Source organism: Neolamprologus brichardi, chromosome 6 (assembly GCF_056152115.1).
Source record: "Neolamprologus brichardi isolate AB-2024 chromosome 6, ASM5615211v1, whole genome shotgun sequence".
Taxonomy (NCBI): Eukaryota; Metazoa; Chordata; class Actinopteri; order Cichliformes; family Cichlidae; genus Neolamprologus; species Neolamprologus brichardi.
In genome coordinates this window covers 18536397-18661012 of record NC_142109.1, presented here as the reverse complement: position 1 = coordinate 18661012, position 124616 = coordinate 18536397, and the positions used below count along the sequence as shown (strand labels likewise).

Here is a 124616-nt window from a genome sequence, read left to right as displayed (position 1 = left end):
AACACACAACAAACCCCCCGATCTCCACATGTTCAGCTTTCCTGCCTGTCGTTTATATAAGAGTCATCTCATAATGCAGTCTTTGTTTGTCATCATGACAGACTTTTTGTCTTGTGATGCTTCTTCTCAATCACAGAGGAGTTTCTCATAATTTTCTACAGCAGGATTTTTAGATTATATCATATTATTGCCACCATTTCTCATAAAATGTGATATTTTCACTATCACGGATCACATATACACAGATGTGTTGTTGTTTTTTTATAGACTTGGAAATACTAAGACATTAGTAGCCTGTAACCATTCTTTGATACAAAACTGTCTCATAATTGTCCTTATCTCAATCATGAGACTATCAGTAGTTTGTATTATACACATGGTTTTTATGAGATATAAAACATGAAGTTAAAACACATCAGTCACCGTGTAAACAGACATCAAAGGGTTTGTAGTTTTTAAGAAAGGTCGTCATGACTACAATGTTTACAAATTATACAGTTACATTGTGTAATTGCTTGAGAACAAAATGTCATAAAAAAAGTCAGTGGAAACCAAAATAATCAACCACTTTTCTTCAAATTAATTTTAAAAAGTCAAATACGTTAGAAGCCTTCGGATTGCACTTTATAATAATGTTACACTGTTAAGCATGAATCAGGTATTAACAAGTGCTTAATTCATCATATATATATATTAGGGGTGCAACGATACAACAAAATTCACGGTTCCGTTCGGTTCGATACTTTGGTGTCACGGTTCGATATTTTTTCGATACAAAAAAAATGTTCATGCCTTTTTATTAATTTGTCATTTATTAAATTTTCACGGCACATTCTGCACCACATCTCTGTGCGTTCATCATTTGTTTGAAGCCAGCTCACCTCCTGCAACCACTTTTCCGAGAATACGTGCTTCTTTTGTGGTTCGGACTCCTTCTGACATTTCTTTGGAGGTGGAGGAACATCACAGTAATTGCTTAAAGGAGCTTCTTCGACATCTTTAAGAGTTCTAAACAAATGTCTGTCCTCCTCCTTAAAATCTTATGTACGCAAACACCCGTTGCAACTTCTTATCTTGTGCGGGTTTTTATTTTGACAGCGAATGCGCACCTGCGGACCACTTATGTGCAGCCCTGGTTATTTAGCTCGTCATATTGCAGCCTCAGAAATTCTTTTGTCCATGAAACCATAAAGCTGCACTTTCTTTTTGCCTTATAGTCTGATTTGTCATAACCTTTCCGTTTTGTCACTTCTTCAGCCTGACCTGTCTTATTTGGCTCAGCAGAACTAAAATATATATCCTGCTGCTTTTACACACGCACTAACGTAACGCTCAGCGATTCTCTGCGCGATCAACCTCTCACATGTTTAAGCTGCAGGAGATTTCACTTGTCATGTTTGCATAGTAAGCTAACGATTGATAAGACGGTGTCAGAGGAATTGGTGCGCAAATTATCGTCACTCACCAATCAGTACTGTCGCTTTCTATACACAGTTCACGCGATTGCAAAGTGAAAGCAAAAAACAAGCGCAAATTCAAACGCGATTTCAGTATGTCACATATTGACAGTGGCCGATGCCAATGACATAATTACCCAGCTACATTTCCGAAAGAATGCAAAAGCATTGACATATATTTTTCCTTCCTACGATAGGCCGACGGGCAGGGCAGAGATAGATTTTGGTAGCCCGACTGGAAAAAAGCCCCAGGACGTCGGGCTAGCGATTTTGCGAGCCCTGTATCTGATTGAGGAATCACTCATCTTTGGAAAAGAGAGTTTATTATGGAGAAATGTCTCTTTCCAAAATAAAAGCTATACTATACGCTTCTTCTGGGCTATATTCTCAGCAGCATATTAAACATATCAGGTCCCCATAAGGAGAATCATGTGCTAACGGCTGTCTAAATGACTCGGGTAAAGTTTGTAGCATGCGTGCTTGTTTTTGTCTGCTTCCACTTGTCTTTGCACTAGGATGATGTCGGAGTAAATGTGCAGTCACATTGGTTGTGTTCCCACTAGTGCTGTCAGCGTTAATCTGAAATGACGTTAAGGTCACAACACGGCAAATCTCCGTTAACGAGCTACCGCGGATCGCCTCATGAGTGGGGCTGGAAGACGTCAACACATTAACGAGCTAACTGCGCTAACACACTAGTTCCCACCAATTGAGCATTGCTGGCACATCCAACATACTGTTTTACTTTTGTCCATGACGTGCTTACCTTCAGGGTCATACGTCACATGAAAACCAAAATAGTTCCAAACGCCAGATCTGAATGAGGGTGGGGGAGGTTCAATTTGCCATGTTGCAACGAGCTTAACTTCTGTCTAGCTAGCTTGCCCTGCGCTCAGTGAATCTGTGTTCGACTACTCCGCCTAGGCTGCACTGTCGAGCGCAGATCCACTGAGCGCTCAACACAGACAGCATCGTCAGAAGGAAAGTTGATAAAATAAATTAAAAATGTTGTATCGTTCGATACATATGCGTACCGAACCGAAAGCACTGTATCGAACGGTTCGATATCGATACGAGTATCGTTGCACCCCTAATATATATATATATATATATATATATATATATATATATATATATATATATATATATATAAACACCCAGCACGCCCCTGCGGGCGGTTTATCCTTCAAGCTCGGGTCCTCTACCAGAGGCCTGGGAGCTTGAGGGTCCTGCGCAGTATCTTAGCTGTTCCCAGGACTGCGCTCTTCTGGACAGAGATCTACGATGTTGTTCCCGGGATGTGCTGGAGCCACTCGCCTAGCTTGGGAGTCACCGCACCTAGTGCTCCGATTACCACGGGGACCACCGTTACCTTCACCCTCCACATCCTCTCGAGCTCTTCTCTGAGCCCTTGGTATTTCTCCAGCTTCTCGTGTTCCTCCTTCCTGATATTGCTGTCATTCGGAACCGCTACATCGATCACTACGGCCGTCTTCTTCTGTTTGTCTACCGCCACTATGTCCGGTTGGTTAGCCACCACCATTTTATCCGTCTGTATCTGGAAGTCCCACAGGATCTTAGCTCGGTCATTCTCCATCACCCTTGGGGGCATCTCCCATTTTGACAGGTTATATTCGGCACAGATGTTCCTGTATACTATGCCGGCCACTTGGTTATGGCGTTCCATGTATGCCTTGCCTGCTAGCATCTTGCACCCTGCTGTTATGTGCTGGATTGTCTCTGGGGCATCTTTACACAGCCTGCACCTGGAGTCTTGCACCTATATATATATATATATATATATATATATATATATATATATATTAGGGGTGCAACGATACTCGTATCGATATCGAACCGTTCGATACAGTGCTTTCGGTTCGGTACGCATATGTATCGAACGATACAACATTTTTAATTTATTTTATCAACTTTCCTTCTGACGATGCTGTCTGTGTTGAGCGCTCAGTGGATCTGCGCTCGACAGTGCAGCCTAGGCGGAGTAGTCGAACACAGATTCACTGAGCGCAGGGCAAGCTAGCTAGACAGAAGTTAAGCTCGTTGCAACATGGCAAATTGAACCTCCCCCACCCTCATTCAGATCTGGCGTTTGGAACTATTTTGGTTTTCATGTGACGTATGACCCTGAAGGTAAGCACGTCATGGACAAAAGTAAAACAGTATGTTGGATGTGCCAGCAATGCTCAATTGGTGGGAACTAGTGTGTTAGCGCAGTTAGCTCGTTAATGTGTTGACGTCTTCCAGCCCCACTCATGAGGCGATCCGCGGTAGCTCGTTAACGGAGATTTGCCGTGTTGTGACCTTAACGTCATTTCAGATTAACGCTGACAGCACTAGTGGGAACACAACCAATGTGACTGCACATTTACTCCGACATCATCCTAGTGCAAAGACAAGTGGAAGCAGACAAAAACAAGCACGCATGCTACAAACTTTACCCGAGTCATTTAGACAGCCGTTAGCACATGATTCTCCTTATGGGGACCTGATATGTTTAATATGCTGCTGAGAATATAGCCCAGAAGAAGCGTATAGTATAGCTTTTATTTTGGAAAGAGACATTTCTCCATAATAAACTCTCTTTTCCAAAGATGAGTGATTCCTCAATCAGATACAGGGCTCGCAAAATCGCTAGCCCGACGTCCTGGGGCTTTTTTCCAGTCGGGCTACCAAAATCTATCTCTGCCCTGCCCGTCGGCCTATCGTAGGAAGGAAAAATATATGTCAATGCTTTTGCATTCTTTCGGAAATGTAGCTGGGTAATTATGTCATTGGCATCGGCCACTGTCAATATGTGACATACTGAAATCGCGTTTGAATTTGCGCTTGTTTTTTGCTTTCACTTTGCAATCGCGTGAACTGTGTATAGAAAGCGACAGTACTGATTGGTGAGTGACGATAATTTGCGCACCAATTCCTCTGACACCGTCTTATCAATCGTTAGCTTACTATGCAAACATGACAAGTGAAATCTCCTGCAGCTTAAACATGTGAGAGGTTGATCGCGCAGAGAATCGCTGAGCGTTACGTTAGTGCGTGTGTAAAAGCAGCAGGATATATATTTTAGTTCTGCTGAGCCAAATAAGACAGGTCAGGCTGAAGAAGTGACAAAACGGAAAGGTTATGACAAATCAGACTATAAGGCAAAAAGAAAGTGCAGCTTTATGGTTTCATGGACAAAAGAATTTCTGAGGCTGCAATATGACGAGCTAAATAACCAGGGCTGCACATAAGTGGTCCGCAGGTGCGCATTCGCTGTCAAAATAAAAACCCGCACAAGATAAGAAGTTGCAACGCGTGTTTGCGTACATAAGATTTTAAGGAGGAGGACAGACATTTGTTTAGAACTCTTAAAGATGTCGAAGAAGCTCCTTTAAGCAATTACTGTGATGTTCCTCCACCTCCAAAGAAATGTCAGAAGGAGTCCGAACCACAAAAGAAGCACGTATTCTCGGAAAAGTGGTTGCAGGAGGTGAGCTGGCTTCAAACAAATGATGAACGCACAGAGATGTGGTGCAGAATGTGCCGTGAAAATTTAATAAATGACAAATTAATAAAAAGGCATGAACATTTTTTTTGTATCGAAAAAATATCGAACCGTGACACCAAAGTATCGAACCGAACCGAACCGTGAATTTTGTTGTATCGTTGCACCCCTAATATATATATATATGTGTGTGTGTGTGTGTGTGTATCTTGCTCTTTGTACCACAGTCTCATGTGCTCTGAATTTTTAGAGCAGATTATTACAGTGTAGTCAAGGGAAGATTTCTTTTGATCATAGACTTTTGAGCATTATTGTATATTTTAATTAAACCACTAATTTGTTGTAATTATAAGATAAGTGTGAGAAAATATCCACAGGTCTCTGCTGTGGCTTCACTCTTCAGTGATGTGGCTACATGTCTGGGAGCTGGAAGGTATTTTGGCTGCTTTTGAGGAGGAAATGACCTTTCTGCCTATCTTTTTATAGTTTAATCCACTCTGAAAGGAATATGTATTTTTCATTTTATGCTGTCTCACTTCATCTCTGTTGGGTGTTCGGTGTAGCTGAGATTTTACACTCGGGTTCCTTAGAGCCACTTATCTTTTCAACCCTGGGACTGGAACATACACAGACACACAGACACACACAGAAAGAGGCTTAGACAAACACACACTCAAAACCACAAACACAGTGATGAGCTTGGCTGGCAGGTGTAGCCTTATCTCCACTCCACAGCGGCTTGCCTCTCTCAGGGCTCAGTCAGTAGCTTAGAGAGGGGGGCAGAAGCCAAAACTAAAAAAAAAAATCACTTTCTTTCTTTTATGTACAATAAAAACAAAAGAAATGCTTTACATTCTGAATATTTTGAGTGTTTAGCTAAAATGCATTTGCCATCTGTGATTGTGTTTGTGTGTGAGGAGCTGTTGCTGTCGGCAAGTGTCAGAACCCTGCTGAGGTGTCCTTGAAAAATACCCTCGTAAATTATCCCTGTGGAAACAATGGGATTTTCCTGATTTCCAGAATTAATTACAGAAAATTTGTCTTTGTGCAAGTAAAACCTAATTTTAAAAAGGGCTAAAATATTTCAGTAAGCAGAGATCATTTGGGAAAAAGAATATTATTTCTTTAGATAGAGAAATTAATCAGTGCATTCAGTGATTAGACTGCCCCATTCCATTCTCAGAATGGAATTCCAGCAGTGATGGGATTTAGGACAGGACCCCCCTGGAGTCTAGACGCTGGTGATAGTGAAGATGAAGACTAAGACTTGGATGGAGCTCTGAGTGAGTTAGGCGAGGTGGACATGGGGAGGAGATGGATTGCACAAATGAGAGTATAAAAGGGAGAATGACAGAGCACAGATTTAAACTATGCAGACGTAAGACTACATTAATCAGTATTGAGATTGACAGCATGGGAAGGTGGTAGCGATGTACAAAAGAGACCCCCTTTTATCTTCTGAACTGCTTTAATGTTTTATGGTAGAGATTCAACATTCTTCAGAAAACCATTTTAACATGACAGCATCACACGCTGCGGATTCGTCTGTGGCACATCCGTGATGCCAGTCTCCTCTTCCGCCATGTCCCAAAGGTGCTCAGTGAGACTGAGGTCTGGTGACTGTGGAGTACAGTGAACTCATTGCCATGTTGAAGAAAGCAGTTTGAGATGATGAGAATTTTGTGACGAGGTGTGTTATCGTGCTGTAAGCACCCAGGTGACACCTGGTGTGGTCCTCTGCTGCCGTAGCCCGTCTGCTTCAAGGTCCAACATGTTGTGTGTTCAGAGATGGTCTTCTGCATATCTTGGTTGTAATAAGTGGTCATTTTATTTACTCTTGTCTTTCTCCTCTGAGCTCTGCATCAACAAGGCACTTTCAGCCAGATAACTGCCGCTCACTGGACATTTTCTCTTTTTCACACCAGTCTCTCTAAAACCTAGAGATGGTTGTGTGTGAAAACCTTGTATTCCTTTGTTTGCTTGTTTGTTTGTTAATTTTAAAAAAAAGTATATATACTCTATTAACAGCATGACTTTAATGGAAATGTCACTTTGCTGACGAGATGTCTGTAACTCTAATAAATAATAACTGGACACACGCAGTTAAAATTAAACATTTCTGAGTTTATCACTTTAACACCTTCACACTAAAATGCTGTTCAGTGGTTGAGACCTTCGACAGTTTGTCACATATGTGCTAGTTTAAACCCTCAGATGTAAATAACACTCAGCCCACACATTTCAGTTCTGGTAAGGGGTCTATTTACTGACTGCAAGACAAAAATAAGGAGACATTAACATGTAGTTGGTTCACATTAAGAGCATTGCCTGCAATTGTAAACCAAACCATGCACATCTGGGGTATATTCAACTTAACTGAAGAATACCCACTAGCCTTTTGCAAATACATTTGCTTGAAAACTAGATCGATAGATCTCTAGATAGTGCCTTGTATAAACTTTAAACTTTTACAAAGTGAACAATATGTGTTGATAGTATTCAGTTTGGATGAACATGGATGAATCAGCTTTGGGTGAAGCATGGGTAGTTTAACACTACTAAATAAACATGCAGCTGTGAACCGTACTATGTTACTGAATAGTTTTGCATGTTAAAAAATGAACTCTAGCTTTGATTTTTACATTTTCTAGCCTTTTTTAAAATTTTAATCTTCCTCTGGAGAATGTGGAACTGTATTAACCTTGCAAACTGTCGAATAAAGGCCGCTGATTGGACCTTTTGCTCTGAGGTTGATTAGTTGGAAGCTGCAGCAGATGGACTTGCAGAAAGCTGGATGAAGGTAGTCCACGGAGAGCGAGGGCCTGACAGGAAAGCCAGGTGTACAAACACCTTTCAGTCTACATTTTATACTTCCTGTTTCACTGGTTTTGCACTAAAACTAGATATGGTTTAAGATATGGTTAAACTGTGATTACACTGTACGTATTTAATCTGGTCGTTTGGATGCTAGTGACCAGAATCACACACACACACACAGATATATATATACACACAGATATATATATATATATATATATATATATATATATATATATATATATTAGGGGTGCAACGATACTCGTATAGATATTGAACCGTTCGATACAGTGCTTTCGGTTCGGTATGCATATGTATCGATCAATACAAAATTTTTAATTTATTTTATCAACTTTTCTTCTGACGATGCTGTCTGTGTTGAGAGCTCAGTGGATCTGCGTTCGACTACTCCGCCTAGGCTGCACTGTCGAGCGCAGATCCACTGAGCGTAGCGCAAGCTAGCAAGACAGAAGCTAAGCTCGTTGCAACATGGCAAATTGAACCGCCCCCACCCTCATTCAGATGTGGCCTTTGGAACTATTTTGGTCTTCATGTGAAGTATGACCCTGAAGGTAAGCCTGTCATGGACAAAAGTAAAACAGTATGTCGAATGTGCCACGCAATGTTCAATTACATGGGTGGGAACTAGTGCGTTAGCGCAGTTTACTCGTTAACATGTTGACATCCTCCAGCCCCACGCACAGGTCATCTGCGGTAGCTCGTTAATGGAGATTTGCCGTGTTGTGGCATTAACGTCATTTCAGATTAACGCTGACAGCACTAGTGGGAACACAACAAATATTACTGCACATTTACACCGACATCATCCTAGTGCAAAGACAAGTGGAAGCAGACAAAAACAACAAGCACGCATGCTACAAACTTTACCCGAGTCATTTAGACAGCCGTTAGCACATGATTCTCCTTATGGGGACCTGATATGTTTAATATGCTACTGAGAATATAGCCCAGAAGAAGCGTATAGTATAGCTTTTATTTTGGAAAGAGCCATTTCTCTGTAATAAACTCTCTTTTCCAAAGATGAGTGATTTCTCGATCAGATAGATTTATTATTTTATCCCTTTGTTGATTCAGCAACATTAAATTTAAAAACTGTACGTTTGAGTTAAGATATATATGTATAATTTTAATAAATGACGAATTAAAAAAGCATGAACATTTTTGTATCAAAAAAATATCAAACCGTGACACCAAAGTATTGAACCGAACCGAACTGTGAATTTTGTGTATTGTTGCACCCCTAATATATATATATATATATATATATATATATACACACACACACACACAAGACTGCTGCAGACACAGGCATACGACAGGTGGAGACCCAGGGGCTGAGTTGTCATTTCTTTGAAGTCTGCTTGAAGTCTGCCTCCTGGGGCCGTTGTGTAGTTGGTGCATTGTGATGTAAATCCTCTGCAGACAAGTCAGTGTGGTCACAAAAAATAAACAGGCAGGCACACTGACCTCTGCATGGACACTTGCGCTCGCCATCTGATGACGAAAATTTACTTCACTTGGGACTCCAGCTGACTCACAAACCCAAAAAGTATAATTGAGGCTTTAGACATCATCGTGTTAACACTTTTCTGCTCTTTAGACCAGCTTATACAACTCACCTGATATAATGTAGTTTGAAAAAACCAAGGGCACTAAGAAAAGTTTATAGTTTGAGCTTTTAATGGGTTGTAATGAACTCTGCAGCCTCCAGAGATCGCAGGCAGAACTTTAGACGTTTAATCTTGTTTATAATAAACATGCACTCTGGAGTTTTTGGCTCATCTTCAGATCGTTTCTATTATGTATGTGTGCAATCAAACAGGTAATTTGTTGCACAGTGCTCTGTCTTGTTGCACAGTCTGTCACATATAGCTAACAGGACACATCTGTCACTTTTAGCGCTGCAGTTAGAGGCTGTAACGATGAACACACATGGCTGTGCAAATGCTGACGGGGTGAAAAGTGTGTCTGTGTGTGTGTGCGAGAGAGAGAGTGAAAAGACGGGTGCCCTTATAGCACTAAACACATCTTTGAGACTCAGTGATTTGCTGTATATATATATGAACATTAACCATACACCCTGTCACATGTTTTGACAGTGTCAAAGGCAGGTACAGTGTACAGGGTATTTCTTTGAGCTCTGCTTTAACAGAGAATCTGATGTGGAGAGTTCAGACTTGGAATATAACAGCGTGATGAGATTAGGGATTTAGGTATAAGCGATGTTATTTGAGAACAGGCTCTACTCGGCTGGCTTGGTGGTTATCTTACAGGCATTTGATGTAGGATACATGATCTTCTACATCATATCTGAACTTGACTCTGATTTTAATGGACACACTGATGTTTTTAGATAAGCGAAGGCATTATTACTGTTAGTGATTAGAGATTCTCTTTCACCCTGTATAACAGGAGGACAGCTTGAAGCTCATATGCTGTTTGATGTGCTCATGTGTATAAAAAATGTTTCTGATATTAAGACAATACGTTACAGAAGAATTTAGGTTTTTAGGTTTAGCAGAGAATCAAGGACACCTCAGCAGGGTCCTGACACTTGTTGAAATACATGAAAACGGCAGCTGCTAATTTTTATTCGTAGTTGGTAGGCAGGTCACAAAAAACTATGAAATAAATTTATCAGACCACCATCCAGTGTTAGGTTTATGCCACAGCTGCCCTAAATTAACAATATTTATAATTACCAAAATCCTTTTTTATGCTTCTATGAACCTGGTGTTAACCCACCAGCATGTTTAGGCTCTTTAATCAAAATCAAAGTCCGGTGTGTCGGCTCAAATTTGCGTATGAAAACATAAATATATTTCTGTCATTTCCAGTTTTAAACAAGTTTTGTTTTTAGTTTTGATTTTTGTTAAGTTATTTTATTTCATGCTTTAGTCCCTGGCTCAGCTTTTATAGATTTTAGTTTTGATTGTAGTTTTTGTCGATCCCATCATCCGGGTTCCATAACCTCATAAATTGAGCATCAGTTCAATTAGATACACATGACAATGCTTCTTTCAAAAGCAACATAATTAGTAGGATAGGTGATTGAAGTCTACTACTGTCACTACATTTGTTTTTAAAGGTGCTACGATTACATTTAGGGATGCTGAGCACCCCTAAAAAGGCTCTGAACTCACCTTTGTTTCAGGCTTTACAGGGTTAAGGATGCATGCTTGTCTTCTGAGATGTGCATTGTATAGGTTCATGGCGAGCTGCACTAAAGTCCTCTCAGAAGTTTGATGAATGCCGCTACAGCATCGTCACAGCTGTTCTTTGTTCTCTGATCTGACTGCATCATTTTTCTTTTGACATTTTTAAACGAGCATGGGTAAATAAGCCATTTTCCTCTCTGGAAAAGAAAAGTGAGAATTATCTCATCTAAACCTGCTCGGCTCACGCTGCATGTTAGACTTTGCATCAGTCATACAGCTAGGTAAAATTCAACATTTTAATGAGACAGGAAAAATGCCTCTCTCTGGATCCCCTTCTGTCAAACTTTACACATAGTTACTGTGTCAAGTTTCCATTTTTGCCTCTCATCTACCATCTGGCACGTCAGGAGAAAGAAGACTATCTCATCTCTATCACCTTTTTTAGCCCTCCAAATGACACGAGCCCAGGGATGAAAATGATCTCAACATCTGTTAGGTTGATGGACATGACCTTTTCTTCTAACTTTGGTGACTGTTCCTTCATCATCTATGGTTAATAGAGAAATAAACAGGCACGTATTTTGATAAAGACGTGAGGGGTCATTCTGACATGAGGACAGGATGTTCTGTCTCCTAAATAACAGCTGCTCTTTGCAAATGTTCTCATGGTAAAACAAAAAACTAAAACGGTGAACTGGATAAAACTGAACTAATATGCCTGTATCACACATATTTCCACTTTAAGGAGCTTTACAGTGAATTTCCATTCACTGTTTTTGCTTGGTGGCCTGAAACATGTTTACAGTTATTTGGTGTGCAGCCGATGGATTTCCACATAACCAAAAGTTTAGTTACTGCAGGTATTCTGTCTATTTCAAGCATGTTCTGTTAAAAGCATGAAGGCTTAAACGCAGCTAATGGATGAGGGTGTGCCGATTGTTTTGATGCTATTCAACCCAGTCGCCGGTGCGGTAAAATAAATATATATTTGAAGGGAGAGAAATAAGGGAGAAGTGGTGGGAAATGAGGTATGAGTCGCGAGCATGTTTTTCTATTAAAAACAGAGCAGAGGGAGGAGGAGGATGGAGAAGAGGGAGGAGAGCATGGTGATTTAGAGCTGTGTCAGCAGGCGTCGCCTGGCTCTCCAGAGACGAAGACACTGTGAGGCTTTATGAGTCTTTACTGAGAAATTACGATGTTTCACAAAGAGATTATCACCATGAGCGAATCTTTAAAGGTGATGAAAGGTTCCAGTCCCGTCCTCCTTGAGCTGTAATCTTTCCACAGCTGTCTGCCTGCCTGTCTTTCTGAATCACAGTTTTACAATGTTCATTTGTTCTCCGAATTCATGACCTTGAATCTTTTTTTCTCGCCTTACTCAGTCAGTACACCCCCCTCCTCTTTCGCTGTGTCCGCCAGGATTTCAAGGTTTTTAGAGGCACTTGTGTTTGCGTGTTTGTGCGTGGGCATGCATATGTGTTGGGAGAGGCCATAATTTGCACTTTCAAAAGGATAGCACACCCACTAAAGTGGGCTAAAGTGGGGTGAATTTACAAGAAGCTCTTGAGCCGTGCTGGTGCAGCGTGTCTTTATGTTTCACCTCCTCCCTCCCTCTCGTCTCTCCTCTGCTGTAACCTTTCTGGTGAGAAAATGCCATGTCAATAAAAGCTTTTTAACATGAAGAAAAATCAATGTGCTCCGATTGCACCTTTTTTTCAAGCGTGCCTCCCCAACAAATGGTCGGTTCAGCCGCAGCACATCAGCACGGCTGATGTATAAGAGCCAGGTAAAAAGGAAAACTCAAAGCGGATTTTTAATAACTGTGCGCTGTGAAGTGAGACTGAAAAAAACACAGGCTTTCTCCTCTTGTTTTACGTTGATATGTGTTAACATGAACACTTTACAATGCTTTATTGGTCACAATCCATACCATCAACTTTTACTGTTCTGAGCAGATAAGCAGGATCAGAGGCAGGGCTGTGCAGTAAAAATGCACAGTTAAATGTATCATAAAAACAATGCAAACGCTATAAAATACATTAACATAAAGACTCAATAAAATGCATCATATATTCACATCATTTAGTAAGAGCAGACAGTGATCGATGCCAATGTCTGTACTGCCTCTCCGGAGTGATATCTGCTATATTTCCACTTCACATCAGAGATAAAATAGATGCACTGCCTTTTATTCTAAAATATGAAGAATCTACTGCTGGATTTGATTCATCAGTCTTTATTCAGAGGCCTCTATTTTAAGTCCACTTGATCCAATTTTAAATGAACAAATAGGTATTTTCTGTACAGCCTTATTCACTCAAGAGACAGAGTGCATGAGTTAAAATTACAACAATACATCGCTGCAAAATAAAGAGTGCTTTGCTTGTAAGTTAAATAAGTGACATCACCATTTTTGTATTTTATTTCTCATGAGGGTTGCCAGACATTGCCAGAGTGCCCTGCTGGCACAGAGTTAGAGGTTAGCTGTGTCATTTTTCTGCTGCCACGTCTCTAATAAAGGGATAAAAGTACACCATCAGCCATTTTATTAGGTACACCTTCCTAGCATGAGGTGTCAGAACTGCTTTAATTCTTCATGGCATAGATTCTACAACGTGCTGGAAAGATTCATCCAAGATTTTCATCCATAAATCGCAAAGTTTCTACAGATCCATGATGTTGCTCTATTGGTTAGAAATCCTGTGACTTAGGTGACCATCTGAGTACAGTGAACTCAGTGTCATGCTGAAACACCAGCTTCAGGTTCTTTGAATTTTGTAAGATGACATCTTATCCTGCTGGAAGCAGCAATCAGAAAATAGGTAGACTGGGGCCATAAAGGGATGGACATGGTCACCAACAATACTTGGGTACGTTGTGGTGTTTGATTAAGGCTCAGTTGGTACTAAGGGGCTCAAAGTGTGCCAAGAAAATATCTTTCACACCATTACATCACCAGCAGCCATATCTATTGATACAACGCAGAATGTATCCAAACATTCATGGTGTTTACATCAAATTCTGACCCTACCGTCTGAACGTCGCATTACATATCCAGACTCCTCTGCTGCGGAAGGTCATCCGCTTCAAGGCTTGACATGTGGTGTGTTCAAAGATGCTTTCCTGCTTATCTTAGTTGTAACAAGTTGTTAATTAAGGACGCCCCCTAGCAGTTACAAGCAGTCTTTTTCCCTCTGCCATTCACCGGATATTTTTCGGACCATAAATCCAGTTTTAGAAATGCTCAACTGGCCTCTCTGTCACCAGCAAACATGCCACATTCAAAGTCATTTAAATAATCTTTGTTTTTCATTGTGATGCTCAGTTTGAAGTTCAGCAGGTCAGCTTGACCATCTCTAGGTGGCCAACTGCATTGAATTTCTATCATGTGACTGGATTGATTAGATAGTTGTTGCATTAAAGAGTAGTTAACTAGGTGTACCTGATAAAATGTAAGTCTTCTTGATAAGTTAAAGACATAATTTCCAAATCTTGCCAACTTGTCAAAGACTGTTTTCTGACTGTGGAAACAGATCTCAAACGAGCACCAGACCATGTCTGATAAATCACCTGAATCAAGGTGGGAAGTAACATGGTGGTATTAGTGCGTAAGAACTATTGGATGAATCTCAGGTGGGATTTCTTGTCAGAGGTTTACTCTAGGTAATTTAAATTTGTTTAATGTTCCTTTTTTACCAAATATAACCCATTCTTTCATTGGCTTCACTGTCAAAACCAGACATTCAAAACTGTGTGTTGAGTGTATAAAAGTCTAGACTACAGTGTGCGTTGGTGATCTTTTTCGTAGAGGATTTTATAGATCTAAGTGTGTGTGTGTGTGTGTGTGTGTGTTATTTTTGCAGTGATGACCCTGCTATTTTCAGAGATCTTCAAATGTACCCTGATAGAAGAGCTCTCTAAAAGATGAGCACACAGCTCTCTCCCTCCTCTGACTTTTTTTTTTTTTCAATTGTCTGCATTTTCTGCAGTGTATTATTCCTACAATACAGCTTGTACAGTGAAAATAAAACAAAACTTCATTCACTTAAACTTCAGACAAACATGAGCAGTGTAAATCTCATTTTCTTCTATTCGTGACTGAGAAGCAGCAGGCGGATGTTTATGGATACTGGCTGGTAGAGCTCACATTTCTGCCACATGATTTTTGTCCTTCACAAAAACCACGGTTCCCAGCAATCAGTGAATGCAGGTTAATTGTGTGTTGTTAATCGTAATCACTCGCCGCACAGAAAATTATAATCATACGTCAGTGAGAACATTCCCGCCATTTTGATTTGATTAACATTTGTTATCACCCATCTCCAGACTCTCTTCTGACACACGCACGCCCTAAATGCTCTTCCACCATCACATCAGTTCATTCAGTCTGATTCATTCACCCATCAATATACCAGATGCATACAAAAAGCTCCCTGGTGCTGAAATATAAAGTACTGAGGACCAGTTATCCTGTGATAAACTGCGGTGTCAACGTGCTCTAAACGCATCCCCATCCCTCCTGTAATTATCCCACCTACCACTGATTAATGCTTAGTCACACTATCCAACAAGAGCCCCTGCCTGATGCTCCTCTCACCTTCTTCACTACCCACTCATTCTTATTCTAAGTCTGCTTTCATGCTGCAGTTTGGCTGCTGAAATGCAGATTATACCACCCACAGTTATAAGGGCTTATAATAGAATAATTAACCCGTGTACAGACATGTAAAAACAATCCAGTTCTCATCATTTTGTACTATTCTCACTCTTTGCCTGCACCACCTCTGCTGTAGAGTAACAACTCAAGCCTGCTTAAATTTCACAAATATAATTTCATTTTATATTTCTTCACTCTTACTCTACCCACATCTTCACACAAGTGGCCACAACAGTGTTTGCAAGATGAGCCGCTATATGGAGCTGGCTGAAGAAGATGCACCAGTGCAGTTAACTAGCTTGTTCAGCACATATCAGTGCTTAGTTTTAGTCCAGCAGCGTACCTGAGACAAACATTGTTCTGCAGGAGTTTGTTTTCTCTTGCACAACACTGGTCAAAAAAAAAAAAAAAGACAAGGTGCCGTATGGATGGCTGGATGCATGCCATGACCCATTTTGCTTAAAAAACTGCATTTATGTGCTTGAATAAAAATCTGCACCACACTGTTGATACAGGTGTAATAATTCTGACAGCAGTATAAGTGCATCGTGCTTGCTTCTTCTTCTTCTTCTTCTTCTCTCACTCTCTCTTTCTTTTTCTTTATTTCTTTTCTTTAAGAACAGAAAAAGCAAAACACACATGCATCACTTTCAAACACCGCTCACTAAGTGAGAATTGGATCCAAAATTGATCAGGTGTCGACTGGCTGATTGAGCACTATTAGACTGATTGGCTTTAGATTAGGCTAACATTCAATTACCGAAGCCACCAAGACTCCATCAGCAACCGATGTGAGATACAGTACTCACTGATTACCTTTTATTTCTTCCATTTCACCTTTTGTCTGTTTCTCTCTTTCTCTCCTGTTGGTATCTCTGCTGTCTCACAGGTTTATGGATCAATAATTGGTGAGGGGGGGGAAGGTGACCTTCCTCACACTGACCAAGTCGAGCACTTGCTGAATAGAGCACTGCCTAATCCAACAGCTAAAAATGCTTCTAAGGCACTATCTGTCCATTTCTTTCACATCATGAGCAGAAAGCGTACAGTAGCAGCCCTGTAAGTGTTCACGTGAGGAGGTGTGTGCGTGTTTGTTAACACTACGTGAGGATTGTTTGTCTCATTTGGGGGGAACAGATGTCCTTAATTATTTTCTTTGCAGCCACAAATTGATTTCTGTCTTCTCCTGAGTAAAATTGTAGTTAGGTTAAGGTTTACACTGAAGCTTGTATCCATTATAGTAAGAGCGGTAATCTGAGACCACCTCCCAGAGGAGACACTAGCACATTAGGGCCAACCTACTGTATGCAGCTCTTGCAGAGTTAAATCATTATAGTAAAATTATATGAAGTATATGCGCGAAATGCAGAGAGGCTAAAAGATCTGTGCAGGAGTAGGATTTAAATTCAAAATCAAAAAGCTTTGATGAACTTTATAACGGATTTGAAATCTTACAGTGGGTCAGTGGAAATATTTATTTGCTGTGAGTCACACAATATTTAGCTCTACTTTTTTACTTTTTTGAATGCATGTGTGGATCATTTTGTTCGAAGAGCTTGCATTTTATCCTTGAAGATGTCTTTTTTTAAAAAAAAAAGAAACTGGACTGCCACCTCAGTTTTTGTGACATTTTTCAATGGTGACCGTTTCAAAGCTTTCAGAGCATACATCACCTCAAATAATTCATCACAGCATGGAGGGATGTTTAATACGTAGTAGCCCCTGCTTGTCTGATTTCCTCATCGCACTCTCACTTGTTCTCACTCGTTCTCTCCCTTTCTCTCTCATTTCTATCCTTGCAATGGCCTGTGATTGGCTAGTGGCTGCGGAGGGCAGTAAATTATTAAGGCCTGCTCTTTATTTGGCCGTAAATGCACCCTGTCTTCCCTTTCCTCTCTCCTCGGTGCTTTCTGATTTCCTTTCTGTGCCCATTTAGGAAGCGAGTGAACAGGTAACAAAAGGGACCACAGCATGCAGGAGCAAAAGAAAGGCAAAATAACACCGACACAAATGTGATGAACAGAAATGGGGGGGAATGTCAAATTTTTTAAAAAGAGAGCTATGGAGCATTGGAGAGGAAGAGGAAAGAGTGACAAAGGGAAATTTTTGATGGATTGCACAGCAAGCGCTTTCCAATCCTCCACACCTGCCACCTGACCTGCACTGATGTCTGACTGCATGAGAGCAAATACGCCCCTTCCTCGTACCTCAGAATAGAGGCTATTTGCTGGTGAATCTGTGTGTTTGTGTGTGCGTGTGTTTTACTAAACTATCAAAGAGGGACCATTTAAGTGTTGTTGTCATTAAAGAGCTGTTAAACTGCCAAATGGGTGGAGAGGGTGGAAAGAAAGGAAGCAAGATAAGATGAGAGATGGTTAGAGACAGAGAAAGAGTGCATCAAGAAAAAATAGAGCTGTTTTCATTTCTATCAATTATTCAGGATGTGTATTATCTCCTGTTGTGTGCAGCTGCAAACTTCATGCCTAAGCACTTTTAAGAGCAGCAAACAGCCTGACACATGCCTGTATACACACACACGCACGCGCGCGCGCACACACACACACACAAGGATTAGGCATCACTTGTGTTATTTTGCCAGCAAACTAGTAATTTATGTCAATATGAGATTCATGCACTGAAAAGTTCTGACTCCAGAGAAGCAGTGGGGCGATTATTAGCGTACTTTCTTTATCTGCTGAGTCCTTCTGAATATATCAGGCAACACCTACTTAGCATAACTGTACAGTGCTGATCCATAAAATTTAATTGTGCCATCTTTTTCTGTGCTAATGGCTGCTGTCTTAAACTTTTCACCTTCTCTTCTCCCCATTCCTGAATAAAGGTGCTCTAACCAATTACTTCCTACCAACAGTATATTATATTATATCATATTTATTAGGTGTGATGTAAAAAGTTTGGAAAATGATTCCATGTGTCACGATCCTGGGTCTTTTGACCCAGCGTTTTGAGTTTTAGTTTATGTTTAAGCCCTTCAGGTTTTCTAAGTTCATTTTTTATCATGCCTAGGTTGTTATAGTTCTTTGTTATTAGATTCCCCTTGTGTCTTCCACCCATGTTAAGTCTCCCTCGCCCTTCATGTGTTTCATGTCTGTGTCTTACGTTGTCTAGTTCAGGTTGTCATGTCTGCGTCTTATGTTTCCTGTTTTATTTTGAAGAGGTCTGGTGTTCCTGTGTTCATCGTGTTTAGTTTTACTCTTCCACTGTGACATCGTTATGTTCATGTGTGTCAGCTGTCCCCCATGTGTTCCCACTTCTCTCATTAGCCTCCTGTGTGTATTTAGTCTGTGCGTTCTCATAGTCTTTGTCGGATGTCCTGCGTTCAGGTTTTCATATATATGCGCTCATCATCATTGCCATGTTTAGAGTTTTGTTTGTTTTTCTGTTTGCCAGGGTTTTTCATAGTTCGTGCTTCCTTTCTAGTTTACCCAGTTTAGGTTATTGGTTAGTTTGCATTGGTTTTGCCCTTTTATTTTGCACTGTTCTGTCTGCCTTAATAAACAGCTCATCATCAGTTAAGTTTGAGTTTTAGAATGTCTGCACCTGGGTCCACTCTTCACACTCCACGCAGTTTGCCGAGGCAAACTGTGACACCATGACTCTGCTCTACCCCCTGGGGAGCATTTTAACTTCTTTTAGCTCATTGTTTTGGTTTCATAGCAAACATTTGCTGCATTTTAGCTATCTCATTACATCATTTCCATCAATGACTCTAAATCAGTGTGAATGTGTTTCCATGTCTGTGGATATCAACAATAGGCAGCTGCATAGTAGCTTCCATCCATCCATTCATTTTTTAACCAGCTAATAAATTAAAAATCACTGGGTAAAGGTCAGCAGTGCCCCCCCCCCCCCCCCCCCCCAAGAAAAAGACTTCAGTTTGTATTTTTAATTTAAAAAAGAAAGGTCTTAATAAAGAATAACAGCTTTACAAAGATATTAAAATTTCATCTAAATAATAGTTGAAGTAATCGAATAAATACATGTATCACAAAAAGAAAATACATGCACAAAATACAGCCTGAGGGTCAGAACCAGCCCTCTGGCCATCTCAGTCCAGTCCCAACTTCCTAAAAGGAAAACAAAGCAGTATAAGGTAATATAAGGCAGTATTACTTTAACTGAGCTTGAGGTGAAAAATTGGAATAAGTCTGTTGATACTTTAACGGAAGCTGCATGTGTGTAAACAACTGTTTTCTCTGATGAACTACAATAACTTTACACTAATGAATATTGTTAGGTTTATGCAGAGTTTAAGTTGATTGTTTTATGCCACAGTACACTACAGTCTTTTCTTAAACAATAACAGATTCTTACTGGTTACTGTACTGTGCAAAAGACTTGAGCTGCCCTTCATTCTTTATATTTTGTTAGGAAAATGGGATTTATTTAAATAAACGTGCAGAGTTGCACATTTCACCTTTCAAATTTCACATTTTCATTGTTTTTCTTACCATTCTACCTCTCTTTGGCCTGTCTTCCCAATGTGATGTTTGTGCTATGTACGTATGGTCGGAAGGGGTCGAATTTTCACTGCAGGCAACTGTACGTGTAACATGTAACGTGTATGTGTAACTACACATAACACGCAATGTGTACCAATAAAGGATTGATGGATCGATTGATTGATTGAACTCTCTTAGGCAGCTTTCTTGTGATTTCTTTAAGTAGTCTTCGGGAATCGTTCCCCACACTTCTTGGAGGACATTCAAAGCGCTTCTTTTGATGTTTTTTGTTCTTGTCTCTGTCAAGATGATCCCACGTGGTTTCAGGTCCGGGCTCCGGGGAGACCAGGAATGTTTAAACTGAATTGGCAGGGTGTTTGGGATCACTCTCATGCTGAAAAAATGAAGTTGTTGTCAATCAGCTGCTTGTCAAAAATTTCAACAGTATTCCCAACACCACTGGCTGATATGTAGCTACAAACTATGACAGAGCCTCCACCGTTTGTTTTTTTTTACAAATGACTGTAGACACTCACTGGTGTGCCCCTCTCCTGACCTCCTCCACACATACTGACTATTTGAACCAAAAAAGACCTGCTGCCACTGATTTTCAGCCCAGTTTTTGTGTAATTCTGCTGTGAGGTACTCGATAACTTGTACATTACTGAAAGACTGTGAAAATATTGTTTGAAGGACACAGTTTACACTCACTGCATTTTTGACTGGTGGAGGGCACAGTGGGGTTTATTGGGGGATGGTATAATCTCATAGGGGCTCATAAACTTCTGTTTGTCCTGCAGCAGCAAAGTTTAACTTCAGGAACACACAGGGCCTTGACACATGAGTGACTGCTTCTGCTCACAAAATACATGGTTGTGTGTTTGGTTTGATATAACAAGGATTTTGATTAGATTGAATGAGAGCCAGGAGCCATTGTTTTTCAGCCACAGCTGGTTCCATCCTCCTCCTGCTGCTGCTGCTCCTCTGGAGTTGTTAAACAGATGCACCACTCAACAAATGTGGTTAAATTTTGCAGTTTGCATTTCCCTCCCTGATTTTCTGCTCTCCATCCTCTCAGGCAATTAGGGGAACCAGATCTGGCAAGCCAGACCAAAGCCATTATGTTCTGTTTGTGTATAAATGTGGGTAGGAGTATGTGTGTGCGGTGAGTGCATGTGTATACCTAGGTAATATGCTTTAAGGCAAAAGGGGAGAAACTATTTTCTCTTCCCACAGCAACAGGCATGGATCCAAAGTAATTGGACAGTTTGGTTCACACTTGGGCAGTCTAAAGCCCTTGTGTGTGTGTGCGTGTGTGTGTGTGCGTGTGTGTGTGTGTGTAGGTGTGTGTGTGTGTGTGTGTGTGTGTGCGTGTGCGTGTATTCTCTACCTCCCAGATCTGGTAGGAAAATACAGTGTGCATCCATTCAACTACACACACGCACGCACGCACGCACACGCACACACACACACACAATCTTTTTCCTCTCTACACTGTGTTAATAAAGGATGTCAGTAAAAGTGTGTCAAAGTCTCGCTCAGTGCAGAGGGAGCAGGATGTAAGGTTCTGCTCCGATACAAGATCAGAAAGAGTGTGTATGTGTGTGTACGTGTGTGTCTGTGTGTCTGTGAGTCCCTCTGTCAGCGCAAGGCATAGATGTAATTGTGGGCCTTTTGGGTGTTTTGATCCATGCCTGCTGAGTTTCCATGTCTCAGATCACACAGGCATTTGCTCATTTTCTTGCTGCCTGTCTTTCTTTCTTTTACTCCCACTCATTACAATCTACTGTATCTGCACTCAGAAACTTGTATTAGTCACACATGAGACACACATAATTAATACTGGCCTCCTCAAACCATTATTCTGTCTCTTGAAGGTGGAGGCTGGCAAAGAAATTAGAGAACAAGCCTAATGGATGGGAAAGAAGTGAAGGAGGGTATCAGTAAATGGACAAGGGAGGATATTACAGGGAGAGATTAAAATAAAAGAGGAATAGAAATGAAAAGGAGGCATTAAAAGAAATCAACCGTGAACTGAAGCAACACTGCTCATGAATTTTGTTGCATGTATTCTCTCCGATAACAGTAATGTGATAGGGGGGGGGGGGAAATCAAAAAAGAGAAAGTCGTGAAGGAAGGAGCAGCAAAGCGAGGCATATGAATCTGATGGTGAGTTTCCTTCATTCTTTCATCCTTCCTGTTAGTTATGTGTCGGGAAACTGGGACAACAAAGTCCATCTGGAGCTCCGACACACACATCCTGAATCCAGATAGAGAGCAACACACACACACATGCACAGAGAAAAGTATCCTTGATCTGTGCGGTTGTGTTATTGACTGATGTGATAGGGGATAAGAGGGAAATTACCAGCTGAAGGTGGTCTGCGTTTTATTCAAATTAGATACACACATATGCGTTGTGCTTCCATGCTTGTGAGGGCTCTCTATGGCAGAATGTATTCCCCATCCCATTAACTAAAACTTTAAAGGGCAACTCCATCAATTTTGCACGATGATGTCTGTTTACAGATGTAAGAGTTATTGCTTCTGCTAAAAAGTTGGACGTAGACTGTTGATGCTTAGGAGGGAGCTGCATGAAAGCCAAATAAATTACTTGCAGTGATTTCACTTGAGTCAGCACAGGCTGAGAAATAAATTATGGGGCTCTGAAAGTAAACTTGCAATACTTTCCATAAGGCCTCAGTCGCACAGGACTAGAGACCAGTTGCCAATCTCTGTTCAGTATGGAAAAAGCTGTACTCCCATTGACCCACTAGCAGGTTGTCATGGTCACCAGTTTTCTGAGCGGAACAGACCGGCTTGTCTGAAAACGCCCGCTGACCGGGAAAGCGCAACTCAAACCAGAAACAGAGAATGTTTGCATTCAAAGTAAAAACTGTGACTTACCCTGAAACCAACAAGTTTCAAAAGGCAAAGCTTTTACTTTGAGAATTGAATTGTCACTTTCAGATCTCAAAATAACGAGCTGAGCAACTAAATTAGAGGTTGTTTCAAAATGTTGGGGGTTATTCTCAGAAACATCCCATAAATTCAGCGGTCAATCTGTTTTTTGTCCATTAAAACCCCCATGATGAAAGAGGTCATGTGTCAAACTTCCTGTAAACTTCTGTCAAAAAATGCCACATTTACAACAAAAACAATATCACATGACTGTGCCACTCAGGAAGCAATCATTGGTGTTTGCATCAGTGTTTGCAAAGGTCGCTCTCTATAAAACTGGAGTTTTCAACTAACACCATGTGATCAGCATTTCTGACTTTCCCCATGTGAGGGAAACCCCAGAGTCATGAGGAAACTAGGGATAAAAGGTGCGAAATCATGCCAGAAAATTCCAGCGTTCTTATGGGGCCCATCTGTGTGGAGTTTGAATGTTCCCTGGGTGCTCTGGCTTAATCCCACAGTCCAAAGACATGCATGTTAGGTTAACAGGTTGATGCTAGTTGTGAGTGGCTGTCTGTCTCTCTGTGTTAGGCATGAGATAGATTGGCGACCTGCCCGTCGCCTCATTAGCCTATCCCATCCATCACTGTACACAGTGATGGATGGGATAGGCTGTCCTTGAACTGGATAAGCAGTTAGGAAGATGAAATGGATGGATAATGTACAGTAAGATGCTACTCAACCTTTGAATTACAGTTTTTGAGTTGAATTAACAGACTTAGAGTACACACACACACACACACTCACTCACATTTCAAAATCCTTCTGCCTTGTAAATCCTTTAGTCGGTGTGAAATTATTTTCTGTTCAATTATATTAAATGCTGTGCCTCCAGATGAATTTAATTGCAATCTTCCTCTCTCTCTGTTTCTCTCTCTCTCTCTCTCTCACACACACACACACACACACACACACACTCCCTGCCTCATTCATGTGATGGGCGGGTGCTGCTGGTGTGACAATGTGGAGAGGTAATTATTTGCTTGGCCGGTCTGAGCTTGCTTTGAGTCTCAAGGACGGACTCGCCTGCAGCTACAGTACCAAGCAACACAACAGACCAAAGCTGGCAGTGTTAATGCCTGTGTATGATGCAGTGGTCGTGACTTGAATGAAAGTGCACTGTTTGGTTGTCATGTGTATGCATGCTGAATCTATAGGCGGCGTATAGCTCATCTTCAGAGCTTTATGCTCCGCGTATTTTGAAAACAAGTCTTGATGGGTGTATGCCTATATGGAACAATAGCTTTTGTAGTGACATCCCTGGAGGTTCACACCTCAGGGAATCAGCACCAGAGTCCCGCCATTACACACAGAGAGAGAGAGACACGGGCGAAGTACAATAGCTGGGATGCAACAACCTCAATTTTCTCAAGCTGGAAATTGAGGTTGGGAAGGAGATTGTGGAGAAAAGCAGAGAGTGTGGGTGGGAAGGAAAACAAAGGGGGTAAGTAGAGATTTTTCGAAACGGAGCCAATCGTAGGGAAGAAAAGAAGAAGTGGAAAGAGGAAGAGGGAATAAATAAAGACAGAGATTGGAAGAGGCCCTTTGGAGGATGAACATCAGTCATGAGAGATGAGCTGATCATCACAGCAAGGCCAGACAGATAATGTTTCACTTTCTGGCCCTATAAAATCTTTTACGACAGCTTTCCCTCGATGCTGCTACCTATTTTTATTTGACTCTGTGTTTGTATTTATGTGACTTTGAGAGTGCGTAGCTGAATATTTATGAAGTACATGTGCACGAATCAGATGGTGTGCTACAATTTGTATTTACCAGCTGTATGTTAGTGCATGTGTCACGTCTGCAGTGGCGGACGACGTGGAGTGAAGAGAACGTGGACCCAAATGCAGATGGAGGTGGATATTAACAAAAATAGAGCCTTTATTTTGGGCTCCAGAAAACACTACAAACAAAAGGCGATGGGAGACTGTGATAAATTAACAAAAGCCTAAACTGGGGAACGCTAAACATAAAGCCGTGAGGTGCTTAGAAACACAATACAGAAACCTAGAACTGGGCACCTGAGACTTGAGACCGGAAGAAACCTGGGACTTAGGAAACATGAGGGAGGTAAACAGACAACCCAACAACAGACAGTGGAAGACTGAGGACTAAGTACACAGAAGGGAAATGAGGGAATGAGGACCAGGAGGGAAGCACATCTGGGACTAATCACACACACACAAGACCGAGAGGAAGCAAAACTGAACACTCTAACACCAGCCGAGGCACTATCAAAATAAAACGGGAAACATGAGACACAGACTGAGACGCGGACCACTAAATTACAGAATATTAATAATTAAAACATAAACACTGTTTTGAACGCCAGACCCAGTACCATGACAGTATGCATGCATGCGTGAATGCACATAAACAGGAAGCTTATCAAGGGAGGAGTGTGTGTGAAGGGACTTTCACGGTGTCATTTTCTTGGGTGTGGATGTGTGTGTTTGTGTTTGTTGTTGTAGAGCTATAAAGTTGCGCTAGAGAGTTGTGAGTGATAGCCTTGGACTACCACAGCCAGGAGACCAATAACAGTAGGCCGCTCAAGGAGGCTTCTGCCAAGTGACCAATGATTAGATCCAACTGAAGGAGACCAGAGCCGAATGACCCGCCATTCCTCTGTTTCATTCCCCCTCTGAGCCCCATTCCCAGCCTCCCCCAGTAACAGGAGTGCATTTCCACCGTGAGTAGCACAGAAATGCATTGGTTTGCTCTCTGACTCCTTAGTTGTTGGGTTTTTTATAGTTGTGAGGAGGGCTCAGTGGGAGAGAGAAGGCAGGATTATAAAGTTATCCAGATAACCCTTTAATACAGGGTCTCTTAAACTCAACAGCACATAAATGAAATGTGAAATCTATTCTCGGTTCCCAGAACACAAGCTGATGTAAATATATAACCACTCATGCCTGGGAGGAATCCACTCGCAAGAGGGAACACAGCCAAATTGATGCTGATGCAGAATTTATGTTCAGTTAGGAGTTACGAGAGTAAATCAATGTGCAAGATGGGTATGTAAATTATTAACTTAGCTGCCATTTTAAAAACAAAAAAACAGTAAGTCAAACACAGACTGTATGTGTACAGTTGAATGTAATCATTGAAACTCATTTACCTGAAAGTAATTCTAGGATGCTGTATCAAATATCAAATATATGTTGCAACTGTTCTTATTTTTGTTTGTTTGTTTCTAACATGTGTGGTCATTTCGAATTTAATGCCACCAAGACATTTCAAAGACATTTTATACCGACTCCTGTGTTGTTTCACCTCATCTTTTCTTAAGATAATCTGTAGCTTATTGGGAAGTGAGGAGACCAGTTAGTGTAGTTTTTAGCGTAAAAGGCTTTGCCATTCTTGTTTGAATGGCAAAGCCTTTTTCATTTCCTAATGCTCCGTACATCACCAGGAGGTGACAGGTCTGAAAAGTAGGACAACTGCTAGACTGCACCATATGCACATGTGTATCATTTAGTATTAAAGTTGACTTCAGATATGAAGGTTTCTTAAGACACGTGCATTAATGCAACCTAATTGTATCACAGATGCTGGCTTTTGAACTGTGTGGTAAAACAAGCCAGATGTTCCCCCTATGCTCATCATTTCCTCAGAGTATTGCAAGTTTAGTTCATTCAGACCAAAGGACAGTTTTCCATTTCTTCTTAGTCCATTTTAAGTGATTTTAGGGGGAGAAAAGGCATTTCTGGATCTTGTTCATATTTTTCTTTCCTCTTTGTATACTTTGATCTTGAATCTGTGGATGGTGGAATGAAAAATGTTTTTTGGAAGTGTTCATGAGCCAACGAGGTGGATTAAAAACAGAAGTGTAACTGTTTTTAATGCAGTGCTGCTTAAAGGCCCTTTTTTAACAGAATAAGTGGGCTTTAATTTAAAAAAATACCCCTGATACATTATTTTAACATTCACACAATTACAAGGAGGCGAAACCATTTACAACTCCACCAGTTAAATGACAGATTTGTACTAGAAATCTCAGGATTTGTGCTCATGCATACATAGATGTTATGTGATACATTTCTCTCACTGTGGGGAAATTGCACAGACTCAGTGGTAATTGGAAAGTCACATGAAATCAAAGGAACTATTATTGTATTATACATCTTTGCAGCCCTTCACTGCACCTGCCTTTATATGTGGTATGCCTTGTGGTCTCTCAGCCTGGAGAATGGTCTTCAGAAAGCGGATTACCACCGATAGATTTAAATTAAGGTTGTTTAGCTCTTTCACACATGTAATATATGTGTTTTATACTAAGTTGGACTCCCTTTTTTCTTCAAAACTGCTTTCATTCTTTGAGGTATACATTCAACAAGATGATGCAAACATTCCTCAGAGATTTTGGTTCATATTAACATGATGGCATCACACATGCTGCACATTTGTTGAGAGTTTTTCATTCTAACACATCGTAGAGGTGCTTTTTGGATTGTGGAGGCCATTTGAGCAGCGTGAATTAATTGCTATGTTCAAACAACCAGTTTCAGATGATTTAAGCTTTGTGACATGGGGGTATCAGACAATGGGCACATGAAGGGACGGTTCAACGGGTTCAACAAGTATCCTCAGATAGGCTGTGGTGTTTACACAATGCTCAGTTAGTATTGAAAAGTGTATCAAGAAAATACCCCCCACACCATTACACATCCAGTAGCAGTCTAAGCCACAAAGCACCTGAACCTATCCAAATGTCAAGGCCCTTCAGACCAAGCCACATTTTTCCAATTTTCTCTTGCCCAATTTTGTTGATCCCATCTGCATTTTAACCTAAGTTTCCTATTCTTAGCTGACAGGAGTGGCCTCCTGGTGTGGTCTTCTGCTGCTGTAATCCACCTGCTTCATGGTTCAACATGTTGTGCATTCACAAATGCTCTTCTGCATGCTTTGGCTGTAACCAGAGGTAATTTGAGTTATTGTTGCCTTCCTATCACCTCAAAGGAAGCTGGCAATTCTTTTCAGATCTCTGGCGTTAACAAGGCATTTTCTCCCAGAGAATTGCTGCTCACTGGATACTTTCTTTTTTCCATTGGGGAGACTTGGGGAGCACATCTGCCATGTTAAAAGTCACTTAAAACACCTTTCCTCTGAATTCTGATGCTCAGTTTGAACTTCAGCAGGTGTTCTTGACCCTGTCCACATGCCTAAATGCACTGAGTTGCTGCCATGTGATTGGCTAATTAGATATTTGCATTGTAATCCGTTAAACAGGTGTAACTAATAAAGTGGCTGGTGAGTGCATGTATAAATAAGTCTAGTGTCTCTAACAAGTTAAAGATAGTGTTTCCTTCTAAAGAAGTATGATGTGTCACTGTGAAATCGTTCTTGCTTCCATGACTTTTTGTTATTTCTTTGCTTTAATAATGATGCTGCTGCTGGTTTCATGCTTCCTCAAAGCCTTGGTTTATGTGTGTGTGTTCTATGTGCCTGTGTCTATGTGCGTTTGTATTGACTTTGTAGTATTGATCGGATAAAGCAGCAGGGTGGTCCTGCACTTAGTCATCAGCACATCCTGAAGCTGAAGAAAAGCCCTGTTTCTCAGAACCTGGCAAACAAAAGCGGTGAAAGTTAAATCGGCCGTATTAAACTGCTCCTCTCAGTCATTTATTTATGGAAAAAATGAATCTCTCCGACTGGCTGTTGCTCTGCAGGGCCAATCTATGAGTAACACATCTCCCATCTGTGTAATTCACAAACTGACCTCAGCTGTTTGACTTATTGATTTTTGCTAGAGTGGGACTCTAAAGCATCCCTCCCCTCCTGTTGGTGGGACTCCATCCAGAACATAAGGTGTTCCGGCTCTCTGGCTCTGGCACATCCTGTCGTCGTCCCGGGGTTACTGCGGGAAGGGAAGAAGGTTCTGCCTGGCTGGTCCGCCGGGTGCCCCGAGTGTGTCTGCATGGGATGGCTCCCACAGGGCCCACTCTCACAGATCATTATTGTCCATGAATAGCTGCTGCATTGCAGATGGAGAGAAAAGGGGGAGGTGAAGGAAGGAGCGTAGTAATGTATGGATGATAGTAATGGCTTATAGAGAAGAAGAGTAAGCTCATGTGCATGGGCCAATAACAAGAGACATGTCTGTCTAAGACTGTGCATGTGTGGTGAAATCTTATTCTCAAGGAAAACTCAGACCTCCCCGCTGTGGTGATTTGAGGCAGTGCCGGCTATTTTCAATATCTGCGTAAGAAACAAATCATCACATCAGTGTATTGCAGCCGGCTTCCAAAAAGTGTAAGATTGTTCAGAGGCAATAACATGGACGGCGACTCAGAGAAATAAGGGTGCAGAAAGGAGTGAGTGAACACCATTAGACAAGGTGGGGAAGAAGATGATGAAGAGGATGTGTCCACCGCCTCATTACATTTTAGAGTCTCTGATTACCATGTAATGATTGCTGCAGCCTCACAAACCTTCATGTTCACTGAAAGCTACAAAGACACCTGTTTGTCTCTTAGCAGCTCTGTAACGACTTATTACAAATTATCCTATGTAACCTGAACCGTGCCCTGTTGTTGCAACCAGAGTCTTAACACTAAAGCTCTTTTTTTTTAAAGGTGAATACCAAAATTGTTACTATGTGAAATTCAGCCTCACACTAGTGGCATGTTTGTTGCATTTACTTGAAAATCACAAAATTAACTGTGGCGTCACCCACTGAACTCCACATTTGGAAGGTTTGAGCTGTTTCCCTGTTGCTTTATTTTAGAGCCAGATGTGGATTAAAGGGTGGAGCGGTAGCTTGGTTGGCAAGCTGCACTCATAAGCTGCGTGGGTGCAACGCACACACACATATCAGCTAATTAGCGTGGACTTTTAAAAAAAAACTACAAGAATTTCACTCAGCAAAACTGAAGTACCACACAGTGAACCGTAATTCGTTAGATAGTCCTTTAAAAATACACACAAATGCAGTTATGGGGTCCCTTAAAGGTCACTGTTGTCTGTGAATTCTACTGACATACACCTGGGGGACAAGAGAGGTGACAAAGAGAGACCAGGTAGGGTGGAGCAGGTGGAGATTGTGATTGTGACAGAAGGAAAGTAGCAAGAGTGAAAGGGAAAGTTTATAAGATGGCAGAGAGGCCTACTGTGATATATGGTTTGGACACAAAAAAAGAAAAAGGTGGAGCAGGAGGTGCTAAGATTTTCATTGACATTGACCAGGATGGTGCAGTATTAGAAATGAGTGTATCAGAGGGACACTTTGGAGAAACGGCTGAGATGGTCAAAGACCAAAGATGGACAAAGGATGTTGAAGTTGGAAAAAGAGGAAGACCACGGATAAGATTTGTGGATGTAGTGAAGGCAGAGAGATGAGGATGCTAGGGATGGGGTGTTTCACTGTGGCAACGTCTAAAGGGAGCAGCCAAAATATGAAGAAGAAGAAAGCAGCTATGCATAGAATGAAGTCATACAGTTTGTTAATGAAGAAATTTGATACCCACATCAATATGTTACTGCAGCTCAAGCTCAAGGTAATTATTTGGTTAATAGTAGCTCAGTTCTTGGCTGCATGACTGAAGAGGAAGCTGAGTTGGAGTGTATGGGCCTGTGCAGGTAAGACTATGGGTTCCCCTCACATCTCTTTGGAGCTAAAAAGAGGTTATTCTTTAGCTTGTATAGGTAGTTGGAAAGCACAATTCTGCTACAATTATTATTCATTTGTTGAGGCTATTCTGCACTAACAGTCGATCGTTTTTTGTACTTTGGGGGAAAACATGGTAAAAAGTTCTTAAACAGCACTTTTCTACTCTATCTAAACACTCAAAGCGCTTTACACAACATGCCTATATCTAAGTTCATTAAGTGCTTTTATCTAACATTCACACTCCATTCAAGGCATCAGAGAACACCTCAGGGTTCAGTATCGTGCCCAAGGTTACTTTGGCACAAGGGCTACGGCAGCCAGGTACTGAAACACCAACCTTCCGACTAGTGGCTGACCTGGTCTACCTTCTGCACTACAGCCACCCCCAATCTCTCCTGCTTTACTTCCAGTCTAAGTTATTTTTGCACTTTTATTACTGTAATTATGGATTCTACCCTGTAGCCTGTAAATGTGGCCCACTGCACAGGTTTATTAATTATACAGGGTGTGACTGTGGAGTTTGGTTTATAACCTGTGATTTGGGGACTTGCGCACGTGTGAGTGTAAGCAAAACTGCAACAGTTTGACAGTATTGCCTCTCCTCTTGTGTTTTTTTTTTTTTAATAAAAGTGCAAAGTGAGTTAAGTCAAATACCCCCATTAATACTTTTTAAAGCTAAAAAAGTTTTAAGTTGTACGAATTTTTTTGAAGTAGTATCAAAGAGCAGCAACAAAATGTTCACTCTGCCAACGCTGTATTTTGCAGCAGGCTGTAAACATGCATTTTAAGGCTGTACCGTTAGACATTTTAACATGGCGGCCCGTGGGGGCTGACTTTAGGAGGCAGCCTCAGGCACCAAGTGAAACAGCAGTTTTTCTTTTTTTCAGCTTTGAAGGTTGCATCCTTTTAGTAAACAAGCAATTTCACATTTTTCACGGACTTCTTACATTTTCCAGAGCGCTCTGGGATTAATCGATAGAACCAAAAATTACTTTATCGATCCTGAAAACAGTTAGCAGCAGCCCTAGTTGGTCGTTATTTTCATTTTGATCGACTAATCGACCTCAGCGCGCACAACAAACTGCCTGTCTGCTGGCTTCCATCTCCTATTAATTAATATCGACTGATTGTCTGGCCTGTTGAGTAATGACGGGGGAAAAGACGGTGATGGTGATGGTCCACTCTCTTTCAGCTCTGTGTCATTTGGCAGAGCTGTGACATGAACGTGTCCTTGTGGCAGATGTTTGTGGTTACTTGAAATGCTCTGGCTCTTAAGAGTAGATCTCCTCCTCCTCTCTCCCTCTCTCTCTTTGTGTGTCTGTATACTCCGCTATATTCAGCTCACTCCTCCAGTCGCGGTTACCGGGCGTGCGGTTGCCAGGAGAGACGCGCGTGCAGTGCAGTGTAGTTTTAACGGCAGAGCGGCACGGGATCTCCCCCGCCATTTCCTCGTGCCGAGCCCTGGAATGTCGAGTAGCGGCTCGGGCTCTTCCTCGCGGAAGGAGTTCGATGTGAAGCAGATCCTGAGGATCCGATGGAGGTGGTTCGGTCACCCCGCGGTCCCTCCGCCTCACTCCCCGCCGTTAGGAGACTACTTCCCCGGCAGGAGAGCGGGCGGCAGCTCCGGAGACGGACCCTCAGTTAGCGGCTCTAGCAACTCGAATTCAAACAGCGTAAACCCCAGCGCGGGGAGTCACGGCGGTCTGGTGGCCAGTGGCAGCGCCGGGTCTAACCTGTGTAACGGCAGCGGCAGCAGCAGAAAGTTTGCTGATCCGGCTGGGAGTCGGGGCGGTCCGGGAGGAGCGGCAGCTGGAGCGACGGGGAGCTCATGTCCCCGCTCGTTCAGCCAGCCAGAGTGCCGAAGCTCCTCCGCAGCGCTGTCCTGGGTCTCCCCGCCGCCTCAACGTCGCTCTCGCCCCGTGACGAGCATGGAGCCCCCCGGGGAGGCCCCTGCACCCCAGCTGGTGCCCGAGCCCCCCGGGGTTGAGGAGGAGGAGGCGGCGGCGGCGGCGACAGCAGCGGTGGCGGCAGCAGCATGCAACGAGGAGAACAACAACCACCCGGAAACAGACTCCAGCTCTTGCAGGTAGTAGTAGGGGGATGCTGTTGGCAGTTTCTGACTTTTCAGGTGAAAGTTGTGAGCAGAATTTCTGCACTTAGTTGTGTGAAAGACGCACACTTCTCTGAAAAGTTTGAACAAGTAGAGAACTCCTCGGTGTTAGCTTCAACTTATCAGAAGAGCATTTGGCGAGCTGTAATTCTTCTAGTTGGGCTGTTTGCAGTCTAGTGCGTTGCTAAGATGGGATCTACTTTCATTTACGTTGGAATCATGTGTTGTAGTAGGCCAAACATTAAGGACAAATGAAATGGCTTAAACAAGTACAATAGCTCAAAAGGAAGAAACACAATTAAATAGAAAATGTGAATTTATTTTCTTTATTGTTGTTCCTTTTGATCTCTGGCGCACACAGGGTCTATGGAAGCTGAATTCCCCCCTGATGAGTTAATAGAATAAGAAGGCTGTTCAGACAGCATGCTCTCACCACTCTCAACATGCAGACAGATGGAAAGATGGATAGAGAAGGTGAGGGCTGAGTACATTTGGGTGTGGTGCACTGATTTCTCCCTCCAACCAACTAATGACGCTTCACCAGTCAGGCTCTGTTATTTGACGGTGCATGCAAACACAAACAGAAATTCACTCTTGTGCATATGGGATTTTCAGAGTCATTTACAATATGACTCCAGGGCTGAGCTCTGCATGTTGCTGCATACTGCACTTGACATTTGTATTGTTTTGTTTTCAGCATCAGAGCCGAAGGCTTTTATTCTTAATCCTTAGGGTTCTGCATGCTTGTGTTCACATGCGGAAAGAAGTGTGTTGCATCTGTGTGGCCATCCAGCTGTAGTGGTGTGAAAAATCCATTTAATTAATAGTTGCCTTGGAGATAGGAAAACAGGGTAATTAGGATGTCCTAACCACACTTATATTATTGTAATGCAGTTGTAAAATACGGGCAATGTTTAGGCAGCTTCTTTAGGTGTGTTTACTATACAGGCAAAATGCGTCTGGTAGCCTTCTATCGTACTCCATGTTCCCCATACACATCAGAAAATATAAAAGGTTCATTGGAAACAATGCACGCACATGTGTGCACACACAGCTTTCATCAGAGCCAAAGTTGATATACCTATTTTTTAAAAACCGATTCATCTTTGATGTCTCTTCATAAACTTGTTTTCACCGCAAATGTGTACGTTTCTGCTTGTGAAGGAGAAAACTGAGGTCTTAAAAATACCCATTGTTATGCAAGGCTTAATGTCGTATCTTCAGTGATGATGGGAGTCCGGCGGCGCTTACATGGCAAATTACTTCTGCCTAATAGTAACACAAGCACGCACACACGCACATGCCTCGTTAACACAGGCAGAGAAAATTTTCACTGCACGAGTCTGAATGGAAACGTATACGGACGAAGCCATGTCCTTGCACACATTATTGTTGCCATACCAACCCAGACATTAGTGTATGCTGCATACATGTGTAGCTTTTCAGCATGTTTGTTTTGTGGTGTGTGGGGGTTTGTTTGTGTGTTTCTCTGTGCGATTCATCCTCAGAGAGCTCCTGTGTACAGTGTGATACTCCAAAACACGGGTGGCAGAATCCCAAATGGGAACATGGGAAGGGACGCGCACAGAATCCCAGAGCGACTGAAGGCGCTGCTCGGCTCCACTCATCTCCTCCTCTCCCTTTCACTTTCACACCCCACCCAGCTTTCCCTCGTTTAATCCTGGTGTACCTCCCTTACTTACCCTTTTTCTCCTCCTGTCCCACATTCATCTCTGCCCACCCCTGGCCACTCATTGCCCTCCCCCTCCACCCCTTCTTTTTTCCCTTGCTAATGTGTTGGGAAGTGAGCGTATTAAAGAGGCTGGGAGAGAGACACCCAATGACAGTTGGGTGAGTGCCCTTGCCTGGTGCGGGGGTTTAAAAAATCTGGCTTCATGGTGTTGATTTGCCCTAGACACACACTCTCTCTTCCTCCTTTCTCTCTCTGTCCATATTGAGTGGTTGCCAGGCTCAGTTAAGGGGACTGGAAGGCAGCGTTCCCCTACTTCAAAGCCGTCTCCTCTGGCAGTATTTAGCCACACCATTCGTCTACAGACACACATCCACACACACACACATGCACATGCTAGAGAGCAGGAAAGCCAGCCAAAAAGCCTCCTTGGAGGGTTGGAACGGGATAGGGAAGAGGGAGAAAATTGAGGCAAAGATTAATGTTGGGATGAGGTGGAATGAAGAGAGTGAGTAATGAGATTAGTTGGAGATATGAAAGTTGGAACAGGACAGAGAGAGAATGCACATAGGCAGAGATGAGCCTGGCTGTATCACGTGTAGGGATGGGTACCGGTATCTGGTGCCATTATGGCACCGGTTCTGACGTAAACGGTAGTAACCAGACCAAAAAGCAGCACACATTTCGGTGCTTTGTTTTTTCCTGAGATGTCATACACTTTGGATTCCAGCCAATCATTTTACCTTTGCAAGGATAGTAGGCGGGCCCAGGTACGTACGTTCTTTTAGAGCAGAGCCACAGATTAAAAATGCCCAAAGCGAAGCGGTCAAAGTCTGGCTGTACTTCTCAGCAAAAGATGCCAACTCAGCAGCCTGCAACAAGTGCTTTAAAGTGATACTGTGCAAAGGAGGTAACTCCTCGAATCTGATGAAACACCCGGCGACGCATAGTGTTTTGTTAAAAGCCGAGAAATGCGCTGTATTTGATAGCTTGCTGCGAGACCTCACATCGTGCACATCTACTGCGGGTGTGGTGCCTGTTATCGGACCCGGAGTTAGCAACATCCCCCAAAAACCCGAAGATTAGAGTCCTGGCCTGTAGCCCTGCCAGTGTAGCAGAAATGATGACAGATGATGATGGCAGCAGAAGCCGTTCTTCTCTGCGTGAGTAGCTTAATGTTTTTCGTGTGTAATTTACGTTGAGTAGGCTAACCACGTTATTACATTAATGCATGTAAGGTGAACTAGCAAACACCGTCGTAGTAACATGCGGCTGTCTTCTTGTTTGATGGCAGATACTCCCTTCACCCTGGCCAAAAAGGCTAAAATGACCAAAGAAAAAGAGGGAAACAGTTAAACATGAGAGGTTTTTGGACAAAGTTTGTGTTTTTTCCATTGTTTAAGCACTGCTTCCAGCCAAGAGTGATACCATATATACCCTATAGCTGCAGAAAAGGCTAACATTGTTATCTTTTTACAAAAAAACAGCTGAACATGAGAGGTTTTTGGACCAATTTTGTGTTTTCCATTCTTTAAGCACCGGTTCGAGCACCGTTTCAAAAGTACCGGTTTGGTACTGGTATCGGATAAAACCTAAACGATACCCATCCCTAATCAGGTGATTACACTAAATATGTGCATAAACATACCGGGTTTGTTTGTTTTTTTTAAACAGAGTGAGAGTTTGTTCATTAAAGTCACAAATGAGTTCTTATCTCATTAGACCTAAGCTTGCATTAACTTTGTTTGAAACGGTGACCTTGTTATGCCTGCTCTAACATCAAGCAGGTGCGGACCTCCGCTTAAGAGGTTGCTTTTCTGTCCACATAAATGTAAATCTGCCGGTTATTGATAAATAAAGGGTCTTTAGCTAGAAAAAATGGTTCATTATGTTAGTTCTATGAAAACCCCAAACAGAGTTGAGCCATTAAATCTTGTGTTACATCTCCAGTCTCTCTAGATCCTTGTCGGGCTTGAGCATCTGAGAGTTTTTTTATAGACACAAGCACTAACTATTAACTGGCTTATATATGTTGTTAGCTCACCGTTATTACAAAGTGTTAGAAATAGAAACAGCCTGGCTCCATATGGAGTGGTTCACACATTCGCCTAACAAGCAAAAGATCCTGATTTCGAGAGGAGAATCAGATCCCATGGGGATTGCATCAGGAAGAGTATCCGGTGTGAAAATGGAAGCAGCTGGAGAATGGAGAAAAGTTGCTAAAACAAAACAACCTTTTTTTTTAAGGAAGAAAATGACAACTAGATGAATGTTAGAACTTAACAACATTGACCCTCAGTTGTTCAGCTCACATCTGTCCACTTATGTTCCCTAATTATGGTAGGATAACTCATTCACTGCTCTCACTCTCCTGGATGCGCCGTTAACCCCTCAGCAGCGTTGTATCTAAACGTGGAAAGCCAGCTTTGCTTTCTGTGTCACTCAGGAGACAAAAAGTGGTAATGCTGATTTTATTTTCCACAACAGATTTCATTTTCACACACAAATGTTCTAATTTATTTTTATATTCAACTATAATCACATTAAGAATATTTGCAACAGCCTCATTATATGTAGTAGCAGTTTATTAGGTTTGATGCTGAGCAGGCGATAGACAGTATATTGAAGGTGGCTTTAGCCACTCTGGGGTCACACTCCAGTTTGTAGACTATTGTTCTGAATCCTTAAGTTTTTTGTTTCTTTGTTTTTTAGCTAGGACTAGCTAGGGGTGGGTGATATATCCTCAAATTTCTATCACACTATTTCAAGGAAATTTGCAATAATTATATTTATGACAAGATGCCAGCAGCAACAGCATTAGAGTTGCTGCATTAGCTGTTGCTAGCACATCCTCCTCCAGCCGAGCATTTGTAGTCCGGTTGTACTCGATGATGCCTCAAGCGGTGAAGCAAATTTGTCGTTTCCCCCTTTAGCAAGAAGCAAGCAAGCAAAGTGTGCTGCTTTTGCTGGAGGTTGTTGAAGTAGCTTTCTTCTCTTTTTAGTTACTAAACCGTCATCGGGGAGCTAACCTGCTCTCACTCTCAAACATGCCTGGTATTGTGTCGTTGCCAGGCTTGCTAGGGAACGTGAGGGTGTGGTGTTGCTATATCACTGATATTCTGATATGATGTAAAAATCTGTGGTGGTATAATTACAGACAGGATGATATGACACAGCCCTAGTGTGAGCTTTTCAGCAAGGTGCATCACTCTGATATTAGTTTTCCTGAGCAAAGGATTTTTTTTTTTTCCTACCCCGAAAGAGCCAAAGAAAAGTCATAAACTTTGTAATAAATCTCTTTTTTTTAACCATGAGTATTGGTTTTGTTTTCATTTACTCAGTCTACATTTCTGTTTATTAAAAGGCTAAAAATAAGAGTAACAGTAAAACGGTCTCTTTTCCTGTATTGTGCATGCATCAATTATGTATACATGCTTAGTCACTGCCTAAAATGCCCTTTCTGAGTTGGGTGGGGGACCAAAAATACAATTTTTATTAAGATGCAGATTTTGTCTGTAGAAAAGCATCTCAAAGGAAAATGTGTATACCCATAAACAGAAAGAAAAGGATGCATCCATCTTTTTAATATACAGTCTATGTTGTATACAGGACCTTTGGAGGTTGCCGTGCTCAAAACAGTTGCCTGCTATGTCTGAGGAAAACAGATAAGACTATTGGGACTCAACACAAAACAGTAAAAGGTGTAGGATGGAAAATCTAAAACAGTGAACACAAATAACCATGTAAAAATTCCTGGTCAGGTGGTAATTCCCCAGTACTAAAAAAAAACAATTTTTTAAGTACACATTCTTTTGAGCTAATGAATCCTATATTTAATGTCAGTGCTGTAAAACATTTTCATCTCACAAAGAAATTCTGGGGAAATGTCTGTCTGTATTTATTGTATTTAATGAATGTCAGGATTAGTCAAATTTCATATAGTAGAAAGAGAATAACAGCAATTTACAACAAAAGTGCAAACATGTATAAAAAAATATGGATCGGAAAATATGTATAGCAACTTCAAGTGCTAAGTGATAGTTTTTTTTTACATGCTACACCAATACGTGACAATGATTTCTGAGTAAATAATCCAATCTCTAAATTGTTTTGTACAAAAGTCACATTTTGTAACACCTTTTCCACAATTTATGTCTGTGTATCTCTTTCTAGCTTTCTCTTTATTCATTCCTGGTAGAACATACAAGTGAAAAATTGCAATTTAAGACAGTTTGACTTGAAACAGCTTGAGCTTTGAGCACACACACACACACACTTCAGTAGAAGAGTGTGAGTTCTCTCCTGACTGTGGAGTTGAATTCATATTATCCTTGGAGTATCAGTTTATTTTTTATGTCTTTGTGCTGCAGGGCCGGTCCTGCCTCTTCTGCTGTTAAATTAAAAATGGAAGTACAGCACTGGCTCACATAAATTAAATGCTGGTTTGGGAGCCATGATGGCTGATAATTCACAGGGTAGCTCATCTCTGACAAACACGCATGCACAAATAAACTCAACAGTAATGTTGAAGCCTTCCTGGTCCTAAACCCTGCTCTGTCTCCTGTTGTTGGTATAAATGCAAGGAAACTGGTTGCCATTAGGGTGCAGAGTAAATTACTGCATATCCTATGGGCTTAGCTCCCATAGCTATTTAATTGGCAGATTTTCTTTAAAGAGGGCTAAATTTATCTGGCCATTTACTCCTAGTAATTGAACCATTAAAGATCTTTTGTCTGCTTCTGGCGACATACAGTAACCTTGTTGAAAAGTGAAGAAGAGAGCGAATACGTGTGAGGGAATGATACAAAGAGGGTACATTAGATGACTTAGAACAGCTGGTGTAGCTCTCTTCATACATCTGTCTCTTTGTTCACCAATAAATCCACTGAAAGTTTCTGTCTCTTTCTCTTTCTGTCTTTGTCCGTGTGTGTTTGCTGAATGTTTGTCCTTGTCTGTGTGCCATTGTGTGGGCGCAGGACGTCTAACAGTAGTGCCACGCTGTCCTCGTGTGTGTCAATGGAGCAGTGCGCGTGTCCGGAGGAGTGCATGTTTACCGCTCTGTCCCATGCTGATGTCACCTTCCGCAAGATGGAGGGCTACCTGCGGACTAGACAGCTTTGTGATGTCATACTGGTGGCTGGTGAGAGGCGAATACCTGCTCACAGGTAGGAACAAAGGAGCACTAAAATTCTAATACACGGACAGCAAAGGCTGTGATGCTGATGGTTATTGTCATTACTACTACATTCGGTAACACTTTGTAATGCGGTTTGCAATTAAGAGCGTATTACCCCTGCAATTGAATGGATTTTTAGTGTACTGTATTTGAAATTACAGTGTAATTCTATTTACTTACAAATACTTAAAGTAGATATGCTACAATAAATAATTATACTACGAGTTAATTTTTAATTTAAGTAATGTATAAGTAATTTTAGGTAGTACATGACTTCTAGGTATTTTACAGGAAACGACACTCATTTTGAAAGTTGTATCTAATAATGGTTGTGAAAAATTAAAAATAAAGTTAGACTTTGTTTCCATCATCAAGGTCACAAAAGCCTGCAAATTTTGATGGTATTTATTATTATTTGTTATTTATTTTTAATATAGAAGGGAAGAACAATCCTTATCACACTTATAATGGTAAAATGCAAGAATAATTGAATAATAGAATATCGATCATCCACATCAACATAATGAATATTACATAAAGATGCAAAAAGCCAAGATCCACTCTGTAAAATGACCCACGCCCTGAAAAGTCTAATTTGTTTAAATATTGTTTGTTTTTTTGCAAAATGACAGTTAAATTGTACACTAGTACTTAAATTTAGATACAGTATAATTATTTATTAGTTTTCTGTAAAGAAAAAAAACTGACTTACCTTATTCTAGTGTAGCTACCTTTAAGTATGTGCATTTAAATATAATTACATTGTAATTTCAAATAAAATATATGGAAATTCCAATAATGCCCTTAGTCACAGGCTGTATTATAAAGTGTAAGTGATCAAGGAACTGACCTCACAGCCCATTGTTCATTCAGTGGGCTAGTTTCAGTCACTGTGTAAATGTACTGTTTATAAGGTTGGGGAAAAGTCACTTGGATGAGTGACGAAACATTTCTCCCACTGAAAACGCTACGTCCAGATGAACACAAACTTTTGGGATATAAAGTGTAACCTTTGTAAAATTTGTTAGTTTTGTTTGTGATTAATAATGATAATAATTTCCCAGAGCCTGATGATGGTTTCTGTAATAAGTTCAAAATCCTTAGAAGAGTATATGGGCTCAAAATGTGGTCATAAATATTTTGTACTTGTAAATCAGTTTTGTACTTGTAAATCAGGATTTGTATGTGTAAAAAAAATTTGTGTGTGTGTAAAAAAGATTTGTATGTGTAAAAAAAATTTGTGTGTGCGTAAAAAAGATTTGTATGTGTAAAAAAAATTTGTGTGTGCGTAAAAAAGATTTGTATGTGTAAAAAAGATTTGTGCGTGTGTAAAAAAGATTTGTGTGTGGACTTAGCCAAAAAAACCCTGCAAGTTACAAGTACGAATTTTGACCCTATTTTTCTTCCTTTCATCTGATTGGTCAATGTCATGTCAATCACAAATGTAACAATCCAACCAGAGAACAGATGGGTTTGGCTGTCGGAGGGGCGCTTTTTTGAACTGCAGGTCCTTGAAGGGTAATACAGGTTGAAGCTGGAGGATTTCTATATAAATATCCGATAGCAGCTAGGTCCCCTAACTTTCAGTTGTTGTTGAAAGGATAAAGTTGTGGTATATCAGTGGTTAGAAATACCATTATTACTTTAGGATTAGTTTAACACAAAGTCAGGGCTGACCCGGGACCATTGCTGTGAGTCACAGTGCGCAGCATAAAAGTCCTTTCACATCCGACGCAGGATGTGCTGCTAATGCTAACTGCTAACTAAAAGCAAAGGATCCAGAATTTGTTGCTGGCTGCTGAGCTCTGTGGGTTTTTGCAGCAGCTCTACCTGTACTAGCTGCACCTGCTCCTTGTCTTTTCTATCTCTGACTTTATGTCCTCTACAAGAGTTTCTGGTTTTTTTTGCTAGTTCTTCAAATGTTCAATAAAAACATCTATGCTAATTCATAACGAAGAAAGCTTTGTAATGAAGACTGTCATTTCCAAAACACTGCCCGCCCTCACCCCGCGGTCCGCAGCGCTGTTGAAAAGGCTGTGGAAGTCCCTATATTAAACACGTAGACCTGTGACACAAAAATCACCAAACTCGGACGACCACAGACTGTTTTCCTTCGTGGTGATGAAGGAAAACGCTGGGTTGGCATGTAAAAGGGCATTTATTCCCTTCAAAGACCTGCAGTTCAAAAAAGCGCCCCTCCGACAGCCAAACCCATCTGTTCTCTGGTTGGATTGTTACATTTGTGATTGACATGACATTGACTAATCAGATGAAAGGAAGAAAAATAGGGTCAAAATTCGTACTTGTAACTTGCAGGGTTTTTTTGGCTAAGTCCACACACAAATCTTTTTTACACACGCACAAATCTTTTTTACACATACAAATCTTTTTTACGCACACACAAATTTTTTTTACACATACAAATCTTTTTTACGCACACACAAATTTTTTTTACACATACAAATCTTTTTTACGCACACACAAATCTTTTTTACACACACACAAAATTTTTTTACACATACAAATCCTGATTTACAAGTACAAATCCTGATTTACAAGTACAAAACCGATTTACAAGTACAAAATATTTATGACCACATTTTGAGCCCATAAGAGTAAAGCAAATTGAAATGCTGATGCTCTGATCAATGAGTAGCCGGCTGTCACTACTGCATTATTACAGTAAATGATTACATTATAAAAAAAGCACTTAGTAGTAATTGTCAGCCCACGCCTGTCTTTGTATGTGGATCTCTTTAAGGAGTGGTGACTGTTTCTGAAGTCTGTAATAAGTCTTGTGCTCAAAGAGTTCCCTTAGTTCCCAAAAATAAAAATAAAAAACTGAAGGAACACAAAGATTTTAAAAACTGTGCAAATTATTTCAACTTGAGGAAAGCGAGTATTTTATCTGCACTCCAGCTGAAATATTTGTGAGAACACATAAGTCTTCTATAACAGTGGGTGTAAAGCAGGGCTCTAGAGTGCGACCAATTTGGTCGCAAATGCGACCAAATTTTTCAGTGGTGCGACTAAAAAAAAATATTTGGTTGCACCTGTGCGACCAACTGTTCGGGTAGCAAAAAAAAAAAAAAAAATCTGCAACCTTCCCTGTGGTCAACAACAGACACACATTATGCCCCTATCGTGGACTAAACCAATCAGAGATAGTGAGGGGCGGGACCTCTCTGATTGGCCGTGGTCCAGTTGAAAGTGCAGGTGGACGTGGGAGGTGAGTAGCTTGAATAAAGCGATATCAATTCATTAAATCCTGAATCGACTTTTAAATATAACTGTGTTTTGCCAGAAACGCCAGATTCTCAGATTAAAGCTCACAAAACCATTTCAACAACAACCAAACAGCAAATGAGAGCAGGTACACGGATTCCACACAAAGACGTAAACACAGAACAGACCCGACGCATCAGAATCAACTTTGTCTTTCTCGGCTTTCTCACCCGACGGCCCGTAGACGGACACGCTGTCGGAGCTTAGCGATTCTGATGCGTCCGGTCCGCGCTGTGATTACGTCTTTTTGCATTGATTCTGAGCTGCAGGTTTTGTCTCTCTCCAACCAAAATTCACCGAGCCAGCAGCAAAAGAAGCAGCAAACTGCGCTTCACATTTGATCAATGTCGTCATGAGTTTTGCTGTTTTGCTTCCACGACTATTAAAATCACACTTCATGCACAGCTAGCTCTCTCTCTATCTCTCTCTGTACTTCAAGAACAGTTTCCCGTCTCAAATCTCTGTTTTCTGTATTATTCATTCGCTTATTACCCACCAATCTACCGTTGTTTACAGCGCTGTCGGCTGTCGTCTTTTTCTTTTCTTTTTCTTTTTTTCACTTAAATGACCTCGGACAAGAAAGCCTATTTTTTCTGTTGTTCAATACTGAAGAAATTTAAACTTTATATGCAGAACATTGTAGAATATTTTTAAGGTTATCTGCTATAAAAAGCCAGACCAGGAAAATCTCCTTTATGTTTTTCTGTGTTTTATTCTCAGTTACTTTCACACAAAGGCATCTGCTGTGATGTTCACAATTCTGATGAAGTCAGTACTGATAAATGATCAGAATTATAATATTTCTGACTGTCTGAGGCTAAGTTGAATCGAATCAGGACTTTCAAAACCGGAATCGAATGGATTATAGAAATCAGTGATGATACCCAGCCCTAGTGAGCAGCCTAGGCACGACAGAAGTGGATGTAGCTGTAATAGGAAAAGAACTATTGCTAACTTTTCTGTTAAGTTAAGGCCTGATCCTTCTGAAATTCATAGCCAGTGCTCTGACACGGTGTCATCAATCTTTGAATGCTGAAAAAGCACAGTGTATCCAGAAAAACACATTATATTATATAAATTATTATAAAATTTGTGTGCGCCTAACTTTTGTGCCGGTACGGCTAACTTTTTAAAGTTAGGCGTACCGGTACGCCCATGGCAAAAAGTTAGTCTAGAGCCCTGGTGTAAAGGAAGATGAAAACCCAAATAGCATTAAAGGTAAGCTGCACACACAGGGAGCCATTCAGTCGTTGCGTATGGCTGTGAAGCTGACAATTTGATTTCGTGGCCATTATAAAACTACGCCCTTTTGGCCTGACCTCCTTACCACCACACTGGGAACAACAAACCTTTCAAGTTAAGACTCTGCTTAACCTTTTAATTAACTAATTACTATACAGTGTAAAGGAATATTTCACTACTTGAATGTGTGTTTTGTGTTACACTTGATCTCTCCACTGTTACCTTTAAAGATAATGGCATTACAAAGATAGTGCTATAAATCGATATCCTAATTTATTTAATCCTTTCAGTAGCATGATAGTACGGAGCCCCTCTGATGACATGGTCCAAAAAATAAATAAATTGTGGCCACAAAATACTACTTTGTGCCCTCGAAATAGCATAACGTGCCCACGAAATACTTATTTGTGGCCACGAAATACTATTTTGAGGGCACGAAATAGGTATAACGTGCGCACGAAATGCTAATTTGTGGGCACGAATTGGGTATAACGTGGCTACGAATTACGCATTTGTGGCAACGAAATAGATAACGTGCGCACATCATATTGATACAATTCCTGGACAGCTACGTAGAGACATAAGCATAAGAGTAGGCTAAACCTATACACCATGGCCAGAGACAGAATGATTGACTTTTATTTTTGTCATGGTCTACGTGGCAGACCGTGGGTGTGTGGGGAAGGAGGACTCAAAATGTGGAACAATTAATGCAGTGCGTTTATTTACAGTGAAGTAAACAATACACAATAATAAATCCCCGTGCGTTTCCAACTCCCGTGCCGTGTCTCCTTCTCAGTGCTCTTGCTCCGTGTCTCCGCTCCCGTGAAAGTTGTGCTCGCTGCTCTCCCATTCCTGCACTCCTGCTGGAAAATCCACAGAGGAAGCCGTTAACACACAACTACAAAGCGACAGATTCGGACTCATTGATTTTGCTGGGAACACTGACGGGTAGTCACTCAACGATCCAGCGTCGAGGAGCTCTCAGCCACACTGCTTTGTAGCTCCTCCGACGAGGCTTGATCGGTGCCAGGTGTGTGTGAGGATCCTTGGGTGTGACCGGTCAGCTGGCAGGGCCACACCCACCAGGCCTGAAGGTGCCTGTCACGACCGCACCCACCCACCCACACCCACACACCCACACACACACACTTGCCAATACACAAACATGGAATGCAGGAACAGCAGCAGTGCAGAACACACACACATAATATAATAAGTCCACAACTGTTCAGGGACTCTAGGTCACTCAGACTCAGATCCCTGACAATTTTAGGCTGGGATCTACAAATGCATTTTGAAAAGCCTGGCACTGCAAGGAACCATTATTACGGAGAAAAATTTAAACAGGATATTGAGAGCCCAGTTGCTTTGCGATCCGGATGCTGGGATAGATTTTATTGTCAACCAACTGCAAGAGCCTGGGAAGGATCACGGTTATTGGTCAAGTGTTTTGTGCCCACAAATTAGCATTTCGTGGCCACAAATAAGTATTTTGTGGGCACGTTATAACCATTTCGTGCCCACGAAGTAGTAGTTTGTGGCCACAATTTATTTATTTTTTGGACCATATCATCAAAGGGGCTCCGTATGATAGTACTGGGATTTGGTTAGATTTTTTTGTTGGAAAAGAACAGATAAACTAGATAAACCAATGGAACGGCACTGGAGCCTATATTTAAACATGCACACCCTGCCAGATTTTCTGTGAGCCAACATAACCAACTTCAGAGTAGTTTTTTCACTTTCTATGGTTTCTGCTCGCCACATCACTGTGAATCTCTCCCTGTGTGGATGCAGCTTTAGGCTAGATGAAATGTAATGTTCTGCCACTTCATGGCTTGCTATCATTGTTATATCAGCTGTCTCAAACTTGCACTGTTGGCACTGTCATCTCATTGGAGGGCCGCTTTAGTGCTCAAGTAGTACAAAAAACAAACAAACAAGAAAACACCCACAAATATTTGCGAAAATGTAGTGTTTTGTTTGTTTTTTTTAAATTTCTAATATTGTATAAAAAGACTAAACTCCAAACATGAACACAATTTTACCCCCCCATTCTTAACTAACTGAAGCCTTCATTGAACTACAAAATAAACAAATTGGTACTCTCTTTTTAGCCAGACACGTGGCATCACTTCTGCTATAATTTTGTTCATATTTAACAACATAAAAATGCGGACATAACTGTACACATTAGTTTTTGACTGCTAGTGAAAATTGTTTTCTTTACACATGAATCACTGAACTAACAGAGCTAATCCCTCAACGTGTTTGTACTCTCTGCTCATGTTGCCTTCATATTAAATAATTTTTTGCTTCCTAAAGAACTTATTTTAACATTGAACTCAACAACAAACAAATCCTCCCTAGCAAAAAGAGTAACTTCAGGGGCCAGATTGCTTTATATTTCTTCATGTCAACATACACGTAGGGGTGACGTGGGCTGCAAGTGGCCCCTGGGTTGCGAGTTTGAGACCCCTGTATTATCGTACTTTCCACACTATAAGGCGCACTTAAAATCCTTTAATTTTCTCAAAAATTGTCAATTCGCCTTACAATCCGGTCCGCCTTATGTATGAATTCTGGTTGTGCTTACTGACCTCGAACCGATTTTATGTGGTACACGGCGCTCAAACATCTGTCAAAAAATTTAGTACGACTTTGGTAAGCTATGAAGCCGCACCGCTTGATGGATTGCCGGAGCATTACGGCTACTGTAGTCAGGAGCCTCGCGAACTCAGAGTAATCTGGGTCCAAAACTCTGTCCGCTTCAGGTCCCAAAGTCAAACGAGCACTCCAGCACATTGAGAGTTAAAAACTGTCTATATTCTTTCAACTGATCAGCAATCAACAAATGATCAGCGTTGCTGCTTTAGCAGGTTTAACAATTACGTTTAACATCCAGGCATCCATGAAAACAGAATTTATTAAATTTAACGGAGTTAGAAGTTAGCAGGAAGTTAGCTGCTAGTTTCACTAGTTACCTAAACATGATATACCATGTTCTTACTGAGAGATTTCTGAAAAAATTAAAACGTACAGCTCTGCTATCACTTCCAACATAAATGAAGACAGAAAACTAAACAGTAGTGACATTTATAGCGTTACTGAAGTTAGGCTACCTGGTATATAATGCTGTGCTATGTGATCGCTAGCGACACAGCTATGTTAGCATAACACAAAGCATAACACAGTGAAGCTGGAGGATGAACCACTAACTAATTAAATGTGAGGGTTCCCGATGGTTTTTGACAAATGCAATCGCATGGCAGGATGCTGTAAACAGACCAAACTTCAGTTTGGAGAACAACGGAGATAATCCAACCACAAGAGATTAGTCATTAATATACTGCAACAACATGGGAATAGAGCAGCTGCGAGAGAATTCAACATTAATAAATCAATGGTACGGAAGTGGAGGAAGCAAGAAGAATGAGTTGACTAAAGTTTGACTTATCTGACTGTTTTGTTTCACTAAATGCGCCTTATAATCCAGTGCGCTTTATGTATAAAAACAGACCCGTTCATCGACAGTGCGTTTTATAATCCGGTGCACCTTATGGTCCGAAAAATATAGTATATCAATATGTATGCTAATATAAATAAATCATCCCAGTCTATCTCTTTTAAAAGATTAAGGGCAGATGATAAGAATTCTCGTGATAAAAAAAAATACATTGAAAGTCGGTCAGTAAAGCACAACACCTAAAGGTACAAGTGCCATCATATATCTGAAGAAGACACTGAAAACAGACAAAACTTCAGCCAAGAGAGTGCATCAAATGACACCATCCTAAAAGTGTTTAGTTATTAATATAACTCTTTTTGGTTTGAATTATTTTACCATCAAAAAGTCATGATCCCGAGATTAATCTTCATGCCAAAATCTGAGCTGTAAAGACAGTCAATATTTTCAAAAGCACAGACAGTGTCCAGGACATCATGAGCCTAAGGGCTGGCACAGTCACTCTATAGTAGCTTAGCTTAAAGAATAGTGCTGATATAAAGCTGTAGAGCACGAGAGTGATAGCCTGAATAGTTTTTTTGGACTCGTGTCAATACAAAAAACAGTTGGAAAGAAACAGCGTTTAAAAAAAAAAAAAAAAAAAAAAGAGAGAGCAAGACAAGAGCCTCACTGCCAAGGTGCTCAGAACTAATTTTGATCCCACTTCAGTTTGTTTCTCCAGGTCACGCACACACAGACTCACAAGGCAAAAACAATACAGCAGCTGGAAATAGTGATTCTACTATCACATACATGCAGCAGCGTTATAATTAACTCCCGAATGAAGTGCTGACACATGCACCACAACATCTGAACACGTGCATCTACACTCACGCATGAACACACGGGCACGATGACACATATACTGCACACGCAGGATGTTTGGAAAGAATCTCTCACAAACAGCAGAACCACAGCCGTGCTCCTAGGATTTATTTTTATAGTACCTCTGTACCATATGTACCAGAGTCTGTTTGAACCATGCACCAGTCACATGCCTCCACTGCACCGTCGATGTTACTCCCTGGGCATATGGCCACTGGCGAAGCAGCAGGGTCCATCTGCAGGGATGAGACAGAAAAGTGGCCCTCCACCAGCAGAAAGGCTTCTTTTCTCTCTTTCTCGCCTTCCTCTTCTGCCTCATTTGATTTAGTCCTCCAGGCACAGATGGTGACAAACAAAAGACCCTGCTGTAGGAGAATCTTAATGCTGCATGTGAAAGAGTGTGTTGGCGTCTGAAGTATTTGAGTGTTCGTTTGTCTCAAGTGTGTGTGTGTGTGTGTGTGTGTGTGTGCCAAGGTAGGAGTACGACATCTTTGCTTGAAAGTGGTTGTTTTGTTAGGGATTGATTTTGTTATATGTGTAGGATAAAAGTGCTTTTCTGGGACTAAAATATACACTCCCTCTCTCTCTCTTTATCTTACATGTAAACAGACAAATGCAGCGTACACGCTGAGTAGGCTACTTGTACTGCGTGTAGCTGCTTATCTCTTGCGGAGTTTGTTGCAAACAGTGCACTTTGAGGAAAACCCAACCCAACCCAAAACTCTGTGAATGCATAAATATGTTGAGCACAGTTGTACCTTTTAGTCTCTGGGGCAGCACATTATGCTGCAAATCTATTTTTGTACTGCTGCCTTCACCGATTTTTAGTAAGTATACCATTACCTTTTGTTTTTTTGTTTTTTTTTGCCATCACTGTATATCGACTGATTGGTAGGTGCGCTGCGGTTCATTGTTTCCATTACTGCAAGACCAAGAGTCTTCAGTTTTGCTGATACACTGTGGGGGATAATAGACTGTAGGGCCCTTTAGAAGAGCCAATAGAATCAGCTATGAGCTGAACTTTAACAGAGGGTTTATAAGGTTGGTTTTACAAGAATAAAGACTTTGATGAGGAAAACTAACTGGTGGGTTTTGCCAGTGTACATCTGGTTAACCTCAGCCCCTCTGTTAAAGGGCAATGCACAGCCACTTCCAGGAGCTTTTTTCTTATATGAACCACCCAGGTCTGTTTGCTCTGCAGAGGATGTGACAGTTCACAATGGGTCCTGCTCCGAGTATTGTAGTGTGTTGTTGCTATAGCTGAAAATGTAATAGACTGATATGTTTTTACAGCTTAACCCAAGTGTGATGTGAATGTGTGTAGTAAATCTGATGGTTCAAACCCTATGTACCATTAGGATTTATTCTCTGTACTAAAGTCTGTACTAAAGCGTTTTGAGGGGTAACCATAGGTAGTGCACATACTTTAAAATCAATTACAGCTATATATAGAAGAAATCTGTGCTTTTCCTACCATCTGATAAAATATACGACCAATACACATGAGCTAATGAAGACCCAATTAACAAAACAGTTTCAGGTAAAAAGCCCCAAAATGGATTTATATAGGAAATCCCAGGACTGGCAGCAAAGCTATCAGTTAAAGGTCCTTCTCTTCTAACTCTGTATTTCAGAGATACTGCAAAAAGTTGCAGTATCCAAGCAAGTCTTTCTCACGACCTGCTTGTTATTTTTCCCCTCTCTGTTTTTCCACTACTGTGTCTCTCTACCGAGCATCACATCCACACTGAAACACAAACAGACACACTGTTCAGTTTCCAGCGCTTGCCCTCCTTTCCTGAGTCCAACTCGTCTGTTTCCTGCTCTCTCCACTCTGGCATTTTGTCTTCTCTCTGCTCTTTCCATTACACGTTGACACACTGCCTGCCTTGTCTCTGTCTTCAGCGCAGTGCATTTGTGTTTGTGTGCAAATAACCCAGTGCTGTATACAGCCTGTGTCACTCACAGCTAGTCAGACAGAGACCCATGAAAAATTAAGGGAACATGTTTGTGTGTGTGCACCAGGGACAGAGGGATTGGGGGGGGGGAAGATACCTGACTAGAATACTGGCAGAACGACTTCCTGCTGACTGTAGTGTATTTTTGACATCTTTGTCTGCACAATAAACACACACGCACTTGCACACACGCTCACACAGCTCTTCTCTGCTTCAGGCTATCTGTCAAGGTCCCAGTGTCACACTCAGTAATGAGATTATACACATTCAGTGCATGCACACACTCATGTTCAAGTAGCCACAAACAAAGCCAGTTTAACATGTTAATATGAGTCACAAGTTTATGTCATCATTCAGGTCATGTTTGGGACTTTGCTTGAACAAACATTTCGAATTATTTTTACGTTAATCAGTTAAACTGACTAGTTGCTGCACCTCAGAAGGTTTACTCGGGAGCCTTTTACTCAGATACATTTAGATCAGATATCAAAAATATATGTCAATGGCATTTTGCATCCTTCCTTGGAGGTTTCATGTGCAAAGGCATCTCTAGCAGGAAGTAAATATTCACCAACGAGTGCTGTTGTAATGCCTAGATGTTTGTGTGCCTGTGTGTAACTTTACAGTGGCACGAAAGGTTAATGGATTGTTGCAGAATGGAATTAATTAACTGTCTTCTTACAAGTGACCTTAAGATAATTTCTCTCTGTCCTTCATCTCACTTTCTTTCCATTACACTAGCTAACTTCTTCCTCAGACTTCCCTGCCACTAAATTTTACATTAACCTTGTCTTATTATAATCAAATTCCCCCTGCTTTTCTTTCTGTCTTCTTTCTTCTTCCTTTATGTCATCACTAGATTTGTTCATGTTTCTGTTCTCCTTTTTTTAACCAAGGGGTATGAGTGTGTGCAAAAAGATTAAGAAACTAGCAGTGGGTAAATTAAACACATATCTTATTCAAAGAGTAAAGTTACATCTTGAATTAATGTATACTACATAAATGAGGGGTGTCAAGCAAGGCCCAACTGAGCACACTGGATAGCATTGCAGAGGAGGGCTTCACTTTTGACTGGATCCGGCAGTACGATAGAAGGATTGTGTGGCAAGTCATTAAGAATGGATCATGAGAGAATCTTCCAAGCCAGAGGTCTGAATCATCATGAGTTAGGTTTTACAGTCATATTACTGTCAAAGACTGTGCTGTACCACACTGAAGGAAGTCCAGAAACTGTGCCTGTGTATTTCTTTGAAAAGTTGTAGCAGCTGCAGTCTCTTCTCTCTTAGACTGAAATCTGGCTGAATGTTGTTGAAATAGCATTTATGTTTCTGTAAAGATCTCAGGCTCTGCATCATTTGTTTTTTAAATGGATGGTTGATAAAGTATGTTTTTAGAATGGATTGAAGGTCAGGGGACACTAGGTGTCTTTTTTAATCTCTACTGGTGAAATAATTACTTCTTTTTTTTTTTTTTTTTACCATTTTCTGCCCACACTGGTTTCTAACTCATTTTTTTCCATCTCTATTATAAAGGTCTTTCAGCAACCTTCATATTAAAAAGGAGATTATATAATGAGACCTTTGCATTCCTAACTGCTCCAGAAATCTTACCCGGTGCTGAAGTCTGACCAGTTTCCTTATTCCTGTAGACTTTAACATTTAACGTAAAGAGGTTAAAAGAGACAAATCAGTCGATTGGGACATTTAGACTTTTACTGTGGCTGTATGTTAATATCAGATAGGAAGTTTCAGAAAGTTCAGGGGATTGTTTTTAACCAAAGGCATATGCTGTTTGACAATGCAACAAGCTTTTTTTTTTTTATTTTATTCCTTAAGGTTTCTCCTCCTGTTTCATTCTTCAGATGGTTTTGTTGTGCCTCTTCTTTCCCTTTTCTGATCTGTGTTCTGACCCAATCCTGTCAGCAAGGTCAAAGTGAACTTTTTCTGTTGTGCTCCATTACAGCCATCCGTCTTCTGTGACTGATCCCTGACACTCTCTCCTCACAGGCTTGTCCTCTCATCTGTGTCTGACTACTTTGCTGCAATGTTCACCAGTGATGTGCGGGAAGCCAAGCAGGACGAGGTGAAGATGGAGGGTGTAGACCCTGATGCATTGTGGGTCCTGGTGCAATATGCATACACAGGTATATAGTGGTCAACTTCCCTTTCTTTTTAGAAAAACAGGATAATCTTTAAGAAGGAATTATTGTTTTTTTTCTTCTCTGTAGTAAATAGTGCTTGGCTGTGTGGTTCTCTTCCATGTGCATGCACTGAATAGCAGCAAGACAAACCTACAGCATAGAACAGAACAGACATCAGTGACAACATGCATGCCATCAGTCAGTTACATACCATAAGAAAGAGGAGCTGGACTGGAAGCGGGTTGCAAAGTGGCTTGCAGAGGCAAAAGCATCTTAAAGAGATTTGCAAATATGCTGCTGTGCCATTAGCGGATGTGGGTGGGCATTGACATCAGCTTTTATCACTTAACTCTATGTTCACCTTACTCTTTACGGATACATGGCCACTTCTTTTTTCATGATTTTGGAATTAAAAAAAACATTAAATTGTTAACAAACGCACCAAATTCTCTATTTATATATTTTTACTGCAGTACTCTGCTTTTGTTTTTGATGATAGATCTCATAACACCCAGTATTCTTATAATATTTCACTTCCAGTAAATATTCATTATCTCTAGTTCAGTACACACAACCTGTTGTCTAGATGAAGATGATCTGAATGCTGTGTGTACATTCTTCATAGTTCATAGTTTGGTAGTAGTTTTGGCTCTGTTGGCAGATTCTGAGTCCTGCAGGAAAAGGAAAACAGCATCTCCATAAAGCCTGTCAGCAGATGGATGCTTGAAGTGCTCTAAAACCTCCTCGTAGAGGGCTGTGGTGCCTTCACATTAGAAATGCTGCAGACAGTTGCTGCAGTCTTCTCAAGACTTCAGTGTGCGGTGCGTCCTGATGCATTGACACTAGCTTCAGTCCACTCCTTGTGAAGCTGTTCAAAGTTCTTCAATCGACTTTTAAAAAGATGAACACACGTGATCTTGTTGCAGCAATGACCTTCTGTGGCTTATCCTCCTTTTGGGGGGTGGAAATGATCATCATCTCATCACCATCTAGAAATTGTGCTCCAGCATCAGTATATACAAATATAAATGCATCAATACAATATACAAAATATACATGCAAAATGCAAAAGTAAACTGTGTGGTTAGTCTGTTGTATACTCCATTACAGAGAGTATGAAGACATGCTAGGATTAACAGACTAGGTCCTGTACAGTACTCTGCTGTAGATCTAAATTATGCAAACAAGCACCAACATTACTGTGAGCTCAACATCTATTAATGGCTAAGATCTCCAGGAAGTCTTTTCTAGCTACCTTTACATTTTCTATATTAACTAAATATTTAATGATTATTCTCTTTTTAAAAAGATGAACACACGTGATCTTGTTGCAGTACTGCAGATCTCTTAAATAACATTAAGTCTCATTATTTCCATTTTTATGACGTTTTAAATTCTCTTTCTTCACCATCTTGCTCCTCTGCTCTTCCCTTCATGTCGTCCAGGCCGTCTTGAGTTGAGGGAAGACACCATTGAGTCTCTGTTGTCAGCCTCCTGCCTGCTGCAGTTGTCATCTGTAGTTCAGGCTTGCTGTTCCTTCCTCATGAAGCAGCTCCACCCCTCCAACTGTCTCGGCATCCGCTCCTATGCTGATGCTCAGGGCTGCCATGACCTGCATCGGGCTGCTCACGCCTACACCATGGTGGGTACAAAGCCAGTTCACATCTTTGTATACCTCCCTTGCTTGTAGAATCACCACACGAATATGAATGAAAAGACTGCTTTGGGAAACGCAGCGCTGGAAATGATGTTGCAGATCTAGGTAGACTGCAACTCTTTAACAGTGACATGTAAAAACAATTAAGAGCAATCTTTCACCTTTAACCTCAGTATAGCTTTAAGGCACACTTAAAATCCTTTAATTAATCCAGTCACCCCCAGCCTTCATCTTATTCTTGGTAACAAATTGGCTCCTCATTCACACAGCACCACAATCATTATTGCCACAATGGCTGTTTTTCAGCACAGAGTTGCTATGGTGACGGTGAAATAGCTCCTTCATCGACTTGATTATTCTTTTTCTTGTTCTCTTGTTTTTTTGTGTGGTGTTTTTTTTTTTTACATGCCTCATTTTTCATCCAGCGTCACTCTGCGTGTCTGTCTCTATCGGTAGCACTGTTCCTCTCTTTTTCTCTCCAGTTCTCTGTAAGTGGATTATTGTTAAGGTTTAATCTCGGGTAATTATGTCATAAAGGTGGCTTTCTTTGGGTGTGACTGTCAGTGTCTGTAATTCACTCTCAAACACACGTTCAGACTCACAAAGCTTACAGGATTATTGCAGTCTATGTGTAAGAGCTAAACAAGAATGACTCCGACACTGCTTAGATTCCTACCTTTTTATTCAGGTCACATTTTTTTCTCTGTTTTTTTTCTTTTAATTTTACAGATGGTAGAAATGTGTTGAGAGTTTTTTTTTTTTTTACATCTAATGAGAAATAAGCTTTCACAAGATTGTGATCAGCTGTAGCTTGTTGGACTGTTTGACAAAAACACGCAGGGAAATCTGCAATTTAAGGAGCTGCAAATAGACTAAGCAATTAATCAGTTCATTTAGCAAATAACTGTCAGATTAACCGATTACATTCATTAATTTTTGTCACATCATCTCTTCCCATCTTGTGACTCAATAGATCTCATATTTTCTCATCCAGATCCCCTTTGGCAGCTTTTCCTCTCCATTTTTATCTGACCTTTCTCAAGCTGTAATTTCCTCCTCTTTTTTCCTCCCTCCACTTGTATTCTTCAAACCCTTAATCCCTTTTCTCTCTCCTCTCAAATCCTCTCTGCTGTTCTTCTTCTTCTTCTTTTTTTTTTTTTTTGCAATGCATTATTCATCTATTCTAACCCCCTCCCCCCACTTCTGTCTTTCTCTTCCAGTCCATCTCATCCATCCTTCAGTTTTACTCTAACCTTCTTTGCACCCCCAGGAGCACTTTCTGGAGGTGGTTGGAGGCCAGGAGTTCCTCTTACTACCAGTGGAGGAGATGGAAAGGCTCCTCACATCTGATGAGATTAACGTGCCGGATGAGGAAACCGTGGTTACGTCTTTACTAACCTGGGTCCGTCATGACGCTTCCACTCGACAACGCCACCTACCCCGGCTGCTGGCTCATATCAGACTCCCGCTGCTGCAACCACAGGTGAGAGCGTCAAAGAGGTAAATGTCACTGGTTACCAAGAAAATTAAAATGGTAAGATTTAACAAACAGATGCACAATACAGAGATCCTGGTGAAAATTCAATTAATTATCAGAGTTGCATTAATAAGTAGACCCGGCAACTCTGGGAGGAAATAAACGTAACATTGCATAAGCGTATCAAAGGCGTAAACATCGGATAATGCTGCTCTGTGTACTTTGATTAGATGTGTTACTGTCTGATCACAAGGGTTTCCTAACAAAATTTAGACCTTTTAGATCTCCAAACAAAAGCAAATTGCTCAATGAGTAAACATGAATTTTATAGTTAAAAAAATAAGTGGCCTAATACATTTTGCTTACGAATCAAATTTAGACATACATAGACAATTAGATGTGTCTGTTTAAAGCCTAACAACTGGTCAACCAGATTTAGCCGTGAACACGACATGTCTTGATGTGCGGCGCTTCATGAGTTTCTTAGAATAAAAATATATTGATCGCTGTTAGCTAACAAAGAGCACATTGTTTTTATATTGTGTTTATATTGTGTTGTTGACCATTTCACTCAGTGTGCTGCATTAGTCTTTGCTTTTCAAAGCTAGACCTGCATGAATATTTTATTGATTTTATTTTGGGAGATGTCAAAGATGCTTATGTCCTCATATGTGTAACAGCAAAGTACACGGTAGGAGTGTGCATCTGTCTCCCCCCTGACGGTGTGCTGGCCAAATTTAACTCGTCCTTTTTTTCTCTCCTCTCGGGCCTCTTGGTTATAACCTGTCTCTCTGTCTCACTGTCCTCTTCAGACAGCTGGGGACCATAACCATTACTCTGTCAGGTGTGTCATAGCTCTATGTGCTGTCTAGTATGTGTGGCAGGCATTTGACTTATACTGTAATGCTCAGAAGTTTTTATGCTAAGCAGAACTTCACTTACTGCCCAGGGCCACACGCATAATCAGACACACACTTTTTAAAACCTTAATTAACTGTGATATCTCTCGTAACTGCAGCTAAATTATCTGTTCTCTTCATCTCCCTTATCAACAATTTCCCTCAGTTCTCCCCCAGGTCTTTCCATTATCTCTGTCGGCATCTATACATCGCCCTGTTTTTGTTCTTTGGCACTTTATAGCATGAACAGCTCAGATATATGGCTTCGCCCCGGTCAGCTGAAATCACAAGTAGCTGTAACATGTAATCAGGGAAGAAGATGGATGGCAGAGGGGTAAAGCAGCAGAGTGGCAACAGAGCAGAGAGACTGAAAGCAAAAGAGGCACAGAGCCAAGGGTTGATTTTTACCTTTAACAGTGTATCATGTGTGACAGCTCCTCCCCCACCGCCACCATGACAAACTGACAAATAAGCCAGCATTCAGGATCCTCACGAGCTGTGAAATGCCAATAGAGTGAAACATAAACCTCACACAGACAACCGATCAATATTCATTAGCCAATTAGTCAGCTCTCTATCTAGGCCACCATGTTATTATTCATCAAGAGGATGTCAATTCACCAGATGAAATGTTTTAATTCCCGATCCCTGTTCCCACTCATACACATTGACATATATATTCTTCATCTAATCTCCTCAGAAGTGCATCAGCCTGACGGTGCACACCAAACAGCTGTATGACAGCTTGTACAATATCTGTGACCAGTGGAAATTTAGCGCGTTTAGGCAGGATGACAACCGACAAGCAGGTCTGATGGAGCATGTTGGCAGCTGAAGCCTACGTGGGTGTCTTCATCTGTTGGGTTTATCTAGGCACAAACCCCGCTGGAACACAAGACACTCAACTGCACGACAAAACAAAGCGAGAAGGTGCTCTCTGTGTTTGTGGCTCGCGAGGGAAGTCAGCCAAAGTTGAGGAAAAGATTCCTTCACCTGAACTCAGCTCACTTTCACTGATTCCTTCGCTACAGCCCTTTTTATTGTCACATACAAGAATATGCAATTACAAATACATGTGACATTCTTAAGCAGGCATATCTGAACAACATCAGCGTCCGTATTCTGTGTGTGTGTGTGTGTGTGTGTGTGTGTGTGTGTGTGTGTGTGTAGGTGCATGTGTATGTGTGTGTTTCCAGCCATACTATACTATACTATATGACCTTTCAATTATCTTAAACTGTGTGTATGAGGTATGTAGAAAAGCAGAAGTAAGCGTCTCACTAAATGATAAGAACAGAAACTTGCAAGAGGTCATGTCTCAGAAGAACATTTAAAGGTGTGAAGTCTTGAACTTTAAGAAACAGAACAGTCTAGTTCCTAAAGCTATAATGGAAAATATAACATTGAGGCTCCTTCCTCTCATCTCATGGTACACACAGAATCTTATCAGACCTAATAAGGATATTATTTTTATCAGCATAAAAATGATTATATATTTCTAAGCATAAATGACAATATAAAAAATAGCACTCTTACATCATCAATAATAGTCACTGATTAAACTGACACTCATTCTCTTGTTTTGTCTTGAAAGTTGCAGAAAATAGCTGCCTCATCCAGACTCCATGTGTTTTAAGTTTAAAGTTTATATTAATAATTGTGGTTAATATATAAAGCTGCCTTTTTAAGTCATCTGATGTGCAGCCACCTGGACACAGTTCACAAGAATTGGTAATCCTTCTACACTATTTGTCAGAATTTAATAAAACTTGCACACGATGATCACTTAATAGGCCTTCACCCAAATTATCCTCATGGTGATAAATTAACATATTCCAGGCACTTTAACATTTTTATAAGAACTGTTAGTCCTATTTTTTGGGTCAGATTAGTGAACCAAGATTAGTTTGCTCTGGATATGACCGTTTGCTAGCCTATTTGACTTCTTTGTTGGGTTTTAATTCTTATTAGTTTGTACAGTGCTGCCAGCAAAGCATAACTTTCTGTAATTCTTCTCTCTAACATTCACACCCTGACGAATGTGTCAGGAGTGACTCAGGGTTCAGTATCTTGTCCAGTGTCCGACTGTGAGAAAAAAATATATATAAATGTAAGTTTCTCTATGTGATACCTCAGGAAGCAAAATTGGCAGTGTGAACAGGGAGAAGAATTAAAATGAGATTTTATTTTTCTGTCAAGGAAATTCAGTAAAACACTTTCCCTTGTTTAGTTTTTTAATTTTTAATTTTTAACAACACTACAAGGTCAGAGCACTAGTGAAAAGATGCTATTATATTTATCATGGTGTGCCTTGGCTCTTAATATGTTTATAAGAATATGGATTACTGCAAACCTGAATAATGATGTATTATATATTTAAAGGCCCGCCTTCCAACAACACAATGCTAAAAAAACAGATGTTGTAAAACCTAATACGACAGTGCTAATATGCTAGTTTATTTCACAGGTATAATGTTTACTTACCACTTAGATTTTCACTTTAATACGTGAGGATGCCAGCATTTTTTTTTAGCACTGAATGAGTTCATTTCTTGTATTTTTGTAGTGCTAAATACAAGATATGGTACAAGTATTGGAAAAAGTAAATATACAGCTAAAATGATGGCACTAAAATGAAAGAGACTGTGGCTACCATGACTGTATGTGGAAAAAATGTTGTGGCTGTACACCCAATAGTTCCTGAGATATTACAGTCAGGCCTAAAACCAGTGAACTGTCTCAAAGGACAACATTAAATCTGAAATGATTAAAATTGCATATTAAATTATTTGCATAGCAGTATTGTTTGTAAGTTGTGTTTTGTGGGAATTTGTACAGTGGTATGGTGTTCACAAAAAATCAAGATGGAGAGGACAGCTAGAGCAAGAGCACATCCAGCAACAGGGACACGCATAAGGAATAAAAAATGTGCGTAGCTGGAAGATGTGTGTATGAGAGTGTGCTTATTTTTTTAGAAGAAGACAGAGCCCATGCTGCCCCCCTCTCTCTCTCAAGCGTGAGCTGAAACAGAGAAGATAACACAAGTTTCTCTCTGCCCACTGTGAGGTAAAGAGAGGACGGAGAGGACAAGGTGGGACGCCTGCAGCAAGCTGTCTTATCTCATCCTCCACATTCAGTCCTTCACAGAGAGATGTATAAATACCACCGGAGAGGACAAACACTATTTTTTTTCGATCTGTCCGTTTCGTTTTTTTAACACACACATGCACATGAATGAATGCGCAAATAGGGTTCACTGTAATTTGTCCCTCAGTGATTGTACGCAGTAGAAGTGTGGGTTCACCCTGGTGTGTAAGCTGCTTATCCATTTACCATGCCTGCTTTACGCTCTCCACGTCTGGCGGGGGGGAAATTGATTTTATATTCAGTGACCAAGTTGAATTATTTGAGCTGAATGTTATTTGTGTTGGTGGGAATTATGGAGGAGAACACAGAAAATAAATGAGAGGGTAAAAATAATAATCTCTTTCATCTTCTTTTTTATTTATCTTCTAGTTCTTCCATTATACCTGCTCTCTGTGATTGAATCTAAGTGGCTGTGTCTGAACATGCGGGGAAAAAACAGAGATGCGGGCATTCTCAAAGTCTAACCTAAAATGACTTCGAAATTCACACACAAACACATACCTATCTAAATGTAAATCATGTATTCCCCCCATGCTTCAGGGAAAACTTGATTCTCACTACCATGCCTCTCACAGGCAGCAGTTTCCTCAGGATGTGTTTTCAGGAACAGGCTGTGGATTGCTGCAGCCCCTGGGTATTTGTGTGTGTCTGTGTCTGTGCTTTGCGCACGTGTGTGTGTGTGTGTGTGTGATTGTAGATGAGGTTATAGGGTGTGGAGAGCTGATGAGATGTTGAGGGCAGATTAGTTCTCTAGTGTGTCAGATGATCGGTGTGTGCGTGGTTTCGTGTGCGAGAGCGCATTAATGGTTGTTGGTCTGATCTCATCTAATCTCTCAATGAGAGACAGCAGCCTTCTTTCGGCTCTTGAACCTCCTCAATCAGCGATAACATCGCAGCCAACATGTCCCTACACCCATACTGATGTAGCACATGCGTGTGCCCTCCATATATTCCAGCTGCAGCTGTCACATGATTCTGCATGTTGATGCCTTTGCTTTTTTTTCTCATTTCTTTTTTTGCATGTGTCTGTAGTTCCTAGCGGACCTTGAGAGCAACCCTCTCCTCCGGGAAAGTGTAGAGTGCCAACGCCTCCTGATGGAGGGGATGAAGTATCACCTTTTACCCCAGCATCGGCCCCTGCTTCAGAGCCCCCGCACTCGGCCTCGCAAGGCCACCGTAGGGGCCATGTTCGCTGTGGGTGGCATGGATGCTACGAAAGGTACAACAGCATCTCACATCCAGACACAGGTGATGCTGTGGTAGAGGAGGACTGAGCTTACAGTTAAACTGTGACAAATGCTACAAACTGAGAGTCGGTAACTTCCCTTTTAGAAAAGCTTTGTTCTGATTGATGCCCATTACAAACAGAAGATTTCAATAGATGGGGCATCTCTGCTCACAGCCACAGCTATATGGCTGACATTACCATATTAAGGGTATTCCTTCACTAAACAGGCTGTTTAGGGTAATCTGAAGGTTTTTTGCCTAAAGGAATTACTACCGCATGTGTAGTGTGAGGAATCCACAACTAGAACCGAGTCGGTTCTACAGGAAGTAAGGACAAGCATAATAGGTTCACCTTAATAGCTTAAAAGATTCCACATTAATGAGCAGCTCCTTTAATTCTACCTTTAAATGAAATATTGAGCATCAGTGTCAACAGGTTTAACACTATCCTACAACTGTGAGAAGGCATTATCAAGAAGGTGCAAGTTTGAATTGTTTTTTTAATGCATAAAAGGACAAAGTGTGAAAAAGTACTGTTTAGAGAGTTTCAGAATTAATAGCACATACTTTTTTTCTTTCTTTTCTACTTTTTTTTTTTCCAGGTGCCACGACTATTGAGCAGTATTGTTTACGTCGAGACACCTGGAGGCAGGTTGCCACCATGAGTGGACGGAGACTACAGTTTGGTGTAGCAGTCCTCGACGGGCGTCTCTACGTAGTTGGAGGGCGAGATGGACTCAAGACGCTCAACACTGTGGAGTGTTACAACCCACACAGCAAAACCTGGAGCGTCATGCCCCCCATGTCCACACACAGGCATGGCCTAGGTGAGGGCAGTTTGCCAACTTATATTTTATTTTATTTTTGCTTTAGATTTTGAATTTTGAGTCAAGAAGCTAGGTGTCCTGTTTGGGCTGTATTTATACTTTATTTCAAATTTAGTTGCCGTCGATACACTCCTGCATGTCTTCACTTTGTGCTGTTCTATAAACTGGACTTTACCTTACAAATTTTGATCAAAACAGAAGCTTAGATGCACCTTACAGATACATCTTGCTCCAATATGGATAAACCATGTCCCAAAGATATTAAGCACTGTGATATAAAAGTAAAGTTTTGAAGAAAAAAAAAAATTGGTTATGAAATTTTATTCAATCCTTAAAACGTTGTCCTTACACTTGCTTCCTAACGCAATAAAGTGACAAAAAAGAGCAACTCAACTGCAGTGGATCAGCAGATTCGGTGCCACGGCTCAAGAACACTTCAGCAGGCTGGTTTGAGCCCATGTTTCTCATTTGAAGGGCATCTCCCCACTCGCAGCAGTATCCTGCTATTACTATAACAACATTTGATAAGGCGTGCTGCGCTGTTTTATTGTGTTTACGAAAGTGTGCTAGTGTGTGAACTGTGGTGGGTTTTCAAACACATCTGGCAGCACAGATGTTTAGGCAGATAAATCCCTGAAGTACAGAGGTGTCAACATGCTGCTAACTCTACATGCCTAATGCCCTGGGTGTAGTTGAATACACACACATAAAAACTAACACCTCTTGTCCTAAAAGTATGATGCTTTATATGTGTGATGCTTTGCTTATCCTGGCTGATTTGGTTTTGAGAAGTTTTCATGATTTAATAGTACGTGTGTTTATCTTCTGCAGGTGTGGCTGTTCTAGAGGGACCCATGTATGCCGTAGGAGGACATGATGGCTGGAGTTACCTCAGTACAGTGGAAAGGTGCAAAATAACTTCACACTGATGTTTTTTTTCTGTGATATTAACCCAGCTTAAAGGGTCAATTCATCCAAATTATTAAATAGTGTCACTTAGTGTCTGGTAGTTAGCCATGTGGGTAAACTTGGGTTTATATGACCAGGTTTTGCAATACTGACATCTCTGTTCATATCCCTTTTTTTGTTTGTTTTTTAAACTGCTTTTTTATACTGCTTTTCTGTGGAGAAACGGCTGTCTCTCTTTAAAATGACATTTTACTGTTGACACATATTTTGATTCCCTTCTTAAACATTACATATTTCATTATTGGTAAGGCCTAGGTCACATTGGGTTGCAACCATCTGGCAACCACTGGTCACGAGGAAAAAATGGATGTTTCCTGAGCAGTTAGTGAGGGTTGTTTGAGTTTGATGGCAGCTGCTGTGAAATGATTGCTAAAGCCCCACTCACACATTTTTCCCTAGTGACTGGAGGTTGCCAGGGAGTTGCTGACCGGTCTCTAGCCTGTGTGACTGAGACCTTAGAGATACAGGTTTTTATGCTGTGCTTTGAGCAGGATTGAGAAATTACACTGTGTCTGTCAGGTGGGACCCTCAAGGACGCCAGTGGAGCTTTGTTGCAAGCATGGTTACACCTAGAAGCACAGTGGGAGTAGCTGTTCTCAATGGCAAGTAAGTGATCTCACAGTTCCCCTCAGGTAAAAATTTACTCGGATTTGCATGTTCTAAGTTATATGTGCCTTCAATATTAGCGCATCTGTTTTAGCACAAAACACAGCTTTGGCCGTTTGTTATGGAGTGTAGACGTTTTGGTTTTGGAATTAGCATTTTGCATCTGTTACACATAGCAAGCCATATAATTTGTTAGTTAATTCAAGTTTAAAGGGCTCCAAAAGGCATCAACATCACAAACGCAGTGTAAAGGGCCATTTCAGGTGAAGCCAAGGAGGCAATCATCTACCGTGTAGGGACACCTGTCTGTCAAAGAGGGCCCTAATTGTTGCCCCTGATATGTTGCTGTGGACATTTGGAAATAGCAGAATGCAGCCTCAACTGAAATATAAATGTACCGGTAAATATAAAAATAAACTAAGATGCTCAAAGTGCAGCGTTAAATTACATATTTCAAAGTTAAATAGTACCAATACAGACAAGATACTACAAATGAATCATAGTGCAGGCACCAGGGGGGGTTAAAATGTGATATTCTATATTTATTTGAATGACTTGAAGCAAAAGTATCTGCCAGCTAAGTTTGAAGCCAGTGTTACCAGCTGCTCATATTTCTCTCAAAAATCAAATAAAAAATAATTTTATGCAAGATGTGACTTGACACGTGTGGCATAAAGAGAAGATTTTGTAAGTATTTTGTCATTTGAGAAACGAGACCTGAAACCTTCACAGTCTCGCTCTTTGTTTGGAAGATAAAAGTGTTAAGTTTATACTACTGTCGCTTCCCACCTTCTTCTGTAAGACTCACCGGCACGTGAGGCAGCAATGGAAAGCATAACAATATTTATTCACATACACACATGCACACACAGACGAACATTTATTTAAATAGCTGGATTTAATAAGGCTTTAGGGCTTTTAGGGCCTCGCTGGACAAAGAATTGGAAGTTAATAGAACCAAATATTGCATGTTGTTTTTATTATTCAGGGCCTCGGAGACAGTGAAATGCTTTATAGATGCTAATTAATACAGAAGCAATGGCTAACCTTGCCCAGCAGTTTTGTGTGTGTGTGTTAGTGTGTGTGAGCATGGCTGTGTGCTTTGGTGAGTGTGTCATGTACTATATGTGTTGTGTACTCTCAGAGCGCTTTGCCTGATGGAACTCATTACTTGCTTGACTGGCCCCGTTTCATTTTTTTCTTTACCGTCCCAACTTCACATCCATGGACACACACACACACACACACACAGACTGACTGACTGCTCAGGGTTGTGTTGCACCAAGAGTGATGGCTGATTGATTTTTCCCACCTCATTTTGCCCTCAAAAAAACCTTCACAAGCTACACACACAGACACACACATATGCCGGTCTTCCACCTTGTACCATCTGCTTCAGTGTCACTAAATTGAAAAGGGACTTCCAGAGTCCAGAAATGTTCAGAGGGATAACACCATCTTCCCTCTTCCTCAGATTGTATGCAGTAGGAGGTCGTGACGGCTCATCCTGCCTGCGTTCAGTGGAGTGTTTCGACCCCCACACCAACAGGTCAGAGACCGGGGACTTCATCTGTCAGCAACTAATTGCTGTCTCCTATTTTGTTTCCTGTCTACATGTTCCTCTAGTGAAGCGCCTCTTCCTGTTAGGTTATTTACCCACAGATCAAAGGAGACTAGTAACCCTCACAGGATGTTGGAACAGACAACACTGAAAAAAGCTTGTCATGTACTTTGATTAAGGTCTAATGGAAGGACTGGAAAGAGTAAAGTAATTTTCAAACAATATGTTTCCCTCTCCTTTTTTTCTAACTGTATTCTTCATTTTTAGGTGGAGTGGTTGTGCCCCTATGGCTAAAAGGCGTGGAGGTGTGGGCGTGGCCACGTGGCACGGGTTCCTGTACGCCATCGGAGGCCACGATGCTCCGGCGTCATCCCTGGCATCTCGGTTAAGTGATTGTGTGGAAAGGTGAGTCCACATTTATGAATCTGTTTGCTTGATTTGAAATATGCTAAAGTATTGTGGCGCTTATAATGTGTCTTTCATACAGTGGCAGCATTTGTAAAATTAATGGAAAAATTTTAGTGTCTTTTGAAACCTCATTGCAATGTGCAGAATTATTACTCATTAATCTTGCTAATGAAAATACTAAATGGGAGCAGGGTGTGACCTTGATTTAGTATCGTGTGTATTATAATTGAGTGTAAGGCTACTGTCAGCGCATCAGTAAGAAAGGACATTTGAATCTCTGCTCAAGGACAAAGATGCAGCTGCTGACATGAACAAATGAACCGGACAGTGCACCACACCGTGGCTTTGGTAGTGAGAAAGAAAGTGTGATAAAGACATCACAACAAAGATTTGTGTTCTTGAGTTTTCTACCACAGTGTTTGATTGTTTTTAACAGTTTTGGTTGTAAAATCGTAGAAACGTGCTGATTTCAATTATTGGATATTTTGGAGGATGTATTTTATTATTATTATTGTTATTATTGTTATTATTATTATCCCTTATCCTAAAAGGCTGATGGCCTACTACCCGACAGGATGATGCAGCATGGGCACATTTATGAGCGTGATGACTCAAGACCAAGGCGACGTAGAAGTTTGAAATTGATACCATAGGTGCAGCTACTAAAAAGCTTGTATGATTTCAAATTTCAGTGGCCTAAACCTCAAGGTCAAAGATCAAGCTTTCTGAAAATTTTGTGAAAGTGATAACTTTAGAACACAGGATTTGGACATATATACTCTACATGTTGCTACTACGAGGCTGAGGGGTAACACTGGCAGCTGCCAGTATTGTTTATATATATATATATATATATATATATATATACACAGACACATATATATACACACAGTGTTGGGAAGGTTACTTTTAAAATGTATTCCATTACAGAATACATGCCCCAAAATGTATTCTGTAACGTATTCCGTTACGTTACTCAATGAGAGTAACGTATTCTGAATATTTTGGATTACTTAATATATTATCATGCTGTTTACAACTACATGAATGTACTATTGCTGTGATTTATTACTGTTACTGAAGGTCCGCGGCTCCGAACCGTAGTAAAGGGACCTCTGGCTAATACGGTGGGTTCTGTGTTGGCTCGTAGCCGAAAACTAGCTTTACTTTGTTGTCTGGGTCAACTTTGCCAACGAGAGACAGAGAGAGGCGTTGAAAGGCTGCTCCAACAGAACTTATTGTTTTTGGAGGAAAACACGAACACGGTGTACAGTCGAGTCTTAATAGCTTACTTACAGCTGGGCTCGTCAGGCACTCTTCTTGGCTGCAGTGGTTATTATTATATTTACATGCTTCCAGCTCCCGTTTCTGCTCATGACAGCTCGTACTTTTCCCTTTTCTCCCTCCTCGCTCACAGACACATAACGGGTATGGCAGTCCATTCTCCCTGCAGCACGGACTACACTGCGTATGATGCTACATTCTTTAGAGTTATACCTGTAGCATTCTGCCTATTAGCTTAGCACAACAACAACAACAGGCGCTCTCTCACCCAGGAAACACGCAGAGAGAGAGCGTCACCCTGTAACCATGGCTGCCGCCTGGAACAACAGAACGTAGCTGTCAAACAAAACCCAAACAGTCCTGACCCGCCAGAATATGAAACAGGGAAGTACCGCTGTGTAATCCATTTATTTCAACAAAGTAACTGTATTCTAAATACCACCTTTTTAAACGGTAACTGTAACGGAATACAGTTACTCATATTTTGTATTTTAAATACGTAACGGCGGTACATGTATTCCGTTACTCCCCAACACTGTATACACAGACACATATATGTATATATATATATATGTATACTAGGGGTGCAACGATACTCGTATCGATATTGAACCGTTCGATACAGTGCTTTCGGTTCAGTATGCATATGTATCGAACAATACAACATTTTTAATTTATTTTATCAACTTTCCTTCTGATGGTGCTGTCTGGGTTGAGCGCTCAGTGGATCTGCGCTCGACAGTGCAGCCTAGGCGGAGTAGTCGAACACAGATTCACTGAGCGCAGGGCAAGCTAGCGAGACAGAAGTTAAGCTTGTTGCAACATGGCAAATTGAACCTCCCCCACCCTCATTCAGATCTGGCGTCTGGAACTATTTTGGTCTTCATGTGACGTATGACCCTGAAGGTAAGCGTGTCATGGACTAAAGTAAAACAGTATGTCAGATGTGCAACGCAATGCTCAATTACATGAGTGGGAACTAGTGTGTTAGCGCAGTTAGCTCGTTAATGTGTTGACGCTGTCCAGCCCCACACACGGGGCAATCCGCGGTAGCTCGTTAACGGAGATTTGCCGTGTTGTGGCGTTAACCTCATTTCAGATTAAGGCTGACAGCACTAGTGGGAACACAACGAATATGACTGCACATTTACCCGATAGCATCCTAGTGCAAAGACAAGTGGAAGCAGACAAAAACAACAAGCACGCATACAAACTTTACCCGAGTCATTTAGACAGCCGTTAGCACATGATTCTCCTTATGGGGACCTGATATGTTTAATATGCTGCTGAGAATATAGCCCAGAAGAAGCGTATAGTATAGCTTTATTTTGGAAAGAGACATTTCTCTGTAATAAACTCTCTTTTCCAAAGATGAGTGATTCCTCAATCAGATACAGGGCTCGCAAAATCGCTAGCCCGACGTCCCGGGGCTAGCGATTTTTCCAGTCGGGCTGCCCTGCTCTGCTCGTCGGCCTATCGTAGGAAGGAAAAATGTATGTCAATGCTTTTGCATTCTTTCGGAAATGTAGCTGGGTAATTATGTCATTGGCATCGGTGAGCCACTGTCAATATGTGACATATTGAAATCGCGTTTGAATTTGCGCTTGTTTTTTGCTTTCACTTTGCAATCCCACGAACTGTGTATAGAGAGCGACAGCACTGATTGGTGAGTGATGATAATTTGCGCACCAATTCCTCTGACATCATCAATCGTTAGCTTACTATGCAAACATGACAAGTGAAATCTCCCGCAGCAAGCTTAAACATGTGAGAGGTTGATCGCGCAGAGAATCGCTGAGCGTTATGTGAGTGCGTGTGTAAAAGCAGCAGGATATATATTTTAGTTCTGCTGAGCCAAATAAGACAGGTCAGGGTGAAGAAGTGACAGCCAAAGAAAAGCTTACCACAAAACGGAAAAGTTATGACAAATCAGACTATAAGGAAAAAAGAAAGTGCAGCTTTATGGTTTCATGGACAAAAGAATTTCTGTGGCTGCAATATGACGAGCTAAATAACCAGGTCTACACATAAGTGGTCCGCAGGTGCGCATTCGCTGTCAAAATAAAAAACGCGCACAAGATAAGAAGTTGCAACGCGTGTTTGCGTACATAAGATTTTCAGGAGGAGGACAGACATTTGTTTAGAACTCTTAAAGATGTCGAAGAAGCTCCTTTAAGCAATTACTTTGGTGTTCCTCCACCTCCAAAGAAATGTCAGGAGTCCGAACCACAAAAGAAGCGCTTATTCTCGGAAAAGTGGTTGCAGGAGGTGAGCTGGCTTCAAACAAATGATGAACGCACAGAGAGGTGGTGCAGAATGTGCCGTGAAAATTTAATAAATGACAAATTAATAAAAAGGCATGAACATTTTTTTGTGTATCGAAAAAATATCGAACCGTGACACCAAAGTATCGAACCGAACCAAACCGTGAATTTTGTGTATCGTTGCACCCCTAATGTATACATACATATATAATGTATAATCATTTTTACGTTATTTTTACATTTACATTAGTTCTGCATTATTTTTTTTTCTGAATGTGTATAATAAACTGGCCCCGTGTGGGAAGATGGGATGTCTGCTAATGATTGTGTCATTAGTGGCTTTACTGCCAGTGGGCCAAGAAAATTCTGTATATATTATATTTCGCAGGAATAGTTGAGCACCTTGAAAAATGGGCTTATTTGATAGGTTGAAAAATTCCCTGTGAAGTATTTAGTTGAAGTCATGTTTTTAATCTGCTTAGCTTTGCACACATGTTGCAAAACAAGGAAAATAGTTTTCCTGGTTACGTCCAAAGTGTGAAAAAATACAGGCCAGCAGATCTACAGCTGATGAAATCCTACACATACATTTAATTAGGTACATGTAGCTGCTGTAAGAACACAGTTTGTGATTTTGGTGAGAATAACATCATTATTTTATTGACTTGTTTATCGACCTACCCACACTTTATTCCAGATTTGGCTGGTGAGCAGAGATCTCTGTAAAGGTGCGTTAGTGTCATACAGTGATGAAACAACTCTGTGAAGTTACTGTGTCCAGCTGTTTTGCTAAGAAGTGGTCACAGCATGTAAATGACTGAAGTAAGATCCTGTCATTTCTGTTATGTGAAATTAAACAAATGAGATGGCACAAAGTGATGGGTGAAAATTAGGTATTTATTTTTGAATAGCCTGTTTTCCTTTACTTCCAGTATTCATGTTAAGCTGAGCTAATGAACATCATCTCACGCCAACTACAAACCACTGAACTACAGTGTGAACTCCTGTGTGCAGGTATGACCCTCAGACAGATGTGTGGACAGCTGTGGCTCCCATGAGCATCAGCAGAGATGCCGTAGGTGTTTGTCTCCTTGGTGATCGTCTGTACGCTGTGGGCGGGTATGATGGCCAGGTGTATCTCAATACTGTGGAAGCTTACGACCCTCAGACAAATGAGTGGAAACAGGTACTGTATGCAGACACGTGCACAGCGCAGCAAATCTGTGTCTCTTTAAGCTCATTCACTGCATGTTGTGTATTCACAACACTTCACTTGTTAAATTTTTGTCATGTTCCTGTCTCAGTGGTCCATGGACCATTAGCCTGGTCTGTGCTCTGACACTGTCAACTATTTGACCTTATATAGACGGGTGTGTGCATTTCCAAATCATGTCCAATCAACTGAATTTCCCAAAAGTGGACTCCAGTCATGCTGTAGAAGCATCTGACCGATGACCAGTGGAAACAGGATGCACCTGAGCTCAGTTTGGAGTGTCATTGCAAAGGCTGTGAATACTTCTGTACATGTGATTTTTTTTTTGGAATTTGAAAAATGAATTTAATTCAATTTGGAATAAGACTGAAAGCATGACAAAATGTGAACCAAGTGAAGCTTGAGAGTATCCAGAGAGGGCATCCAGGTATGAACACACACACACTGATTGCAGTTCAGTAAAAGACGTGTAGTAAACACAACACAAATTTACAATCAGTAGGTGAAATGTATAAACACTCAGTCACAGTTTGACCTTCCCTCAGCTCCTCTCCGATGTATCTTGGCATGTTTTCATTGTTATGTAAATGTGTGTTTTCCTCCTGCTAATATTGTCCTTGCCGCTGGATATTGCCGCTCAAAGTTGAGTGATCTCATTGAGCGGCTTTCAGGAGTCTCTGCCACTCTTCAGTTTATACCCCATCTCCCACGTAGCCTCAGAGGATTTCCAACTTTGGTTGGCAGATTTTTCTGTTAAAATCTGCCATTTTAGAGACAGGCACCATGCTGAGAACAAGAGAGGTGTGGGAGGAAGGAAGCAGAATGCATTGAACTGCTCAGACTGGCAGGGAGGGACGAGGACAAACTCAGATGAGAGGAGAAATGCTGAGACCATTAAATATGTCCTGTATCTACTGTCAGAGACTTAAACAAACAAATCAGTTGGTGTATTGTCAGTGCCATCCTAGTGGCATCACTTCCACTCTTGGCTTTGGCACAAATCTGTCAGTCTCAATGATGCCAAATTGGGTAATATAGGTGCTAAAAGGAGGCTCGGCATGGTTTGTCTGTGCAGTAACAGTGATGTCAAACATAAACACTGAAGCCTTCTCTTTGTTCCCCTTTTTTTATTATTATAAATTATGTGGAAATGAGTCAGTTTGTTCAAAATGATATTAGAAGAAATTACCTCGGCATTTCGGCATAAAAACCTGTCAGCTGGTTCAGGTTCGACTCGTGTCTGCTGCTGCAGTTACAGCTTCACTGTGTTCCCCTGAAACTGTGCTGTCACCACTTACTGATGCTCTTTAAAACACCACCTCCAACACTCGGTTATCATCGTCACTTTCTGCTCCCTGCTGGGCTCAGTGTTGATATCAACAGCATGCATTCCCTGCAGTCACATAATAACCCATTTCCTTCCGTTCACTTTCAGGACCCGTTTACTCCAAATAACTATGATGGGTTATTTCCCTCTGCAGTCAGTTTTTGTTTGGCAGCATCACTGTATTCTGGGACCTCCCTCCCATTCTGTGCATTTACATTTCTGGTCAAAAGTTTACGTACACACATCACTGGCCTGAGTGTTTTTTAAAGTCATTAAAGATGTATGCTATACAATCATTGCACCCTGGAACAAGAACAGAAAGAAATAACGAAATAGCCCAAAATTATCGTGGCCATGAGTCAAGTCAAAAATAGCACGATAGGGACACCGTAGGTTGCAAAGAGGCTTGCAGAGGCAGCAGAGACTGCAGCTGAAGCATCTTAAAATAGATAGTAAAGCTGAAATTGGCTGCCACTGAGATCATCCATCACCACCTAATAGATCCAGACTGTGGAGAATAGCACACCTAAAGCAGCCAACAAAGTCATTTCAATTCTGTTCAGTTTTTTTTTTTTCTCAAGCTTTAAATTATATCAAGTAGTCGTCATTAGTAAATTCGGCGTAGTGGTCAAGAGAGTGCACGCCTGTGTATCAGCACGTGTGTGTTATCCATCTGTATATGTTAACAAGGTGCTTATGAACTTTTAAGTCAAACAGGATATTATCATTCCCATAGAGTCATGTTTCTAGTTTGTTTTTTGTTTTTTTCTGGTATTGACTCATGTTTTGGGTGGTAAAGTTTGAAGGTTGGTGGTTGGATTCCTGGCTGCTCCAGCCTGCATGCCAAAATATCCTTGAGCAAAATACTGACCCCCTACAATCAGAACCCAAAGTCCCGATGCATTGATTGGAGTATGATTGTGTGTGTGAATGTTAGATAAAAATCACTTGTTAAAAAAAGTGCTCTTTAAGTAGATTGCTGTATAAGAATCAGTCTATTTCCCATTATTTTGGATCACTACCCTCAGGCACGGGGCAGATATTATGCTGTAGATTTATTTACAGCATTTATACTCGAAACTGATATTTTTATTGAGGCAAAATCAATAAATTTGTTCCCCCAAAAGACTAAAATGAAATTAAATAATTGCTCAAGTGAGCTGCAGACCATTTAAAAATATAGCCGTATCCCATATGTATCCAAATTTGCAGTCTTTACATTCAACATTTTCAAAACCATGAAACAATGCAACTCAGTAGTTTAATAGTAATTTTCAGTCATATAAACAATCCACATCTCTGACTGTGTTCCTTATGTTTTCCCTGTTATCTTTGCAGGTAGCACCTCTGTGTCTGGGCAGGGCAGGCGCGTGCGTGGTGGCAGTCAGACTGTGAAAACACAACCTCACATAGTAGATGGCAGACTGTTCACCATATGGCTCGCAGACCCTCCTCTTTGCCACCGCCGACACTGCTGGGGACACCGAGAGGTCTTTCCGGCCACACCAGGAAACTGTTTGCGAACACTCTTCAGCAAAGACACATTTTACTCTGCGTAATGCCGACTAATCCTTCAGATTTTAGGCAGATTAGGGTTCAGGTACATGTCAGTAGCTCTCCGATAAAGTTCTCACGTCCCGATACTTTGTGCCACAGAAGTGAACTGCCAGAAATACACATGGCAGAGAGGAAATGTGCAGTGTTTATCCGAGCTCGACAGAACAGCTGTCCCACACATACCGTACGTGCACGTGTAAATCTACACGGCTGCTTCCAGCTCCCATTTGTGCTGAGTAAAAAGGTGGAAGACAGAGCAAGATTGTCAAAACTGCCTCATCACGTTACGCTCTTTGTTTCTCCAAACAGTATCTGATGCTCTGTACTGATGCTAATTTAAGATGGTCCCTATTATTTTTATGCTGCAGTTGGCAAGTGCTCTTCTTCCCCTTGCTTTTTCCCACCGTTACCCGCCGACAGATGAAAGAAAGACTTTTGACATAATCAGCACACCCTCACGAACAGCGATTCTGTGAGGAACTACAATTTTCATGCAAAAACATTTCATGCTTCATCAAATATTTCTGCGCGTATGTCTTCCATGTTGCATCAGCTCACATCTGAAGCCTCTGCAATGCTGTGGTATGAAGTTTATCTCAGCTTTTTAATATTTTATTTTTCTTTAATTTGCAACAGAAGATTGTCCAAATTTTGACTTCATTGTTTGTTTTTAACTGCCATTTTTGCACAACTCTAGGTCCATTAAGCAGGATATTTGGGTTTGAAGTGTGTGTGTCTGTGTGTGTGTGTGAGATGATAATGGTGATAACACTGTGATCCTTTGTTGATCCCTGCAGGAAAATTTTGTTTTCAATTTCCTCCAGACCACAGGGTCAGCTATTTACAGGCAGGGTCTGTTCAGCTACCGTATTTTTTCCCTCCGCTGTAGAGGTTTCTTCATTTCCTGTGTGTGTGTGTGTCTACACGTCTGTGTGTCTGTGTGTGTGTGTGTGTGTGTCTACACGTCTGTGTGTTGGTGTGTGTTGGGTGCTCAGAAATTGCAAGGAGTATATTTTTATCTCAAATGAGAATCTTCCCCTCACCACATCTTCAATTCCCTGCTGCTTTCTCTTCATCCCCGTTTTCCCACTTCGTCACCGCACGTACACACACACACACACGCTTGCTTGCACCGCTTTGCTTTAGAGCCCAATTTCAGGCCCAGAAAAATGAACAACAGACCATATAATGAGACCATGAATTTAATAACGTTGATTCAGCCGGTGCCGATATTTTGTTTGATGTCGAGTTCAAAGCGTTATTGGATTCGATGCTACTGTAGACAAAACATAAGACATGAGGGGCAGATGAATGCTGTGGAACAAACTGTGGGTCAGGAAACGTAGGGAATGCAAGGTTCTGACAGCAGACTCCCTACCGGCACACGGCACAAAAATTTCATGCTGCATCCTTAATTGTGCATTTCCTCTCTGTTTCCTGTTGGTCATGTTGTGTCTGTCTGTCTGTCTGTCCAGTGCAGAGCAAGGAAACTCCTGACAGTGAGAGGCAAAACAGGCTTCCTCTCTGAACTGACAGATGTAGGGCTAATATAGCCCCCAGGATGCACTTTACAAACACACGGACATATCGCACACACACAAAGACACACTTAACCACACAGCTGAAAGCCAAGCGCCCCAGGAGCCGGTGAAGACTGAAAAGCCGCGCAAATTTGCCAGCTTGACATCTAAAAAGCGGAGACGCAAAGGCTCGCAATTCCCCTCTGCCGAGCTGATGTTTATTCAAGCCTAATGCACTGCTGCATTATTCTATTTTCTCCCCCACCCTCGCTTGCTTCTTCAAACCTGCCTGGTGTTTATTTAGAGTAATTCTCTTCAGATCACAGCAGAAGAAGTGTGTCATCTCCACTGTGTCGTATGATTTCAGCAAGAGGTTAAAAATAACATAAAACACATTCCAAATCTAACTATAACTGTATATTATGTACATAAATATAAAGTCTGAATGTAGTCTTACTGCATTACGGTGTCTGTATTATACACTTCCCACTGAAAATGCTGTGTGTTATTGTGTTTTGTTTTTTGTAACATGAATTCAGATGATGAAGCGATGTAATAAAAGCGGTCAGTGGGAAACTGCACAGCTGCTCGTCTTTTACAAAATACATTATGTATGTACAATATATGCTGCTGTAGCTATCATTGGTCTTTTATACATTAAAGTCAAGATGTGATTTACCACTTCCCGTGGCTTTTTCCCTGCTCGACAGAGGCGTTTTAACAGCAACAGCTAATCATGTTTATGCTACAGATGTTGCAGCTGGCAGTTTGCGTTTGTCACATTCACAGTAAATGCCACTGTGGTGTAAATTTGGCTCTTATTTCTAACAGCACCCCCATTGGTGCGACTCCAGCCAAGGCCCTTTGCAGTTCAAAGGTTTCTGTGCAGGTTTTTGGCTGCTGAAGTGCAATTTTGAATGTATTTTCATGTGCCTGGAGGTTAATATGGATCCTCATTAGTCTTAAGTGCAGCTCCTCAAATGTAAAAGCTAAACAGCGAACCAGAGACACCACAGCTGTTCGAGGCAGAGTGGAACAAGTGTGCAGGGAGGAGGAATGGGGGCAGTTTATAGATATTTTAGCCTCAGGACAGTGACCAGTAGCCAAGTGATTCACTCTGATATTTATTGCAGAGGAAGCTTTAAATCATAAGTGCTTCTGACAAACGACTCCCGGTGGCGTTCAGAGATGATGCTGGTGACCTTGTCTTGCTGCCTTACTGCACCTGAGTCTATTTCCCCTGACAGCAGCAAGAGGGAGACACAAAGTGGTCTGCTTCATTCTGCATCCTACACTTGAAAATAACCGGTAAACACTTGCATCTGTCAACATCTGCATCAACGCAGCAGCAGAATAAAGCAGATATGCTGTGCAGTCAAGCACTTGTGAGACCCACAAAACTGTATTTTTAATTCTAGTAAAGACCCTAAAGTTTGTGGAGACTGACTGGTGTGAGTGTGTATAAAATCCTTTATGTGTCGCCCAGTAAAAACACTATATGGCTTCAATAAAGAGCTGGAACAAACAGAAAGAAATGACAGATACTGTGAATTAAGAGCAAATTTTCAACCTCACTTCCTCGTCACTTTGGGGAAAACAAATGGGAAAAGGTGCGTTCATTACTGATGGTGTCATCACGGTGCTGGCACTTGTGCACGCGTTTGTTTTGCCTACGTTTTAATCACAGCTTTGAGAAAGAAAGTGTATGAGTGCACTTTGTTGTGTTAACACTATCAGAATATTGATTTGCAGACTAAAAATTCATCATAGATGTTTACAAGTCAACGTCACTGTGACAGTTTTGTCACAGTTGTCGCGTTTGGAGCTTTTAAAACACCACGGGTTGAAATTTGACTGTTTTCATATCCGTGATCACTGGGGCGAGAAAAATCATCAGCTGGAGATTATGAGATGCACTAAAATAAAAAGCTCCTTTGGAGGATCTCAGTGGTTACTGACGCGGATCTGTCTACTGCCAAAACTGCCTCCTAGTATCCAACACACACAGGGTGAGCCCATCTTGCATGTGTTGTGTTTGGATTGCTCTGTATTCTGGTTGTGTGGTCTTGATAAGGGCTCACTGTATAGTCTAGGACTGATTCTCAGTTTCAAGATTGTATGTAGCATGATTGCATGTAGTGCCGTAATAATGCCTTTTATCTTTTATCAGTATTAATAAATGCATATTACAGCAAAAGAGAAACGAATGTTGCCTCTTCTGAAAAATAGGATTGTCGTGCGGGGGTAGCCCAAGGTTCAGTACCACTTAACCTGCCAAAAACAGAATATTTAAGGAACTGCTCTCCTGCAATGCTCCTGTGCTCTGCTAGACACTGAATGCCTAGAAAGTGTGGAGATAAAAATAACACCACGTGATTGACAAAAACCTCCAGGATCAGATTTGTTTAAAAGAAGAGGAAAAAAACCTGAAAAAGAACATAAAGATATTTCAAAGTATCTTTTCAGGGCAACTTGTAACACCTACATAAAACTTGCATGATTCCTGGAGGGCAGAAACATATTCATTTGGGATTTTTTTTGTGAAAGAATAAGGAGGAAGGAGCAGAAAAAAAATACCATGAGAATCTCATTTCCTCCGCAGCTGCAACGATGGAAAGCTGAAATGGTTCACATAATAAAGGAAATAAAGGAAGTAATTTTCAGTGATTATCTGTCAGCTTTCACTATGTCATATAGACCTGCTTTCTTTATATTTTGTAAAGTGCAGCAGTTCCTTTTTTCTTTCTATTAACGCACCGCATCCTGCATAAAAGCTCTGCTCGCATTGTCTCGTTGGCAAAAACACTCATTCATTTTTCATCAGCTCATTTTTTCATCTCTCTCTGCTCTAATTTTACCATTTTGCTTGAAAATCATACAGCTGCTCCCTTCAGTGCATCTTAATGAGATCTGAGTCAGCAGGGTGTATTCTGCTTCGGCATGCCAGAGCAGAGAGGAATATTTGTGTCACACAGCTGGCATTTCATCCCAGCTCTCTGCCTGGGTAGTACACGGATCATCAGAAGGTCATCAGCATTTTCTTTCTGCCTATGGACAAAATGAGGTAACACAAGGGAGGCAGAAGTTTCTCCTAATTTATATCGGGTGGGTCATTCTGTAAAGCACTGAGAAAAGCACTGAAATTGGTTAACTTCCAAAAAGGACATCAGTAAACACCCAGAGGACCGCAGAAATGAAATGGGACAAAGATATGCAGATAGGCATGCCTGGAGAGTAGAAAGAGATGTTCTTTAAATAAAAACTATGAAAAGCTGCCACCTGCTGGATCTGTGGTGAAAGCATGATTTCAGTTAACTTCAGGTGGGCTTGATACTTGTAACAATAATGCTGTTTGGAAAAGGTGAAAACTGCCCAGTGGTATTAATTTGTGGCGTGACTTTAATTTGTATTCAATGTTTTGTGATGTTTCAAAGGAACTGTGTGTTTGCATAAAGGGATGGAACACCTTTGTGTTCCCCCATATAAACTGGAGCAGGTGGTTGGGGAGAGGGAGGTCTGGGCTTCTCTGTTTAGGCTACTGCCCCTACGATCCGGCCCAGATAAGCAGAAGAAGAAGGATGGATGGATAATAACACTTTTTCATGCCATTTATTGCAGTTGATTAGAAAATCCTGTCAGAACTGAAATGAATTGTTTTCTTTCTCATGCTATATGCAGTGCTCACTTTCTAGCCTGTTTTTTTAAAATAATGTATTAATTATATTCCCAGAGCAAATGAAATACAGAGAGACTTTATGTTGGGTGATTTAGCTTTGTCCATTGGTTCGACAAACTTTGAAATCATTTTGAATCTGGACAATGATTCTTGATTGTGAAGGAGATCCTTCACAAGAGACAAGGTGGAACATTTAACTTCTGTAATTTTCATTGCACTTTTAACTGTAACACCCACTCACTTGTCGAGCCCGGATTAACTCACGCTGATTTTATTGTTTGGACTTCATCATTACAAGATCACATGGGCAGGTAGGAAAGCAAGAACAGTCCTCATCTTATTTTTACATGTAATATAAGCAGACAATTATATAGTGAAACATCCACGATGCATATCAATATACAGTTGTCATGCCCCTAAAAGTACAGCGTATTTACGCTACTTAAATATGCTACGTCCAGATGAACAGAATCAACTTTTGGAGATTTACTTACCTTGATGATTGAGCATGCATCAAGACGTACAGCATATTTACATTGTGAACAGAAGAATTTCCACAAATAATCCCCTGTTTAAAATAACTTATAGTATAATTTGTGTGTCCTTTCATGTAAAAAATGCCTGAACACCTTACACACTACTTAAAATGACTTACTCCCTATTTAACATTTCTTAAAATATAATTATTTGTCTTTTCCTGTAAAGCCTTAAATTATTCCCTCTTATTTTAGTGCATCCACACCGTTTGTTGCATGCTATAATATAAAGGGCAACCAGTACATATCTGTTCCGAGATAATGCCCAGAGCATTAAAATTATTGGCTGCCAAAGGCTAAATTCACATGCGAAGAGACATATTTCAGTTCCTTCGGCTTTCTTCGGTGTCCATTATTTAGTAATCTGTGTTTTATTCTGTGCATTGAATATAGAACAAATCCATATTAAACAACACCCACTGTTAAATATGAGAGCTCCTCTTTATCTTTTACATCTTCTTTTTACAGTGTTTGTTTGAAACCTATTGATCGCTCTAATCTGTACAGAACCTCATTGGCTGCTGACTGTTGCCATGACAGCGCCAAACCGCAAACGCTTCAGAGTGAAGGATTGTGGGTAATACATATACATATCTGTAAGTCTGAGATGCTTTGAGAAGTGAATACCTGTCCTTTCCAGTATTTAACGACAAAACAGCATCGCGATGAAGGTTTGTACCAATAAATTAATGTTATTTTTGTTCACTAATTCCATTCGTTCCACACGCTTAGCTGGATGCTAACTGCGTTTATTCACCTCCTAGAAACCAAGCGTTAGCCAAGTGTTAGCTGAAGACTGACTGAACGTCGACCAACGTCCACTAAAAATGTGTGTTGCGTTGTGTATTATCCAATAATCGAAAGAACAGGCTGTTTTGGCAAACATAGTGATAACAAAAAGCTCTATACTCACAGCTAAAATAATATCACCCATAGCACCTTTCTCCTTTGTCACCCGTCTTTTTAAACAGCGTTTTTTGTGCGTTTTTGTTAAAATATTTTAGGTTGCTGAGCTAATCTTTGTAATGATAACGCAGATATGAGTTTAGGCTAAGTTAAAATAAGTTAGTTGTCACTTTTCTGTTTTATAAGTAACTTCTGCGGGTGTATTTTGTTGCATCCAGTACATGGGTATGTTGTACACCTAGCTATCTGGCACATGTTTTGATATAGTTTGATTAAGGAGCTTTCTAGATGATGCTTTAATATGTATTTAGAAGCAAATAAGATGAAACTGTACGTTGAAGTGGCACTCCATCAATTTAGTACTGTATGTCTCTTAGGTTGGGGTGCTAACATGAAAAAATAAATTAATTGAATTCCTAAAACTTGTGCCAGAGAGAGACTTTGAACCTCTCCAAAAATCCATCCTCCACATACGTAAGTGGCTTTCAAAACCGTGGGGTGTGGACAAATAGGTGAAAAATGTGAAGTGATACTAATCAATAAAACAGATTTATTTGGGGAAACAATCAGTTATCAGGTACCCTGAAAATTTTAACTTGGATACATTTTCTTGGATTTGACAACGCTGAGCGACTCCCTTTTCTGTCTGTTATAATGCTCTTCATTTTGACCTATAAAATTGGTAGAGTGGGAAAAAAAAAACCTATAAGGACATCTTTAAATCCACAGAGTGTTTTTGTGCTTGCTGAAAAAGCCTGGGCAGGATCTAACCTGCTGTACAAGTGGCAGAAAAGCCTTGGTAATTATATCGCTGTTGCAGGGTGAGTATGCCATTTTGATTAACAAAATAGCTCTGAGAAGGCTGTGTAACAGTCTGCTATTTATCTTCGACTGAGCTTTATTCTCAATCACACAGACAGGACAACACAGTGAAAATATTTGATCGACATGGACACAAGTGGACTGAAATCAATCTTCCAGGGTAAGTGTGAGAAAATCACTCAGATTCCAGTTTTGTGTCATCTAACAGTTTTAGCCACTGAATGTTCAGGTTTTCTTAATAACTTCCTTTCTCCTCTTTCTCTGTAAGACGCTGTGTGGGGATGGACTGGGATAAGGATGGGGACATTCTGGCAGTGATAGCTGCAAAATCCAGCTCCATCTTTCTCTGGGATGCCAGTGTCAGTAAAACATCCCAGATAGACAGCGGTATGAGGTACGACCATTTCAGAGAGAGAAAATAAAACCCCATCATTCTACTACAGTTAATTGCTGAATAAGTGATGCAAGTGTTAGTCATTGCATAGTTTCACTGCAAATATGTTTTTTTCCCCTGTTTCAACAGAACACTAATCTTGAAATAAGTAAAGCTAAATGTTTTGTGTTCTCATTGTTGATGGTTTCAAACAGAGATCAGATGTCTTTCATCTTGTGGTCAAAGACTAGCCCGCTGTTGGCAGTCGGAACAGTCAAAGGAAACCTGTTGATCTACAATCAGCAGACCTCACGCAAGATCCCTGTGCTGGGTAACACACAACACAACTGTATATATAATCTTGGATGGTTTAATGGTCTTTAGTCTGTTCTGTAATATTGATTCTCTGCCTCCTTCTCTCCGAACTTGATAGGCAAACATAGCAAGAAGATTACCTGTGGCTGTTGGAGCTCCCAGAATCTGCTGGCTCTTGGGAGTGACGACAACACGTTGAGTATCAGCAATCATGAGGGAGACACCATCAGACAGGTAGTCAAATACAGTAGTGTGCAAAAATCTTAAACCAGGCCTCATGTCTTATAATTTTTTTAATGTTCTTTAAGAATTGTTTTTCCAGTTTTTCTGAAGGTCTTTCAGAGTTTTTCTTTGGACATTTGCTGCTTTTTCACTCATTTTCACTTCAGTCTGTGCTTTGTTTGTTAAGCCATTTGATCAAGGGATTATTCAAGCATAAAGAAGGCTAACTCATAGCAGAAAGCTTAGCAAGCAGGCAATTTTAAGTTGTATTTTTAGGCATTTTGTTACTATACGCCTGTGACAAAAACACATAATTTCTTTGGTTGAATCTGTGAAAAATGCCAAACATAACACAGTGTGACAGACATAATGTAATATTACATAATGCACAATAATACATAATAGTATTTTTGCACCAACAAGGTGATTCCCAAAGAACTATTAGCAGACCTGTTTGTTAAAGCCACATCACAAATGGATTCAATGGTAGGGTGGATGTTAAGTAGCTATTCAGGAAACAGGGAGAAAAGGCTGAGGTACGCCAAATTAAATCTGAACTGGAATAAAAATCAGTCACAGCAGGCCTTAATGACAGAGAGTACTTTCTGATCTTTTGCCAGACAACAGTTCGCGGTGAGCCTGCTGAAATTTACTTCTCGGTGATGAAGACGGATGAAAGGTCAGCTCAAGGAGAGAGCACAGTGAGTCTGTTTTCTGCTAGTTTCAAATTGAACCTGTACTGGAGATGAATTTTAAGAAGGTCTGTTTGAACATGACAGCTGATCTAGGATTTGCAGAAAAGTTCAAATCAATTTTTCCTATGAAGGCGATAAAAGGTTTAGGATGTCTGAAATGTGTCATGGAAAAAGTGCACGTCATTCCACCCTTCAGGTGAGTGTTTCTGTGGACAAGAAGATCCTGATGCTTTTCAACATCAACGACCCTGGAAACCCAATAGAGCTAGCCTTCGAGCGCCGCTATGGAAACATTGTGTCCTACCGCTGGTATTGCATCTGTTCACACACACACAACAAGCTTTGGTAATCACACTTGAGTTATTTGCAGTAAAACGTGTTCTCTCGCCATCTTTGTTGCACTCTGTAGGTATGGTGATGGGTATATACTCATTGGTTTCTCCCATGGATACTTTGTGGTCATCTCCACACACATCAGGGAGATAGGATATGAGCTCTATCAGGCTCACAACCATAAAGACTGTCTCAACAGCGTGGCCATCTCCACAGCACTGAACAAGGCTGCGTCTTGTGGGGACAACAGGTACGCAAAACACCACCACTCTTCAGAATCTTCGTGTGATGTTTAAAAAAAAAAGTGTGCTTTGTTGGTTTTTTTGCCCCACAAAAATCCGGAGACACAGGGATGAGCTGTGTCACACTTATAGCTGTAAAGATTGACTCAATAGTGTGGCCATCTCACCAGCATCAAGCAAGGATGCACGCAGACTTTCAATAAAGCAGCTGGACTGCCATTTCAGTTTTGTTTATTTTTTTAAATTATTTGTAAATGGGAAAAATCTAACCCTGTGCTTCTGCTCCAGCATAAAAATCCACGAGCTGTCAGATCGCAAAGATATCAGCAGTATAATTCAGCTGGATGATGAGAATAAAGGTGAGGCTGTTGTTTTTGTTTTGTTTTGTTTTGGGGGTGTTTTAGGTTTTTTTTTCCACCATCCAGCTAGACCATCTTACATTCTTCAATCACTGTGGATCCCGCTGTGTCTCCTGCTACAGGTTTGGATCAGCTGAGCTGGACAGATGACGGCCAGCTGTTGGCACTTTCCACACAGAGAGGGACGCTCCATGTCTTCCTGACAAAGCTGCCCATTCTTGGCGACAGCTACGGCACCCGGCTGGCCTACCTCACCTCCTTGCTGGAGGTCACTGTCTGCAACCAGGTGGAGGAGGTAAGGACACACACAAACACGGATTCTCTTATAATTGTCATCAGTTATTATTCTGAAAAAACAAAAAACAGCAGAGATAGGAGAGTACTTTCTGAGGTGGCTTACTGCTGGCAACAAGATGAAAAATAAAACAAGAAAATCAGCAAAAAACAACAAACTCAAACAACTTGGATTAAAAACCGGGTTTTTTTTAATAGAGTCGAGGGATTAGCGCACTCATACAGGCTCGCAGCAGCCCTTAAACAGAGGAAGGATTTCTTTAAAAATGTAATATGTAATATGAGAATCTGTTGCTGTGTTTCAGGAGAGTCCAGTAACGATAGAAGTGGAAGTAGAGCCCACATTCATTGCAGTGGGACCGTACCATGTGGCTGTGGGGATGAACAACAGAGCCTGGTTTTACGCCCTGGTAGACCAGGAACCAGGTGTGTGTGTGTGTGTGTATGTCCACTGAGTCAGGTTTCCAAGAGTGAATCACTGCCCTTCTACGTCCCTGAAATGTCTCTGTGTGTCTCAGGTTTTAATAAGCTGAAGGACATCGAGTATTTGGGGACAATAGCCAGCATGTGTCTTAACTCTGACTACGCAGCAGCGCTGTTTGAGGGGAAAGTCCAGCTGCATGTGGTGAGCCATCTGGTGACTGATCACCGAGCAGGTTTCATCGTTTTTTGTTTTATCTCATGAATAAACTACAGCCCTCCGTATATGTGTTGTGTTTTTAGATTGAAGGCAAAGATCAGGACGAGAAGAAGCAGATGAAGCTTTTTCCAGACGATGACAGAAAAGGCCGCATCCTTTGCCACGCCCTCACTGCTGATTTCCTCTACTATGGCACTGATGTGAGTGCGATCAGAGAAAAAACCCACCTTTGTACAAAATCTACATGTCATAGTTATGAGGGCTATCAGTATAACACTGTCAGTTATTAAAAAAAAATTTTTTATCTTTAGTTTAATTGTGTTTTTCTTGTCAGTCATGTCCTGTTTTCACAATCCCTCCTTTCCCCCTCAGTGTTTTGTTTCTTTGTTTGGTTTTTTGTCACTTGCTAATATCACTTAAATTTTTGTTTTTCTCAGTCTGGAAGTGTGGTGTCTGTCCTGGTGGAGGACTGGGAGACAGTGAACAGCTACAGCCATTCAGTTGGTGTGAGGAAAGTGTTCCCTGATGTTATTGGCTCTCGACTGGTGTTCATCGATAACAAGAACAGCGGCTTCTTGCTCTCCCCTGCAAACGTCAGTGATTTTTAAAAGTATTAATATTCACCTAAATAAAAAAGCATATAAAGTACCTGAGCATATTGTAGTGAAACTTTATAATAAGATAATGAATATTTCACCAAGATGAATGTCACTGTGTGTAACACTTTGTGGTAGTAATAGAAGCAGCAGAAACCACCATCTGTACAACACCACACTGGGTTTTAAATCAAGCAATCAAGATGTGATTGAAGTGCAGTCTTTCAGCATTAATTTGGGGGCATAACTTCTTTAGAATTACAGTAACATACGTGTGTGTGTGTGTTGCAGGCAACAGAGTCCTGCTTTGAGCTCCCCAACTTCTCACCCACCATCACAGGAGTGCTCTGGGACAACTGGCATGCAGACAGAGGGGTGTTTGTAGCCTATGATGATGACAAAGTCTACACCTACGCCCTGCATAAAACCACCATCTATGGTAGGGGGACGGCACCACATCACGGGGCAGTAATAAGAAGGTCACATCAGTGCCCACATGCATTCAAATCTACTACAGGTGATATTTTTAAGTGTATTTCCTCTCTCTGTGACTCTGCTCAGGCCCACAGGTGGTGTTAGTAGGGAGCACTGCGCTCCCCTTTTCCCAGAAGCCTCTGCTCTTTCACAACGGTGAGCTGACCTGTCAAACGGCGAGCGGTAAAATCAGCGAAGTGGAGTTGAGCACACACTCATTCCTGAAGCGCACGGCGACAGACTCATCGGCAGAGCTCAGCAGGCAGCTCGCCCAGGCTCTCATGCTCAAAAGGTCAGCGATGCTGGAAACACTGAACTGTGTGTGCTCCAGGTGGAAACGGCCTTAAAGTGATATCGCTGTTGGTTCACATGCAAATGTTTAATGTAAGGAATGAATTTGTCCCGTCTGCAGTCGGTTTTGCTTTGCGCTGCTTTGAAAGAATGTTATGAAGGAAAAGATTAAAGTTATTAATTTGAAACATTTTTATCAAACTTCATTTTGATATAAGAGAAAGCATCTGAAAAAAACACTCATCCCTTTCCACTGATTTACTTTTCTTACCTGCTTTTACATTTTCACTCAAGATAAGCAGTTTGTTAACTTACAAAATTGCAATTTTAAGGCAGCCAATGACGACTTTGATGGAGGCGAGAAGAACCGTAAAGGACTTATAAATAACATGATCTTCCTGTCCAGGTTCCACGAAGCCTGGGCTCTGTGCAAGTCTGCAGGTACTAATGCAGACTGGGCAGAGTTGGGCAAAGCCTGCTTGGTCCACATGGAGGTTGAGCTGGCCATCCAGGTGTACCGCATGAGTGGCAATGTCGGCATGGTGCTGTCTCTGCAGAGCATCCAGGTATACACACGTTTTCCTTTCATAATCTCACTGAAAGTCCTAATGTGTTTTCATAAAATGATTTTAGCATTAGATTCTTAATATGTTATTTGGATATGTGTTTATTTTACATCTGTTTCTGTTTTTTAATTATGCTCACATCCCTCTGTATGTTTGGTTGTGTTGATTAATTTATGATGCCATCAACCTGCCAGCGACCACAGATGTAAAGTAGCCTGTACAGCTAAATCTGGCATATTTACTAGTTATGCTCTCATGTTAATTAATATGCATTGTCCCTTTTAAATAAACATAAACATAATTTGTGTGTCACAGATTCTTCCTGACAGATATCGCCTCTGTCTGTTCTAATTTTAGACTGGTCCACTTATTTCCTCTCTCATTTTCTCTTAGTATTTACGTCATTCTCTCTTTCCAGGGTACAGAGGAAATGAATTTACTGGCAGGACATTTGGCCATGTTTCTGGAGGACTACAACCGGGCCCAAGACCTTTATCTGTCCTCGACTTCCCCAGTCGCTGCTCTGGAGGTGTGTTTGCGTCTGTGTAAACATTTAAGAGACTGAAAATTGACTCCTTGCATTTTTTATGGTGTCACATGCATAAAATGTTAAGCTGTTCATTACAATCATAAGATTTTACTGCATGCAGAACATCTGTAACCATAATATTGTTAATGTAGTATCGTGTGTGTGTCTTTGTGTGTATTAGATGAGAAGAGACTTGCTGCACTGGGACAGTGCTCTCATGTTAGCCAAGAGGCTAGCAGAGGATCAGATTCCCTTTATATCCAAAGAATATGCTGTTCATCTAGAATTTGTGTAAGTGTTTACACACATGGCACAGGTTTAGTACAGACCTGATTTGTCTACACTCTCATTAAATGTCTCACTCTCTCTGTTTGTAGCGGAGATTATGTTACTGCGTTGGCACACTATGAAAAAGGCATGACCCACAACAGCAAAGTAAGAGAAATCTCATGTTGACGATTCAGTTTTTTCCTTTTAAGTGATGTTTGTGACTTAGTGTTATTTTTTTAAGTGTTTCATAGCTGAAAATGTCAGCTAGAGTCTTATCTCCTGCTCACCTTCTCCCTGTATTTACAAAGAGGACACTTGAAGGCAGGTTGGAGGGTCGCTGTACATCAAGCACAAGTTACAGATTATATTCTTTCTATTTGTTGCACAAGATGGCAGTTGAAGGTTCTAGTCAGAGGTGAAGGAAATAAAGCAGTTTTGTGTTTGTAGCCATTTTTCTAATTTTCCCCGTCTCTGGGCAGTTCCAGGAGCACGATGAGGCGTGCCAGGCAGGTGTGGCCAGGATGTCCATCAGGATGGGTGACATCAGGAGAGGAGCCGCTCAGGCTATCCAGCACCCGAGCAGAGTTCTCAAGAAGGAATGTGGGGCCATACTGGAGAGCATGAAGGTAGAGTCAGCCCCACATTTTTGGCAGACATTTCCACCTAAAAAAGCATCCCTAAATTTAGTCAGTTACAGCTTGAAAACCATGTGACCAAAATGAAAAACCTCAGGCTCCACGGATAAGGGACATCTGTGGGAATTTAAAAATATAATAATCCCTGTCCTTATCGCGAGTCCAGGGGAGATTTGACAAACTGGAGCAAAAATTGAGTGTGAGTAACAGCCTTGTTGGAGTGAGTCTCAGCTGCGTCTCTACCGATTTTATAAGCAGAAATATACACAACATATGCTGTGTATATTTTAGTCAAAGTCTGTCTTACTTTGTTTGTCAGACTTTGAAAAATGGAGACGACTGCATTTACAGATCAGAGGTGGGGTGTCTTGTTCATATCTTCATCTGTGTGTGTTTTTTCTTTATCACAGCAATACTCTGAAGCTGCTCAGCTCTATGAAAAAGGACAGTATTATGACAAAGCGGCCTCTGTCTACATTCGCTGCAAAAACTGGTGAGGCAAATATGAACAAACCCTGACTAACATATCCAATCTGCACGTTTCTCATCATCTTGGTTGGATTTTACTATGTTTTGCTTCTTTCTCAGGACAAAGGTGGGAGAGCTGCTTCCAAATGTCTCTTCTCCCAAGATTCATTTGCAGTATGCAAAGGCCAAGGAGGCGGATGGCAAGTAGGTTGTTAGTTTGTGTACCTGCGGCTGTGATGTGTGGATCGCTGAAAGGGACCTGACGTCCTGAGAACTGTGTGCACAGATACAAGGATGCGGCACGAGCCTACGAAAGCGCGAAGGACTGGGACAACGTGATCCGCGTGCTGCTGGACCACCTGAACAACCCAGAGGAAGCTGTTCGCATCGTCAGAGAGATGCAGAGCATCGATGGAGCAAAGATGGTTGCCAGGTAGGATTTTACTGACCTTAAAATCCAACAAATAACTCACTTTTTTAACATTTACTGGAAAAGGGACAGCTTTTACAGCTTAACAAATTAAAGGCACTGAGTGTACAAAAACATTGGCAGTACCGTGTTATTTTATTAGTGACCTATTGAGATTGAAGGTTGCATAACTGGTGCCTGATACATTCGTATTCACAAAGCTGCAACCAATGACTATTATTACTATAGATTTAGAGAATTGAATGTCTTTTAGGCCTGTAAATGTTATTAATAGGTGATGGATGACAGTTAGGAGGATCACAGTAGAAGCTGGGAGTAGCTGTGGTTCAGTGTACTTGATGTTTAAAGGCTTTAAGGATTCATTCCTGTTAGGGTTGGTGCTCATTAATTTTCTGTCAGCTCTGTTTGTTTCCGCTTGGTGATTTTATTAATTTTTTTCCATTTGTCTGTTTGTGTGCACCCCAGGTTCTTTCTGCGGTTGAACGACTATGGCTCAGCCATCCACTTCCTAGTTTTATCTCACTGCAACGATGAAGCCTTCCAGCTGGCGCAGCAGCACGGACAGATGGAGGTCTACGCAGACATCATCGGTCAGCCTGTTTCTGGAAATGTGTTTCCCTTTTGCAGTGTTTGCTCGAGGCCTGAGCTGTTTTCTCTTTGTGTTATTCTGTTTAATTATGTGTAGTTTTCACTGTTGTTTCATGGCTGGTGGCTTTTGTGTTCATCAGGTTCTGAGGCGACGCAGGAGGACTATCAGAGCATCGCTCTTTACTTTGAGGGAGAGAAGAAGCACCTGCAGGCTGGCAAGTTTTTTCAGAAGTGTGGACAGTACAGCAGAGTAAGAGCAATGAATTCACTCATCAGTCATGTTTAGTTTTATGACTCCTGTTATTCAGACGGCTCTTTTCTTTCTGGACAACTGTCAGGCGCTGAAGCACTTCCTGTTGTGCCCTAACTCTGAAGACAACCTGGCGATCGAGATGGCGATTGAGACGGTGAGAGCTGTGAGCTAAAGAGAGTGTGTGTGTGTGTGTGTGTGTGTGTGTGTGCGCGCGACATTTCTTTTATTGATGTGTGTGTATTCCAGGTTGGCCAGGCCAAGGACAGCTCTTTGACCAATCAGCTGATAGATTACCTGATGGGGGAAAGTGACGGCATGCCCAAGGTAACTGGATCACGAGAGCCTTTTGTTTCAGGTTGAACTCAGCAAGCATAATCTGATTATTAAATTATTGTTCTGCAGTATTTTTACTTCCTTTTCTCCCTGTGAATATATTCTTTGTAGCGCCTTCAGTGAGCAGCTGTAGTCATGAGTTTTCTGGTTTTTGATGTAATATTAAAAAGGACCCAGAAGATTTAGACTTTCTTCACAAATGTTGTGTTTCAAGAGGTAATGGGACAGCAGATCTGTGATTAGAGAGCAGCCGGGAGTTTGTTTGACAGATTGTCTGTAGTAAGCATTACTTTGAAGGACTGAAGAAGAAGATTTTCAATACTGCTGAGGCTTTCTTGTTTTAACTCTAAGCACTTGAGGCAGTTTTCTTAGCTCATGGAAGAAAAAATGGAAGATGGCTCATGGATGTCGTGAATGGGGATATGCGGAGGGTTGGTGTGGCAGATGATTACGTTAGGGATTGGGTGAGAGGGACAGAGATGATCTGCTGTGATGACTTGTAAAGGGAGCATCTGAAAGTGGGTGGGTCCCAGGGGAGTTAGAGCTGTCCCAGCAGTCACAGGAAGCCTCTGATAGATGGGTCACCAGTCTGGCAAAGACACAACTTAAACCAGATAGTTTTGCAGCTGTTACTGTTTTATGCAGCTAGAGCCCTGAGTAAATTTGAGAGGGAAACTTTTAAAATCTATTAGTTCATGTTTCTCTTTTCCTCCCAGGATGCAAAGTACCTGTTCCGGCTGTATATGGCCCTGCAGCAGTACAGGGAGGCAGCTCGCACTGCCATCATCATCGCCAGAGAAGAGCAGTGTGCAGGTGCAAACAGATTCACACAAACATATTTATGTGTGGGCAGCAACAGCACAATAAAACATGCTTGCTTCCAATCGTTTGTGTGTAACTTCCAAAGGGAACTACCGTAATGCCCACGACATGCTGTTCAGCATGTACACAGAGCTGCAGGCTCAGAAGATTAAGATCCCTGCTGAGATGGCCACCAATCTGATGATCCTCCACTCCTACCTACTGGTCAAGGTGAGTACAGCACACGTCTGTCATGCAGCTGCTCGGACGGTCTGCAATTTTTGTCTTTTTGGACAATTGTAAAGCTGAGGATAGAAAAACAACAACAAATGAACGACTTTACTGTAATACAGCGTAAACCCCAACAATCGGACGATGTCCTTTGAGTAAGCATTTGGTGAGAGTGGGAATGAAAAACTCCCTTTTAACAGGAAGAAACCATAACCAGGCTCAGGGAGGGGCAGCTGTCTGCCTTAAAGGGTGGGAGGGTTAGGATAAAATGAGCATGTCCTAATTAAAAGATTTTAGTAGTTGTTCCAGATGGAGGCGGAGTCGAAGGCTGGCCATTATCGACAGGGTCGACTGTGTTGTTTACATATAAAACTACAAATACAGGCTTATTTCTTATCTCTGGGTCCATCAAAGGGTCCTGGACTGTTTGGCTCTTAAAACTATGGTTTGACCTTTTCAGCACGATCCTGCTATTTCCAAAGTATAAGAATTACATTCTGTATGTTCTATTACTGCCACCTACAGTGTACTGAATTTCAGTAGTCTTTTTAAGGTAACAAATTGTGCTCAACATATTAGCCTGTAATTATCAACATTGCAGGTGTGGATAAGTTTCAAACAAAGTGCTCCTGATATCGTCAGAGCCCACGCAAGCACCCTTTTGACTCCTGCTTCTCGTTGTTGTTACATTTAGATTCATGTAAAGAGAGGAGACCATTTAAAGGGGGCACGGATGCTCATCCGCGTCAGCAACAACATCAGCAAGTTTCCTGCACGTGAGTCAACTCGTCATTCCGATTCACACGATGGCTGATAAAACCTAAACGCTGGTGAAAAGCCAAAAACTCATCGGTGTGTGTTTGCGTGTGGGTAGATGTTGTTCCCATTCTGACGTCAGCAGTCATCGAATGTCACCGCGCTGGACTGAAGAACTCGGCCTTCAGCTTCGCTGCCATGTTGATGAGACCGGAGTATCGCAATGACATCGACACCAAATACAGGAAGAAGATTGAGGCGATGGTTCGGTGAGTCTGTGTGATCCTTACCCTCTTCATCCATCCTCTGCTTTATCAGCTCCTCTTGCCCATTCTGCCCCTGACTCTTCATTTTAATTCCCATCTGCACCCTAGTCGCCCGGATAAGTCGGAGCTGGAGGAGGAAACTACTCCGTGCCCCTTCTGTGGCTTCCAGCTGCCACAGAACGAACTGCTCTGCATTTCCTGCAAAAACAACCTGCCCTACTGCATCGCCACGGTACACAGGACGGCTCGCTCACACACTGTGATGCTCTTTACCAAGACAGACCCGTATACTCTTCATCTGATTCTCGATCCATCTGCTTCTTCCTCAGGGTCGTCACATGCTGAAAGAGGACTGGTCCATCTGTCCTCATTGTGAATTCCCTGCACTGCACTCACAGTTCATCCTGTAAGTGGCACACTCACATCTAAAATCATAAAACCATAGTGAGCAGTTCACCAGCAGTGGGTGAACTGGTTTCCCTGTTGACTATTTTTGAACATGACAGAGTCAAATTTGTTTTTGTTATTTTGCCAAAAGTTATATTTTTATTGGAGCGCTGAATACTTTTCCACCTTTATCAGTAATCTTAATGTTCACTTTAAGAGGAAGCTTCTCTTATTTTAAACATTAGAGTGTGTTTCATGTCAAAACTGGTGTTTAACAGTGATTCATACGGGAAAGACTCTGCATTTTATTTCCAGTTTTGATGCGTTCATAAAAATCTAAAGCGTGTTTTTAAATCGTTTATGTTATGATCTAACAAATTGAAATTTAAGACGATCCATAACAAATGGTGGGTAATATAAAGTTTTTACCGATTTCCTTGATCTTCACCTGATTCTCATCCAAATTAAATGAGCTCGAGCTGTTGTTGGCATCTACATCGCATTTGCAGAACAGCACATAAAACCATTGAATGGTCACTTTGTTATTCTAGTTTATGTGATAGAAAGTTTTCAACGCCCTTTTTTTCAACAACTTTTTATCTTTTCAAACAAACAGGAAAAACCCATTTAACCACTTCACCATGTATCTGTGCTAAAAGTCCTCTGGCTGTATTCTTTCTCACTAAAGAGAACCAGAATCAATTAGTGTAATTAATAGAAATTTTAAATGTTCATGTGTAAACTGAACTTTGTTCCAGGTTGCTGGAGAGGGAGACATCATGTCCTATGTGTTCTGAGAGTCTGAGTGCCAGTCAGGTGATAAAGATCTCCGACTGTGCAAAATACCTCCAAACCTACGAACCTGATGAAACCCAGTAAAAGTACAACAGACATCAACCAGAGGGGTGTGTGTGAGAGTCTGAGACAGAGAGATATGAGGACAAGTAAGTCACAGGTAGCATGTTTGCACTTTGCTGTAGTTTGTAGAGCAGGAGGCTGTAAAGAGAGCGGGTCTGAGCCGTATTCTGAGGATTCAACATCAACTAGGTCAGCTGCAACGAGCTGGTGGCTGAATTTATTGTGTCTGTGTGTGTGTGTGTCTGTGTGTGTGTGTCTGTGTGTGTGTGTCTGTGTGTGTATATAAATATATAAAGATGTCCAAATTTCTCATTTTTAATATGGTAGTCCAGTGTGTTTGGGGGAGGGGCTCAGTAAATGTTCTATATTCATGTTTCTAACAAAATTTGTATTTTCAATAAAAATGTTGTTTTTTTATTATTAAGAAATTCTATTTTATCATCATTGGTATCAAAATTGTGCAACAAGCTCATTTCCAGAGCTCAAGCTGAAACACTGAGATGTCTCTGTGTCTCTTTCAAATTATAATCAGTCACTGCAGTACAACAATACACCGAGGAGAGTGGAAGAATTTCACTTCTCCTCTGGGTTACTGTCTGAGGTTACTTCAGATTTTCTTTCAATTATCATCCATGTAATTCCTGTTCAGGGCTCTGTGAGGCAGCTGTTGTATAGAACTTGGGCCACGGTCCAAAGACATGCAGTTAGTGTGGTAAGGTTAACTGGTGATTCCCCCTGCAACAGACTGGTGAGCAGTCCAGGGTGTATCCCGCCTCTCACCCTGTGGCAGATCCGATCAAAAGGGCAACCATTTAGTCACAATCTGCAGTTGCTCACAGCTGAGTCTGTCCACAGTTGGACGCTTTTTCTGTTGAGTCGATTTAATGTAAGTTTGCTCGGCTATCGTCGAGATAGTGGTGCATGAGATAAGCCCTCTTGTTGGATCCCCAGAATTTTTAACATTTTTCAACTATATACAAATATAGACAAATTGTTCAAATAAGTCACTAGGCAACACATTTCTCTATTAATACTCGTGTATTTTTGTTTGGATTTTTTTTTTTTACAAAATTGCAATTTACAGGAAAAAGAAACTGTGCTGACTGCAGCGCAAAAGCAAAAGCATTTCTGTACTGTAGTTGTAGAAAAAGAAACAGTCCTCCAGCCAAAGTCGCATTATCAGAAAGAGTGAACGACACTCCTGATGAGACCCGTTCCTACAGAGATGTACAGACATGATGGTGGTGGAGCGAGAAGATTACGCACATCATTTGTTCAGTATGGCGAGATTTGGAGTTAAAAAAAACAGGTGCGACGCTCCTCAGTCTGTATTCAAGAGTTTAAAGGGACCAGTTTTACTACTTTGGATAGATACACGTGCAGAGAACATCATCAGTCCAGTCCAGGGCGGCTAGTTTTCTTCCTTGGATCATTTCTTAGCCTTGCCTTTGCCCTTGCCTTTACCCTTCCCAGAATCCTCCTTCTTCTCCTTGTTTGACTCCTTGGTGGGTTTGGCCTTCTTCTGCTGCAGGGAGGAACAGAAATGCATGTGTGAGAAATATACAGAAAGGTGAACTTAACACTTATAATGATCCCAGAACTTGAATGTACTCACCTTAATCATAGCGTCTGCTTTGAGCCCCTCTCCTTCGTCTTCAGACTCCGGATTTTCCTGGCTCATTTCCTCCCCTCCCTCAAAGTCCCCTCCCCCACCACGGCGGCCTTTCTTCACCACTTGCAGGGAGTATGGTGTTAGGTGGACCTCTTTATTGTATGCCCGTGTAAAGGCGGCCTTTACCTGGAAGGTGACAACGACAGGTGTCAAAACTGGCTGGTTGTTGGGACGTAAAGACGTCCAGTTCTGTTCTCATGAGTTGCAGAGATTGACAAAGCAATTTGAGATCATTCACGTCATAACTTTGGTTTTAAAGGTACTTTTTGTAATTCCCTTCTGTAGATTTTTAACAACATTTTCACCACCACCAGGGGGCAGCATTTTACTAGTGGGTGTATATAACTGCTTTTAGTTAAAGAATGTTTGAGAATTTTACAAAAACTACCTTTAATACAGGGACATCAAACTCATTTACATCATAGGCAACATACATAATTTGATCTACATTGGACTAGACCAGGGAACCATTTAATCCATTTAAAAACCATTTAATATGAGGAAAAGAAGTGCGATTTCAACAGGACATCTTAGCTTTTCTACATAACAAATGTGTATTATAGAAAAAGTTCTGGAAGCTCTTTGTCTTGACAAATGTTTCAGTGGATATTTCTATAGGAGCCTCAGTAGTAGAGGTCATTATCAGTAGGAAAAGTTGTAAAACTTAAAATACAAAAACCAAAACAGTTAAATGTTGCCGCCTCCTCACCTTGGAGTCCAGTTTGGAGTAGGGGTCGGGCTGTCCTCCCCAGACGCTGATCTCCATGATGCTGTCCACGTCCTCCTTGATGAGCTGATAGTCGTCCAGCAGCTGCACGGCTTCGGCAGCGCCCTCCGCTCCGTGCTTCTGGAGTGGATTTAGAATCGCCTGTCGCAGGTAGTGCAGGTAATCCAGGTTGACCGCCTGTTTGCTGCTCAGTGTCCTGAAAAGAGCCAAGCAGATAAAATAATTCACTGGTGCAGCAGCAGTTTGAGCTCAGCGATGTGTTAAAAGCATCATTTTAAGATGATGAAGAAGAAACACTGACTTTAAACCCATGTGCGAGGACAGCTCCTGCACGATGCGTGAGTGTTTATTGGTCGAGGAGTTCTTGCCGAGCCAGCTGGGGAAGATCGGGAATTGATTCATGTAGCCTCTCATGAGCTCGCCTGGTAACACACTGGCATAAATGGCCTGCAAATATGCACACAGACAAACACAAACACAAGAAGAAGTATGATCAGTGGCTTTCATCAGAGAAGCACCTGTGTATGCATCCCACAGGGAGCCTTTATCAACGTTCAAGGCTCACTGAGCGGCTACTGTCCTGTTTTTCACGCTCTCATGATAAGCTAGCTGCTGCTTTCACTATGATTAAAAGAAAATCTAGCAATGCTTTTGTTTGTGTGTGTGTGTGTTACCTGGGTGGGTAGCAGTGACCAGTTTTGTCCTGAGCGGATTCGTCTATCCACCAGATCGCCATCACAGATGGAGTCAGCCGTCTTACTGAGCAACACCAGGTGGGACTTCAGATTGCCACTGCCAAAAAAAACAAAGGAAACGAGCAAATTTAAAATAAAAGTTCGACATCTTGGTCAATTTTACGCATGGGATGAAGCAGGTGGCCTCTCTCACCCTGCAGCAGCTGGGCGCACGTGCAGGTAGTTCTCCTGGACGAACAGCGGCGCCAGCGAGTAGTCGTGGAAAAAGAGGTCCGACTTGTCGATGAGGCTCATGCGGGCCGACTCCTCCCCCGAGGCAAACACCTTCCTGCAGACGTCAAACGGCCCGAGCTTCATGTCCTTGCGTGCGCTGGCTGCGTCGGACTTGCACTGGTCGTACGTCATCACCTTGTCCTTGGCTGACCACATGCTGAGATTGTGGATCACCTAGAGAGAAAACAGCCACAGTGGTAAGGAGGTAACCACAGGACAACCATCTCAGGCTTGTTATGAGTTGACGCTTTGATTTCTTTACCTGTCGGACATCCTGATTGGAGGCTAAAATGATTTCGTTAAGAGCTGGGGGCGGGATCCTGATTCCCTCCTTGAAAGCCATCGACATCATGGCTCCCTGAGAAATGAAGAAGTAAGCGCGACTGTCATAGATGCTGTTTGCTGTGGTTTCTCTGGGTGACTGAAACTCTAGCGTTTATCACTCTGTCACTTAGCACAAACCCAACTCCAAAAGCAGCTGGGACACTGGATTACATATAGATAAAAGAAAGAGGAAACTATTTAAAAACCTCACTAATAAAATCCACAATAAAAGAAAACACAATTAAACACAGAAAACATCTCAAATGTTTAAACTAAGCTTATTTTGAATTTGATGGCAGTAACAAAAGTCAAAAGTAAGTGGTACTAAAAAGAAACATCTGGAGGAACATTTAGCAACTAATTGGATTAACAGGAAAAAGGTCAGTGACATGACATCACCAATCTGCAGAAAACTGCAGAACAATTTTAGAATAATGGTCCTCGATGCAAAATTATAAAGAGTTTGCGAATATTATCATCTACAGTTAATCTCGTCAAAAGATTCTGACAATCTGGAGAAACCTCTGTGCACGAGGACAATGCCAAAAATCTTCAGGCTCTCGCATTAAAAAACACACAAGTTCATCATGCAAAGCTCTGATTAGTGTTTGCACATCTGGAAAGGCACCATCTATACTGAAAGCTATATATAGGACATATGTGTGAGTACCTTGATTTGTTCCACTCGAGGTCTCTGGAAGCGGAGATCGAAGCAGTAGTTGGCCAAAGATCTAATCTTCTGGTGGTTCCGATCGTTGCACATGCAGATGATGGGGATCTTTGAATTTTTAATAAGGCCGATCATTTCCTACAGGAGCAGAAACACATCAATATCGAAGAAACAACAGAAATAAACCAATAAGCATGTGATCTAAAGGTCAGCTGGAGAAGTCTGAGGATCAGACTGAACTTCTATTTTCTGTTGCAGTTGCTCAGTCGACCATCAACCAGCGCTGAAACCTGTGAGTGCTTATTTTCCACATTTCCCTAATCCAAAACTTTTAACTTATAAAAGTTAAGATCTCTACAGTCTGTAAAAAAAAAAGCCGTCATTTACCTGAATTCCTCCACGGTCCTCGTTACCAGCCATGCCGTCGACCTCGTCCATGATCAGCACGTGTTTACTGCTCACTGTCTGCGACGTGCCTGCAAAACGCCAAGAAACAAGAAGAAGGTTTAAGTGTCACTGATTAATCGTTTGTTGTTATGTTATGTTAATTTATTAAAAAGTTTGTCCAGCATGCACTTCATAAATATTGTAAAAGCACAGCCAGAGTTGCTGTTTAAGAAAAAGTGGAATAAATGAGCTCTTATCTACTTTAATGGAGAAGTCGCTGCTGTACCAGAACAACAACCACATCTGTTTACCTTTGCTGTTTTAATAAGAGACACCGGCCTGTGCACAGACTGCGTGTCATTTTTAATCACTTGTATAAAGGCAGTTGAAAACTGGAGTGACCTTTGTAGAAGTTCTCTATGCTGGTGTTGTTCAGCGACTCGGCGACGACCTCCTTCAGGCTGTTTTTGCTGCGAGTGCAGCTGGCGTTCATCTCCACATAACTGAAGCCCAGCTCCTGCAGGACGACACACAGACGCAGTGAACGCGAGGCTGAGATTAGAGCGGCGTGCTCAATACGCACACAGACTGCTCACAATAAATCTGTGTGTGTGTTTTCACGCTGACCTCGCAGACCAGGGCAGCCGTGGTGGTCTTTCCCACCCCCGGCGGTCCGGAGAGCAGAGCGGCTTTGAATCCTGAGCCATCATCTTTCCCTCCAAACTTACCAAACCGAGCCGCTGCATAGAAGAAAGCAGAAAAGAACACACGCAGACTTCAGCACAGACGGGTTTGAAAAGCTGAAATCGACCAAAAACAAATCACGTTCAGTCTTCTGCTACCTGCTGGTTTGCCGCTGCCGTGGTTTTTGTACCAGTTCTGCAGCCAGCGCAGCAGCTTGTTTGCACAGCTCTGGTCCCCCTGCTGGCCAATCACAGCCTTCAGAGAGCGTGGACGGTACTTGTCCACCCACAGCAGGCTGCCACCCTCTTCTGAGGGTGATGGGGATGATTGTTCTGGGACAGAAGAAGAAGAGGTAGAAGAGGAAAGGCCCAGCTCCCTTCGCGCAGTTTGACCCGAGCCTCTCCCGGGTGGAGTCCCACCGTCTCTGGTCTTGGTACCGCGGCCTTGTGCCTGTCCCGTCTTTGAAGGGCTCGGGGTGTGAGGTGACCTGGAGTTACCCTTAGAGGGAGAGATCTTCTGGGCCTTCGGGGTGCTCTTTGAAGCCTGGCTTGGAGGCGTCTTGGTCTTTGTGGTTTTGCTCTATGTGACAAAAGCAGAGGGTATAGAAACCCAGCGGAAATGGGTAACATTCATCTTTTAATGTAAAGCGTTTAATCCGAGAGCAGAAATGAGCAGCTGTGACACAAGATAAGTTTATACACATATATATATATATATATATATATATATATATATATATATATACTTTTTTAGTTTAACTGATGTACAAAAGATTAAATTGTACATTACAGGATATTTTTCAATACTGACCTCAGCTTCCGCAGCAATCTCATACTTGGACTTCTTTCCTGGTTTGGTTCCGATCAGCTCCAACAGACCGTCTTCGTCGAGGATCTGGGTGCCGAAGCTCTCCGCCTGAGAAACGCAAGAAACAAAACTATGAAGCAAAATGTTTCACGTGTGTGTGGGAAAAATAGAGGATAATAAAGAAAAAAGGAGTGATTTTTATTATCATTTTCTGCCATTTTTTCGTATCTGGAGCTCAAACTGTTTATCCTTAAAGTCTATCTTAATATTCTTATTGAATTTCCTTATTTTCTATCATATGTATTGATAAAGTACTCATAACACACATGATCGGTGCTGGAACAGCTAATCCCTGTGAGATAAAAGCTCGGGCTTCAGACAGTTTTTTCTATTGATGTCAAATCCTTTAATATGGTGATGCATTCATGTCCAAAGAGATCTGTCAGACAGTCTGGTTTCAAAGAATGCCACGCTAATCACCTTCTCCAGCTTCGATGCACCGCTGTCTCGGCCCTGAATCAGGTAGGTGGTCTTCTTGCTGACGTTGCCCGTCACCTTGCCTCCGTAGCGTTCGATGAGAGATTTGGCGTCTTCTCTCTCCATGGACTCGAGGACGCCGGTCAGGACAAACACGCAGCCCTCCAAACAGTTTTCTGCTCCCTGGAAAACACAAACCACGCAGGCAGTAAAGCAAAGGCAGTGCAAGCTTGCTGGCCAGCTGAACGATGGCGTCTACAGTGAGCACAGGTTACCTTCGGGATTTCCTTTGAGCCCAGAGCTCGTGGTCCATCTCTGTTCAGGAAGTTCCTGTAAGCTGAAGAGTTGGCCTTCTTCTTTTCTTGGTCGTCAGGGCTTGTGCTCGTGCTCTGAGACAAAGGCAAATAATCTGGGTTTTAAATTGTTTGAAGTGGATATTTTTATCTATATGCTCAGGTTTTTTCTTCCTCTGATCTGATAGGTCGTCTGTGTGGCTCACCTCTGGTTTCTTGGGAGAAGTCTTAAGTGTGGTGGGCGTGGTTCCAGTTTTGGGGGTGAACGTCTTCTCTGAGATAGATGAAGCGTGGGGCTCCTTTTTGGGAGAAATTTTCATCTTAGTAGGGGTTTTGCTCTTCACCCCTTCGTTCTTGTCATCATCCTTTTTCTTCATCATGGCCAGTTTGGAGCTGGCTTTTACAGGATTTGTGGTCTTTTTGGGAGACGGACTAACCACATCTTCAGACACGCTGGTGTTCGAGCTGCTCCCAGGGGCGTCTGTGGCTTTCTTTTTGGGGCTCGTGGTCAAGACTTGTTTTTCATCAGAGCCTTTGCGAGCCTGGATGGTTGGGAAGACAAAAGAAACAAGACTTGAAATAAACTTGAGACTTTAATTGCACAAGCCTTTTTAATGCTTGCAGCCTTTACCTTCTTCGCTTTTGGCTCATCATCCAGCATGGCCAGCGTTCTGGCAAACTCCTCATCCTCGTGGACCTGTTTTTCCAGCTGAGAGTGAAGCAGCAAAAACATGAGAACAGCAGAAGAGCTGTAATGAACTACGGTCACAGCCATCTGTCAATTTACTGAGCAGCTCTAATTCAAAGTCAAATAAACCAGCAGCGGCTGATCAGCCTACCTCCATGTCCTCTTCCATCTGCAGCTGCCTGGCAATTTCCTCATCGCTTATCAGGTCGTCTGTGAGAGTCGGCTGAGGAGTTTTTTACAAAGGATCGTTACTGAGTCATGAGAGGATGAGTAAAAAAACAAGGAAACACACACAGAAGTAATGCCTCAGTACTCACAGCCTTTCGTTTGGTGCTGGCTACCAGCTTCTTGTCCGAGCGCTGAACACTCGCGCTGCCAAAGTAATCGAGTACTGATGTGGGGGTGTGTTTGGGCTGAGGGAGCGGAGCTGACTTTGGGGTGGAAGGCACAGGAGGAGATTTTGGTGTGGTTTTGCCCTGGGTGGAGGGAGACTTCCCCGACTGTTTGGCTTCCGGACGAGAGCTCGCGGCGTTCGCTTTTGTCGTTTTTGCGGCGCCGTTCTGTTTGGATTTGGAAGTTTTCTTCAAGGACTGGAAGTTGTCGCTGTCCGAGTCTACAAGCAGAACAGAGAGGCCTCCTATCACGCGTTTATAAAAAAAAAAGACATTTTTCCTTTAACGCTGGGGTAAGAGCACATCTGAAGCATCACCTGTTTCAGAGACGTACTGCACGGGATCTTTTTTGTTCGTCTTCGCTTTCTCTTTGGGGGATTTCGACTTCCTCACTGGCTCCTCCTCATCTGAGTCTGAGCACAAACACAACGTATCACTAGAACCCTGCACAGAAACGGGCTGCAAGGCTCCAAGAAAAACTCAAAGTGGAAGGAATCATGAAGAAAGATGGGCATGTGAAGATTTTGAAAGAAAACCTCAAACAGTCAGCAGCAAAACTGGGTCTGGTTCATCGCTTTGTCTTCCAACACAACAACGACTCAAAACACACGTGAATCCTGGTGAGGAACTACCTCCACATTACTGACTGAAGTGCACAAAACTCAGACTTATTGAAAATCTGTGGGGTGAACTGAAATCCATCCAATCTGGAGGAGCTTGAGAGATTAGGTGAGGAAGAATGAGCTGTGATTGGTTGGGAGATGTGTGAGACTGTTGAAAACTACAACATTTTGACCCTGCTAGTTCTTCTGCGTCTGAGAGGGTGAAAATCCAACTTTCATAGGGGGCTAATAATTCTGTCCTCATCTAAATCTACAATCTATTTCCATTCATCTTTGGATGAAAATATGAGGCTAAATACTTTGTAAACTTTTGAAAATGTGTGTTATCTTTTTTTTTTTTAAATCCAGATGCACAGAAGAGCCTGAGGATGCTGCAGGTCTCTGAGTCCCCGCATACATCTCATCAAACCCCCAAACAGCAATAAACTACATTAAAGTAATGTATTTTAACAAATCCTTTAAAAACCTTCAGAAAAATAACAATGCTGTGACACCGAGACATCACTGTGGAGGAAATGCCTACCCGAGGCTATGACTGCGTGCTTCTTTCGTTTTTTCTCCCCATCCTTGCGTTGCTCCTCAGTTTTTTTGCTTTTGACCTACAGAACACGAAACCACAATAAAGCCGGATAAACAGGATGAAGAGGAACAGATAAAGGAGACAAGGAGAAGGGGCAGCTCCTCACCTTGTTGGCCTCTTTCTTCTTCTTTTTCACCTCCTCGTCCGTTGACGAGGAATTCTTCTTCTTCTTCTCCTGTTTGTCATTTCCGTTCGGGGCAGGTTTCTGCACCGCAGGCTTAGCCGACGTCGGTGCAAAGAACCGCCTGATGTCCTGCACACACAGAAGAGTACAAACTGTAAGAATTACAGAATTACGTAAAAGGAAAAAACAGGGAAAAAAATCACTTTTATCAAAACTATACAACATCCTGACAGCCCTGGAGACTCATAATGCAGTCAAAGTGCCTGGGAGTAGGAGCTACGAATCCAAAACTATTTCATTCTTTGACATCTCAGTGAGACTTTGTATCCTTCCATCCTACCCCATCCACATCTTTGTAGCTCAAGCACATAATCTCATTTTGCAAATTAGAAAAGATGAATTTCACAGCCAAAGGCAGCTATATTCATTTTTTCCCCAAAAGTGGAAATCTTTTATTATTTACCAATCTTGTCTGTAGACTAGCTCACTTATTTTATACCTATTTGTAGTTATTTTGGTTCCCCAATAACTTATTTTACTTAAATCCATTTTATTATGCTTACTCAGATACATAAATTAATACCGGCTGGCTTGTCTTGATAATTGAATGAAGCCATCCTCTTCACTCTGCTGCTCCCATTAGTGGACATAACCACCATCTGTCACACCAACCCTCTGCATGTCCTCAATACATCTATGAATGTTCCCACATCCTGTCACTCCCAGTGAAAATCTTAGCATAAGGACATTTCCTTATGCTAGGTTTTATGAGTTTACACCACGAGTCAACTTTTGATTTTGCATCAGTTAATTTTGCTTTTTTTTATCTTTAGTTTTATTTAAGTGAATTAAAATCACCTTATTGACACCCAAACAAAAACAAACGTATTCAAAGTCAGCTCAGTCTTTTCACTCATGCCACAGATGTTGCTGCTTCACTGTAGCCTGCAGTGCAGCTGTGAGGAAGCATCTGCACCTGTGTGTGTCCTTCTACACCCACTGCTTTATGGTTTTCCTTTAAACTGTCACCCCTCTGCATGTTAGTCAGTGTGCTTCCACAGCAGACCGCACAGCTACACAAACTACAAACTGAACGCTCTTACACTTCACAGATTTCACCTTCTTCACCTGCTGCTCAAAGCTTTATCTGAACCAAAGGACTGAAGTTGATCCTCTTTAGCAGGAGCTAACTGCGCACTGCGCTTCTTCATCATCATCATCATCAGTAGCAGCAGCAAGGTTTAACCACACAACAGCATCATTTCCTCCATATTTACCCGCTGTGTTTATGCACACAGGCTCCAGTTTGAGTGAAAAAGCAGCTGAAATATGTCACGTACCATTGTGAACGCGCTTTCTCGCTGTGTTGGTCTGTTATCAAAAAAAAGTAAGAAAAAGCTTCAACTGCTTGGCGCGAAGCAAGAGTCCGCGGTCGCCTGGAAATGACGCTCCGGCAGCTGGTTGGCGTGCGTCACCGCGTCACCACGATGACGTTTTTTTATTCGACTAAAGAAAACCTAAATGGTTTGGAGATATGTCAAGATAAATAAAATAAAAAGTTTAAAACAATAAATAACAAAAAATATTTTTTGTTGTGGTATAAATTAACAGATTTTTTTTTTTTTTTGCATTAATTTCTTATTGTGAAGAATTTCCGGTAAAATCTGCGCGCTTTTACCACTGAAAGCAATGAGGTGTATCACTGATTTCATAATACTAGTGTAATGCTCAACTTTCATATCCATAATTGTAGAATTGAAAGTAAAATAAATAAATATATGAACTAAAATCAAACTCAAAAAATGACCACAATACATATGGTTTGAGCAATCAATACAAAATAAAAATAAACTGTAGTGTCTGCACTGTTTGAATATTGTTTAAAACCTGAATAACCTACAGATTTTAACTAAAAATGCAAATACAAATAAAAAAAAACAAAACTACTCTCCTGGAGGAAAACACTCTTGTATTTAAACGTGAGACTTTCACACAAACCAAACATGGTGAGTTTATGAAAACCTTCAGGTTAGGTATTTGAGTTCCTCTGGTTTTAGAACAGGTTGTCTGTTTGACTCCTGGTCCACCTGAAGATGTTCCTGAGGTCAGACAAACACCTCACACATCAAACCACCTCAGTCTGTGTGAGACTGAAGTATCAGCACTGTGAGGTGTCTGAAATGCTAAGAACAAAAAGTAAAAATCTAGGTAACAAATGTGACATTTTTTTCAGCAAGTCTTAGGGTTACATCTTTTGCTTTTAGTAGTCTGTGTTCGTTTACATATTCAAAATTAAAACTTGCCATTCTGGCAACAAACCAGTGGATGTGCTATAAACTGAATTACTTTGGTCCTCAAGAAATCTCAGTATTTTCACAAGCTCCTCAGTGAATCTGATCCATCAGTTTTATTGTTATTATAATGAACTACAAGGAAAAACTGACCATGAACTTAGCAGAAATTTAACAAAAACAGTATACTGGTATAAGTAAAAGAAATCTTCTGTTTTGGGGGCACAGTGTTGTAGTGTTTAACACCGTCGCTGAGCATGATTGCCAGCATTCTGTCCACGATGTCCTTTGCATCTCACCCTGTGACAGCAGGGATCCAGCCCATTCACAGCTCTTAAGTTCATTGCAATTACAATGATGTCTGTAGTTTTAGTATTCAAAACCTGGCTGGTGAAACAACCTCTAACAAGCACTGTTTGATTATTAATATTCATCCTGAATTTCTTAAATATTTCCTCTGAAACAGAACAACTCAAACAAACAGTGAAGCTAAACTAAAACAAGGAAATCCACTGAACAAAGTGAAAATAAAAAATCTTCAAATCCTAAACTTCTGATGATGGGTAGAACTACACCAGTGACTCTCATTTGTGTGCAATTTATCACAATATCAAGATTTTGCTGAACTATTCTCAAAAACCATTAAGAAAGGGAGGCAGAGACTGGATTAACTGGAAAACACATTAGTTTATTGGTCTTATTAGCTTGTCATTAGCACTGTGCTGTGCAGGAACTTCCTGATGTCCTTCTTTCCGACTGTGGTGGTCTGCTGGAACAGGGCTGCTGGAAACAAACAGAGGAGCCGAGTGTGAGGACAGATCAACTGAGTGGGAGGATTAATGAAGAGTTTACTTCAAAAATAATGGGCAGGTTTAGGAGCACAGATGCACGCTGTGGTGCACATTCATGCAGACAGTGACGCCAAAAGCATCCACACAAACACCACATGGGGCTGGAAAACAGTTCGTATCAGTTACAGCTTTTATGAAACTGTTAATAATCTGAAACTGCCGATAAAATGTTAAAAGCCCAGTCAGATTTTTGGAGATTGATTCACACATGAAGGCGACTTCATGTAAGGAGTACTTATTAATGGAAAATAATTTAACTACATCCATAAGCCCCAACAAATAAGTTTAAATAAAGTGGAGCAGCAGCGCATTGTGTAAAAAAAAAAATTCTGAAAGAATGAAACCATTAGAAGGAAGAAAAACCAGCAGAGCATGCAGGACAGGAGGATGGTGATGTCTAACCTCCGAGAGTGTAGGTGTAACTTTTACTGTTCCGGTTCCAAGACTGTTCCCTTCTCAGACACGTAAATGCCGTCCAAGAACTTCCTGATATCCTTATTTTTGACAGTTGTGGCCTGCTGGATCAGAGCAGCTGCAACAGACAAGTTGGGGTGATAAGTAGAACATCACAACAGGATTACACAAGATTCAGGAAGGACTGTGTGACACACTGTTTGCTGTAGTTTTGGCTCCAAGTTCAAATTTCATCTCCAACATGTTTACTAAGAATCTGAATACAAGTCCAAAAAAGCCTGATATGCCCCTGAGGCAGCGGTCTCATACCGACCCTCCTTTTTATACATGCAGGTCGAGCTGTTTGGATTGTAGCATGTGAATCAAATAGTAGTTAAAAAGGTCTAAAAGCATCTCACACTCGCATCTCACACCTCCATCAGGGATTTACAGGAAAATCCACCTGCAGGAGCATTTTGACTTTAAACTCATTTTCAGAAATTATATACAGTCTTGAGTGGATTATGGTCAGGTGACAGTTTTTGGCCTTTGTTTGACATCAATATGATATTTATACTCACTACTGTATAACAAAGCTTTGCCTTCAAAAACTGAGCCAAAAAAACAACAACAAAAAAACCCGACTAATATGGACAAAAACTCTAAAAATACAGATTCTGGAGAACTATAGACCTAGCCAAAAAATTAAAAAAAAAATAAAATCTCAACTGAGGTGGAGCGATGGGGTTTTTGTTCATCAAAGTAGATGTGCAAACATGAGACCGTGCTCAGTCCTTAATGTAGAAGAGTGAAGGCGAAAAATCAACTCAAGGAGAAACTCAAACTTAAAATAGTCTAAGAACACTGGTGAGGCTGTTCTTCTCTGATTTGAGTTTATCCTCTTTCCATAATTTCATTTGAGAACTTGAACTTAATGTCTGTCAGATAATAAAACCCTCACTGCACCTCAGTAAGGAGAACAGTAGGACTTTAGGTGGGGGGAAACTTGATCAGAAGTCAAGTGTGATAAACTGATCGTTCAGAGGGATATTCATCTATTCTTATGGAAGGGAAGAAGGTGAGGGGCTCTACATAACAACTGGATTTAACTGGATTAGCAGCTGCACTGATGTCCAACTGCATGTAGGGTGTGCAGATGATGTGCAACAACTGTCCACAGAGTCCAGTTTTCCAACCATAAGGTCGGTGACAAACATCCTCTGATGTTTTATTCACTCTTATCTACACCAAGCATCAAGGTGACACTGAATCAGTTTCAGGACTGAAATAATGAAAAACTCCTCATCTGCTGGTGGAGCTTGACATAATCATATCATTTCATCCTATGGTGTAGAAAACCTAAAGAGGAAACAGCAGGCAGACGTACCAGAGTTGGACACCAGCTCAATGTCGTTACCCTCCAGGACCAGCTCATCCTTCTGTGCGGCTGAGACTGAACACAGCACACCTGAAAGAGAAAAAGGACAAAAGATTAGTCTTATTATACAAAATTAGAAATGTTTTTAAAAAAAAAAAAAAAAAAAAAAAAAAAAAAAAGAAACAACCTCCACTACATTTTCAGAAATATTTGTCTATGTTTTATTTTTTCTGTACTACTTGAACACTAAAGTGGCCTTCCAATGAGATGACAGTTCCACCAAATAATAAATATCCAGCTTCAGACATTACATCACTAAAATGAGGCGAGCGCTTTAAATCTGCTGAGAGAAAAGTCGATATGTTTAACTGACCATGTTTGAACTCTGATTGCAACTCCAGACTTCATCACAAATTAAAGAATCTGCTTCAATGACTCCACAAAGTCTGCACGTGCCTCACTCTTCCAATTCTAAATCCCTCCTCAGATACGCACTACACCAATTAATCTGTACAAAATAATTTCCTAATCCATAAATTTAACGAGCCCTGGTTTTCAAATCAGCCGTTAGCGGTTTTTGCCCAATCAGCAGCTCGTTCAGCTTCACAAGGGTGTGAATTTCATGATTTTAGTATAATGATGCCTCTTGGGTTTTGAACTGATGAAACAAAAGATCACAAAAACAAGTCTTTAATGATCTTTAAAGATAATTTGACATTTTGAAGACTAAAATGATAAATTCCCTGTGGTCCCTTCCATCTGGCTATTTTAACTTTTAATGTGTCACAAGTATTTGTGTCTAATCAACCACAAACCCAATATGAAGTTATACATAATTTCAAACTTCTCCTGACAAAGTCATTTACGCCTCAGAAACTTTGAATATTTCTGGACTTCACACGTGCCATTCTCATAAACATTTCCATGATGTGACGCAGACTCACCACCCCTCATTCGGACACGGCGAATGTACTTCTCTCCTAAGAAGTTCCTTATCTCGACCAGGGTGCCGCTCTCCTGGATGACCACGTTGATGGGGAAATGGGCGTACACGGAACGCATTTTGTACCGGAAACCCTGCAGTGGCACAAAAGCATGAGAGGCAAACAGAATTGCTTGAACAATAGGCAGGGTCAGCCAGAAGCGTGCACAGGGTTTATAACTGGACCGACTGAAACAAGCATATCTGAGCTCTCACCAAAGTGACTCCCTTGATCATGTTCTGGACGTGGCTGCAGATGGTGCGGACTGTGGCCAACTCCTTCCTGTTTCCCCACCATTTATCCACACGAAGCTGAGGGGAAAAAAAAAAAAAAAAAAAGCACAGCAGCTCAAATCACTTCCATGAAACAGGTGTTAAAGCAATCGGCCCACATGTGAGCGAAATACTGGCCTTGCAGACCGCCATTGGAAAATGCAACCACATTTACCTGTTGCAGTAGCTGTTTACCTGTTGCGATACACTAACTACACCCTGGCTAACAGCCTCAAATCTGACAGGAACACATGTCAGAACCCCAAAAACCAATGCAGTCGGACATTAAACAACCTTTAACCTGCTTACTCTGTCGTCCAAATGCATCAATGTGATGGGCAATTTAGATTGATCAATTAACCTAACCCCACTAATTGCATGTCTTTGGACGGTGGGAGGAAGCCGGAGTACCCGGAGAGAACCCACAGAAACACGGGGAGAACATGCAAACTCCACACAGAAAGAACCCAGCCAGATGGTGGAATTGAACTCAGGACCTTCTTGCTGTGCGCCAACAGTGCTGCTGTCAAATATATGCATGTTACATTAATAATGAAGTGTGCCATAGGCGTGAATGTGAGCATTAACAGCTGTCTGTCTCTCTGTGTTAGCTCTGCAATAGACTGAAAACCTGTTCATGCACCCTGCCTCTCGCCCTATCACAGCTGGGAGAGGCCCAACCTGGATTGGATCAATTGAAGAAAACAGTTGGATGGTTTCAAACGCTGATATCATCTCAGTCACAGCCAGTCAGATATTTCAATAGTTTCCCTCTAAAATTAAAGACTTTTTCTACAATTTGTTCTTAGCACTGTTGACACCAGCCTTGTATGCATTAAACCTTTTTTCAACTGTCATATAAACAGCCCTGTACAAACACTCATTCTGCAATCCACTTATGGCACTTTTAGGCAAAGCACACAACTGGCTTTTAGGATTACTCCCATTTTAAGACAATAAATTGACATTTTAAGCCCTTTATCTACAAACTTTGCACTGAGCGGAGTAGTTTGGAGACCCGACCAGTTCTTAAAGCACTTTTCTAAATGATGCAGTTGTTAATTTTACATATTCAACCAAAACAACTAATTACCCAGTGATCACTGGGTTATTAGAGCACTACTATTTAAATCTGAAAACTTATACACTCTAAAATCACACATCCTTAATGCTAAACATGTGTGATGCCCTCCTGCCATCACATCCTGGGGCTGCTAACTTCACTTTAAGTAACGTAGCATTATTCTGGCTCTTTCATACCTTCTTCTGTTTCTTGCCCAGCAGGCTGAGCTCCAGGTTGATGTGGTTGAACTCCCTGGTGAGCTTGCCACGGGGGCCTTTGACAGTCACAGTTCGGCCCTTCAGCCTCACCTCGACTGCCGCACAACAAGCACAAATATAAAAAAGAAAGGTTAGAAGCTACTCTACAGACAGGACATAAATACATCTGTGTGGAAAACTGATTTTCCCCTTACCATTGTCGGGGAGGTCGACAGTTTGGCTGCTGAGAATGGTCTTCATTCTGTAAAGAGACAAAATGCGTGTTTTCAACTCTGAAAAGTTTGACTGGCTCTGAGATTCAGGCTAAAGCGTGTATGCCTTTATATCTGTGATATTAACAGCTCCACGATGACTGTTTACTAAAGTTCGGACTGTGAGATACAGCCACACCACACTGGTGTCAGCAAGCTTTAGCTACAATGCTAACAGAAGTAAGCATTAGATAGCCGACCAGCTCCTTTCATGAGATACCGATACAGTAAAAACGTTAGAAGCTGTTAAATAACACCTGGAGCCGCACAAACGCCATGTTTAATATGAGCATTGTTAAATCCGCTGCGGGCCTCAGCGCGTACAGAGCGCCAGGCCTCAAGCATCAAACCTGCTTAAAACTAACATCATACATCCCGACAGAGCTAAAGTAGGCTACAAATACAGATTATGGTGAGAAGTGTAACATATTCTCAGTGTGATGGCTCAAAATTGAGCGAAATATAGGTTTAAGAGTCATAGATGCAGTTAGATGAAAGCAAGGCAACAATTTTTCGGTTATCCTCACCTCGCCGGTAGCAGAGGAAAGGAGGAAAGGACGACGTCACCACGCAATTGTACGTACCACCAGCAGGCATTACCAGACGATCGAGGAGCGCATATTTTGGATGTAAATATTTGGACAGAGGTGTCGCAAACCACCAAAAAGATTTCAAAAGTTAAGGAGCAGCGTTTTTTGTTGTTATTTTTTACTGCAAGCTTTTCAAACATTTTATTTAGCTTTGCTGCATTTGAGTTGCATCGTACAGTCTACATTCAGCACTCCCAGAGACGCATTCACTGTCACTTCGCTGCAAAGGAATTTCAACATTATAACTGATGGGCGATTTCGCTTACTTAAGTATTGTATAATATTGAGTATTGTCTCTCAATTTGAATCTGATTCAATTTGTTAAATAGTATTTAAACATGTTTTCATGTAAGTCCCTTTCAAATTATCATCATTAATGGCCATCTTTCAATCCATCAATCAATCAATCAATCAATCAATCAATCAGTCTTTATTGGCAGACTTCATGTCCATAAAAACAAGACAGAAACACAACCCTCCCCCCCCCCCCCCCAACACAAGGTATAGACCATTAAATATATATAAGTATATAAATAAGTATATAAAGCATTTGTAAAAATATAAAACCATAATATACATAAAACACAATTACTTAAAATAAATCAATAAATCAATATGTTGCCTTATTTTGTTTTAGAATTTTTTTAATGCTGCCATAATGTTATGTTCCAGCTCGTCTAGTCTTCATTTTAAAATATATCTATAAACCCATTAAGTTCGTAAAAAATCACCTACGTTGAAATTTTAGCTCTTTTTTTTTTTTTTTTTTTAGAATACTTTCCAATTCTGTCCGCTTCACGTGAAGCACCAGACCAAAGCAATCGTTCGCCGAGGTGCTATCCCAACGTTAACCGCCTGCTAGCCAAAGTCATGGCGCTACTCAAGCAAAGTTGTTGCGTAGCGGGTCGTTTCTCCACAAACCACCTGTGGCTGAGTCCCAGATGCATCCCACACGTGAGTAGTTAAATTCACAACTCAGTCTAACAAACTTTGGTTCGGATAGTCTTATTTACGGCCCCAACCGGTGAAAAAATCTGACTTCGGGCTTCCCAGCTGGGTCTGTCAGGAGGCCTCTGATAGATTGTATGTGTCTAAGCGAATATGTAGTTTAGTAGCCGGAGTCGTGACCACCTTGTTAGTGTGAATTGACGTGTATAGAAACACAGAGAAGCTCCTGAACTAATCGTCAGTGTTGCTCTGCAGGTTTATACCAGCTGCTTATCAACCAGAGCCTCCCCGGAGAGAAGTGACAGAAAGAAGGAGCTGCTCAGAGACGACGGGCCTGACCTGCAAGACTTTATTTCAGGGGAATTATCTGAAAAAAACAAGTGGGCTGAGTACAAAGGCACGCTGAAGAGACAGAAGGGAGAGAGGTGAGGCTTTAGGGCCCGGGGAGCTTGAGCTTAGGTTTGAGTCCATGTTAAGATGCTGGCATGTCTGAGTTTTAAACTCATGATCCCTGACAAAAATAAACAGACTGCATTTCACTTGTAGCAGCTGTTGGATTGTTCTACAGGTCACTATCATTTAGTATAGAAATCAGCATCTGCACGTTTATTTTGTTCTGTTAATGCACACAAACAGAAGCTGAGTCTCTGAGTCCAAAACTTCATTACAAACAATGCTATAAGCAATGCTGCTAAAGCTGTTTACATTAAACATTCAAATGGAAAAATGGATTTCAGAGGAAATATAAAAGTGTTTGTTGGATAATTAGCTGTTGGCCTGCTCAGCTCTACCATAAAAGTGCAGACACATGCTATAGAGAACAGTTCAACACCATAATGAGCATTAAAAGCGAAGTCGATACATGCACAAAGTGACGGGCGCTTGGTTAGCGCCCTGCAGCCAGTCACAAAAGATGCAAGTGAAGTTGAGATGGATTTAAGAAAACAACTGTTTAGTAGCAAAACGCATCCAAATGCATGCAGGATTTTTCATCATAGAGCTCAAAATACAGATGAGGACAAAGTTATTACATGTAGGGGCATCAGGCAGACCTGAGAGCCTGCCACTAATTCTCAATGAGCTCTTCCCCACACTGCAGGCTCTGACCTAGCAGGTTTCTTTATTATCAGTAAACATTTTTTAGCAGTATTTAGACACAGATACTTAGAGATGAGAGCACTGTTAGACACCGAGCTGTCTGCTGTTGTTCCTGTCAGGCTGCGGCTTCCTCCATGGTTGAAGACTGAGATCCCCATTGGAAAGAATTACAACAGGCTGAAGAACACACTGAGAGATCTCAACCTTCACACGGTAAGTTTTACGTCTGTAAGTTGTCAGGCAGCCCAGCTGCTTTTTGGCTGCTGTTAGAGAAATGTTTTAGGTGCAACTAATGTGATCTTTGAAGGTCTCCGCTGATTCGCCTTCACACTGCTGTAGTACTGACGCACTTATCAAAATATTGCAGTTTCTCAGCTCGCTGAACTCCCATGCTGTCTCACTGAACGGCACATGCTACGTTTTTGACTATTCAACCTTCAACAGAAAGGCTGAAAAATGTTTGATAAGATAAGAAAGAAATTTTGAAATTCCTGTGTAACAGCAGCCAAAACATTAAACAGCCCATGAAAACAGTTTAAATGCAGTAGGATAGCTCAAAAAATTCCAAAGCTTCCAGCACCCAGTTTGGATTTGGGAGGCAGAAACCCTTTCTACTTTTTAAGATTAGACTTAAAACATTCAAATCACTCACCTTTCCACTCTCTGTGTGTTTGTACACCTCTTTGCATTTAATTATTAGTTATTATTAATCCTACCCCTATCCAATCACAGTAAATGGCTGCCCCTTCATGAGCCTGGTTCTGCTGGAGGTTTCTTCCTGTTGAAGTGTTTTTTGTGTTGTTGTTGTTTTTTTTGTTTGTTTTTTTTTTTGCCTTCCCACTGTCACAAAGTCCTATCTCATAGGGGGTCATCTGGTTTTGGAGTTCTTTCTAATATTGTTGGGTCTTTACCATACAATATAAAGCATCTTGAGGTGACTGTTGTTGGGATTTATAAATAATCTGTCTGTTATCTCAGGTGTGTGAGGAGGCCAGGTGTCCGAACATCGGGGAATGCTGGGGAGGAGGAGAGTACGCCACAGCCACAGCCACCATCATGGTGAGTCTCTGCTGCTCTCTGAATTTACTTCCAGTTTTTGAAGAGGGCAAAGAAGCACTTTAATCTGTAGTTTGTGTTTAACTGTCTGACTAAACTAATGCTTGCAGTAAGTACAGAGGTCAGTCTCGTATTGACTGATTGGACATAGATGTGTAATATTCACCATCTGTTCTTTTATGAACTGGCGCTGCCGTATCAGTGTTTTGTATTTGTCTGGATTCTTTGTTCTATTTCAGCGAGATAATATGTTTGTGTGTGTAGCTGATGGGAGACACATGCACCCGTGGGTGCAGGTTTTGCTCAGTAAAGACAGCACGTCAGCCTCCGCCTCTTGACCCTGACGAGCCGTACAACACAGCCAAAGCCATCGCCGCCTGGGGACTGGATTACGTGGTCCTCACCTCGGTCGACAGAGACGGTACTAGTTTCTTACCTGACTGTATCTGCATGAGTCTCTTGCTGTTGTGCATCAGCAAGAATTACATGAGTGACGATCAACTGCATTGCAATAAAGGCACATTTGTAGAATTTAATAACATAAAGCTGTAAAGAAATCAGACTGTTCTGGTTTTAACTTTCAGTTTACAAATACAAAAATGTCCACAAATTAAAGATAAAATTCAAGGCATTTTCAAAATATTATATATCATATATATATATATATTATATTTTTCTTCTCTCTGTATTTTTGTGCAGATATTGCTGATGGTGGAGCGGAGCACTTTGCTAAGACGGTTACTAACCTGAAAGAAAGGTAAACACGACTCCGCCCCTTTTGGATTTATTACATTATCTGAATATCTTTGTAAAAGCAACTTTGATCCTGCCTGCTAGAAATCCTCAGATCCTGGTTGAATGCCTGACTCCTGATTTCCGTGGAGACCTGGCAGCGGTGGAAAAGATCGCCCTGTCAGGATTAGACGTGTACGCCCACAATGTGGAAACAGTGCGCGAGCTACAAAGGTACTGAGGGATTTTTAATAGACTGTAAGTCCTCAGAGTCAAAATCTGAGCATCTAATTTCTAGTTCTGCCATTAGAAAGCTTAAATTCATGGTCATAAACACACATTATAAAGCAGGCTCGTGTGAAGTATTGTTAAAGTTAATAAAAAACATGCAAGGTCGTTACACTGCAGTAACACATATTGACCAGCAGGTGGTGCAGCAGAGACATTTCTCAGATGCACAGTGATGTTTGTCGTGTATTTACAGGCATGTACGTGATCCCAGAGCAAACTTTGATCAGTCTCTGAGTGTCCTGAAGCACGCTAAGAAGGTCAAACCGACGGTGCTCACCAAGACCTCCATCATGCTGGGGCTCGGAGAGACTGACCAACAGATCATCAGCACTATGACGGGTGTGTAGTCCGCTGTCTCACGCACACACACATTATAAAAAAATCAGATAAACGCTACAGTTTTCTGACAGGATGTCATTACAGAGTTGCGAGAGGCAGAAGTGGACTGTCTAACACTCGGGCAGTACATGCAGCCGACCAAACGCCACCTAAAGGTAAACACTCCTACTGCTGTGCTGCTGGCTACAGACACATTCACTCTGACTCTGTGTGTGTGTGTTTGGGATTTAGGTGGAAGAATATGTCACTCCAGAGAGGTTTGCCCACTGGGAGAAAGTTGGCAGTGATATGGGCTTCACCTACACAGCCAGCGGACCACTGGTGCGATCCTCCTACAAAGCAGGTGAGAAGTGATGTTAATAAATGTTTATTAGTATTTTTTGGATATATTAATATTCAACATGTGCAGCCAGTGTGCAAAGAATATTCAATCTCTATATGAAATCATTTTAGTTACATATTTTCAACTTTGCACCTCTGGAAACATATTATAGACTTTGTCAGATAAACATTGCATTTTTTTTTTTTAAAGAGACGATCAGGTGGGGGAAAGAGTGCCTAATGAAGTGCACAAATCATCCTCATGACTGTCCAAAGCCAACTAAGCCAAAAACATTCAAATAAAAGTGGAGATATTAGGTCAGAGATAAAAAATAAAAACAAAACACTGTGATCAGGGATATCAACTATAAGCATAATTATATGATTACAAAAACAAAAGAGAGACAGTTAATTTGTTTCTGTTAAGAAGAGAAATCATATGTTATTAAACGTCGAGACTAAAGGAAAATCGAAGAATCTGACAAAGGTCACATAAGAGCCTAAAAACCATTTGTGTGGACTGGCTTTGCATTTTCAGACAAATTCAGCAGTAAAACTTGGGCCAAATCACTCAATAAAAATTAGATCAATTCAAGTGGTGGAAATGAGCTTCCTCTGAAGGGCAGGTGGGCTCCCCCTCAGAGACAGGAATGTAGAGCTCAGTCATTTGGAAGGGAATCGGTGTGGAGCTGCTACTCCTCCTCCTCCTAAATGAGGTATTTTAGGTATGTCCTATTTAGAGGAGGACCTGGGGCAGACCCCACAGTAGCCTGAAGAGGTTATCTCTCTCAGGTGTATTGGGAATGCTTCAGGGTCCCCCATGGAAGAACTGGGATAAGTGGGCAGGGAAAGTAGGTTTGGGGATCTCCGCTTAGACTGCTGCTCCTGTGAACGGGACAAGAAGCAGTGGATGGATGAATTCAGTGCATTTCTTCTTCTTTACAGGCGAATTCTTCTTAAAGAATCTACTGAAGAAGAGGGAAGCAGAAGCAGCAGAATGAGGAGCCTGCTGTGTGCGTTCAACTGTACGCAGTGACTAAATACGCTTCGTCCGTCTGTAACGTAATGCACCGATTTAAAGTAAAGCACAGGAAACATGTTTAATATTAGTACAATGTTTGTGAGAGGCATTAAATAAAGCTACAGAAGTGACAATAACAGACTTGTAAGTACAGGGACCAGACTCTAACTGCTGCTCTGTGTTCCCTGAGAAAAAGCCAGAGGGCTGTATTTTAAAGAGACTATCAAAGAACAAACAGCAGACACATTGGATAACCCGAGTGTCCACCAACTCGCCCAGCTGTCAGAAGCAGAGGCTGTAATTTGCTTCCGCTCCTTGGGAATTCCTAAATCCCATCCCTCGTCTCAGTGAACTTTGGGTTTAAAAAAAAAAGCTACTGACGTTTAACAGTGGGCTCTGTTCAGAATCACCTTGTTGTGGAAGTTTTCGATTAAATAAAGCCTGCAGACGAGCGGTGAGCGGTAGCTAACATTCTTTAATCAAAACACAAAGAAACAGACAACCAAGTTGGTGGAGAGCCTGCACGACTGCGGGGAAGATGGTCAGCAGAGTCTCCCTGAGCCTAACATGGCTCTCAGTTAAATACCTTCTTCAGGAACAAAAGGCAGTACACAGCTGTTTCACACTCCCTTGCTACCTCCCAGAGTCCTCAAAGAGACAAAAGACTCTTCCTGTGGAGTTGTCTGCTTCCCCCAACTTCCTTACTAGACCCCCACCATTTGTCTTACTGTACGAGTGTGAGACATGTTAAAATCCAGTGGCACCAAGGCATCATACAATAAAATAATGTGATTAATACATAAGTAAAAGAAATTCCTATACAGTCTTCATGTCTGCTTCTTTAGAACTGATTTAATGAAGCGGGATCCTTTTTTTTGTTTTTGATCAGTCTCGTGATACAAAAACAAGAAGCACCATCCATCCTGTACAGTGTGTAAGAAAGGTACAAAGCAAGGGCAATTAGCCTCCCAGCAGGTAAACGAGTGGCAAAACATTTTATTTGATACCCGTGTATTTGCTGAACAGCCAATTTGGAAGAAAGTGCACTTTTTCTGGAGTAAAACAGTTTAAATGTCACAGCTGGACAAGAAAGATGTTTGTGTTGCACACCGATCAGTTCAAACGTACATTGATATTTATAGAAATAAGTCTTAAAGGTCACATTTTTGCGCTGTGTCATTTCTTAATTATTTTTTTTATTACTTTTGAAACAGACAAAATAACAGAAATTAATTTACTTGCATTGGCCCTTTTGAGTAAACAGCCACAGATATTGAGGACAGACTAACATACAGTAGATTTATAAAAAAAATACTATAAGTATAAAATTTGTGATTTAGAACAATAGTTGATTGTACAGTAAATATAACACTCAGGCTGATAGTGTTCATCAGAAATCAGTCCAACAGGTGTACCTGACATGTGAAATGTATAAAACTAACCACATATGGAATGCTTTACTCAAAAACAAAAAATAATCATTCACAAATTTTGGATTCAAGGATCAGCAGCTCTCATCCCATCTCCCCCACACACACTGTTCATCGGGCATGATACAGCATCTGAGGGAGAAGGATCTGGATTGTTTCACCAGCTACAGGGGGAAAAGGCTAGGAGGAAACTGCTGCATGTTGAGTGATGAAGAAATGAGTTTCAGACTTTTGCTTTGCTGGTGGGAACGTCGCTGGCAGTGATTCGAGGACCAGCAGCTGCTGGAGTGTAGGGGATTCGTGCCGGTGTCACCTTTTTACCGATGGTCTCGATCTGCAGACAGGAAAACAAACACAAAAAGAAACTTAAATACTTTCTTTGTTCACACAGATTTGGATTTTTACATGATGAAGGGGTTGGAACTTTTTTTTTTTGTAAATCTTACCTGGAAGCCGAGGCTCTGGAGATGAGGGTGAAGGTGGTCCAGCACTCTGCGGCCATCAAACATGAAAGCCGGCTTCAGCATGTTCTTGTAAATCTTATCGTAGTCCAGTTCCTGTGGTGGGATTAAGCAGATATGACTATTAAAATGTTTTCTCACATATTCCTCAAATACGAAGCATTTAAAAAAATAAAAAGTAGTAGTAAAATGTAACTGGGACCTTAAACATGTCCCACTCTGTGCAGATGACCAATGCATGAGCGCTCTGGCAAGCCTCATAAGGGTCTGATGTCACAGTCACCAACTCAGACACTAAAAATGAAGAACAGTTAAAACAAATTAGTGTTAGTGAGTGCTGCTTTAGTTTCTGATAAAGCAACTGAAAGTTACTGAGATCTCAGTGGCATCTAAGAGAAGCAATATCTAATGTGGTTCTCTCTGCTATAGCTGCCACGCCCGCCTGCTCTTCACACCTGCTGTTTGTGAGGGACAGCCAATCAGAAGAGAGGAAAGAAACACTTTCTGCACCAAGGCCCTTTAAAAGCCAAACAATGATCATTATGACATGTGAATTGTACCAAAGTTCAAGAATGAAAATATGGAGCAGGAATGGAGCAAAAACAGGCGATGTTTAAGAAGTTTAGTCGCTTCTGACACGGTGTGTCCCCATCCTATCTTAGGTTCTCTTAAAAATATCCTTTACACCCACCCAAAGATAACATTGGTGGGTGTAGAGGACATGATATACTTTGTTGGCTTAAATTCTCCCCAACAGACGATTTGAACTATTACAGCACAGTCAGAGTTACAGTTTTATAAATCTTATTAAATACATCCTGGAATTCTGGTTTATTTTCAAGTCCTATCAGATTTTATTATCAGTAAAGGAGTAGTCATTTAATAGTTTTAATCTTAAAGCGTTTGATTACAACATCATTACCTCTGTAAAGTGTCAAGCTCGAGCCTGTAACCAGTTTGCTTAGCAATGCCCTGTACAAAGGTAACACCACCCACAGAGCAGCATCTCTATAGCTCACTTATCACCACATTACAGTCATGTTTATTTAAGCTGTCTGCAGCCAGGTACTGAAGTGAGCTGAAGGTGTCTTTACACTAAACCGCCTGGTTCACTCATACAGACATGAAGTAAATCAGGGTGTTGACAAAAATAAACTACACAATGAGTTTTTCAGTACTGCACTGGAAACTGCAACCTTAGTAAACACAAATGTATTGAAGCGCACGCACACCTCTCTCTGGGTTGTCCTCGGAGATGCTGGGCTGGGAGAGGTCGTGAATGATTTGCTCTTTAAGGACTTTGGGGTCATAGATGAACAGCTTGGCGCCCTCATCCATCAGGTACTTAGAAATGTAGATACTGGACGACTCCCTGGAGTTACACAACACACGTGCACACACGAACACCTTGATGTCAGCTCCGATCGAGGTTACAGTTCACAGATGCACATAAAAGCAATCAGCAGTGACTCTGCAGGTTTTGTATGTACAAAGAGCAAACTCAGGGTTTGAAATGGGCTCTTCATGTATCCTTTCATACACTGAGGTTTATGATTAACAAAAGTTTAACAAAGCCATTTCAAGTGAATCAAAACGGGAAAAAAATGGCCAAAATAAAAGGAGGAGACCCACCTCGTGTCACCCGTGTCCTTTTTGAAGGAGAAGCCCAGCAGGGCAATCTTTTTGCCGGTAACAGTGTTGAAGAGACAGTCGATGATCCTGCAGGCAAACCGTCGTCTTTGGTACTCATTCATGTCGATCACCTTACAAAATATAAATAAATAAGCGCTACTGTCACTACTCAGTACCAGATGTACAAGTTGTTTAATTGGAGATAAACCGTTATCTGTTCTGCATTGATTTTGCCACAAAATGGAGCAGCCCATCCACCCTTCTCCAACGGGTGGATGGGCTCTCCCTTAGCCTAAGGCGAAGTGTTCAGTCATTCGGGAGGGGCTCTGACTTCAGCCACTACTCCTCCACATCTAAAGGAGCGTCGCTCTCACCTGCTGCCAATAGGAAGCCACCTCAGGCAGGTTGAGGGCCTCGCACAGATACACCAGATTCAGCACATCCTTCTGGAAACAGCTTCCACCAAAACCTGTATGAGGCATCAGAAACAGCAAAGAGATGAACGGGAAACATTCGTACGTGTTCAGCGGATGTGAAAACAAACAAACTGTCTCTCACCTACGCTGGCTTTAAGGAACTTGTTCCCTATTCTCTGGTCCATGCCGATCGCCTTGGCCACTTCTTCCACGTCGGCTCCAGTAGCCTCGCACAGAGCACTGATACTGTTGATGCTGCTGATTCGCTGTGCCAGGAATGCATTAGCTGCCTGCACACAGACACACAGGAATACTCGTTTAGCTCTGTGATAATCACTTACACACTTTTCATACACCAGGCCACTCAGTGATGACAGAAGGAGACTCACAAATCCAATTAAAAAAGTTTATTTTTTATCAAATGAACAAAGACCTGAAATTGAGCCGTGGTGTGTGTAATCAATATGATCCGTAGTGCAAGTGAATGCATGAGTCAAGAGATGGTGTATTCAAGGACATTTAGTCCAACAAGCAAACCAAGAAGCCACAGAAATCAAATGTGACTCAGGGCAGGAGAGACGCCCAGCAACTAACTCTAAGAGCTTTTATAGAGCACTGGCACTGGGCGAAGATGTTACTGAATGGAAACATTCAGCCAGAGCGCTTCTCAATTTCCTGCATAAAAGGACCGCTTCACAGACAGACTGAAAGGTAGGGTGGAGTGGATCGTCTCACACACATGAAATAAATAAGTAAATACAACGTATTCTCTAGATGAGTAACAACTAGCTGATTAAAATTGATCATAGAAATTAATTGACAGCACAAAATAAAAGTTGATGTCTTAATAATTTACACAGTTTATTTTCTACAAGCAGAGTTTTATCTATTTGACCCTTTTTTACATGTTTCATATACCCTTCAATATACGGATTAAATAAAGAGCAGCTATTTGGAAACAGATTAATAAACACAAATCTAATCTATGTAGTTCTGGTAATTTATTTTTTATTGACTGTTAAATATCAAAAATATTAATCATGAGAGACTGACTGATATTTTCCAAGAAAACTGGCCTTTTTTTGCAAACGATTAATAAATTGCTACAACAACCAACAGATTTACTGAAACTGTTCTCTGTGGTCGACCTCACCCAGAGGTTCACTCACCAGCTTGGAGAGCTCAGATGACCACGTGTTCGTGGTGATGATGCGCTCCTTGGGGACCCAGTGCTCATATACAGCACACAACGCTCTGATCGCCTTTTGACCTTCAGCAGTCTCATCTCCACCAATCAGGACGCGGTCTGGCTCCTTCAGATCCCGCACCGCCGTTCCTTCTGCGAGGAACTCTGGGTTGGACAGCACCTGAAGCGGCAGCACAACTTTAGAAACAAGCAGCGCAGCAAAGGTCGGAGAGCTTTGTTCATGTGACGGTACGCACTTGCAGGTTGAGGCTGGGTTTGGTGTTGGCGTCAAATATCCGTCTAATGCTCTCGGCGGCGCGCACTGGCACCGTGCTCTTCTCCGTGACAATCTTGTAACCGTCGGACATCTCGACAATGCGCCGGGCGCACGCCTCGATGAACTTCAGGTCAGCCGCGCGACCTTTCCCCATCCCGTAAGTCTTTGTTGGGGTGTTCACCTGGAGAAGGAGTGCAAGGAGAGATGCAGTTTAATTATGTCAGTGGGCCAAACAAGCAAAAACGGTGTGTGGTGGAGAACCCTAATGAAATTTTGGTCGATCATTATTGGCCTGTGTTGAACTATATATTTGGAACAAGATAGAAACTTAATGCAGAAAGGAGAAAATTGGAAACTGTGTCATTACAGAGCCGTTACACATCACAGCTGAGCAGAACGTGTTCTGCATAGCATGTTACATACGTTGCTGAAAAGTTAAATAATAAGGCCACAATCTCCTCTTTTAAATACAACTGAAGACTGACAGACATCTTTCACTTATATTCAACCACCGAATATCCAGGATCAGTCGGGCTCTAGGGCTGTGTGTGTCTGTGTGTGTGTGGAGCCAAATGATGGACTCACAGAGATAAAGACGAGGTCTGCGTCCCTGATAGCCGAGTCTATGTCTGTGGAAAAAAACAAATTTCTTCCTCTGCATGATTCAACCACCTCCTTCAGTCCAGGCTGAAATGGGAGGAAGTGAGAGGTCGTGTTAGTAAGACAGCAGGAGAAATAAACATGAAGAGTGCAACACCAGCTCACAGTGACCACTGACTACTCTTAAACTACTCACGATGATGCAATACACTGTGGTCAGAGTTGACGTAGAAAAGTTGCAACACAGTCTGGAAGTAATTTAGGTTTCATTTTGTCCATGAGGTGGAGCAATGTTTAACAAAAACATTTGCCTGGAACTGTTGCCTGGCTACACCTACTCCTTTAACACTTTAATGAATCTGAACACTTTACTGCTTTTCTGAGATGCTGAATATTAATCTCAAGCTGCGCATATCAGGATAATAGCCTATGACCTACTCCTGCTGGTTAAAGTTTAACCAGATCTCTAATAATTAATCCTGTCCTACTATCCTCAGCGCCACGTTTGTTGTTTTTTTTTTAATAATGGCACGCTACCTCATAAATGGGCAGAGTGTCAGAATTCCAGGCCTTGATTCGGGACTCATTGACGTCCACAACAGTCACTGTGATTTCCGGGCACATCTGGGCGATGACGCTGCATGTTGGGCCTCCTACGTAACCCGCACCAATGCAACAGATCCTCTTTATTTGAAACATCTGGGGAGGACACAACACAGAGGTATAAAGTTATCAAGTAAACGCACTTCCCTGCAAATAAAGAGATAAAGTACCCATCAAGCAAGCCTTATTTGTACACATTTCAGGGCCTGCCAACAGCTTATCAGTGGGTTTGCCAGATAAGAAAATAAGAAGGGGTCCCAAGGAGTCCAAATCACTTAAAAAACAATTTATAAGGATTTGAAGAGTAATTAGTAATCGATTATCTCACTCATAATTTCAGCTTCATAACAATACAATCTTTGTCAACAAAATATTTTTAAAAATGAATTTGCTATCATGAAAGTCAGTATGTATATGAAAAAAACATGAAAAAAAACTGTGGCTCAAATAGTCGAAGACAAACCATTTTAACAGCATCTCAAACATATTTCTAACAGTTTAAACGTTATAGATCCAGTTTCTCTGCAGATGATGACTGGAATATTAGTGCATAAGAAGCAAGTAAAACGCTACCATCCAACTATCAAAATAACAGAAAATTACAGTAATGACTAGTTCCGTCACAGGAAAATAATTGCTTTGCTGATGCCTCAACTTTACAAGTCAGGTAAGCTGATTCCCTGTTACACTCAGAGGGGAGTGGCTCCTCCCAAATAATTAGATTTTCTGTCTAAAAATCCTCCTGCGGGAGTACTTCACCTCCTCGGTGGTGCCGCGGTAATAGTTGCCAGGTGCACCGTTGTAGCCTGGTGGAATATAAAGAGCCTTTTATTGCAGCTCAGCCACGTCAAGCAGAGATGAAAAATGATCCCTTTATCGGTGATGCCTTTCACTTAGTTCGCGTTAGCTGCCCCGCGTTAATGTGGCACATCGACAGGAGAACAATGAAGCTACTTTAAGTTCTGTTCCTTCAAACGGGGAGAACTAAACACGAAAATGAATGAGTGAATGAGTGTTTGTTGTCAGCGGGTTAGCTAACGGTTCGTTACCTCTGCCAGCTCGACACTCTCTGAACTTCAGTAATGCGCAGACTGTGTTAGCTCTTCCGCTAAATGTATCCTGTCCCGGCGTCAAACCCACAGCCACGGTTCCGTTACACACGACAAATGAAAGCAAACCAGTGCTCGGCGTATAAAAATCACACCAATGAAATCTCTGCTACAACTTTCCTCACCTGGACCTCAACCTAAAGTGAAGCGCTTCTTCGGAGAAACCACTATTTATTTACTGGTCAGACTTCCGGCGTCATACCTTCAAAGTAAAAGCATTTTACACCGTTATATAGAGAGTTGTGGTTAGAAGTTTACAGTCATCATGGACATGAATGTCATGGTAGTTGTTCTTTTTCCGAGATGAAATAATTATATAGTATCCATCTTTCATGACTTAAGACAGCAATTATTCGACTGACCAATTCTCAGAACAATGCAAAGCTCCATGGAACTCAGTGAAGATCTAAAAAGGCGAATCATAGCTTCATAGTCAGGACGGTCTCTTAGAGCCACTTCTAAACAACTGCAGATTCCAGGGTGATTAATTCAAACAATTGTACAAATTATTCAAATGTGTCACCACTTTGCCAAGGTTAGGACGAAAACCCAAACTGTCACCCTCTATATGAGATGAAATTGGTTAGGATGTTCAGCAACAACCCAGAGACCACTAAGAATCAAGCCTGTCGTGAAGAAGAACTGCTGGAATATCAAAGCCCTAACCTCAACCGTGTTGAAAACTACAGTTAAAAGCCAACTTCATGCCAGGAA

At 41.4% G+C, this 124616-nt stretch overlaps 6 protein-coding genes across 7 annotated transcripts; 3 read left to right on the top strand and 3 right to left on the bottom strand.

Annotated features, from left to right (window-relative positions):
- Positions 1 to 31902: 31902 nt before the first annotated feature.
- Positions 31903 to 75215, top strand: klhl5 (kelch-like family member 5). Its single transcript, XM_006787255.3, has 13 exons — positions 31903 to 32740; positions 39431 to 39619; positions 52455 to 52591; positions 54034 to 54230; positions 55516 to 55728; positions 60801 to 60987; positions 61598 to 61822; positions 62654 to 62729; positions 63311 to 63397; positions 64872 to 64946; positions 65226 to 65363; positions 69929 to 70100; positions 72793 to 75215. Exons 1-13 carry the CDS (start codon positions 31914 to 31916, stop codon positions 72847 to 72849), a joined length of 2580 nt encoding a protein of 859 aa, XP_006787318.3. The 5' UTR covers positions 31903 to 31913; the 3' UTR covers positions 72850 to 75215.
- A 4057-nt stretch (positions 75216 to 79272) lies between these two features.
- Positions 79273 to 93081, top strand: wdr19 (WD repeat domain 19). 2 transcript variants are annotated; one of them, XM_006787257.3, is made up of 36 exons: positions 79273 to 79414; positions 80379 to 80470; positions 80566 to 80631; positions 80740 to 80865; positions 81060 to 81175; positions 81278 to 81393; positions 82002 to 82082; positions 82273 to 82385; positions 82486 to 82659; positions 82940 to 83010; positions 83133 to 83305; positions 83610 to 83730; positions 83823 to 83929; positions 84028 to 84144; positions 84382 to 84537; positions 84832 to 84979; positions 85102 to 85306; positions 85712 to 85871; positions 86290 to 86400; positions 86582 to 86691; positions 86778 to 86835; positions 87150 to 87296; positions 87716 to 87798; positions 87894 to 87977; positions 88060 to 88206; positions 88669 to 88793; positions 88932 to 89041; positions 89130 to 89198; positions 89291 to 89368; positions 90094 to 90190; positions 90285 to 90409; positions 91104 to 91185; positions 91284 to 91434; positions 91540 to 91663; positions 91761 to 91837; positions 92577 to 93081. In XM_006787257.3, the coding sequence occupies exons 1-36, from the start codon at positions 79409 to 79411 to the stop codon at positions 92695 to 92697; spliced, it is 4047 nt and encodes a 1348-aa protein (XP_006787320.2). In that variant the 5' UTR covers positions 79273 to 79408; the 3' UTR covers positions 92698 to 93081. The 2 variants fall into 2 exon arrangements, with proteins under 2 accessions (XP_006787320.2, XP_006787321.2); XM_006787258.3 differs by lacking the exon at positions 80379 to 80470.
- A 614-nt stretch (positions 93082 to 93695) lies between these two features.
- Positions 93696 to 103545, bottom strand: rfc1 (replication factor C (activator 1) 1). Its single transcript, XM_006787254.2, has 23 exons — positions 103433 to 103545; positions 102075 to 102221; positions 101912 to 101987; positions 101083 to 101178; positions 100691 to 100986; positions 100525 to 100596; positions 100317 to 100394; positions 99892 to 100227; positions 99668 to 99781; positions 99396 to 99575; positions 98919 to 99023; positions 98267 to 98687; positions 98052 to 98164; positions 97827 to 97941; positions 97425 to 97513; positions 97038 to 97175; positions 96306 to 96401; positions 95964 to 96217; positions 95750 to 95867; positions 95377 to 95522; positions 95058 to 95271; positions 94292 to 94474; positions 93696 to 94201 (listed from the first exon to the last, which is right to left on the bottom strand). Exons 1-23 carry the CDS (start codon positions 103433 to 103435, stop codon positions 94106 to 94108), a joined length of 3486 nt encoding a protein of 1161 aa, XP_006787317.2. The 5' UTR covers positions 103436 to 103545; the 3' UTR covers positions 93696 to 94105.
- A 1505-nt stretch (positions 103546 to 105050) lies between these two features.
- rpl9 (ribosomal protein L9) lies at positions 105051 to 110372 on the bottom strand. The gene is made up of 8 exons (XM_006787253.3): positions 110320 to 110372; positions 109736 to 109782; positions 109521 to 109636; positions 108204 to 108299; positions 107950 to 108082; positions 107015 to 107095; positions 105637 to 105766; positions 105051 to 105166 (listed from the first exon to the last, which is right to left on the bottom strand). The coding sequence occupies exons 2-7, from the start codon at positions 109779 to 109781 to the stop codon at positions 105660 to 105662; spliced, it is 579 nt and encodes a 192-aa protein (XP_006787316.1). The 5' UTR covers position 109782; positions 110320 to 110372; the 3' UTR covers positions 105051 to 105166; positions 105637 to 105659.
- An 819-nt stretch (positions 110373 to 111191) lies between these two features.
- lias (lipoic acid synthetase) lies at positions 111192 to 116327 on the top strand. The gene is made up of 11 exons (XM_006787252.3): positions 111192 to 111336; positions 111586 to 111755; positions 112548 to 112641; positions 113407 to 113487; positions 113749 to 113905; positions 114184 to 114241; positions 114322 to 114450; positions 114701 to 114846; positions 114931 to 115001; positions 115078 to 115189; positions 116113 to 116327. Exons 1-11 carry the CDS (start codon positions 111253 to 111255, stop codon positions 116166 to 116168), a joined length of 1158 nt encoding a protein of 385 aa, XP_006787315.1. The 5' UTR covers positions 111192 to 111252; the 3' UTR covers positions 116169 to 116327.
- Positions 116328 to 116788: 461 nt separating this feature from the next.
- Positions 116789 to 124076, bottom strand: ugdh (UDP-glucose 6-dehydrogenase). Its single transcript, XM_006787249.3, has 12 exons — positions 123843 to 124076; positions 122728 to 122889; positions 122176 to 122277; positions 121571 to 121771; positions 121297 to 121494; positions 120270 to 120417; positions 120086 to 120180; positions 119712 to 119842; positions 119312 to 119451; positions 118282 to 118373; positions 118065 to 118175; positions 116789 to 117952 (listed from the first exon to the last, which is right to left on the bottom strand). The coding sequence occupies exons 2-12, from the start codon at positions 122887 to 122889 to the stop codon at positions 117842 to 117844; spliced, it is 1491 nt and encodes a 496-aa protein (XP_006787312.1). The 5' UTR covers positions 123843 to 124076; the 3' UTR covers positions 116789 to 117841.
- Positions 124077 to 124616: the final 540 nt, after the last annotated feature.

Coding starts and splice junctions, on each gene's coding strand:
- klhl5 (XM_006787255.3), top strand. CDS start 31,914: ATGCTCTGGCTCTTAAGAGTAGATCTCCTCCTCCTCTCTCCCTCTCTC. Junction 63,398..64,871: donor GTAGCTGTTCTCAATGGCAA/GTAAGTGATCTC, acceptor CCTCTTCCTCAG/ATTGTATGCAGTAGGAGGTC. Junction 64,947..65,225: donor TTCGACCCCCACACCAACAG/GTCAGAGACCGG, acceptor CTTCATTTTTAG/GTGGAGTGGTTGTGCCCCTA.
- wdr19 (XM_006787257.3), top strand. Junction 83,731..83,822: donor CCTGGTAGACCAGGAACCAG/GTGTGTGTGTGT, acceptor TGTGTGTCTCAG/GTTTTAATAAGCTGAAGGAC. Junction 87,799..87,893: donor TACATTCGCTGCAAAAACTG/GTGAGGCAAATA, acceptor CTTCTTTCTCAG/GACAAAGGTGGGAGAGCTGC.
- rfc1 (XM_006787254.2), bottom strand. Junction 101,179..101,911: donor GCACGCAGTCATAGCCTCGG/GTAGGCATTTCC, acceptor GTTTGTGCTCAG/ACTCAGATGAGGAGGAGCCA. Junction 100,395..100,524: donor AGATGGAAGAGGACATGGAG/GTAGGCTGATCA, acceptor CTTCACTCTCAG/CTGGAAAAACAGGTCCACGA.
- rpl9 (XM_006787253.3), bottom strand. CDS start 109,781: ATGAAGACCATTCTCAGCAGCCAAACTGTCGACCTCCCCGACAATG. Junction 109,637..109,735: donor TGTCGACCTCCCCGACAATG/GTAAGGGGAAAA, acceptor GTTGTGCGGCAG/TCGAGGTGAGGCTGAAGGGC. Junction 108,300..109,520: donor TGGGCAAGAAACAGAAGAAG/GTATGAAAGAGC, acceptor TTTTCCCCTCAG/CTTCGTGTGGATAAATGGTG.
- lias (XM_006787252.3), top strand. CDS start 111,253: ATGGCGCTACTCAAGCAAAGTTGTTGCGTAGCGGGTCGTTTCTCCACA. Junction 113,906..114,183: donor CACCTCGGTCGACAGAGACG/GTACTAGTTTCT, acceptor ATTTTTGTGCAG/ATATTGCTGATGGTGGAGCG. Junction 114,847..114,930: donor GATCATCAGCACTATGACGG/GTGTGTAGTCCG, acceptor ATGTCATTACAG/AGTTGCGAGAGGCAGAAGTG.
- ugdh (XM_006787249.3), bottom strand. CDS start 122,889: ATGTTTCAAATAAAGAGGATCTGTTGCATTGGTGCGGGTTACGTAGGA. Junction 121,495..121,570: donor AACCCAGCCTCAACCTGCAA/GTGCGTACCGTC, acceptor CTGCCGCTTCAG/GTGCTGTCCAACCCAGAGTT. Junction 119,843..120,085: donor TGGCTTCCTATTGGCAGCAG/GTGAGAGCGACG, acceptor ATATTTTGTAAG/GTGATCGACATGAATGAGTA.